General features: G+C 50.1%; 9 protein-coding genes and 2 pseudogenes across 19 annotated transcripts; 4 read left to right on the plus strand and 7 right to left on the minus strand.

The window, feature by feature from the left end:
• The first annotated feature begins 720 nt into the window (after nt 1–720).
• On the plus strand, nt 721–18,484 carry NPR2 (natriuretic peptide receptor 2). Of its 2 annotated transcripts, XM_028507867.2 has the most exons (22): nt 721–2,225; nt 3,075–3,280; nt 9,047–9,160; nt 9,464–9,599; nt 9,842–9,936; nt 10,163–10,295; nt 10,522–10,606; nt 11,106–11,226; nt 11,389–11,463; nt 11,675–11,752; nt 11,969–12,073; nt 12,194–12,265; nt 13,971–14,130; nt 14,317–14,472; nt 14,551–14,719; nt 14,900–15,046; nt 15,490–15,613; nt 16,013–16,081; nt 17,330–17,504; nt 17,576–17,674; nt 17,935–18,026; nt 18,161–18,484. In XM_028507867.2, exons 1-22 carry the CDS (start codon nt 1,547–1,549, stop codon nt 18,224–18,226), a joined length of 3,156 nt encoding a protein of 1,051 aa, XP_028363668.1. In that variant the 5' UTR covers nt 721–1,546; the 3' UTR covers nt 18,227–18,484. The 2 variants fall into 2 exon arrangements, with proteins under 2 accessions (XP_028363668.1, XP_035877801.1); XM_036021908.1 differs by lacking the exon at nt 10,522–10,606 and having other exon boundaries at nt 10,163–10,299; nt 18,161–18,448.
• Nucleotides 18,485–18,579: 95 nt separating this feature from the next.
• SPAG8 (sperm associated antigen 8) lies at nt 18,580–21,177 on the minus strand. 2 transcript variants are annotated; one of them, XM_028507878.2, is made up of 7 exons: nt 20,748–21,173; nt 19,912–20,644; nt 19,612–19,786; nt 19,364–19,409; nt 19,167–19,281; nt 18,981–19,043; nt 18,580–18,878 (listed from the first exon to the last, which is right to left on the minus strand). In XM_028507878.2, the coding sequence occupies exons 1-7, from the start codon at nt 20,972–20,974 to the stop codon at nt 18,690–18,692; spliced, it is 1,548 nt and encodes a 515-aa protein (XP_028363679.2). In that variant the 5' UTR covers nt 20,975–21,173; the 3' UTR covers nt 18,580–18,689. The 2 variants fall into 2 exon arrangements, 1 of the variants encoding a protein (XP_028363679.2); XR_004902246.1 differs by lacking the exon at nt 18,580–18,878 and having other exon boundaries at nt 19,011–19,043; nt 19,167–19,444; nt 20,748–21,177.
• Nucleotides 21,178–21,841: 664 nt separating this feature from the next.
• Nucleotides 21,842–24,023, minus strand: HINT2 (histidine triad nucleotide binding protein 2). 3 transcript variants are annotated; one of them, XM_028513587.2, is made up of 5 exons: nt 23,877–24,023; nt 22,525–22,665; nt 22,322–22,426; nt 22,145–22,217; nt 21,842–22,025 (listed from the first exon to the last, which is right to left on the minus strand). In XM_028513587.2, exons 1-5 carry the CDS (start codon nt 23,955–23,957, stop codon nt 21,934–21,936), a joined length of 492 nt encoding a protein of 163 aa, XP_028369388.1. In that variant the 5' UTR covers nt 23,958–24,023; the 3' UTR covers nt 21,842–21,933. The 3 variants fall into 3 exon arrangements, with proteins under 3 accessions (XP_028369388.1, XP_035877805.1, XP_035877807.1); XM_036021912.1 differs by having other exon boundaries at nt 22,525–22,686; nt 23,877–24,008; XM_036021914.1 differs by lacking the exon at nt 22,322–22,426 and having other exon boundaries at nt 22,525–22,686; nt 23,877–24,017.
• Nucleotides 24,024–28,168: 4,145 nt separating this feature from the next.
• FAM221B (family with sequence similarity 221 member B) lies at nt 28,169–38,040 on the minus strand. Its single transcript, XM_036021915.1, has 7 exons — nt 37,396–38,040; nt 34,851–35,811; nt 34,531–34,674; nt 30,052–30,162; nt 29,671–29,868; nt 29,360–29,479; nt 28,169–29,196 (listed from the first exon to the last, which is right to left on the minus strand). The coding sequence occupies exons 2-7, from the start codon at nt 35,809–35,811 to the stop codon at nt 29,015–29,017; spliced, it is 1,716 nt and encodes a 571-aa protein (XP_035877808.1). The 5' UTR covers nt 37,396–38,040; the 3' UTR covers nt 28,169–29,014.
• Nucleotides 38,041–38,088: 48 nt separating this feature from the next.
• Nucleotides 38,089–62,591, plus strand: TMEM8B (transmembrane protein 8B). 6 transcript variants are annotated; one of them, XM_028519102.2, is made up of 14 exons: nt 38,129–38,187; nt 38,799–38,877; nt 43,251–43,440; nt 43,804–44,011; nt 50,593–50,726; nt 51,167–51,332; nt 51,941–52,266; nt 55,493–55,586; nt 55,781–55,904; nt 55,994–56,136; nt 56,357–56,535; nt 59,468–59,614; nt 59,748–59,864; nt 60,128–62,591. In XM_028519102.2, the coding sequence occupies exons 6-14, from the start codon at nt 51,275–51,277 to the stop codon at nt 60,461–60,463; spliced, it is 1,524 nt and encodes a 507-aa protein (XP_028374903.1). In that variant the 5' UTR covers nt 38,129–38,187; nt 38,799–38,877; nt 43,251–43,440; nt 43,804–44,011; nt 50,593–50,726; nt 51,167–51,274; the 3' UTR covers nt 60,464–62,591. The 6 variants fall into 6 exon arrangements, 5 of the variants coding, with proteins under 5 accessions (XP_035877804.1, XP_035877803.1, XP_028374903.1 ...); XM_028519093.2 differs by having other exon boundaries at nt 38,145–38,877; nt 51,064–51,332; XM_028519084.2 differs by having other exon boundaries at nt 38,145–38,877; nt 51,064–51,332; nt 60,132–62,591.
• An 889-nt stretch (nt 62,592–63,480) lies between these two features.
• Nucleotides 63,481–64,211, minus strand: LOC114512832 (annotated as a pseudogene).
• Nucleotides 64,212–66,966: 2,755 nt separating this feature from the next.
• Nucleotides 66,967–68,200, minus strand: LOC114509864 (olfactory receptor 13C7-like). Its single transcript, XM_028528427.2, has one exon. The coding sequence runs from the start codon at nt 68,056–68,058 to the stop codon at nt 67,078–67,080; it is 981 nt and encodes a 326-aa protein (XP_028384228.1). The 5' UTR covers nt 68,059–68,200; the 3' UTR covers nt 66,967–67,077.
• A 5,752-nt stretch (nt 68,201–73,952) lies between these two features.
• LOC114510804 (olfactory receptor 13J1-like) lies at nt 73,953–76,552 on the minus strand. Its single transcript, XM_028529288.2, has one exon. It carries the CDS (start codon nt 75,775–75,777, stop codon nt 74,839–74,841), a length of 939 nt encoding a protein of 312 aa, XP_028385089.2. The 5' UTR covers nt 75,778–76,552; the 3' UTR covers nt 73,953–74,838.
• Nucleotides 76,553–97,056: 20,504 nt separating this feature from the next.
• On the plus strand, nt 97,057–98,166 carry HRCT1 (histidine rich carboxyl terminus 1). The gene has a single exon (XM_028529046.2). The coding sequence runs from the start codon at nt 97,346–97,348 to the stop codon at nt 97,667–97,669; it is 324 nt and encodes a 107-aa protein (XP_028384847.1). The 5' UTR covers nt 97,057–97,345; the 3' UTR covers nt 97,670–98,166.
• Nucleotides 98,167–101,397: 3,231 nt separating this feature from the next.
• On the plus strand, nt 101,398–103,686 carry SPAAR (small regulatory polypeptide of amino acid response). Of its 2 annotated transcripts, none has more exons than XR_004902249.1 (2): nt 101,398–101,634; nt 102,136–102,462. XR_004902249.1 is itself a non-coding variant. In XM_036021916.1 (2 exons), exon 2 carries the CDS (start codon nt 102,458–102,460, stop codon nt 102,683–102,685), a length of 228 nt encoding a protein of 75 aa, XP_035877809.1. In that variant the 5' UTR covers nt 101,398–101,634; nt 102,195–102,457; the 3' UTR covers nt 102,686–103,686. The 2 variants fall into 2 exon arrangements, 1 of the variants encoding a protein (XP_035877809.1); XM_036021916.1 differs by having other exon boundaries at nt 102,195–103,686.
• A 26,598-nt stretch (nt 103,687–130,284) lies between these two features.
• Nucleotides 130,285–131,293, minus strand: LOC114506906 (annotated as a pseudogene).
• Nucleotides 131,294–134,830: the final 3,537 nt, after the last annotated feature.

A 134,830-nucleotide genomic window follows, 5' to 3' on the forward strand; every position in this document is an offset into this window, starting at 1 on the left:
GCTCCCAGCTCCTGCCCGGGAGCAGATGGTGGGGCGGAAGCCGGTGGGCTGTGGTGGGTGGGCCTCCAGGGACCTGGGAGGGCACGCGGGGGCCTGGGGTCGGCGGGGGGAGGGAGGGAGGTGGCAGCGTGGAGTCCTAAGGAAGGGGGAGAGTCCTGGGCTTTGTAAGCGCTCGGGAACAATCCACCGTGAGCGCCCCTCGGCCCGGAGGGGCCCGTCCTCCCGCGAGCGGCACGTCTGCCGGTGACGGAGGGAGAGGCTCCTGGCAGTGAGAAGGTGTTATGGTTTACTAGGTGGAGGACTAGCGAAGATTCCAAATATTTGGGGGTTTCCGACTGCTTCCTGGAGACTGGAGTGGTTGAAGCCCTCCACGGAGTTGAGAGGGGGAGCCCCACGGAGAGAGGGAGACGCGAGGGGCGGGAAGAGGGGCTCGGGGCGATAGCAGGGGGCGAGATGGGGGGCGAGCCCCGGGGCGCGGGGCGGACCGGGCAGGCCCTTAAAGGGAAGGGACGCCCGGGGACCTCGCCGGCCTGAGCGGCCCCGTGCGGATCCCCCGGGTGGTCAGCGGGTGGGCTGGAGACCCGGGAGGTCCCCGGGCGCCGGGTCGGGGGTGGAGGCGGGGAGCCGGCCGGCGCCGGAGGGTGGGGCCGCAGGGGGAGCGGGGCCGGGCGCGGGGAGGGGGCGGGGAGGGCGGGGGCGGGGCGGGCGGCCTGCCCGCGGAGTCACACTCGGCCGCCGCCGCCGCCGGCGCAGCGAGCGGAGACGGGCCGGGCCACGGCGACCTGACCTGGACGAGCGAGCGGCGCGCCGGGGGCCCAGGCGGGGGGCGGGAGGAAGCGCCCGGCAGCGCCAGCCGCCCGGGCCCAGGAGGAGCGGAGCGGAGCGGAGCTGGGACACGGGTGGGGCCGCCGCAGCTCCGGATGGGACCAGCGCCCTGGGCCCGTTAGTCCAAGCTGGAGCTTCAGGAGAAGCCTTCACAGCGAGACTTGCCCCTGCCTTCCCCTCCCCTCCGGCCCAGGCCTCGCTTCGCTCGCGCCCGCCCATGGTCCCAGTCCTTCCGCGGTGTGGGCCCCTTCCCACCTCACCCCCCTGGTTCTCCTTGTCGCCGTCCTCTGCCCTCCTAGCCCCTTCAGCCGTGAGGTCCCCCCAGGCCTTTTCTTTGTACCAGCCTGCCCCCCAACCCCCACCCCATGCCAGCCTCGGATCCCCCTTTCCTTCTTAACTTTAGATTCGTCAACCTACTTCACCTCTCACTGCCCCCATCCCAGTCGCAGCCCCCTCCGTCCCTCCTTCCTCCGGCCACCCTGCTCTCAGTGCTCAGCCTCTGCCCTAGGCAGGCAGACCCACTCCTTACCCACCCCCGGGCCTTCCTCCACCTCCTCCTCTCCCACCCCACCACTCTTGATCCCTGCCTGCCTGTGGAGCTTGTCCTCACTCCTCTCCCTGGCCGTCTGCCCCTGGCTGCAGGCTGGGTGGCGCGTGTGCCTCCAGGGTAGGCCGGAGTGGCCCCAGGTCCTGGGGGTGGTGGGGCTGCTGCTTTCTCCCCATGGCACTGCCATCACTCCTGCTGTTGGTGGCAGCCCTGGCAGGTGGGGTGCGTCCTCCCCTGGCGCGGAACCTGACGCGGAACCTGACGCTGGCGGTGGTGCTGCCGGAACACAACCTGAGCTATGCCTGGGCCTGGCCGCGGGTGGGTCCTGCTGTGGCACTGGCTGTGGAGGCGCTGGGCAGGGCACTGCCCGTGGACTTGCAGTTTGTCAGCTCTGAACTAGATGGCGCCTGCTCTGAGTACCTGGCGCCACTCGGGGCTGTGGACCTCAAGCTGTACCATGACCCTGACCTTCTGTTGGGCCCCGGTTGCGTGTACCCGGCTGCCTCTGTGGCCCGCTTTGCCTCACATTGGCGCCTTCCCTTGCTGACCGCGGGTGCTGTAGCCTGTGGTTTTGCGGCTAAGAATGAGCATTATCGCACCCTGGTACGCACTGGGCCCTCTGCTCCCAAGCTGGGTGAGTTTGTAGTGACATTACATGGGCACTTCAATTGGACTACCCGTGCTGTCTTGCTGTATCTGGACGCTCGCACAGATGACCGGCCTCACTACTTCACCATCGAGGGCGTCTTTGAGGCCCTGCAGGGCAGCAACCTCAGTGTGCAGCACCACGTGTATGCCCGTGAGCCAGGGGGCCCCGAGCAGGCCGCCCACTTCATCCGGTCCAACGGGCGCAGTGAGTGTGGCCCGGGCTGTTGTAGGGTCAGGGGGGAGGGTCGCTGGATTCCCGGAGCTCAGGGTGCAGGTGGAAACCGTGGATGAGGGGCTGTGTGTGGTGGTGGGGCCCGGATGCACGTGTGGACCGAGCTCCTGTGCAGGGCGAAGGCGTTATATTCTGGGAGCTCGCCGATGTCACAGGCGGAAGCAAACAAGGAATAAGTGTGAGGGGTGAAGCTGGTGTCAAGAGAGAATGCTGGATTGGGAGGTGGAATAGAATTTGGAGAGCAATGTGAGTGCCCTAGAGTAATGAATGAGGTTGGCGACCATTTGAAAATGCATGAGCAGAGACTTCTCGATCTAGGGTACCAAGACCCCTTGTAGTGTGGGTCAATGATAAATCACTAAAATAGTGATGACTTTATGAACAGGCTTGGGGGTTCAGCAGATGGGGTTGGGAAAGACAGGTAAAGCTCACACTAAGAAATCCTGGGCAGCCATTGCCTATGAGCCCAGGGAAAAGTGGGGGTGGGGGTGGAGGGCAGTAGAGTTGGGGAGTGAGGAGGGCTGGCTAGGAACAGCAGGCAGGGGTCTGGGGAGAGGAGGGGCTTCAGCCTGATAGCTCCCTTCCTCTGGGGGCTGCAGTCAGTCTGAGCTCTGCCAGATGGTCCATACAGCCCGAGGGCACTTAGGACAGGACTCCAGGCTGGTGGGGGGCGGGGGGTGTGGTGGGGAGCATCTGTGGTGTGGTTAATAGGTTAGGGCACTCTCTTGCTGAAGATGGAAATGCAGATGGTTTCAGAGAGGGGGCTGTCTGGGGACCTGGATATGTTCTCAGGGTGCCCCTCTGTTGTGTGCCTGCTCCCAGTCGTGTATATCTGCGGCCCCCTGGAGATGCTGCATGAGATCCTGCTTCAGGCCCAGAGGGAGAACCTGACCAATGGGGATTATGTCTTCTTTTACCTGGATGTGTTTGGAGAGAGTCTCCGTGCAGGCCCCACGCGTTCTACAGGTCGGCCCTGGCAGGACAATCGCACCTGGGACCAGGCCCAGGCCCTCAGAGAGGCCTTTCAGGTATCATTTAAGTCAGACTTGAAGGAGGTGGGGGAAATGGAGCTTCTTTGGAGGGTCTCTGTCTCTCCCAAGACCCCACAGAAACCCCAGGAGCATCGCAGGAATTGTGACCTGCAGGAGTGAAGTGAGCAGAGGCTTTCTAGTTTAGTGTCGTTCTTTCTTACTTCCCCACCTTTGTGACTCTTCTGCAGTGTGTCTGCCAGGGCGGCCTCCCCAGGCCCCAGAACACTGACTTTTCTAAGCACTAGTAGCCGACTGCAGCGTGGGGAAGAAAGGTTCAGGAAAATATCTGGTCCCAGCCAGTTGGAGGGCTTTCGCCCTTTCTGGAGAAGTGAGGAATGATGTGATACAATTAGATACAAGAGCGAGCGAGGATATGATTATGTGTCCTGGAACAGACACTAAGAACTTTAAAGGGGACTCCATGGTAATGGGAAAAAGACACAATAAAGATTTTGAAAAAAGAACTTGAGTGGTTCAGAGGAGGGAGACTCCATGTGGCTGCAGTGAGGGGTGACTTTTTTAAAGGGGTGAGGCTCTACTGTGACTTTAAAGATAGATGTCGTATTCCTAGTCAGGGTGCGAGCGCGGATCCAGGTGGCCTGAGCAAAGAGGAAGATTGGAACAGGCATGCGTGGGGGACCAAGAAGGTCCTGGCCTGACGGGAAAGAAGGGTTCACCTGAAGTAGATACAGGAAGCAATGTTGCTGAGATATAATCACATTAAGGCACACTCAGATCGAAACGTGACTCTAAGATCAAGGCACTTGGACTTAAATGTGGGATCCTTGAGATTTTTTTGTGAAGAGAAATGCAGTGACAGATTTCAGGTTGGATTGGAGGAAGAGGAGGCTAGAAGCAGTGAAACCACTTGTAATAGGTTAGAATGGAGTGAGCTGACATGACCTTGAACTAGGATGATAATAGCAGGAATGGAAAGAAGGGGATTTGAGGAACAATTTGTAGGGAGCATTGACGTGACTGTTCATTTCACTCCTCTTATCAAAACTCTCAATGACTTATTTCCTATAGAATTCAGCTCAAAATTATTAGTTCATTTAAGACCTCCTGCAGTCTGTCCTCAACCTACATTTTTAGTCTTACCTCCCAATGCCCGTGATGCCAAGTACTCCAGCCCTTGACCCCTGGGCATCCCTGCCCTTCCTCTTCCCCACCCCACATCCCCATCTTTATGCTCTTTGATTCTTTTTTTAAAAACAGATTTTATTTATTTATTCTTAGAGAGAAGGGAAGGGAGGGAGAAAGAGAGGGAGAGAAACATCAGTGTGTGAGAGATACATTGACCTGGCCCACAGAACCCAGGCATGTGCCCTGACTAGGAATCGAACCAGTGACCTTTCGGTTCACAGGCTAGTACTCAATCCACTGAGCCACACCTGCCAGGGTGCTCTTTTATTCTTTGGTCTGGAATACTCTTCCTTCCCTTCCCCCAAATCTCTGCCTCTCCAGATCATACCCACAAATTGTTCCCTGATTCTTCCACAGATTTTCACTGACTTGTGTACACAAGCATTTCTTATTTATTTATCGATATTCCTCCTTTTCCCAAAAAGGATGTAAGCCAGTGTGTGGGGTAGCCTTAAGGTCCTTTCAACCTGGAGATACTTTGACTCTAAGTAATGCGTGTAAGGGCTTGGACATAGGTGAGTAAGATTTGTACGTGTGACTGTGACTGACTAGCGTGTGTCTGACTGCGAATGACATCGTCTGTCTGCATGCCTGAGTGTGATCTGTGGCTGCCACACTTGAACGTAGGCGGTGGCAGGACAGGTTTCGTTTACTCCCTAACTTTTGACTAAAATATTCTTCTCACCTTTGTTCATCTGAATGATGCTTGTGTATTCTTCAAGACTCAGACTGATTATCTTCCCTTCTAAGAAACTATTCCTGAATCCCTGTGTTCCTCTTTTGTGCTTACCCCTGTCTACTGTAGAACTTGTTCATTATTCGGTCAGTGTTGATTCATTTGAAGACTGACTTATTCTATTATTGTTTATGGAGCACCTTTTATGTCCCACTCACTGTACTAGGTACCGGTATACAGTGGAGAACATAACAGATGTAGTCCCTGCCTTTTTGGAGCTTCCATTTAGTAGGATAGACAGACATTGAGCAAATAAATACAAATATAGAATAAATTGTGGTGAGTTACTTACAGAGGTGGGGGGAGGGAGAATAAACTGGTCTGAGACTAAGATAACAAGGGGATTGTATTTTAGCTAGTGTGGTCAAGGAGGGCCCCTATGACCCTCCTGGATGAGACGATTCCATAGCTTTTGGGATGTATTTTTTTTTTCTGTGAAAGAAACACCTGTTTCTTGTGTGAGAATTTCTAGTAGCCAAGGGGCCCCGGCACTTACAGTAAGGGAGGAGGGAACTAGTCAGCTAACAATCAGTTATATAAATTAATTCTCAGTTCTCCCGCTCGTTGTAGGCAGTATTCAGACAGAAAAACAAAGAGTTTGCTACAACACAGCAGAAGAGGAAACAGGCAGTCAAGAATACGCCAAAGGGAGAACCAAGGCTTTGCGGAGGGGTGGGGGGTGATGAGGTGTCTTTTTCCAGACCCGAAGCAGGGTGGGGTGAGGGAAATTGGATGGTCGGCTCCAGCCAAGGATCGAAGAGCAGAATGCCCTCCCCCAGAGACACCTGGCCCACTGGGGTTCAAAAGCAGGCCAGTCTGAAAAACGTGGCAGCAGAGTCCTTGATACAGATGCCCAACGCTTTTCCAGGAGGGTCACGTGCTCCAGGAAAGGTCCCAGCCCCTGCTGGGTAGTTTGCTGGAGGGCAGGGACCGTGCTCATCTCTGTGTTCCTTGTGCCGAGCACACATTTCTTGAATTGGGTTGAGGTGCATGTTGGGGAGAGCAGGGAGAGGACTAGGGATTCATCCAGACAGGAGTAGAGCTAGCAGGGACTCTAATATCAAGATGATCAACCAGGGTAGGGAAGAACAAGCAGATACAGTGTAACTGAATATGCAAATGACAGGGCTCTAAGGACCCAGAGGCCTAGGCTGAGCATTTGAGGACTACAGGGTCAGAAGCCCAGGCAGAGGTCTCAACCAAGGTGACCAGCATGACATTGGGTTACAGAGAGGGGACGCCAGCAGCTGGAATGGAATAGGCACTAGACCGAGGGCTGCATGTAAGGATGAGCCTCCTTGGGAGACCGTTCTTCGGCTTTTTAGGCCACAGATAACAGGGCTTCCTGTGGCTGCCGGAGCAGGTCCCGGGCTGGGGCAGGGGCGGGGGTCCCCTCTCCTGCCCTTGCTCATTTCCTAGGTGCACTCTTGGCTTTCACCCACTGATAAAGCCATTTTCAGCAGCCTTTGCTTGTTTTTTTTTTTCACCTGGGGTCCACTATGAAATGGGACACAGTTATTTACCTTCACCTTCTCTTTAACCCCCACACAAGCACGGAAACTCTTGTGAGGTCATTCCCCCCCTCCTCCTCCTTCCCCTTCTTCTTCTCCCCCTCTTCCTCCTCCTTCTTCCCCCTCCCATCCTCTTCTCCTTCTCCTTCTTCTTCCTCTCTCTCTCTCTCTCCCTCCCTTTCTGTCTCTCTTCCCCCCACCCCTCTCTCCTAGCTAGTAACCACAGCAAAACAGAGTCTAGCATAGCAGTTTTCAAAGTGTGGTCTTGAGATCCCGGGGGCCCCGGAATCCTTTTAGGGAACCATGAAGTCAAAACTATTTTAAAAATCATGTAAGATGTTATTTGCCTCTGTCACCCTCATTCTTCCATGATTGTACAGTGGAGTTTTCCAGAAGCTACGTGACCTGTGATGATGTCATTACTCTGGCAGCTATGGGAAGTGTACGTGTGTTTTAAAAATTTGTCAGTTTTAATTTCTAGTATTTTAAATATGATAGATGTAATACAAATACACAAAAGCTCTTTGGGGTCCTCAATAATTTTTAGTAGTGTAAAGGGGTCATGAGACCAAAAAGTTTGAGAACTGCTAATCTAGCAAACAAATCTAAGTTTACTAGGTGTTTAGAAAGCATTAAAAACCTATCATCAGCCTTTATATTGAAACATAAATTGTGTTCGACCTGATCTTTTCCAGCTCTTTTACTGACTTTTTACACTGACAATATCCTACCCTTCTATTTTTCTTTTCTTGGACCAGGTGTTAATGAAAGAACTCTTTCAACACCATCCTCAATCCCCCTCTCCTTTTTAATTTTGCCTGAGAGTGAGAAAGTATTAGAAGTGTGCAATCAAGCATCCAAATGCTCCAGTAAGAATAATTACATCATAAAACAAACTGCAGTCTAATATAATGAATGCGCATAAGAAATTGACTCCAGCCCTGGCTGGTGTGGCTCAGTGAATTGTGCACCGACCTGCAAACCGTAAGGTTGCTGGTTCCATTCCCAGTCAGGGCACACGCCTGGGTTGTGGGTCAGGCATGTTGGGGGCGTGTGAGAGGCCACCAATCAATGTTTCTTCTGTGTGTACATTGATGTTTCTGTCCCTCTCTTTCTCCCTTCCCCTCACTCTAAAGAAGAAATAAAAAGTTTCTATAGTAATCCAGGGGAAGACAATGTAGTCCTGATGCACAACAGAAGCTGTAAACAGAAAGGGGAAAAAAAAAGAGAAATTGACTTCAGTATTTCCTACCTGGAATGAATTGATATGCAATAGATCATATGTGATGTATCTAGTATCTTTATGGTCTGTGTGTGCTTTCTGTGACAGGAATTAATGAAACTGATAGAAATGTCTAGATTTAAATCTGTCATCTCTCAAAGTCACATTTTACAATAGGTATTGATCTGAAGTCTTTCCCTGAGGTTGTGGAGCCAGTTTCCTGTCCAAGGCAGAGGCTGGTCTCAGTGATTGTGCAAGGCTGGGGGGAGATGGAGGCCAGCATGCCATCAGCTAAGAAAGGGGAAAGGTGTGAGGCTGGTGGGGGCCAGGCAGACACCCCAGTGAGAGACAGAGACCCACTGACTTGTGGCCAGCAAGGTGTGTGCATGGCTGAGGCCAAATGTGTTATTAGCTTATCTATGAAATGTGTGTAGGTGTGTGACTGTGTGTTTTCTCTGTGATGCATGTCTACTACCCAGTGACGTGTAGGGCCGTGTCAGTGTGCAGGCCCGCGCTGCTTCTGGCAGGTGTTTCACACACGTGAAATGAATGGGCTTGCGGCTTTTCACAGATGGAATCTCTGTCTCAAAATACTTCCTGCCATTTGTCCTAGGACCTGGAATCTCTTTGATTCACTGGGTGGAGACACTGTTTTCAAACGTCCTGAATGGAAATGTAAACATTGTACTGATAATGTTAACAGTAATTAGCACCTCAGAGAGGACCTGTTGATCAGGGGTGCCCTTGACAGTGAGCAGGTACCCAGAAAGGACGGGGCAGATATGCTGGGAGTGCTGTGGCAGCCCTGCCGGGAGGCCTAGACAAGGGCAGGGGCTTCAGGCAGTGGCCAGGTTTTGGGGATGGAGTTGGCTTCACCTGTTTCCCAGGCTCCAGTGTCCCAGAACAAGCCTCTGTACCTCTTTATGGAGGCATGCCGCTCCCTCTTCCCAGATGTATTAAACACACAGCACGTACCCTCCCCCGCGACAGGCACACAACACAGAGTTTGGCGTCCTCTCCCCCTTCAGACTCATTCATGTATATTTCATATCACGTGTATTTCACCAAGGTTCCCTCTTCTGCTTCCTCCCTCCCCCGATGCCTGTCTTGAACATCGTGTTCATTTTCCCCACGTGCTGTTGGTACAGACGGTACTGATCATCACGTACCGAGAACCCCCAAATCCCGAGTATCAGGAATTCCAGAATCGTCTGCTGATCAGAGCCCGGGAAGATTTTGGTGTGGAGCTGGCCCCCTCCCTGGTAAGTAGATCTCTCTTTCCTGAGAATCAAGCCAGGCTTTGAGGGAAGGCTCTTCTCCCTAACTCAGCAGTAAGCCCCGGCTGTGTAGCCAGCCCTGCTTTGGGGGCTGTCCCCTTCCATCCAGGATTTTCCTTCTGCCCTAGTGTCCACTGAGGTAGGGATGGCACCTTAGGAATGAGAGGAGGGAAGAGGTCAAACCACGAGAGAGAAGAGGTAGAAGGAGATTCCAGCCGAGGGCAGGGGAGCCAGGGAAGGGAGCCTGGTGGGACGCTCGTGGAGCACTGCTGAAATTGCTACCCGCAGATGAACCTCATTGCCGGCTGCTTCTATGACGGGATCCTGCTGTACGCGGAAGTCCTGAACGAGACGATACAGGAAGGGGGCACCCGGGCGGATGGACTTCGAATTGTGGAAAAAATGCAGGGACGGAGATACCATGGTAATGAAGAGGGCCAGATGGAGCCCAGAGGACTGCTGTTGGGCTCAGGAGTGGAGTGGGCAGAAGGGAATACAGGCGCTGGGGCAGGGAGGAGGGTTAGTAGGGATCAGAGGGCCTGGCAGAGGTGGACGCATGTTAAAAGCGGGGTCAGGGATGGACCCCGAGGCAGCTGGAGGAACTGTGGAGATCCGAGAGGGGCCTAGGGTAGATCTCGAAGTAAGGGCTACACTTTTCTATCTTAGGTGTAACTGGACTGGTTGTTATGGACAAGAACAATGACCGGGAGACTGATTTTGTCCTGTGGGCCATGGGAGACCTGGATTCTGGGGACTTTCAGGTGATGGGGGAGGAGACGAGGAGGAGAGTGTGGGCCCTGCAAATTTAGCTTTCCAGGGTTCGGTGGGGGCCAGATCAAAGGTACTAGAGGCAGGGACTTACCTTCTCTGCTGGAGTTGCATCCTGGGTGGGTAGGAGGTTGGGGAGAAAAGCAGTCAAATAACTGGGGTCCCAGGGAGGAGGCCGGGGGAGCAGGCCCGTGGGCCCAGTTCTCTCCTTCCTCACAGCCTGCAGCCCACTACTCAGGAGCCGAGAAGCAGATTTGGTGGACAGGACGGCCTATCCCCTGGGTGAAAGGGGCGCCCCCCTTGGACAATCCCCCCTGTGCCTTTGACTTGGACGACCCATCCTGTGATAAAAGTGGGTGTGTGCAGGGACTGGGAGCAATCCTTCCTCCCTTTATTTCCATTCTTCTCCTGCCTCACTGATGTCCCCCCACCTTAGCCCTGCTCTTCCCTCTACTTCTACTCCCCCTCGTCACTTCTTTCCCTTGAAAGGTCTGTGTGCTCCCTGCGCCTGTGCATCACCCTTCCCGCTCCTCCAGCTCCACACACAGTCTTTCTCAGGGTCCCACTCTCCCCTTTAGCTCCACTTTCAACTCTGGCAATTGTGGCTCTGGGCACGGGAATCACCTTCATCATGTTTGGTGTTTCCAGCTTTCTCATTTTCCGGTGAGTCCTGGGCTATCTACTGACCTACTCCCCCCCGCCCCCACACACACTGCCACACAGCCTTCTGGCTGAGGCCAGGGGTCCCTGGACTGAGGGTGGGGGCAGGCCTCTTAACTCGGTGGCTGTCTCTTAGATGTCACGTCCTCCTCTCTGGCCGTTTCCTTTAGTTGTCTTTTTAGCCTCGGTGTCGTCTTTCCACTTTTTGTTCAAGACTGCATGTGCTAACTGGTGATTTTGAGTGGGGTCTTACAAGGGCAAAGGTGAATTTCCCATGGATGCTACCATCTTAAGAAAAACTTCTACCTTTGGCCTCTGTGCTTCTAAATGAGCCCGGGACAGCATTAGGTGCGCCAACAGTGCAACCTTCTGTCTCAGTCCTGTGTCTCCGGTGCAACAACTGCAGCTTCAGGAGCTGCTGGGAGGCCCCTGCACCCCACTGTTGGTTTGTGGGGTGGTAGGATTGGGCTGGCCAGTCAACTGAGGTGTGCAGTCCTTACAGAAAGCTGATGCTGGAGAAGGAGCTGGCCAGCATGCTGTGGCGCATTCGCTGGGAAGAGCTGCAGTTCGGCAATTCAGAGCGGTATCACAAAGGTGCAGGCAGTCGCCTCACACTGTCACTGGTGAGCCCCTGTCTCAGCTGTCCCTCTGCTTTCCTCTGAGTTCCTGTCCTTTCCGACCCTGGACCTTTCCCAGCACATCGGCCTGTAATGATAGCCCCTGCGCCACCACCGCCATCTAATGTTCCTTTCATCCTTCCGCCTCCATGTTGCCCTTGGCCCCAGCGGGGATCCAGTTACGGCTCGCTTATGACAGCCCATGGGAAATACCAGATCTTTGCCAACACCGGTCACTTCAAGGTGAACAGTCATCCGCTTGTTCTGGTCCCCACCATTTCATCCTGTCTCATCCCCATCTGTCGCCTCTTCCCATGAACCTCTGCCCCACATAGCCCTCCTCTTTAAGTCCAGCTGAGCTCCTCGATGCTCCCACAGTTCTGCAGTGTTCCTAGCACCCACAAACGCCTGCTGATACTAATTTTTCCTTTCCCCCTTTTACTCCCACTATCAGGGGAATGTCGTGGCCATCAAACATGTGAATAAGAAGCGTATCGAGCTGACCCGGCAGGTTCTGTTTGAACTCAAACATGTACGTAAAGGTGTACGGGTTGAGGGCAAGGGGTAGACAGGGCGGGGGAAGAGGAAGGGGAGGACTGTGGAACAGTGAAATTGGCTAGGAGGGCAGCGGCTTCATTTAAAAATGACTTAAAGTTGTAGGTACAGTTAAGAGAAAGGTCCTCCCATATAGTGGGAGATTTCTCTAATTTATAGCTTTCAATTCTCCTCTTCCCTTCTTTTCCCCTAGATGAGAGATGTTCAATTCAACCACCTCACTCGCTTCATTGGTGCTTGCATAGACCCTCCCAACATTTGCATCGTCACTGAATATTGTACTCGTGGGAGTTTGCAGGTGAGGGATAGGTGGGGGTCCCAGGGGTGGGGAGATAGGCCCAGAGCTACACTGGCTCCATGCAGGTGACAGCTAGTGGGACTGGGATAGCCACATAATCTATTTCATGTCACTTGCCAGGATATTCTGGAAAATGACAGCATCAACTTGGACTGGATGTTTCGTTATTCACTCATTAATGACCTTGTTAAGGTGAGTCTTCTCTGTGCCTCTTTAAGAGCTCATCCACTTTACAATGCCTCGATCTTTCTATCTTTGCTTATGACTTTTCCTTCTAGTCCTCTGAAAGCCCCACACTCTCCATCTCCCCTCTTCTTGTTGTTGGGTAATAATGGATAAGCAAAGGGTCTGGGGCTTTTCATGGGGGAAATGCATTTTATCTGCCACAGAGAGTCCTGTACTTGTTAGAGATATTTCAGATCTCTCTGTTTGTTTGTTTTTCACCCTCCAAGAACTTATATTAAACTCCCAGAGCAGGGAAAAGATGAATGTAGTCTCCAAAAATGTTTCTCTCTCTTTCTCATCATTTACTCTCTGACCAGTATTTCGAGTATCTGCTCTTTTGGTCTGAAAATTTGAAATGTAAAAAATATTTACTAGTAAAACTAAGCAGCTAAGGAACATTATATTAAACCTTTGGTATATACTAGGTGTCAGCTAGTTTCAGGAGGCCCAGAGGTCCGTGGATTTGCGAGGGTATACATTTGGGTCTTACAGGGGTTGGACAGGCTTTGAGAAGCAAGTGCCAGAGCCAATTAGCTAGATTAGTGTATCCTTCGCCCCCGACTTGAAGCTGGTTTGATTTTTTCTGCTTAATTCTCATGAGGTTATTTAAATTTTTTTGTGTGTGTGTATGAAAGCTTGCTATTACCTGATAAAAATATAAAGATAAAAAGTTGATGTGGTGCCCAGCTGGAGGTGTGCTGATAAATACAAGAAAAACGTGACTCCGGGAAAGTAGTCTGGAACAAAGTCAGGAGCCTGATCACTTTGCATTCACAAAAGCGGAGATCCCCAAAGGTTTTGTTGATATAGAAAGGAATGAAAAGGAAGAGTTCACAGAGACTAGAGCTATGAATTGTTTCAGTCTGGAGCCTAAACATCAGGCAGAGGTGTTTTGGGTAGCACACAAAACGTTGTATTCCTTCTCCGTGCCACCTGCCCGGGCTTGGGTGGGCCCCAGGGTTTCCTGCGGGGAAGCACCGCTCCGCCTCCTTAGGACCTGCCCTCTTGCCCCTCACAGGCAAAGGTTCTCTCCTCTTGGCCCCACAGGGCCGGAAGTGTCAGGCTGCTGCACTGGTTTGGCAGCTCTCCTACTTTTGTCCATTTTCCAGGTTGTTGTTTTTTTTTATCCAGGTTTTTCTAATTTTCTATTTTCTACACCTTCTTTCTGGCCCGGCACCCCCTCTGGTATATCATGTTCCTCCTTCATCCTGACCTGCCTGCCTACACATGGGTATACATTAAAGCTTACAACTAGTTAGTCTTCCTTGATGCATCTAGGTACTCTCGATACTCCGGTCTCCAGCCATGTCTTCCTAAGTAGTGGCTATGCGTTTGAGGCCGCCACGGGTGTCATGTTATTCTTGGAGTTTACCCTCATAGTTCTGTTTCCTTTCCTGCTCAGAAGATTGACAGGCTAACAGTTGATAGCTCCCCTTGTCCCCTGTCTTAAGCACGTCTCCGGTCCCTGGTGCCTGAGTACCAGGAGATTGCATTTGGTACAAGGAAGGGATGACTCTTCTATTCCGCCTGCTTTCTTGGGTGGGAACTGCACAGGGGGCCTTCCACAATTAGCGTGCTGTGTTTGTGGTCCCAAGATCTTCAGGCAGCTAGCTAATGCGCATCTCATGGACAGGCGGTCCCCTAAACCAGAAACTTGTTCTACATCCTGCAGGGCATGGCCTTTCTCCATAACAGCATCATTGCATCCCACGGGAGTCTCAAGTCCTCCAACTGTGTGGTGGATAGTCGTTTTGTGCTCAAAATCACAGACTATGGCCTGGCCAGCTTCCGATCAACTGCTGAACCTGATGACAGCCACGCCCTCTATGCCAGTGAGGCCTCCCCTCAACCCCCATGCCCACTTTTGTATTGTTCCTCTAGCCCTGGTCATTTCCACCTAGGGAGGGTAGGACAGGGAGATGGAGTGACAGTAATGTGGGCAGCATTATGGGAGAGAGCCCAGGTGGCCTTGGGAATGCCCCTTTTAAGGACTTGGCCAGCCGATTCCCTCCTTTCAGAGAAGCTGTGGACTGCCCCAGAACTGCTCAGTGGCAACTCCTTGCCAACCGCAGGCATGCAGAAAGCTGATGTCTATAGCTTTGGGATCATCTTACAGGAGATAGCGCTTCGCAGTGGCCCTTTCTATGTGGAGGGCCTGGACCTCAGCCCCAAAGGTGAGAGTCAATCTACTACGTACAGCCTCCTCCACTTGGGGGGCCCTGTTCTTCATCCAAACCCTTTATCGCCTTCAGAGATTGTTCAGAAGGTCCGAAATGGTCAGCGGCCATATTTCCGGCCTACTATTGACCGGACACAGCTGAATGAAGAACTAGTTTTGCTGATGGAGCGATGTTGGGCCCAGGACCCAGCTGAGCGGCCAGACTTCGGGCAGATTAAGACCTTCATTCGCCGCTTTAACAAGTGAGAGGGCACTGAGGGGCAGGGGCTCCCCAGGAATAGAAGCCTCATCAGGCTTCGTGGATGAGGTGGGGTTGGTCGGTGCTAAGAGGGCGGGTTGGGTGGAAAGTCCTGGGAGTCTTGAGAATCTTGAAACAGTTACCATGTGCTGGCCTCCCTCCCCCCACCCCCACCCCCACCCAGGGAGGGTGGCACCAGCATACTGGACAACCTCCTGCTACGCATGGAGCAGTACGCCAACAACCTGGAGAAGCTGGTGGAGGAACGCACGCAGGCCTATCTGGAAGAGAAGCGCAAGGCGGAGGCTCTGCTCTACCAAATTCTACCCCAGTGAGACTTCTGTGTCCCCCTTCCTGCCTTTCCCTTTGATGTTCTGCTTTGTTGGATTGTGCCTCATCATCAGTCTCCTGAGAATTCACCTTCCAACACTTAGAACCCTGCTTCGTTACCTCTGGCCCCAGTGAGCCTTTCTGGCTAGAGACTATTTCCATTCTGTCTCCACGTGCGCTGTGCTGCCTCCTTAGGACAATGGTCTACCATGCCTTTGCTCCAGCAAGTGTTTGTAGGACAGTCCCGACTTGAGACATTTAGCCCCCATCCCCAGGGAGCCCATTCCAACCCCCATGGGCTGTACCGCTTACCTTGCGCCAGGCTACAGTGCCTTCCCAGCGGCCTGCCTTCTCCTCCACCAGGCTCAGTTTTCAGGGTAGGACTAACTCATTTCTTTTCTCATTTCATTTCTTTTTGGCTCAAACTGCACCCCGGCTTTCTAGTTCAGTGGCAGAGCAGTTAAAACGGGGAGAGACTGTGCAGGCTGAGGCCTTCGACAGTGTTACCATCTACTTCAGTGACATCGTGGGCTTCACAGCTTTGTCAGCAGAGAGCACCCCAATGCAGGTGAGTGCCCTGGGTGAGATTCCGGGGTGGGATGGGGACGTGGGGGAGCTTCATGGATGCGTAGTGATCCTCGATTATAGGAAAGATCAGTTTGTTCTGGAGTTCCCGTATCTTGTTATGGCCCTCGGGCTAAGAATTTTTTTAAAAATATTTACTTATTGTTAGAGCAAGGGGAAAGGAGGGAGAAAAAGTGGGAGAGAAACATCAATGTGAGGTTGCCTCTCATGCACCCCTAGCTGGGGACCTGGCCTGCAACCCAGGCGTGTGCCCCGACGGGGAATCGAATCGGCGACCCTTTGGTTCGCAGGCTGCCACTCAATCTACTGAGCCACACCAGCCAGGGTGAATTCTTAGAAAGTTGGACACAAGTCTCAGGGCCTCAACTTTCCCATCCATTAGGTGGTGACACTTCTTAACGACCTGTACACCTGCTTTGATGCCATAATTGACAACTTTGATGTCTACAAGGTGAGAACTGGGACTGCCCTCCTACTGAGACCCCTTTAAAGCCCAGTCTCCTTGACCACCCCCCCCCCGCCCCCACCCTCCCTGTTCCATGGTGTTTCCCCTCCTGAGTCTCCAGCACCCTAGCGCTGCAGTGCCCTTTGCGGACAAGTGAGGCTCTGGCACTTTAACTCCATTCCAGTCTAATTTCCTGACTCCTCAGGGTTCCCTCCTCAGAACCATCACAAGATTTAGCCCCCATCTGCTACGTTTTCCTGGGGGTATAAAAACAGCCTATCCATCTTTTCTTTCATTCCCCTCCAAATATGAAAGAATCATACAGGATGTGGGTACAGAATGGTTTATTGGGGGTGCGGGGTGAGCTGTGCTGTAAACTGTTTTTGTTGGACTCGCTGAGCTAGCACAGGGTGGGTTTTATTGTGCTTGGGGGCAGCAATGATTTGGATCTGAATACGGGCTCTGTGACTCAGTGTGCGGCCGGGGGCAAGTCACGGGAGGCGCTCCCTGTGCCTCAGGCATTTTATTTATAATATGGGAATAGTTTTATTGTGGAAAATGCCTGACATTGTATAGATAATAAATATTCATTCTTGTCCCTTCCTTTTGGATTTACTCTACTCTCTCTGACTGGAACAAAGCCTTCCCATAAACCCTTTACTCAGATTCACTAATTTATATATTTTTCCCCACTTGCTTTATTTATTAAAAAGTTATCTACATAATTATCTTCTGAACCACTTGAGAGTGACTTTCAGACATAGTGCCCCTTTATCCTGAACAGTTCAGGGTCGAGTTCCTAGAAACAGGGACAGCCTCTTACACAGCTTCGGTACGACTAACGAAACCAAGCACCTGCCTTCTGACCTTGGATGGCCGTCTGAGGCCCGTTTCCTTGGGCCGGCGTGACCTCCTCCTGCCTCTGTGCTCTTCAGCCTGGCCTGTCTCCTTGCTTCCCGCTTCCTGACAGCACAGTCTGTTGTCCATGTCCTGTTGCCAGCAGGGTGTCCATTCACTCAGCAAACGTTCACCGAGCGTTCACTGGGTGCTGGGGCGGAGCAGGAAGATTTAAAGATTCCCTTGACTCCCCTTCCCCCTCTATTCTCAGGACCATGACACCTATTTTTCCAGTCAATGTTCTGGCCTCCTAGGCTGTCAGGATGACTCACAGTGGTGTCCAGCTGGTTTCCTTCTACTCTTCCCCATTCCCACTGACACAGACAGAAGTGACATGTGAGTCCCCCTCTCAATCAGGTAGAGACGATTGGAGACGCCTACATGGTGGTATCTGGTCTCCCAGGCCGAAATGGTCAACGCCATGCCCCGGAAATTGCTCGTATGGCCCTGGCATTACTGGACGCAGTTTCTTCCTTCCGAATTCGCCACCGACCCCATGATCAGCTGAGGCTACGCATTGGGGTCCACACGGGTAAGGCTAACTCTCACTCCAGCCCCAGTATCCACCTTCCCCAGGCTCTCCCAACCTGTTTCTTCTCATAGGACCTGTCTGTGCTGGGGTCGTTGGCCTGAAGATGCCCCGCTATTGTCTTTTTGGGGACACAGTGAACACTGCTTCCCGAATGGAGTCTAACGGTCAAGGTGAGACATGGGCCCTCAGTCCCAGCTTCACCCTCAATCTGTGTTGCCCTTTTGTTCTTTTCAGAGTTTCTCCAAATCTCTCAGTCTGAGACCACAGTTCCTGGCTGCCCCATCTCGGGACATGTTTAGGTTCTGGGGCATGCGTGCTGGGAAGACAGAGAGCGTCCTGAGGGGTGGCAGTTGTGTAAAGCTCTCTCCGACACCACCAATTCTTCTGTTGCCTCTTTTCTTCTTCTTCCCCCCGCCCCATCCCACCCCAGCCCTGAAGATCCACGTCTCCTCTACCACCAAGGATGCCCTGGATGAGCTAGGATGCTTCCAGCTAGAGCTTCGGGGAGATGTGGAGATGAAGGTGATGGCAGACCAAGGGAAAGGGGCATGGAAAGGGAGGAGGAAAGCGATTATGAAGATCACTCTGGGGGAAGAGAGGGAGATAAGGGGACTAACATAGAAGAATCTGAATTTTATCCACTCGTCCGCTTGCAGGGAAAAGGAAAGATGCGAACTTACTGGCTCCTAGGAGAGCGGAAAGGACCTGCTGGACTTCTGTGAACTCCAATTCTTTTCAAGTCAGATAATCTCCTGCTGCTAGTGCCTGGGTAGGCAGTGGCTATCATCTCTCCATACTCCAGAAATGGACATCGTCATATGAGACGGGAATCACCCTTATGTGGAAGTTGTTGACCTTTGCAGCTCAGCCTTGTACATATGCCTGCCCCTCTCTGGCCTGGTCCCCTTCTTCCCTACCTTCTGTAAATATCTGTATCTAAACCAGAATATTTTGGCCAATTATAAAAACAACAACAACAAAACCCATGATGTCATAGTCAGGGCAGCTCCAAGGCAAGGTGTTGGGGGTATGAACAAAGAAACTCAGGGAATCACTGAATTAGCAGACTCGAAACCAGAAAGAACCCTTTATGGAAAGCCCCTTCACCCAGTACAAACAGAATTCATTTCGTCCCCACCTCTCCAGTACAGACAGAACTAGACACCGCACTCCCCTCCTCGAGCCTTACATACTTCTACCTGCTCTGCCACCCTGCCCTCTTCCCTGACAGCCAAGGGAAGAGAGTTCTCCCAACTGGTAGGAATAATTCTCAAGTTCATAGGGCAAAGGCTGCCCCAGGGACAAAGGCACTGGTGTGGAGAAGCTGCAGTTCTTCCGGAATGGTGTGTCCAGTGTCCTGATGTCACTGACACCCTGTGGGAATGCCAGAGTGAGGACAGATCCTACTCTGCCAAGCCAGAAAAGAACCTCTTCCCCTCCCTCTTCCCCCACGCCTCCCGACACCTAGTCACACACCGGTAGCTGTGGTGCCCTCTGTATCCAGAAAGTTTCAGGCTGCTCCTTACGGTAGTCGTGAGGCTGCGAGGGAAAAACAACAGAGTAACTTTGGGCCTGAAGCTCTCTCTCTCCACCTCTGAGTCTACTGCTCTCCCACAGCCCCCCAGAGCCCCGCTGTACACGTTGGGTGGCATCGGTTCTCACCTTTGTTGGGGCAGGAGGCCCTGCCTGTGCCGGCTCCTTTTGGTAGTCATGGTGTGTCACAGACTCGGCCTCAAAGTGCTCCCTTGGGGGTTCCTGCTCTGCCTGCACCTCTTTCCTATACAGTGACGGGGGTATCTAGGCCACTCTTCCCTGTGTCCTCCCCCTCCCCTTTCCCCTTAGCCTACCCAGCCCCTCACCAGATCTGGTGGTGCAGGAGCATCTCCAGCATGGCTTCGCGCTTCCCTGTGGGAGGGCAGGGAGTGAACAGAACGGGGCGTCTGGTTAAGGAGCAGGCCCAGAAGAAACAAAGTTGAGAAAAGGAAGGAAACTCATGGGGTTCTGCCCTTATACCCATTGGACAATCCATGGTCCCACCACACATTCCTTCCTCTCTTTTCCCCCTGACGGTTGGACTCATTCTGGCCTATTCCCTCATGCTTCCCACCTCTCATTGGCTGAAAGCGGTCTTCTGGGGGCTGGTAGGAGTCTTTCTGGGTGGTGCTGTGGGGCATGGGTGCCTGTAGCTGCAGGGTTAGCAGTCCCTGATGTCCATGTCGGAAATAGAAACTCTCGGAGCCATCCTGCATGCTTGGGACTTGATCCAGGTGGTTGGTGGCTCTCTGTGGGCCCCGAGTTGAGTGATCATGATGTCCTTTCTGGTCCCCACTCCCATCATACACTACTGCCTCCCCCAGGGAACTGGGGGCAGCCTTTAGGAAAAGGGAGTAGGTCAAAACCTTAATACCTCTTCCTCCCAGTTGTAGAGAAGGCACTGGCCCCGTGGCAATGTTTTGCTGAGAACCTCACACTTCCCTCCATCCTTGGGGGGCTTCCAGGGCCCTCTGGCAGCAGGTTCTGAAACTTGCAAAAATTTCCAATGTTGTTTCTTAGGCTCCCAGTGTTGGTAGTGATTTCCAGAGGCATAATTAGGGACCAGGTTTGACCCTGGATTTTTGGAGCTTGTAAGCATGTCAGGGCTGAGCGCAGGGCCATTGCCACAGCCTGGACTAGGCCCAGAGTCACAGGCAGGACCACAGCCAGAATCAGGACCAGTGCCTTGACCAGAGCCATGGCCAGAACCAGAACTGGAGGCAAGAACAGGGCCAGCGTTAGAGCCAGTATCAGGGCAAGGGCTAGAGCTAAGGCCATTTATAGTACAGGGATCCCGAGGAACACAGGAAACATAGACAGGCTTAAAGCCAATTTTCTCATGGCCTATCATGTCGGTTGAGTTGGGCCCGGTGCAGGGCTTCTCAAGAAGACTATCAGAAGCGGAATCCATGAGAAGGCTTTGCTCAGAAGAGGGCGCTTCGGTCTTTACAGATAATACATCTGCTCTGGCAGTGGAGGTGGCTGCAGTAGCTGCTGCGGCTGCTGCGGTTGCGGCTGCCGGGGCCAACCTAGGACCGCCATCCGAAGAAGGAAACGATTCCGAAGAGGACCCCCGTCCTTGAGAGTTGGGATGTATGTGGGAAGATCTGAAAGAGAGTAAATGCGTCAAAGTTGTCAAAAGCTCAGCAGAGGAAGTTCCGCAGACTGTCCTCGTCCCCTAACGCCTGCAGCCAGAGCTGCGGCTCTCACCGCGACGGCGATGATCCCTCGGTAGAATCAAAGGTCTCCATCTTCAGACACCAGCTACCGGGTTGCCATAGAGACGGCAAATTATTCCAGGAGACTGCGCAGAACCTGAGCTGAGAGGACGTTGGGTGGGGGGTGGGGGTGGAGTCAGGTGGCCTGCGGGGCGGAAGTCCTAAACCTGGTGTGGTGTGGGAAGGCTGCTTTTCCGTTCGGACTCCATTCAGTCTCATCCCCGCTTTTTAAGGTTCCGCTGATCTAAGGCCTCGCCCTTCATACCTAAGCACAATTCTTTGAGGCTTTCTGAGGTGGTTGTGTTGGAGATAAGCACAGGGCTGTGGTATCAGACAAAAGCCTAGTGTATTTATGTAGGGTATAATAGTAGCTTCCCCTTAGCTCATTCTCAAAGGGGTGGGGGCATTTTCAAACATTTAAACGTCATATTTTTTTAAGGTTTTATTTACTTATTTTTAGAGAGAGGGGAAGGGAGGGAGGAGAGGGAGAGAAACATCAATGTGTGGTCACCTCTCAGGTGGCCCCCACTGGCCCACAACCCAGGCGTGTGCCCTGACTGGGAATCAAACCAGTGACCCTCAGGTTCGAAGGCTGGTGCTCAATCCATTGAGACACACTAGCTAGGGCTGTTTTCAAACATTTTGATGATGAAACCCCTCAGACAACATCTTAAAGGCATAATGGTGAGAGTCGGGGATTAGTCAGAGGGTAGCAGCTTTTGGAGGGGGGGGTGGTGATTAATTCGTCCCCAATAAAAGGTCCTCACATTGGCACCCTCTTTTCAGATCCTTATAACTTGGAATGGCAGCTGGATAAGGGCCAGGATTGTGCACATCTCACTCCTAGGATTCAGTCTCTTCATACTCATTGAGGCATATTCCTACTGCTATTTAGCTAGAAACTTGACAGGTGGATCACTAGTTGTGATGATTTACGGGTCTATAGGCAAGTGCAACTTTACTACAGTATGGGCTTCATTAGTGACTCTCGCTCAAACCATATTCAAACGGGATCACCCCTTGAATCAGTTTTCTTTACTATTTGTGGTATAAATCTATCTATAGATTTACGACAGGGCCCCAAAATTGAGGAAGAGCAAATTTATTAGCATCACATGGTCCTTTCCCCCTACCCCATCCAAGCATCCAGGTCCGGGGTCCTTAGTCAGTTGGTAGGTTCAACCTGGAGGCCACTTGAGCTGTCGGCCCCCAAGTACGTGAATGTGCAGATGATACACAGATTGTGCTCCCAGCTTTCCATCATTGATCACTGAAATGGAGCTTGGGGTTAGTGAGTTAAGATCATGGGAAAGGCCGAAGAATGAAGATCATATTGAGAAGTAGATATGAGAATTCATTGGTGAGGGGCTCAAGGACCAAGCCACTCACCAAGTCGGTATCCATCTCCCAGCCCCTCAGCCTTTGCTGTCTTCTTGGCCACAAGGAGAAGGTGTCCTAGAAGCTATGGGAAAAGGGGAGGGAGACAAGTGGCTTTATTCACAAGGAGCAAACCTCTAGCTGAATCTAGGACTTCCCCCAGTCAAACTCTGGCCTTATTCTTCCCACCTGCTGGTCTTCTTCTTCAGCCTGGCTAATCCGAGGAATGGGCTTCTTGGGAATGACCAGGAAGTGCACAGGTGCCTGAGGGGCCACATCACGGAATACTAGACACTGGGAACAGTGACAGGCCAGAGACCACTATGTTATTTTCACGGGCTAAATGGTATCTGTGAAAATTCCTATGGGGATGGGTCCTAAGGGCACCCCACCTGCTGGTCCTCGTATAGAATATCAGCTGGGAGGCTTCGATCCAGGATCCTGGAGAAGATGGTTGGGGCTGTCCCCCCAGGAGCTGCCTGCTGGGCCTTGGCCACTTCATTCCCACCATTCACATCTGCAGCTCCACGGACCTGAAGGTGGGTCAGACACACCCGAAGGAGAGAGTTGGTAATACCTCTCCCATGTACTCAGTTGGGGCTGGCAGGGGCTGGGCTCTTGATAGTCATTAACTTCACCCTTCTAGAAATCTATTAGTAGTTCCTACCCAAAGGAAAAGTTCCTCAATTTCAGAGCATCAGCAGTGGAGAGTAGGGCCAGAGAGTGCTGGGCCTCGTTAGATAACAGGCAGTATCACAATATAGGATTTAGGATTTCAGTTGATTTCTTCTTCTAAAGTATCTAGGAAATCTAGCACTGTTCAGGGAAAGGATCCAAGGGAACCTGGAGACTTAGTTCCCAGTTCCTATTTATCAGTAAATTTACCTTTGATAAATCCTTTCTCTTGGCTGCAAATGTAAAATAAAGGAAGTGGTTTGCATCATCTCTTAATACCCTTTGGACTCTTTCCACATATTTTCACCTCGTTAATGTTGTTACTTATTTCTACTACTCATTTTCTGATGTTTAAGCCATGTTACCTGTTTCATTCAGGTTTTAATAAAATTGCCTTTTGACACCAGGGTGTCTGGGTGTCACATTTGACCTCCTACTGCGAATTTAACTCCAGTCTGTGAATTTCAATCAGTGGAAGAGTCCAGTTAAGTGGACTCAGCCCCAGGGAATTGAGGGTAGGAAAATCTCCATTTCCCAGGGACTCAGAAAGGCTGAAGTTAGTGCTGTCACGTTGTGGGAGAAAAGGACAGGATGAATCTGACCCCTCTAGTCTCTCTGGCAAAGTGGGGAAGATGAGAGGTTAACACTAGTACTCAGTAGAAGGCCAGGGGCCTGAAGGAGAGCATAAGACTGGCTATGGTATGCAAAAGATCAGGTCCTGCAGGGGGTCCTGAAGGGGCCGCCAGGAGACCACCTTCGGTTAGAAGGATTTCTGGCAGGTGTAAGACAAGACAGCAGCCGCTCCACGGACCCTGTCCCGACCTCAGCGCCCAGGCCTATGCAGGACGTCGGTCGTCGCCAGTTCGCTTCTCCTGCGTCCAGGCTTCCGGAAAGAAGCGACCACCAGTCCAACCTCACCGCGCAGCTCCGGAGCTTGCACTTTTGCTCCGTCCCAGCGAGGCCGCAGGATTGCGCGCATCTGGGGGAGCCGGGGAGGAACGCGGCCTCCGGCCCTGGAGGGTGTCAGAGCCCGCAGGATCCCGTCCTTGCCCCCACAGCCACTTCTCACCTGCGCCCCCCGCGGCCCCGCGACCGCCACAACCCTGCGCGCCACGCGCAGCCCGGCGGCCAGCGCCATGGCCGCCGCCATCTTCCCCTCGGCCGCGGGAACCTGACACCCGGGCCGGCCCTCGGGCTCTGGGGCTGGCCCGAGGTGGGGGTGGTGGAGCCCGGGAGCCACTGGGCGGCGGCCATTGGTTCCGCCAGCCACGCGGGGAGGGAGTCCTGCCATTCCATTGGGTTGCGTTCCTAGCCCTGCCTGCTGCCCCTTAGCTCAGAGGCGTGGCTGAATCTTTTCATCCCATTGGTAGCTTTTGCCAACTGGGCGATTTTTTTCACTCCATTGGCTTGTCTTTTCAGCGCGCAAGACCTCTTTCCATTGGATCGCCTAACTAATTTTGCTATGGGATAGTTTCTCAGAACACTGGAAGGAAAAAGAGACCAAGAGGTGGGATTTCCCCCTAATTGGCTCTGATTCACGCAGTGGGAAGCTTGTGGTTGCAGCGTTCCTATTCAGGTCTGGCCCCTACTGCTGGCCTGGGAGGGACAGGGTGATGCTCCTGTCACCTGCCTCACAAAGCCCATAAGATTGTAGGCCAGCGGTTTTCCACCTTTTAATCTCATGGCCACACATAAACTAATTATTAAAATTCTGCGGCACACCAAAAATGTTTTTATTTAGCGACTTGACAAAAATGATATAATTTTGATTCATTCACACCATTGTTGTATCTGCTGTCATTTTTTAAAATTTACGATCTAAGGGAAGAGGTTAGGATCCCTAACTATATAGTCAGGTATAGAATGTTTTGAAAATTCTTGCGGCACACCAGTTGAAAATCGCTTGTTGTAGACCTGTCATGGCGTTGGCGTGGAGAAGGGCAGGGTTCTGAAGGCACTCAGGCCTTATTGGCTCCTGAAACCAGCTAACCCCAGGAGCCCAAGGCCTTAGGGCCCTCAGAAAAAAAGAGGCAGGTTGAGCACACCAGGTGGGTGGAGCTGAAGGTGAACTGGGACAGGGTCCATTTTTTAACTGGTGCAATAGATATGTTCCTCACGAGGGCAGTTTCAGACCCTTGAACATTTCAAAGATTTTAACATACTCATCTAAGGCAGCAAAGCTTGTCAACATTTTTCATCTCATGGAGCACATAGACTAATTTCTAAAACTGTGGCACACCAAATAATGTTTTATTTTTTTGCCAATCTGACAAAAAAAAACACCAGGTATAATTTTGATTCATTCACACCAGACAGCTATTGCTGTGTTGGCTGTCCTTATTTTATTTGTCAATCAAAGGGAAAAGAAGTCAGTGTCCCTGACTAAATAGTCATGTATTGAATGCTTTAAAAGTTCTTGTGGCACACTGGTGGAAAATCACTGATCTACGGGCAATTCCTCCTTAGTTTATGTTCTTGTTAACATATTCACTCCAAGATGAAAAATTCTGTAGTTTTAACTTTTCTTTTTTTGCATTTTTCTATTCAGGGCTGGAGGTGTGTGAGTCCTATCTTGGCCACAGGACTGATAAGCAAATGTTTCCTAAGTAGAAAAGGTGGGCGATATGGTCAGCTCTGTGCCTGGTATTTCCAGTGAGTGGAGTTGGAAGGACAAGGGAAATGTGTCATGGCTAGGTCTGAACTATATTTCGTTCTGCTGCAATACATATTTTTGACATAAGAAACAAGGAGGTCACAAAAGCTGGTCGGGTTGTCATTCGATATGCCAAGATGGAGCGTTCCATCAGCAGTCAGAGCACACACAAGAAGCAACCATGTCCTGGCTAGTGTGGCTCAGTGGGTTGAGTGCCAGCCTGCGAACCAAAGGGTCGAGGGTTCGATTCCCAGTTAGGGCTCATGCCTGGGTTGAAGGCCATGTCCCCAGTAGGGAACATGTGAGAGGGAAAACTCTTGTATTGTGTGGGGGAAACCATGCATTGATGTGTTTCTCCCTCTCTTTCTCCCTCCCTTACCCACTCTCTAAAAATAAATAAATAAAATTTTTTTAAAAAAGGAAAGGAGAAAAGCAACCAGTGAAAACATAAATAAGTGGAACAACAAGTTGATGTTTTTCTCTCTCAAATCAATCAATGAAAAGAATTTTAAAAAAAGAAACACAGGGAGCACGAAATGCTTACATACTCATACCAGGTTTTAGTCTGATGTTTACCACAGTATTTTTAGTTTAGGTTTTTTTTTTTTGCATATGGCCTGACATAATTATTTGTAGAATGAATAATACTTGGCATTTCCTTTAATTTCCTTTTATAATGTAATACATATATATTGCAGATTTTCTTCCACTTACAATTTTTCATATTATTACACAGTCTGCATAAAAATATTGTATAAGGGCTCCATATACTTCTTTGAATGTGTTTTTCGTAGTAACCACTCCTTTATCGTTGATTACTAACTGAATTAGTTTCATGAATTTTCATCATAGTGCTAATTGCTTATAACCAGTAATGAGGAGCTCTTTACTTCTGGAGATAGTAACAATCTCTTTCATACAGCCATACTACTATTGTTAGAAAGTCCTTTCTCCTCTGAAGGGCAGACATTTGACCATGTGATTTCCCCCAAAAGGTCTAGCAGTCTGGGTTTCAAATCTTCCCTTGGAAAGTTAGACAGCCTCCCCAGTTGTGAGGGAATGTAGATGGGCCTTTTCTCAATGCCCTACAGGCTGTGGGTTTCAGTTGGTGACTATTGACTCCCATAAGACTTATAGCTGTATTTTGCCATGCATAATGCACACCCACGTTTTTGCCCCAAACTTTCAGAAGAAAAAAAATCTTTCATTTTAATGTTTTAATTCAATTATTTATTTTTATTTAGAAACAAAACTGATTATCATATTCTAGGGTATTATTTTGCATCTGGATATCATTATTGCTTTCTAGAGTTACATTTCTAATGCATAAGCATAAACAAAATAAAAACATTTATATAGATATGGAATTAGTACTACCCATGTATAATGCTTATCTTTATTTTTCCCTCAAAAATTTGGACAAAAATGAGACCATTTTTACACAGCAAAATACAGTACCCCCAGAAGGACTCCTTATGGTTAATTGGGCTCAATTTATGAGAGTTCAGCAACCATTGCTGATATCGGCCTCTAATGCACTCTGCATTTCAGGTGAAAGCCACAGACAGAACTGCCAGCTGAGTTCGTGGAATCATCTTTTAACCAATGGACTACCCTGTCCGATTGGAACTGCACAGCTATATCCTTATTTGTGTCTTCAAAGGCCAATCAGAGCAACTCTATAATGACCAATCAGAATGAGTAATTCTGACCAATCAGGACAATGCTATTTGGACCAATCAGACTATGCAAATTTGGATTCCTCATTTGAGTAAAAATGGGCCAATCAATAACGGGGCAGGAACTTTATACAGGCCGCCCTTTTCTTTGTCCTGGTACAGCATACTTTCCCTTTTCATGGAGGCTGTGTCTCTCTGGTTTGCAAACTCTTTACCTGAATAAAGTTTCCTTTTATTGCTCCCAGATTGAGAACTTGTGTTGGCATTGGATTGGTGGCAGCGACCTTTTGTTGACATGCATCTGGGATGCCAGAAGCCCCTAAAGCTGCTCTGGAGAAGGGCAAGAGATAAGAGCAGCTAGGACCTGAGAAGACGAAGGAAACCAGCTAGGAGGGGTAGGCAAGGACAAAGCACTTTGAAACTGGTTATTTCTCTGGGTTCTCATAGGGAGCAGGTAGCACAGAGATTATTCCTCAAAGATCCAGAACCTGAGGCCCAGAAAGGGAAAGTGACTTGCCTAGGATCACAGAGTCCATTCATGTCAGAATCCACCACTCCCCGTAGGAATCATCTATGGGCTTTCTAGTCACATTCCTCGACATTCACTGATTTTGGCTGCTGGCCCACAGGCTTCTTTAATCCACGCCTTCGTGATCACTTACAGCTGCTCTTATCTGAAGGCTGCGGCGGCTGCAGGTTCTGACTGCTGTTTCCTGTACTTCAGTCCCCACCACTACATCTGCTGCTGGACCTCATGAGAGGCTGCTGCTCCTCTGACTGTTCCTTTTTCCCAATCTGCCAATTGCTTCCGGGCTTCAGTTACTTTCCCAACTTGTATGGTCAGCTCCCTCTACATCTTCAATCTTTCTTTTGCTTTATTTTCCTGATTATTGCTATCCTCCCCAACGCCCTACCATCACAACCCATTCATCTAAATATTTTGTTTCTCTGCTTTTCTAACTAGGTTCCTGCTTCCAACTGTATCTTAATCCTCAACCAGCCACCGATCAGGTTTTGCTCCAGTTCCCTGCATTAGCCTTCCAAAACCTTCACCTCTCTTTTCCTGTCTCCTACTCTCTGCTTTTATCCTCCCCCCTCCCCACCAGCAACTGATCTTGTCTCCTACTTCACAGGGGAACTTTCACAAGACCCTGCTCCCTATCCTTGCTTTCCTTTCTTCCTCTTGGTTTTAGGATGTGGTGTTTCTCCTGTCCAAAGTGAATCCCTTCACCTCCGCCTTGACCTCATCCCCTCCCTCCATCTCTGGGATATTGCCTCACCAGGCATCTCTCTTTCTCTTCCGCATCCTTCAAGGTCTTGTTACCTACTGGCCTCTTTCCTTTTTCCTTCCTAAAAACTGCTTTCTCAACTCCACATCTGCCTCTGGATATTGTCTGACTTCTCTCCTCCTCTTTCCATTCAAATTTCTTAAAGAAACTCCTTCTGCCTCCACTGCACCACTGAAACTACACTCTCCCCAAAGACCTTCTAACTGCAAAATCCAGTGAACACTTTCCAGTCTTGATCTTACTGGAGACCACAGCTGCATCTAACATCACTGCTCACTCTATCCTCCTTGAAACCCCACCCTCCCTCCTTGGCTGCCTTGGCTAGCAGATTAAATGTGGGTGTGGTGAAGACAGATGGCCGGATCTAGCCTCTCTGCTGTGTGTTGCTTCCTTTTACCCCCAATAGGTGCTGACCCGAAGGTCTTAGAATGTCTGTCCTTGGGCCGGGCTCTAGCTATCGCATACAGAGCCAGGTCAGATTCCAGTGGCTTCCCCTTTATTGCTGATCTGGGCCAGGCTCACAGAGGCCTGTGCCAGGTGTTGACTGCGTCTGTCCCTGGAGGAGGGAAGAGCAGAGGTGAAAGGGTCAGGTACGGCGGTTAGAGGTAGGGCCAGGTCGGAGGCTGAGTGGATCAGGGAAACCAGGGGGACTAGGGCGGGAGCTGGGATGGCCAGAGGGCCCCTGTTTCTGTAGGACCTTGAAGTCAGAGTTGATGGTGATGGTTTCTTGGAGGGTAGGAATCTCTGCAAAAGGCACATAGTCTGCTCCTAGGGGTGGAAACCAATGCAGGTATGGGATACAGGAGGTGAGGGGTGAGGGGTTAGGGGGCGAGTGGTCCTGGGCGGGATAGTTGAGGATGGGAGTGCCTTTCTGCCTGACTTTCTGACTACAGACTCTGAATGACTCCTTGTCCCAGGTTGCCCCCCTCACCGTGAGGCCTCCCTCCTCGTCGCCGGGTCTCTTCAGTCTCAAAGAAAGTCTGGTGTTCCTCCCAGCGCCGGTCACAGGCTGCACACAGGAAATTAGACTCAAAGCAGTTGCAGCAACAGCCTAGGGCAAGAAGACAACCAAGATAAGTATAGGAATTGGGGCTTCCCCCACAGACTGACTACATGCTCATCTCTTCCTCACCCACCACAAAACCAAGTCTCTTCTACCAGCTCCCGTATCCTTATCCCCAATTATATGCATCCTATCCCCACTCATGCCCACCTCTGTACTCCCCTTGTTTTTGAAGGTACCTTTGACCCTGCAGGGATGGGACCCAGTAGCTGCATGGTCTTCATGGTTATGTTTGCAGCGACATTGGGCTCTCCACGCCTTGGGGTCAAAGCTGGCTCGTCTCCTGAGCCAGAACTGACCCACCTCCTCTGGGCGTGATGGGATAAAGCAGAACATGAGGCAGCGGCACTGGTTCACATTGCAGGGCACAGAAATGTCTGTGGGAATGGGGATGGGTGGTAAGGCTAGACCAGCACCTGGTAGGGCCTGGCCTTCCCGTGCCAACCCCCTCCCCCATGCTAACACACCCACACTGTCTCTCATACATCCCAACGCATGACAGAGTGCGGTTATCCCTCCTCACAGCCAGGGCCTGCGGGGGATAACTCAGTTTTCCCTACCTGATACGATCTGGTGCTCTCTCAACAAGTGTCCACAAAAGCACTTGGACTCATCCCCAATCCGGAAACAGTCCCATAGATAATGCGGGCAGCGCCAGCCAATGTAGAGACCTGGGTGTGGTGGGATTGGGTATTAGGACCAATGAGAAGGAAGAAGAGCCTAAGCTCTCCAAGGTGTTCTCACCTATCCCCTGGTGGGGGTGCCTCACCCCCCCCCCCAAGGTGTATTTATCTCCACCCATGAGTCCTCACCCCTACCCCTTTCGATTTTTTTCCCTCAAGGTTTTCTCATCACTCCACAAGTGTTTCAGTTTCCTTCCCACTCTAGGATCCACTCCAACTCTATCAGCCTGTCAGAGATGACTGAAGACAGTCTTCCGTTTCTGAGCAGGAAGATTATAAATACAACTGTGTTTGAAGATGAACGCGAATCTCAGTGAGTTCTCTGTAACTGTGGGGTTCTCACCTCCTCCCCTCCCTACCTTAGAGCCCAACTTTGCTTGGTTTCTTTGAAGTGTCTAAGGAGTGAGGGAAGGAAGCTGATTGGCGGGTGTGGGGGAGATGTTGGAGACTGGCCATGAAGAGCATGGTTGTTGAAGGGACCCGAAGAGGAAGAGGAGGTTGGGCAGACCTGGAGCCAAAAGGAGGGTTTCCCTCGCTTTTTCAGGCCAGCACCTTCATCCTTTCCTGGTACTATTGGACTAATGCCCTCTATGACCTTGGGAAGGGCTGCCGAGGGAAAGGAGAAAAGGTAGGCCAGAAGTCATGAGTGGTAAAGACCCAAAAATACCAGCTTGTGAGGCATGGGAAGGAAGATGAGGCTAAGACATACCCCTGAGCTCAGGCACCAGCAAGAGGCCCCTTCAGACCCTGGCTCTAGCAGTGGGATCTGAAAATGCCTGGCTGACACTCAGTCTCACCAGGAGACAAGGTGCTGCTGTGTAAATGTGGGAGGAGAACCGGAGAGTACCTCCCGCTCAGATTTTCTCATCTTCCATGAGACCTAAGAGTACCCCAACTTCTAGCCGAGAATCCCGTATGAGTCCCATGTGGCAGGGCTCTTATTCCATTGAAGTGTCACCTCCACCAAGAAGTGTCCCTGACTTGCTCGTCTATGGATTCCTCCTCTTGCCTTCCATGGCTCCTTGTGCTACTCTTATCACAGTTAATGAACTGTTCACTGGTATTGCTCCAAGGACGCAATCTGTCTTTTCGTCTATATCTCTAGTCCTAGCACAAGGCCTAGGACAAAAGAGGTGCTCAGAGAACACAGACTGCCTGACTGGATAAGTGAATGAGCAAATTCCTTCAGTAGTCCGGGCAGCACCCTGAAGTTCCCCTGGGGAGGATATGAAAGAGTTACATCCTCTGGTCTTTGGTTCTGTCCAGGGCCATAATCAACAATTCTGTGTCTAATTGTCAGGTTAGGTTTCCTTGTATTACCCATGGTCTCTCGGGCCTAAAGTCTGTCCAGGTGTGGCTTTTGGCTTTGCTGCTTCTGTCTTGATGCTGATGGCCCGTAGTGCCAGTGCCCTGTTACACAGGGGAGTCTTGGTTTAAAGGGTGGGGTATAGGTAGAGTCACAATGGGAATGGGTGGGGGCCAGCATTCTGAACTCCATCCAGAGTAGCAGGATACACTGGATGGGCAGGTGGGATGTGGGGGCGAACAGGGGTTAGTGCCCAGAGATCAGAGCCTAGCCTGAGATCCCGGGAGACTCGAGTCCAGGCGCTGATGGAGGAGCCAGTGTCTAGCTTTCAGATGAAGAAGACTGAAGCTTGGGCAGGGAGGCTGGCAAACTACATCTCAGACTCGATTACAGGTGTCCGTACCCTTTAAGTGGGACAGTTGACATCTGGCTGTGTAGTCTAGAGTGGTGCCCTCTACTCTCTGCCCGGATTCCAGATCCTCTTCCTGTTATGAGTGCACAAGGACTGGCAGGGAGGAGACATTATCTGGGATGCCATTTTGATTCCTGATCAAAATGTGCTGGAATGTCTCCATACGAGATACAACTGTTCTTACGTGAAGGCTGTCTCCAGCCCAGACCTCTCTCCTGAGCTTCAGACCCGTGTAGCCAGCTGTCCACTAGACTCTTCCACTAGCATGTCCCACAAACACTTCAAATGTGTTATACCCAGTTATTCCTCCCAGACCTGGCCCTCATCCTTTGTCCTCTGTTCATCCAACACATTCTTAGCAAGCATCTACTCTGTCTTAGGCATTCAGTTAATGGCACCATTATCCAATCAGTTACTTAAGCCAATGCCTAGACAATATTCCAGGTATGTCCCTCCTTCTTATTCTATGCATCCAATGATCCAAAGGTCGGTTTTACCTTCTTAGCATTTCTTGAGCTCGTCGACTTCTTTCTACCTCCACCCATTCATTCCTTACCTGGATTGTTACCAGTGCCCCACAATGTGGTCTTCCTGTCTCCAGTTTTTGTCTCTCTCAAGTCTATCCTACTGCCAGAGTGATCTTACAAAAACACAAATCTGTTCATGTTATTGTCACATTTAAAAATCTTTCAGTGAGGCCCTGGCTGGCGTAGCTCAGTGGATGGAGCGCGGGCTGAGAACCAAAGTGTCACAGGTTCAATTCCCAGTCAGGGCACATGGCTGGGTTGCAGGCCATGGCCCCCAGCAACCGCACATTGATGTTTCTCTCTCTCCCTCCCTCCCTTCCCTCTCTAAAAATAAATAAATACATCTTTAAAAAAAATCTTTCAGTGACTCTCAGTTGCCCTCAGGATATAACCCCAGCTCCTGAGCATGGCACAGAAATGCCTGCACAATTCTGCCCTTGCAGAGATGAGCTGCACTGATCTGTCAAACACCCCGTGCGGCAGGCATGCTGCGTCGCTTAGTTTCCTGCCGGCGCCTTGCCCTGCCGTCACTCACCATACCCCACTTTTACTTGGCTGCCTCTTCTTACTCATCTCACAGATTTCAGCTGAGAAGTCATCCCTTCCAAGGTCTATTCCCCCAGCTCCCACAATGGGGCGCCTGCCCTTTTTCTCTGTTCATGCAGCACTTGGGGCTGAGCTCAGTTATAGCAGTTATTAGAATGAATTATTATTTTCCTTTTCCTTATTGGTGTCTCTCATTAAAGTGTAAGTTATTTAAGGGATTTTTTTTTTCTCTTGGAAACCCCGTCAGTATCATGACCTCCATGGCTAGCATGGAGCCCGGCACATTGCTGGTGTTCAATGAATGTTGAATGAACAAGAGAGAAGCTTGCATGTGATATTTCTCTACAGAGCACATCTATGGATTCTCCAGGGGCAGAAGATCCCCAGTGTTGGATGATAAATCCAAATATCTTTGTTCAAAATTAAAGAACACTTAAATTTTGGCATAAAAATGCCTGTTTAAACAGGAAAATGAAGAAGTCCAATTTCAAGAAGTACAGTGGCCTTAAAGAGTGGGGAGTGGACAAGAGGTTCTAAGAAGGAGAATGTTGGGTCTGTACTGAACAGACCCAACAGTTACAAGAAGAGTAAAAGTGGCATAAGATGTCACTGAAATAAGCAAACAAAGCAATTTCAATGACTGAGGTAAGACCGAGAAACAAATGAGATAGATCACGGTGACTTTCTTGTCCAGAGGTGGAGGAGGGAGGTCCCTGCGTGGGACTGAGGAAAGTGAGTCCCATGGAGGATATGAGGACATAGAATTACCTGGTTGACTCTACATCTTCGGCTCATCTAGTTTTGACATACCTCTACTCCCATCATAAGGAGGAAGTATGAAAAACCAAAATAAATGCAGTGACATATATTGAGTTGGGTCCAGAAACCCCAGAATCTTCCTAGCAGGTCAAGGTGACCCTCTTACTGAAGTAACCCCGATAGATACAAAGTTCAGTTACGTAGGTACACATGTTCACACAGGACAGCACGTGTTTACACAGTACCTCTGCACGCCCTTTCTATACAGACATGGATATAAGCCACTAACAGGACTGTCAAGAATACTCATTCTGGGCTGAGAGTTGGAACCAAGAGGGCTAGAAGATATGACTTTGTTCTTTGGTGGAGACTCACAGCTTTTGGGTACCCAAGTGATTATGTGTCTCATATTTAGGGGTGCCTTTTAATGGAGTCCCACCAAGGGGACCAAGGCCTTTTGCCATGTAAGAGCAATAAGTCACTTGGAGACTGTCCACGTTCTCTTCCTTAGGGTCTGTTTGGTGCTGGCGGTCTGAGCCCTAGATCTGGGACTGGCCCGTATTTTTAACAACTTCAGTTCAGCTACATGACCCTAGCTGGGCTTTATATGAATATCCCCACTTTCATCTGCAACTACATCATCTACCTTGGCCCGCCTGCCTGCCTCCCTCCCAGATTTCAGGCTGGTGGCATTGCCATTTCCACAAGGGGCAGCTATCCATTGAATGGACAAGCACACAGAAACCAATGGATTAGAGGATGGCCCTGAACTTGTCAGAAGCCTTTGAAAGGCTTCCTGGGCCCACCTGTCTGGATGGCACTCAGGGCTGCGTTCTTCTCCCATTGGAACAGATTTTTCACCTGAGCACCAAACATCCCTCTGTGCACTGTGTTAGCCACTTTCACCATCTCTGACTGCTTCGTAGAGACCGCTGGGCTGACTCTGTAACCTGGGAAGACAGGGGCAGAGTAATCAAGGAGAAGTGGGGGTCCTAAAACTAAGAGAGGGAGTCAGGTCGAAGATTAACCCAATCCCCTTCTCCTGGGGCAGGTGAAAGACAGTGATGAGAATGGGGAGAAGGGCGGAAGCAATTACAGCTAACACCTTTCTTCTCCTTCTTCTTGCCCAGTTGATGACCAGACTGAGCTGTGAGAGTGGCTCTGTCAGTGGCATCCACCCCATCCTTGTTCTCTCCTTCTTCCCTTTCCTTTGCAGATGTGTCCGGGTGGACCTGGGCAGATGGGCCTGAAAGGGAATGCTTTTGAAGGGATCCAGATTGAGGGATCTGTATGGATCTTCTCATCCGGGAGACATCACTGGAGGGAAACTCAGAGATGGGGCCTTCCTTCAGAGTGTCAGAGGGAGCCCTAGAGACGTGGTCTGGTGATGCATTGTGAGAAGTAAGCTGTTTCTCTGGGACCTTAGAGATGTGAATCTCCGATGGGCTCTCGAGGACAGAGTGGTCTAAAGAGGCCTTGGAGATGGAAGGCTCCAAGGGGGTTTCTGAGGCACGGGTCTCTAACGGGCTGTGGGAAGAGGAAGTCCTCACAGGAGATTCAGGGGTGTGGAGCTCTAAAGGAGTCTCAAAAATGGAAGGCTCCAAGAGGGTTTCTGAGGTATGGGTCTCTAACGGGGTGTGGGAAGTGGAAGGTGTCACATGAGATTCAGGGGTGTGGGGCTCTAACGGGTTCTGGGAAGCAGAAGGCTCCAAAGGAGAGGTAAGTGGTTCTAAAGTGGCCTCAGGGATGGAAGGCTCCAAGAGGGTTCCCGAGGTATGGGTCTCTAGTGGGTTCTGGGAAGTGGAAGGCTCCAAAGGAGAGGTAAGTGGTTCTAAAGTGGCCTCAGGGATGGAAGGCTCCAAGAGGGTTCCCGAGGTATGGGTCTCTAATGGGTTCTGGGAAGCGGAAGGCTCCAGAGGAGTTGCAGAACTAAGTGGTTCTAAAGGGGTCTCAGAGATGGAAGCCTTCAAGGGGGTTTCAGAGAGAGGGGGCTCCTGTGAGTCGCTGGCAGAGGGGTCCTTTGAAGAAGGGTGCTCCTCTGCATCCATGGTGGTATGAGGCTCTTCTCCGACCTCGTCTGCTTCCATCTAGTGGTAGAATAGGATACAGGCTTTAGGTTGGGATTGGAAGGTGTTGCAAGTCAGGGTTCATAGGCTGGAGGGGAATTAGGATAAGTGCACCTGAGATATGAGGGGGGCGCAAGATGAGCTCTGTATTAGGCTATAAGGCTGGAAGGTTCATGGATGTGTCCAGACCTCATGCGGCACCCTGCTATGGGTTGTGAGGGAGCTGGAACTTAAAGAATGAAAGGCTGAAGCGGACAGAATCCCATCAGTAGATGGTAGCAGAGGACCATGCCCCAGGAGGGAGCCTAAACACAGCAACTTGGCCAGTCCAAGAGCAGGGCGTGGTCCTAGGCATACCTTGGGACCATGGGGGTCAACCTGTGGAATTCTAGAGACTGGGAATACTAAACCAAAGTGGGGGGGGGGGTTGCTCCCCAGAGTGCAGAAGGATGGCATGATGGCAGGGCCCTGGTCACAGTCTAGTTTCGTCTAGGGACGACACACACCTTCCTTCGATGATGTCATTCATGTTCAAAGCTTCAACTACTTCCAACTATGTGCTGATGACCCTCGAATCCATGATTCCATCTCAGACCTCTTTAATCCCTGTACTTCACACTCATACCAACTGCCTGCTGAACGTGGCTCAGTGGGTGTCCTACAGGGCATCAGAACTGCCTCCGGGAGTTATCCTAGTTTTCTCCTTTCCCCTCAGCCCTTCTCTTCAAACAGGCACCAAGGACTGTATTTCCTGTCTTCTAAATATCCCCCCAAATCCATTCGCTTCTCTCCTTTCCCTCCAGTTTTGTTCGAGTTCTCATCATTTTCTACCTGGATTATGTATGATAACTTTGGCCCTCTGCTGCTTTCCCCAGTGGATTAATCCACTTGTCTGTTCTTTCATTGGTTTATGTAATTTATTCTTTTGTAAAGGGCCTAACCCTACACTTTTACTGAGACACTGTGCTAAAGCACTAGGCTCAGTTAAAGGACGTTGGGAAGGAGACAGGTTAACCAACTTGACAACACAAAGGAGCTGGGGTGAGTCCAGGATGCCGTGGAGAGCGGGGCGTGCCGAATGTGTCTTGGAAGCATGTCCAAAAGAAGTGAGTGCTCCTTAACAACCCAACTGTAATCTTTCTAAAACGCAAACCTGACAATGGCATTTCCTTGCTTAAAAATACTCATTGACTCAGTCTAAGGATTAAGGCCGAATTTCTTGGCCCTGATATTCACCGCCTGTCATCATTTGCAACAGTGTCTAAGGCTCCCAGCCTTGACTTTCCCTCCACGCGTCCTGCCCCCACCATGCTCCAGAGATACTAAATACATCACTTACACTCATCAGAGCCTTTCCAAAGGGCAGGTTTGGGACAGGAAGTAGGTGGAGAGGTAGGATAATGGGGAGGAAGATCTTCGGAAGAGGAACAAGGGACGGGGTGGGGTGTGGAGGACTAGAGGATGGGGGGTTGGGGTGAAGAATGGGATAGAGGGTGAGGGTGAAAGTAGAGAATGGGGTGGGGGTTGGACTGAGGGAAGGGACAGAAGGTGTTAGGAGGGAAATGGGATGTGGGCTTGGAGGAGGGGCCATAGGAGGCTACATACCTCTGGGCTTTGGCTTGGTTTTTACAAGTCCTTAGGTCAGGATCCTGTCTGAAGCTGGGACTGGGAAGTGTTAGCCCTGAGAGAGGGAAGGCTCTAGGCTGTGGATGAAACCCAGCTGCCGGGCTCTGTGTGGTGACAGGCCTTGCTGGCAAGCCTGCAACATAGGGAGGAGACTGGGACACCTGCAGAAATTAGCAAAGGAGCTCTAGCCAGATTCGGGGGAGGTTGGGAGGGGAAGGGACCAGGGGCGGATGGAGGGACTTGGTTGAAGCCTCTGGAACCCTGGCCGGAAGAGAAGGGATCCGTTACTAGGGCAACTGGAACGCCTAGTAGTCTCAGTGTCAGCAGCAATCTGGTCACCTCTCGGGTGGGGGAGGTTTCCTGAGAGTCTGCATTGGACCTGGAGCGGACGAACCTAAAGGGTTCACGTCTTTTAAAGGGGTTTGTGGAATCTTTTTGAAAGTCTCTGGGTAGGGTTTGCGGAGATCTGTGGGGACGTCCGTGGGGGTCTGGGTTTGTGAGGGTCACTGTAGTGTTCCCATGAGGTGTTTGCGGAGCTGTCTTTGGGGCCCGTGAGGACTTGAGGGGGACTCGGTGGTTGGGATGGGAAAGGCTGGGGCTCAGGTAGCAGGGGCTGGGCGGAGCCTGTCCTCGGAGCCCAGTAGGGACCAATCCGACTGACCGAGGGGCGGGGCGCCATATGACGTCAGGCTCCGGCCGCCGCCGCCGCGGGGCCTGGTTATCGCCGGTTCAGCGCAGCCCGGAGTCGCCCAGGCCTGAACTCCTATCCAGGTCCCTGGCTCGGCCTCAGCCAGCCCGACCCCGGCCCCGGGCCCGCCAGGACACCGGAGGCCACCCCCCCAGGGGTGGGGAGCGGAGCCGCGGGTCAGCTCTGCGAGCGCCCCGCGCTGGCCTGTCCGGCCCCGCCCCCGCCCCGGGCCATGGCCCAGCCCTTGTCCCGGCCCCAAGTCCTATTATCCCTATCCGGGCTCTGGCCTCCGCCCCCTCCCTCGCCCTGCTTCCCAAATCAGTCCCAGTCCCGGCCTGAGTACCAGCGAATGCCCAGGTCCAGGTTCCAACCCATGCCCCCCGTCCAGCCCCAGTCCCAGACCCTGACCTGGCCTCCACCCCCGCCTCTGCCCTGGTTACACCCCCTGTCACAAATCCCAGCCCAGCTCCTGTCCCAATCCCCACCCCAGTGTTTGCTTAAACCCAGGGCCCAAACCCTGCCCTTGCTCCAGTCCCCATCACAGCCTCTCCTTGCACCCCATCCCCTGTCCTTGTTGAAGCCCTTGTGCCCAGCTCAGCCCGACCCATTATCTCAGCCTTTGCCCTCATCTCTGTGTTTACCCAAGTCTCTCCCACTACCCACCCCTCTCTCTCACACCCTGCCCCTCTCCCAGCCTCGACTCAGGTCTGGGCTCCGGCTGCCGCCAGCCCTGTTGCTGCTGTTGCTGTTTTCTGTCCTTGGCCCAGGGGCTGGTGAGTGCAGAAGCAGCAAAGGCTGAGGCAGGGTTGGGGTTCTGGCAGGGAGGGGTGGACTGGAGCGAGTGGGGAGAGGTGGGACCTTGGTAACCAAATCATTGGGGAAGAAGTGGGGAGAACCAGGGTGGAAAGGGTTGTTACACATCCGAGAGGAGTTGGCAGGGTCAGAACAGAGGTAACAGGTGGCTTAATAGCACCGAGGGCAGAGACTCCAAGGTTTTCTGTCCTGGTGTTCATCTGCCCCCACTTTGACTCTTGCTTTTTTGCAAGGAGGTCTTGCTCCTGCTCATAAAGTTTGGTGGGAGGACATGGCCCCACACCAGACAGCCTCTAGTCCAGTGTGGGAAGAGCTAGCCTAAACTTTTGAAATATTGGACATGCCTTAAAATAGGTTTATGAAAGCAGTTTTGAAAATAACATGTAGCAAACAGATGGACACGGGTTAGTCACCATTATAACGAGTTTTCTTCCTGTAATGAGTTTTGTTCCAAATAAGCTTGATTTGTCTAGAAATAGCCACTGACACTTTCAGAGCAGGGTTGAAACTCAGAGGCTGTTTTACAGATGGGGAAACTGAGGCTCAGCTGGGGAGCAATTTGCTCAAGGTCATACAGCTTGTAAATGGCAGCGCTGGAGTTAAAAAAAAAGTTCCTAATTTCTATCCCACACTAGTGTATTTTTCCCCCACTGCAACATGTGCCTAATAAATAGGAAAACAAACCCAAGTGGGCAAAGGCTCAAAGCACAACCTGCCCTCTCCTCTGTCTGCCCACAAGCGGGGGGCTTCATCCACAAACTGGTCCTAATTTGCCAGCTGTCATCCTAGGGCCACCGTCCAGCAAGGCAGTGATTCGGATAGTAGAGGGAGAGGTCTGACTTCTTAATGGGTAGAATGTTGGGGGTGGTGGTCCTTGTCATAGGAGATATACCATAAAAATGGCCCCATTCTAAGGAGATGACTATGGTCTGCATGGCCCCAGGCCTCAGCCACCTCTGGTGGGTGGCACTCTAGACAGGGTGGACATGTGCCTGAAGGAGACTTTGGCAATAACAGCAGAGTAGCCGGGGGTGTGGATGGGTTTCAGTGAGCTCTGGGGTCTTGGTTCAGTGCACAAGCTTGGGGAGATCAATGCGTGTCAAAGATCACCCCTCCTGAAGAGATGTCCAAGTTCACTGGTACCTGGACACTTACGCACCTGAGTGTGTATACCTGAGGGATCTGTGGGAATGCTGGGCGCATGTACTGTGTGTACATGCTTGTGCGTTGGTGAGTGTAGGCACATGCATGTTGTGTGGGGTGCATGTGAGCCTGTGTGTCCTCCGAGCACCCCATATTATTGTGTAAGGCGCAGGGTACATGTCATGGCCCACACACGTTCCCTTCAGCTCTTCCTGCCCCTGTAGACAAATCACCGAAGTGTTACCTTCCCAGTGCATAGCTCGGTGTCTGGAGGCAGTGTTGGATGCCTCTCACAACAGATACAAGTAATCTATTTGCCTCCCCAGCCTGTCTCCTTCAAGGAAGGAGCCATAGTAGGACTCAGTGCTGGCTCCTGCTTCTGGGAAACGGGGCACTTAGCAGATGTAGTGGCAGGTCAGATTTTCAGTTGGGTGAGGGGAATGCCTGCCCTTGGGCGCAGTTCATGGCTTCTTTGTTCATTGTTCACGAGCCCGCTGAGCAAGCAGGAGCTGGCTCAGGGAGGAGGGTGCTGACAGCCACAGAGCTGTGGGCAGCTGAAAGATGTGGATTAAAATACGACTGTCCAGAAGCAGGTTTAGGTGGTTTGGGGAGAATTGTAACGAGGCCAGAACAGAGTGCTGAATAAGCCCTCTGCAGGCAGGGCGTCCCGGAGCACTGCTGAGAGTCACTGCCTGGGAAGCTTTGGCCCTGCCTGCAGGAGTGCTCTGTGACCCTCGGGGGTGGGGGGTGAGAGATTGTTGACTGAGGGGAGGACCGTAGGAGTGCCATTGGTCTCAGTAAATGCTTATTGTTAGCTTCAATCTTATTTCAGGAATGGAAGGTATCTCCTGGGTCTCTTGGTCCTACTTCAATCCTTGGGTATTTTCCTTGGGCTCAGCTGACTCCGTTTTTATAACCTGGGCATGCCTTGCCATTCCAGAAATGACCTCTTATTCTACCCAGTGCTGTCATTAGCAGGGTCAGCCTCAGCCTCTGTGTGTGTGTGTGTGTGTGTGTGTGTGTGTATGCATGTGTGTTTCAGGTGGTGGTAGAGAACCCCCTGAGCTTCACCCGGAAGGAACTACCAGGGCATCCAGGACGGGCTCATCTGAGCTTGCTTAGGGCCTTATGCATGCTTCCTCTGGGACACAGCTCTGTTGGCCCTGGTGAAACCCCCCCGACCAAAGCTCAGTGTGAATGGGGCTGCAGACGCTTTCTCCAGCATTTGCCCTCAGAACTTCTAGGTTCCCCCCACCACCAGTTGCTGCTCACTCCCTTTTCCTGCCAGCCTCTCTTGGGACCTCTGCAGTCCCTGGCCCCTTCTGGAGTGGCTGAACTAGTTTCCCAGCATCCAGGCCATGCCATGTTACAGCTTTGAGTCACAGGACTCTGTGTGCCTGTCTGTCCATTGCTTCCCAGAGATTGTTAGCTGCTTTTCAGGAGCAGCTCTCTGAGAGTCTGCACTGCACGGGGGGCCTGGTGAAGATTTCTTCCCCACAGTAGCAGTGGCTCATTCTATGATCCATCCTGGTACCAGCACCCCAACCCCAGCTGAGGGTGCTCCAGAGCTCTGCTTTCATGTGACAATTGTTGTCCAGGCTATTCAGCTCTTGGCTCTCTGCCTGCCAGTTGTCATAGCCAGGGCTCCTAGGAAACCCTTCCCCCCATCCATTGGTTCATTCCCCTTCGTTCCTCTCGGATACACCGCCACGGCTCTGTGAAGGCTGCTCTGTGAGCCTCTGGTTCCTGGGCAGTGCTCAGCTTGCAAGGTGGCAGGTCTCCTTGCTGACAGATGAGACTGACCCTGTGGTCTGCACTGGACAGACTAGCCCTTGGGTGTAACCTTGGCCTTTGAAAATAAACTCAGGCCAGTCTGGGGCCAGCAGCCCCCAGCTCTCTGCAGGGTGACTCCTGAGGTGGCTGCAATGGAGTGGGGCTGACCTTACCCCGAGTTGCCTCCCTCAGCAGCCTCCCTCTTCCAGATGCCTCGTTCTCTGTTATTTCAAATACCTCATTTTTGGAGTTATGGCCCCCATTTCCAGAGAGGGGGATTGTAAGACCAGTTAGGCCCTGTGGGTATTTCCTCCTTGGCCGAAAACTCGGCCTCAGAGTCTCCCCTACCCACTCCTTCCACCCCCCGCCCCACTCGCCCCCGCAAAAGCTGCTGATTTCCTAACCCTCTCTCCTGTCCTGAGGTCATCTTCTGGGTTCTCTGGGGCTGCTCTTAAGTCTTCGGAGCAGTCAGATTCCCCAGAACTTTGCCTGCCAGTTGGGACTCTCTTCCATGCAGCAGAGCTACTGGGTTATTTTTGCTTTAACAGCAGTGCTAGCCCCCTTGGGTCTGCCTGGCTAGCTGCTGACACCAGACTTCCCCGTCCACTTTGGCTCTGCTCCCAACAGCCATGCTCAGGTATCTGGGCATTTCACTTAGAGCTGAGCCCCCTCCCCCTGCTCTGAATATGAATATTCCCAAGTGGTTTGAGATTCCACCAAGTCCCCAACTGACTGCCTCCCTGGGCCTCCCTCCGGGAAGCGCCCTCAGGCTGCTCATTCTGAGTCCCAGAGGGCCTGGTGCCTCTCCTCCTTTCCCAGGGGCTTGTGTGGTGGCCTGCCAGCTCCTGTCCTTGCCTCTGCCACCCAAGAAGGCCCCTGGCAGACTCACCACACTTTCCCCTCCCCCTCCTGCTCTGAGCTAGTATACAGGCAACTTTTGTGAAGCTTCTGAGGTTTTTTCCTTCTCCTGACCACAGGGGAATAGAAAGGGGAAGAAAATAAACAAGGAAGTTACACAGTTTCACGCTGACTCCCCAGCCCCACAGGTGGAGTCGCAGCCGCTCAGAGGCCTAAGAGCCCATGCCAACACTCACACGCGCATGCTCGCCGTCCACACCTCTGTTTTGTTAGGCTCAGTGGGAGGAGAACAATGACTCCTAAGTGAGGGGTAGCTGTGGGGTCATGCAAAGGGGCCTAGTCTTGGATTTATGCAGATGTAGGTTTAAGCCTCAGTTTCCTTATCTATAAAAACAGGTCATTTTTGTCAAGGTCATTGTAAGAACTAAAGCAGATGATGGCTAGGGCCACCAGAGAAGAGCATTTATTGAGTTGGTGCTGTTGCTGAGACCCGTGTGCCTGCCGCTTAACGGACGTGCCCTCTGTCCTTCCTGCCCCTTTCTTCCTGACCCGCTCCCAGGAGGCCTCTTCCTGACCGATTACTCCACCTGCTCACCCCGCAAGCTGAGTCCTTTCCGCTCCTTTGCCAGCACCGAACTCTTCCACTTCCACGTTCCTGAGGACACGTTCCTGGCTGTTTGGAACCTCATCATCTTCAAGGAGCAGGGCGGGTCCTTTGGGGACCACTGCCCAGACCAGAGTGTGACTGTGTGAGTGTACAAGTTCGCCTCCGGGCCCCGCTGCTCACCCTTGGACCGCTTTCCAAGCTAAAGTGTGACTTCATGAGTATCTAAACTGACCTCCTAACCCTGACCCCTGACTCGTGTTGAGATTGAAGTATGACTGAGGGCCAAGCCCCGTGATTCCTGATGACTTCGTTAGTACTGTTTGTGTGAGTTCCTGAGCGGACCTTTTGCCCCCTGTCTGTGCTGACCCTGGACCTGGCACCACCTTGCTGCCTGTGTCAGTGTTGGGAGTCTACTTGTTTGCTGGTGGCAATGACGGTTCTCCTCCCCTTTCCTCATCCCCCACCTCACTGCCTGCTTTCCTCCTCTCCTCATTCTGGTCCCCAGGTATTTCCGGTCCGGGGCACCCCCTGTCATCAATCCCCTGCACACACACTTCCCAGGGGACACGGCTGTGCCTGGGGTGTTCTCACTGACCCTCAGCTGGACACTGCCCAACCGCACCTCAGGCATCTTTAACGTCAGCAGCCCCTTACCTGGGGACTGGTTCTTGGCCGCCCACCTTCCCCAGGCCCATGGCCACATCTCCGTCAAGGTGGGTTGATACTGTCCAGGGCATGAGGGGCCAGAGCTGCTTCTCCATCTCTGCTGAACTCCCCCCATGGGTTACCTGGAGCACCAGCTTGTACCAGGATGGGCGACAGCATCATGGTGGCTGGGGTGGAGCCTAGCTAGAGGCCAGCAGGTCACTTGGTGGGCTAGAACCCAAGATCTGTACCAGGCAATTTGGGAGCCTTGGGAGGACACGGTGGGTCCACATGAGCTGAAGAGAAAATCCAGAGTCTGCAGTCAGCCAGAGGCCCCGGCATCTGTGAGCAGTGTCACATTGCAGAGCAGTGTCCCTTCCTGTGGGAAAGTGCAAGCATTCATTGAGGTGTCCGGAAGCCAGCTAGGGACGAGCCAAATGCTGCTGCACAAACCCAGGATAGCCCTGTGGACTCTCGGGGGCAACAGCCCAGTTGTTAGTCCATCCGGGAGCATGCGTTCCTCCTGCATCATAGTTTCGGCACCCTGCACCCCTGGAAGGCCATGTGAGAGCACTTTGGGGCAGGGTAGCCCTTTCCTGTTAAGAGGAGGCTGGTGTCCATCCTGACTGTTGCCTCCCTTTCCTCCAAATATCTGCACTGGTTTCACAGAGCAGAGGTGGTTAGAATCTGAAGTGTCAGTTCAAAGGTCAGAGTGCTTTTTCATTCTGGTCGGGAGGGGAAGGAAATGCCACAAAGTTTTGCTGCCACTCTCAGGTATTGGGCAGACTTCTTACATGTAGTGAGAGGATCTGTAGTTTTCTTACTCCTGTCTGTTGGTGGGAAGGGAGGGTGTGATAAGCTGGTCATTGTCAAGAGTGAGAGGGCCAAGTGTGTGCGGGCCAGCGGTAAGGACTGAGAGTAAGCAGAGCGAGGATTTAAAGAACAGGATGCTGCAGAACATGAACGCTGTCAGGGTTTGGCCACTGAGAGTTGAGAGGGACAGAGATTCTCAATCAGATGAAGGTTTGATTCGTCGATAGTGCTCCAGGCTGAGTTCCTTGAGGGCAGGGGCTCTGTGACTGCGGTGGACTCACCTCTCTTCCTCCTGCTGCACCTGAATGAGCTGAGAACCACACAGGGCCCTGTGTGCTGGCACTGTTGGTTTCAGAATGGGAACTAGGGCTAAGGCAGTGTCTGGAGACCTCAGTAATAGGCCTGCTTTTCCTGAGAGCGATGCATGAGAGAACTTCCTGTCAAGGTCTGGGAGCCAGCCCTCTGGATGAGAGCAGGTTGGGAGCTCCCCTGGAAATGGCTCTGAGGTCTAGGTAGGTCTTGATTCCCATCAGAACCGAGTAAGGATTATTCCGTTTGGAGGAATGTCTTATGTCTTTGGCCAAATTCCAAAGAGCCTGTTGCTGATCCTGACTCTGATCCCGGATTCTCTTTGTGAGGACTGACAGGGAAGATCCTTCTCAAGCCCTGCTGTAATGATCTGGAAACCCTTCTGAGTGATCAGGAGGAGCCAGGGGTGAGGGCCGGGGGGTGTTGGTGGTGCCCAGACCTGGCTGGTACTGTGGGGCCTGAGGCCTGGTTAGGAGAGGTCAGAACCAGGTTCGGCTGACATATCCATTTGCAACTAGAGGCAGCAGGTGGGGCCTGGGGGGCTTGGTGCCGCAAGCTGGAACCCTAGTCAGCAGAGCTCCCTGGGGTGTGGCGAGATTTGAGAGAAGAGGGCACAGTTCCACCCTGCCCATGAGTGGCAGCAGACTGGACACCGTGAGAGATGCAGCTTTTCAGTCAGGCCTGTTCCAGAGGCTCAGAGGGTGGGAATGGGGTGAGGTGGGGGTAGGGAAGGAAAGATCACCTTTGTGGTCCCTTTGAGAGTTTGATTACCTTTCGGAATCTTAAATGGGCCTCTATGGATTCTTAAGTTGTCTGGTTAATTCCTTAGATTCAAGCCTGTGGGTGATTGTCTAGAACATTCCTCCAGGGCTCCATCTTCTTGAGTTGCTTCCTCCTTATTCCAAGTCTTGACTTCCTATGCATCTTGGCCAAGACTGGAAGTCATGTGCATTCAAGGATATCCTTGGGTGGGGACTGAAGAGTCCTAGCAACAAGAAGGCAGTGCTGTTTCTAGGGCCCTCCTTAGCTTCGGAGGTAAGCGCAGACTTTCCTTCAGACCTTAGTCCTCGAGCACCTGCTGTGTCCCAAGCCGTGGGTTGGGTGCTTCAGGCACAGATACATAGGATGTATGTTAGGAGATGTTTTAAGAGGACAAAAGAGAGGTGGCCAGTTCAGCTTGGTAGTATGGTGGAAGTGCTCTTAGGTCCCTGTTAGAAAGTGAGGCCTAAAGTGGGGAAGGCAGGGAAAGGCAGTCTAGGTGGTGGAGTAGCATGGGCTAAAGCCTGAGAGCTGGAGCCGTTCAGTGTGGAGCAGTTGCTGGGATGGGTAAGGGACTGGAGGGGTGAGAAGAGGCCAGATCATGAAGGACCTAGAAGTTTGAACTTCATCCTGACAGTGACAGGGAGCCTCAAGAGGTTCTAAGAGGAAAGAGACTTACCTGGTCCAGGCCACTGTCCTGAGCCCTGGTCCCACACTGCTGCTGGCCCCTGTGTCTATGTTACTCACTCCTGTATCCCAGCGCCCGCACAGAGGCTGGCGTGTAGTGGGGGCCAGGCAGGTGTGTGCTGCTCCTCTGCTGTCTTCTCAAACTCATAGTGTCCGAGACGATCTCACTTCTCCTCCTTTCTTTCCCCTTCTTCCTGCCAACCTCTTCCATCGTGACCCATGCCCTCCATCTCCTTGCTTTTCCTGTCTTGGACCGTGTGTTCATCCTGTGGTGCCCGGCTACCAGTCTGCTCCGAGGGGCAGGCCTTTGGACTGTGGGTAACGCCTGGCACCCAAATGGCTCATCAGGGGGAAGTCCTGCAAATGTCTGGGGCACAGTTCTCCTTGAATGCCTCCTTTCTCCGGCCCAAGATCTGAAAGTAAATGAAAGCAGGTAAAATAATGACAACAACCTTAAGGAAACTGAAGGAGCAGGTTGCATAGAAGAAAGGATTTGGTCGAATCCACCAACTAGGACGAAGTGTGGCTCAGTATGTCACCTGAAGAGGTTCAATCTGCTAACGGTGCTCATTCTGCTTTTCTTCCACCTCCTAAATTATTTTGTGTTTCGATTAGGTCATATATGCATCTGGTACAACATTCGATCAAAAGGAACAAAAGGCAGTGAAAAGTAAGTTTTCACCTTCCCTTCGTCTCCTCCCAGCCCCCACTTCCCCTCTCCAGAGTTAACTAGTAACTAGCTGCTAATAAGTTCCTTGTATTACTCTTCTCTTCTTGAAAGACTCTCCTCTTGGCCTTTGTGACTTTACAGAACCATCCTGGTTTTCCTCCTGCCCACCGCCCACCCTTCCTCTGCCTCCTTTCCTGGCATCTCCTTGGCTTGATCAGACGTGTTGTGGGGGCCCCAGTGCTTGGTCTGGGGACAGCTCCTTTCTTCTTTGTCCATCCTCTTACTAGGGGTCTCCAGCACAGTGGTTTTAAGTACCACCTACACATGAATGCCTTACAAGTGTATTCAGTGAGTTCTAATTTCTTTGAATCTCAGACTTTATGATCAACTGCTTACTTGACATCACCAATTAGATGTTTCAGAAATGTCTCAGACTTGGCATGTGCAAATCAAAACAGGGCCAAGAGTAAAAATCTCTTCAATTCCCATCTCGCTTCTTTCAATCCCAAGTCTTTTCTTCCTCCAGTCATCTCAGCGAGTGGTGCTCCCACTCACCAGTTGCTCCAGCTCCACCTGTAGGTGTCATACTTGATTCTTCTTCCCGCCTTATTTCTCTACAGCCAATTCACAAAGAAAAGTCTCATTGACTCTGCTTCTAAAGCATGCCCCAAATGCATCTACTTCTCTCTGTTTCCACTCTTAGCACACCTACCCTCATCATTCTGCTGGGCCATTAGAGCAACCTTTTAAGTGGTCTCCCTGCTTCCACGCTTGCCCCCAGTCGTCTGTCCAGCATTCATTTACTTCCGTGTTGACTGCCTCTGATGGATGGCGGGCCAGGGGCTGTACTGGGTACAGGGATCGTGCGATGGAGAAGGCCGAGTGTTTTGGGGCATCTTCAGTCTGCAAGCCCTGTCCAGAGCCTGGGACTGGGTACTCTGCTCAGGCCTTTCTTTCTTTCTTTTAATAAAGATTTTATTTATTTATTTTTAGAGAGAGAGGAAGAGAGAGAGAGAGAGAAATATCAATGTGTGGTTGCCTCTCATGAGTCCCCTACTGAGGACCTGGCCTGCAACCCAGGCATGTGCCCTGACTGGGAATTGAACCAGCGACCCTTGGGTTAGCAGGCCAACGCTCAGTCCACTCGGCCACACCAGCCAGGGCTGCTCAGGCCTTTCTAAAGAAGCCCAGGCCACCCATACCAGGATAGTTGAGGACTTAATTTAAGGCCTTCTGCTCCAGCTTCTTGCAGACTGTTTTGTTTCACACCCATTTCTCACTTTTGGCCCTTGTGGTTTCTCAAGTTTCCTGGCTTTGACCCCGTTCCTCCCAAGACTGCTGATGCGGACTCTGTTGCACTCTCACTTGGCTTTCGTCTCGGCAGCTCTGGAGGCCTTGAGCCCCGGTGTCCTCTCTCTAGCCCCATCACGGGGCGACGGCTGCTGCATCTCTGCACCCTCCCCGGTCTCCACTGACTGAGTGAACACCCCCCCTTACAGTGAGGGAGGGGTAGTAGATGGGCATCTTCCATGGTTTAAGGAAGGAGCACATCTTAACCACTGAGGTCATGTCCACTGATCCTTCAGTTAAGCCAGTAGCAAGCAGAATGTGGAGCAAAGTTTTTCTGCCCCCGGACTGTTCAATAGGAAATGGGCCGCCTCCTGAGTGTGGGCCCCCACCATGGGGGATCACTCACCACAAGATTACTGCGGGCGATCCCAGTGGAAGGAAGCGAGGTTGATGCAATTACTTGTGACAGGAGTTCTGGTCCTTAGAGTCTGACAGCAAAGACGAGGGACGCCTGCTTTGGATATCGGAGACTGAGGTCTCCGAGCTGGGAGGTGGGTCAGGAGCTCTCTGAGTGCACCGTTCTTTTTGATATCCAGTCTTTAACTCAACAGATATTTTTTTAGCCCCCAGTGTTTGCCAGATGGTGTGCTAGGCATTAGGGATGCAGTGATGCAAAAAATCACAGAAAAATTCCAGGCAGAGGGAAATGGGATTTTCTGCCCTGGCATCCACCGAGGCCTCCTGCCAGCCTCCGGGAGCTTTGCTGGAAGTCTGTGCCTTGGCCGGCTTGTTCCACGGCATGGAGCTCCGTGGGGTGTCGGAGCCCAGGACAAGGTTTAGAGACATGTCTCAGTCAGAATAAACACTTGAGTGAAAAGTGGCCTCTAGTGTATTAGGCCGGCACGAGGGCGTCTGTCCAGAAGAGAGGGAAACCTAATCGGGAGGCCCCTCCTCCCTGAGCTGCCACAGTTGCAGGGCTCAGGCAGCAGCTGGTGCTGCAGAAGTGGAACCGGAGTGTGTGAGGCTGTGCCCACCGAAGAGTGCTGAGGCTGCGTGGGCCACGGGTGCTGTCAGCTGAAGGGGGTGAGGGATCTGACCCAGAAGGCTCAGGGGGATGTGGCTGTTCTCTAGCCTGTTCTGTAGTCAGAAGGGGCAGACGTATCTGTGGGTCCCTTGAGACAGGGCAGTGGGAGGGGAGACAGAAGACAGGCTTTGGCTTCACAAAGACAAGAGCTTCCTCCAGCTGGGTTGATTCGTTTTTTGTTTTTTTTTTTTTAAGATTTTATTTATTTATTTTTAGAGAGAGACAAAGGGATGGAGAAAGAGAGAGGGAGAGAAACATTGATTGGATGCTTCTTGTAGGCCCCCACATGGGGACCTGGCCCGCAACCCAGGCATGTGCCCTGACCAGGAATCGAACTGGCAGCCTTTCAGTTTGCAGCACGATGCCCAGCCCACGCAGCCATACCAGTCAGGGCGATTCATTTCTTCATTCATTGATACAGCAAACTCAATTGTGAGGTGTACACTTTACACTAGGCTCTGAGTCTGAGGCAACTTAAGACCAGGTTCCTGCTCTCAAGTTGCTTACAGCCTGGAGGTAAAAAAAATGGCCCTTCCCTGGGGGTGTTAAAGCAGAAGCTGGACAAGCACTCAGGGTGGGCAGGTGGGGAACAAAGGAAGCCAAAGGTTCACACTGCAGGGGAGGGAGGTGGTTTGGACGGAGGCCTTTGTGGAACTTTCCAACGCCCAAAGGGAGCCAGGGTTTAAGTTCCTGTGGGCTTGGTGAGGGGCGGGGTGGTTCGAAATTACCTGGAGGGGCTGTTAGGAATGCTGGGTGGGGGGAGGTTAGGTCGGAGGAGGGGTAGACAAAGCCTGATTGTCAGAAGGGCCTGACTTTGAATCCTGAACCTCAGCCAATGCTGAGGATCACAGCAGATCCTGCAGACCTAGGAGGGACAGAGGTAAGCAGGCAGGAAGGACCCAGAGCTTAGACCTCAGCCACTGCCCTGGGAGCAGGAGACCGGAGGAGGGTGGCTCCCCCACCCTCTGGTTCTGTTCGTTTAGCCACAGTAGCGCCCATGCTGTCCCTGCCCCCCTACCATGCCTGCTTTCTCTCAGGGTCTCCAGGATGAGTGTCAGTACCTCCTTCAGCCGCAGCTGATCGTCCGGCGTTTGCTGGACGTTGCTGTGCTGGTGCCTGGCCGTCCCTCGGAGCAAACCCTGTCCCCCCACAATCGCTCAGCCCTGTACAAGTAAGTCAAACCCGCCCCAACCCCAAACCTGGCCCTTTCCCTCTTCCTTCCCTGGCCTCAAACAGGGAACAGGGTTCTCTTGGCCATTTAGCCTACCTGCCTGTTCCTGCTTTCCCTCTGGCCACGCTGGACAGCTGGGCCACCCAGAGCCCCAGGGTGGGGTGCACCCCTGCCTCCCTCTCTCCCAGCACAGAGGGGAGGACTCGAAAAGGCCTCCTGTTCTCCTGTGCCCCTTACTCCTCCCCACCCCCTTCTTCCCAGCGTGTCCCTCACTCTGGTGTCCCTCTCACCTTTCCATACCCTGTGTTTTCTTACCCCCGACCTCCCCTCTGCCCAGGGTCTTTGTGCCCAGCTTCACTTACAGGGTTTCAGCACAGCTGGTGTGTGTGGGGGGCCGCGGGGCATCCGCCTGCCCCCTGACACTGCGCCTACGTCCCAAGGCCCCACCCCTGCACAACTCAAGCTCTGTGGCCTGTGGAGGTGCCTCTGTGTGCCAGCTGGAGCTAGCACTGCCCCCTTGGGGGCGATGGGTCTACGTGCGTGTGGAGATGCCATCCCGGGGCTCTGGAAGGACCGTCCGCTTCCAGCTGTGTGTGCGGTTGCAAGGTCAGAAGCCCCACATCTGCCCCAGTCCCCCAGCCTGTGTTGACATCCGTGACTGGGACGAGGCAGGCATGCTGGCTATGTCCAATGCCCTTGTGCCGTGTCCCTACAACCTCCCCGACCCCACCCAGGCTTCTCCGTGCTCCCTGAAGCCCTCCCACTTGGACCTTCATGTCACTGGCAGGCCTTTGGGTCATTTCCCACCGTTTGGAGCTTTCTGAGGGGCCCGATCACTCTTCTTAACTTAGTCTCTTTCAGCTTCCTGGGGTAGGCAGGGCCAGCTAGGACCTCTGGGACACTGGCCTTGTGAGAGCCCCTGCAAGTCAGTGAGAGGGTCAGTCATCTGTTTCAACAGTGTCCTTGGGGAGGGAGAGATGACCTTGACCTTGATTCCCTTCAACACGATAATCTATTCACTATGACCACTAGGAAACCCCTGGGCCCTATCTGGTGACCCTGGATGGATGCCCCACACTCCCAGGGACACTCAATTCTCGTTCTCACCCCTCCCCACCCTTTGCTAAATCCTGTCTGGCTCAGATCTGGTTCGAGGTGGAGCTGCAGGGCTGTGAAGGCGGCAGGCCTCAGCTCTGACTTCCTCTGCCTCACAGAGTGTCCGAAGCCCAGCCTGTCCCGTGCCCTGGTCCCGGGAGCCGCCATGAACATGCCCCAATCACTGGGCAACCAACCCCTGCCCCTAGAGCCACCATCGCTCGGGGCCCCCGTGGAGGCGCCTGGGGCTCCATCTCCACCTGAGCACTGCTGGCCGGTACGCCCCACTCTGCGCAACGAGCTGGACACCTTCTCCGTCCACTTCTACATCTTCTTCGGCCCCAGCGTGGCCCTCCCACCCGAGCGCCCCGCCGTGTTTGGCCTGAGGCTGCTGCCAGTGCTGGACAGCGGAGGGGTCCTTAGCCTGGAGCTTCACCTCAATGCGGTACTTTGTGGGGAGCAAGGAGGTCACTCCTATGGGGGAACTCGGAAAAGAAGGTGCCAGGGTTATTACCTCCTCCTGGAAGCCCATGCAGGTTGCTTTCGCCCAACTTTATGATTAGAGACCATGTCTCAGCCCAGTTCTAGTCCAAAACAGGCCCGGAGTATGGCCTGCTCTACAAATAGGCTGGCTCAGCCAGGGCAGTTCAGAGTGGCCAGCAGTTCCCCAGTTTTGTAGCCTACTCACCCATCACTCAGGGCCACTCTCTGTGGCGGGTGTTCGCCTTCCACGCACACATCCCGGGGTGGGGAGTTCATGGCCTGAGGCTATGCAGTCCGTGTTCAGACAGCTCCGATTACTAAAGGCAGGCCTGATGTTCCACGGAAACCTGCCTCCGTGGATCTTTACCCACTCACTGATCTTTGTTTTGCCCCAGAAACTATCTTTTGTTAAATCTATCCTAGTCCTTCAAAAAAAAAAGTTAATAGACTTAATTGATCAGAGCAGTTTGAAGCTTATAGAAAAACCGAGTAGAAAGAACAGAGAGTTTCCATAGCCCCCTCTTTCCCTGCACCGTTTCCCCTGTTCCTCACATCTGTGTGTTGCCGCGGCGCATCTGTGACATCCCTGTCCTGTACGGGCTGCCGGTCAGACGCCCCTCAGCTTTCTCAAAGCTGCTCACTGTCGGCATCTGTGACTTCTCCCCATCCTCCGCTCCTTCCCTGGTCAGGTCAGATGTCTGGTCCTCGGGTCTCTGGATGAGTGATCTAGGGTGGTGACTGAGGTTCCGCTGCATGTGTGCGGCCTGAGATCAGCCATCCTCTTTCCACTGCTGCCCCACGCTGACCACCTGCGGCTTGGGGTGAATTAAGAGCTCTGGGTCTCCTTCTTTTCCTTCCTTTTTATTTTCTTCAAAACAATTATATTCATTTACTTTTTAATTATAAGAATAATAGGATCACATGTAAAAGCTTTAGGAAATAGAGGAAGACGTTCTCATAACACAACCGCTTAGCCTTTCAGTGCACATCTTCCAGGTCCTCTCCCGCCTTAACTGTTAGCATGTGTCTGATTGTAACCAATGGGTGTACATGTTTCTGTGCGTCGAGCCTGGTTCATGAGCCCTGCTGCCAGTTCCCATCTCATAGTTTTGCAGTGAACTTTTTAACCCAGATGGAAGAATTCATGTTCATCTTTGGGGCATGGCCTAACATCTTTGCTTTGTGTGATCACGCACTTGACGAGCCAGCCCTCTGTGCCTCTAAGTCGCTGTGTCCAGCTGTGAGTACAACTGGGCTGAGGGCAGCGCCCTGCGTCAGGCCACTTGCAACTGTCTTAGGTTGGCACCGATCCAACAAGGATCCCCCAGCCGTGGGCCCTTTTCATTCTCCTGTCCCCCAGCCCCGGGGGCAGGGACCATTTTCCTATGAGCTGGCCTGTGACCTAGCCTGTGGCCTGATGTGGTCTTTTATGGGGCATGGCTGAGAACTTTCAAGTGGTCCTGCTGGTCAGGAGAGAGCTGAGTCTTCAGCCTGAAGATGTTCCTTATTTTCATACTCAATTCCGTCTGACTCTGTTCTAATGCTGTATGTGTTTTGTGTTTGCTTATTGCCATACCTCCGGGCAGTGACAGTGAAGTCTTGATTTGACCTTGAAACCTGGGAGCCCATATCAGAGACCAGCTGTACGCATGCTTGTTCCTCCTTGGCATCCTGAGCGTGGGGGCCCAGCCCTCCGCAGCTCCCACCCTGCTCCTCCCTGCGCTCTTGCCCGCTCACTCTCATGGGCACCTGTTTACATCCCCCCATCTCCATGCGAGGGCCCTTGCTACACACCTCGGGCAGCTGTCACATTTGTTCTGAAAGGTATATGAGCACATCTGCTCTTTTTATCCTCACACAAGGACATGCTTATTGATTCTGGAGGAAAAGGGAGGGCGAGATGGAGAGAAACATCGATGTGAGAGAGAAACACAGATCCAATTCCTCTTACAGGCGCCGACCAGACAGAACCCACAACCTAGCCACGTGCCCTGACCAGGAGTCAAACCCGCAGCTTTCTGATTTATGAGATGATGCTCCAGCCGACTGAGCCACACTGGCCACGGCGGCACATCTACTCCTATCTTTCCAAGTATTTCGATGTTTTTCCCTTGGATCAAGAATTGGTCATTTGAATCAGAGAACTGCGATACCTAGGGAGCATTTTTTATCTTTGGCTCTCCCCCAGAATGACTTTCACTGAGTAATACTTTGGCATATTGCCCTGGGCCTGCATTGAGGAAACTTATAAGCAAGTTGTATGACATTCACTCCTGTCGTTGAGGACAAGACGCACAACAGTACACAGTGCTTCTTCGATGAGGCCTTAGCTGAGAGCCACACCTTCGGCTGCTGTACTTCCGTGACTCTGATGAACCTTTATCTTACGGGCTCACAAATCCGGTCACTCATCATGTTTCCTTCTCTGCTTTGGTTGCTTGGAAGTCAGCATCACATATACGGCCCACATTTAGGGGCAATCTTTATTTTTCCTATCCTGCTTTTTCAGTTTTCCTCTTACGTTTACTTTATCCTGTTATTTGCATTTGATAAGCTGCCTCAAATCCTTCTTGAATGAGGTGAGCTTATGGCAACCTTTATTCCTGTAGACTGTGCATTCACTCCTGTGGGTATCGGTTTCCCTTCGCCCCAGCCAGGTCGCTATATTTAATCCCTTGGGCACTCTGTCACCCCCCTTCAATACCTCGTCACTTCACCTGAGGAGGAGTGCGTTTCTTTGCATGCCTCCTGCCTTCAGACTCAGGGGAAGAGGTGATGGTGACTGAAGGCCTCACAGTCACGTTCCTGCACAGCTGCTTTCTACACCCAGCAACAGCACCCTCCCCTCCCCCGCCACAAGCTAGCTAGGATTGAAAAAGAGGGTGTTCTCTTTAGCCTGAACAGTTTAAAGGCTCTGCCCAAAGAAAGGATTCTGAATTGGGCCTTGCCTTTTTCTCAGACTTTGCAAGCTCTCTGAGGCGGCAGATTTTGTGTGTTCTGAAAATGGAGGAGAGCTCGGTGTTGAGAGCACCTGCAGGAATGTGAAGTCCAGTGAGGGCTGGAGGGGTTTATGGGCAGGGGTTAATAACAGGTGTAGGAGTCTGGGAGCGGGGTGGGGGTGGTAGGACCTCCAGGGCGGGACAGCTTCATCTTCATACCTGCCCCCCCCACCGCGCCCCACCTCCCAGAGCTCCCTGCACCAGGAAAATGTGACCGTGTTCGGATGTTTGACTCACGAGGTGCCCCTGAGTCTGGGGGATGCAGCAGTGACCTGCTCCAAAGGTGAGGGTGAGGAGTGGGGGAGGAGAGAGGGTTGGTAGTCGGAGAAGGGGTGGGGATGGGTGGGAAATGTTATGGCCAGAAGATGGGCTAGGGTTGGGGGTGGGGAATTGGGGGCAGATGGGTGAGGGTTCTTTAGGCCCTGGTCCCACGCTAACCTCTTCTTCCTTTCACTGACCCCTCCTTTACCCCCTCAGAGTCCCTGGCTGGCTTCCTCCTCTCAGTCAGTGCCACCTCCAGGGTGGCCAGGCTACGAATCCCGTTCCCACAGACTGGGACCTGGTTCCTGACCCTACGCTCCCTGTGCGGGGCGGGGCCTCGGTGAGTGGCTTGCGGCTGTGACGGGGGCGGGGGGGGGGGGGCGCGGGGGGAGCAGCAGAGCCCAAGGGTGACCACCAGTGTGTATACAGGTTTGTGCGGTGCCGGAACGCCACTGCAGAGGTGCGGCTGCGCACCTTCCTGTCCCCGTGTGTGGACGACTGTGGGCCCTATGGCCAGTGCAAGCTGCTGCGCACGCACAACTACCTGTACGCAGCCTGCGAGTGCAAGGCCGGTGAGCACGCTGGGCTGGGCGGGCAAGGGAGCTCCTGGGGCTCTGGAGGGGGCGTCAAGGAATGGGAGGGTGGAACTAGGGTGAGACCAGCCTCCCCTGGCAGTGGCACTGGCTCTGGCTTAGCTCGAGGCCAAGGCCGCCAGAGGCTTCCAGAAGAAGCGTCTGTGGAACCCCTGGCTGTCTTCTGTACCCTTCCTTCCTGTTCCTCCCCCACCCGCAGGGTGGCGGGGCTGGGGCTGCACTGACAGCGCGGATGCGCTCACCTACGGATTCCAGCTGCTGTCCACTCTGCTGCTCTGCCTGAGCAACCTCATGTTTTTGCCACCCGTGGTCCTGGCCATTCGGAGCCGATACGTCCTGGAAGCTGCTGTCTACACATTCACCATGTTCTTTTCCACGGTATGCGGTGGCGTCAGGGTCTTCTCCGAGTCCTTATCCGTGTGGTGGGTGAGGTTCTACATTTTCCCGTGTTCTCCGCCGGCTTGGGGATATCCGTATCTTCACAATAGGAGGATGTCTCCAGTTCACTGTCTTCTATAGCGGTGCGTCCCCGCCTTTTCCTGTGATGGCGTGCATACCGTGTGGTCAGTTCTGCAAGGCACATTGGGATCAGTCAACTTGCCTGTTTGTAACTTGAAATAGCCAACAGTCACTGCAGACAGTGTGGGGTTTCTAGTCGTCTCACACCCTGCCTGTCCACCCTGAGGGCGGAGGGGACCTTTACCTCAATTCGCTGGATGAGTAACTCTGTTCTACAGTGTGGGGTTGTGCCCTCACCACCAGGGATCTGCAGGGGGCAGGACATCTGCACTGTCCCCTATGTGGCTACATGGCACATGGTTGGTTTCATCGCATTCTTCCGTGATGTGAGGGCTGGCTGTGCTGTGCTCATGTTCTCCGTTGCACTGGGGGTTTCTCCAATGTGAGCATGTTCTTACGGCATAGAAAGGTGTCTCCCCATTTAGTAGCCATGGTCTCCTTGAATTGTCATGGGAACTTTTGGAAGGAAGAGGAGATCTCTGTAATTGGGTAATTTATAGAACAGTCTGGCTCTTAAAATCCTAAGAAACTTTACAGATCAAGTGTGTTCTATGGCATCATGGGAAGTGGCAACGTGATATAAAATCCCAGCCCAAAGGAACATATTTTGATGAAGATTAATATAGTTTTAAACGCCTTCCCTTGCATTACAGAATTTGCACAATCTGTGTCTCCCTACTCTTCTATAATCATAAAAATTCATATTACAAGAGTGTATCACAGATATTCTAAGGAAAGGTAGAGGTTGGGTCTGCTAATGTGACTTAACCTCCATGTAGACGGACCCCTCGTCCCCCACCCAAGGATTCTGCATCTAGGGGTCTTTTCATCTCAGCCCTGGGCTCTGGGCGTCTTGTGACATACAGTGTCTGCCTGTGAGCACTGCCAAAATCTTAGATGCACTCAGACTCTCCTCATGTCTTAGCAACAGAGATGTCACAGAAAACCAATAGGGCCCCTCTTGTTCAACATTAATAGATCAGATCCATGTCCAAATTGCAAAATCCTACTTATCACTTAGGAGAAAGTGGGGGCAGATGTCCCGAAACTGAGGGTCGTGTCATACATCGGTTCCTCCTGGACGTTCACCTGCAGATGAGGGGGAGCAGCCCTGTCTGTCTCCTTGCCATGTGGACAGACCTTGGCCCCTTAAGCTGGACGAGAGGAGCATGTTCCAGGTTTGCTTTACTGGCCCCTTTTTAGACCCGCTCTGATGGTGCTCATTCTATTTTTATATTAGACGCTGTTTCTCCCCTTTATTGCCAGATGCCCTTATACTGTTGCTGACCAAAGCCTCTAGCAACAGCTGTTCCTTGAGCCCACTCCTGGCTGTGTGCAGATCTAATGTGATTCACAATTAGGAAGAGTACCCGGGCCCCCGGGGAGAGCGTATCTGTTCTGCACTCCACACGAGCATCCTGGGCGTTGGCTCCGGAGTGTTCAGTCCTGGATGGCTCCTCATTTTCTGGACACAATAGCAGATCAACCTGAGAATAAAACACCTGCCACCCAGTGGGAACCCTGGGGGAGCCTGTAGTGCCTGGCGCCCCATACAGAGCTGTTACTTTCTTAAGGAAGGTGATAAACAAAAGATGAAGGGAAAGATGAGGTCAAGAAGAAGAATTCAGCGGGGAAAGTGTTATACCTCAAACTCATATTGCAAACCCCAGCCTTCATGACGGGAGCTGGCTGGAGCCGGGAGGAGTGAGTGTGCTGCTGTGGTGTGTGTTTGTCCTCGGAGGCCCGTCCGGCGTGCTTCCTTTGGGAGGGCTCGTAAGGCAGATGACGTCAGTCCGCAGAGCGCTGTGTGTCCCCATCGTCTGTGCACCGAAGATATTCTTCCAGCCATACCTGTTCCTAGTGTTCGGCATCAAACGATACTCACATCATATAAATGCTACAAGAACTTCAGGGAAAAGGGACAGCAGATGTCCTGAGGCAGAGAGAACTCCGGTAGCTCCTGGGTGACCTTACAAATAAGGGAACACAGGATGTCAGAGGCCGTGCGCTGTCCAGAGAGGTGCAGGGACCGGGACCACAGACCAAGGGGGTGCTGATGGTGGACCTCGTTTCTCTAACTGAGGTGCCGGGACACCTTGACACAATTCCACTTGTGTGCCCTGCACCCCCCTTGGAATCTCTTCAATACCCTGCCCTTTCCTGTGCTCCCCACAGTGCAGGAGAGGTGGACGCCGCCTCATTCTCGTAGTTCCCCGTGGTGTGAGGGGCCGCACTCTTCTCCATAGCCGGAGGGACTGTCTATTTTCTTACCGTGTCTACACTGGGTGGGCAGTGATGAAGAGGACCAGTTCGTGCAGGGCCTGAGGGTGAAGCCCGACTCAGAGTCTGAGCTAACAGCGGAGACTGGGACAGGCTGGGGAGGCCTGTGGTCTGGGTGGGCCGAGAGCCTGGGTCAAGGAGAAGGATTATGGATGGGACCTGCAGCAAGCATGAGGGGATGGGGAAGGATTGGCCTCGCCGGAGAGACCCGGACCTCCCTGGCCCTGTGTTCTCTGCAGCACATTTCAGAAGCAGGAACGTTAGGAAGGTGCGGATGAGTGTCGAGGCTGCAGATAGATCCCTGTATTATAGCTGATAAGGCAGACCGGGCCTCCATGCCGTGTTTTTCTCAGGAGTTGGGTGTGGGGTATTTCCCAAATCTGTGCAACCTCTGACCTCTGACCCCTGCTTCTCTGGCAGCAGCACCCCTGCCCCGTGGCCTCTGTCTTCAGTTGTGTAGACCTGTACGTCTGCCCCCAGTTCTCTCAACATCTGTCATTTCCTTCTCCAGTTCTATCACGCCTGTGACCAGCCAGGCATTGTGGTTTTCTGCATCATGGACTACGATGTGCTACAGTTCTGTGACTTCCTGGGCTCCTTAATGTCCGTGTGGGTCACTGTCATTGCCATGGCTCGTTTACAGCCTGTGGTCAAGCAGGTCAGTGCAAAATGGGCCCTGGGGGACAACTATAGCCCAAGTCTACCTGAAGTCCATTCCCAACCTCGCCCTGAGGGCATCACCAAGGGCTCCTCTCCCTCCTGGCCCGGCCCCTGGAGTCCTCTTTCCCTAGGTGCTGTATTTGCTGGGGGCTATGCTGCTGTCCATGGCTCTGCAGCTCGACCGGCATGGACTCTGGAACCTGCTTGGACCCAGTCTCTTTGCCCTGGGAATCTTGGCCACAGCCTGGGTAAGGGTGGGGAAAACTGTGGGTGGTGCGTCCCAGTGGGACTTGGGTGCAGGGCCTCGGGTATCTGGTCCCCGCATATCTGGTCCCCGCTTTAAGGCAGGCCCAGACCCTGTCATCATTACGGTTCTGCTCATGATGCCCCTTCTAAGCTTAGCAGGCTCCTTCAGCTCACAGCCACTGCTCAGGGGGGCCTGAGAGTGACGGGCTCTGGTGTGGGTTCCAGGTCCTCGCATTCCTGAGCCCCGCTTCTCTGCCTCCCCCAGACAGTACGCAGTGTCCGCCGCCGGCACTGCTACCCACCCACGTGGCGCCGCTGGCTCTTCTACCTGTGCCCGGGCAGCCTTATTGCAGGCAGCGCCATCCTTCTCTATGCTTTCGTGGAGACCCGGGACAACTACTTCTACATTCACAGCATTTGGCACATGCTCATCGCCGGCAGTGTGGGGTTCCTGCTGCCACCTCGTGCCAAGACTGACCACCGGGTCCCCTCCGGAGCCCGGGCCCGGGGCTGCGGTTACCAGCTGTGCATCAATGAGCAGGAGGAGCTGGGCCTCGTGGGCCCAGGAGGGACGCCTGTCAGCAGTATCTGTACCAGCTGAGAGTGGCTTTGGGCCTGGCCCTTGGGGAACGTGAACCCGTCCTAGGGGCAGAGAGCCCTTCCAGGGGTTTTTCCAGGCGGTGTGGAGCCTTCCCAGGGACTTGGAGTCTTTCTTGACATGGAACACTTCCAGGGACCTGGCATCCTTCCTGAAGGCCTGGCGTCACCTTGCTCCCGTGGGTTCCTTCAGGACTGCAGCCTGTGCAGGGCCGCAGAGCCTCCTCAGCACCGGGCAGTCCCTCCTAGGGGCGGGGAGCCCCTCCGGGGGACATGGAGCCCTCCTGAGCACACGGATTCCTTCCTGGGGAGACAAAGCCCTCCCAGGACGTGGGTGGCGTCATTCCTGGGGAAGTGGAGTCCATCTTGGGAAGATTTGAGTTTCCAAATCTTCCCAGCAGCTCAGCAACTCTGGCCTCAGGCCTCTTTCCCAGAGGCAGTGTCTGGGCTGAGCTGTGCTGGGAGGGGAATTGCAGAACACGGGGCTGGAATCTTGAGTGCGCGCAGGTGGAGTCTGGTGTGTCTCCAGTGAAGTATTTGCTGGTTCCGTGCTGCTTTTTTTTTTGCTGCCAAGGGTGTGGAGGAGGGGAGGGAGAGAGGGACCTTGAGGAGGTCAGCAGGGTGAGGGGAGCCCAGCAGGAACGAGCTGTTGGAGCTGCTGTCTGCGGCTGTGGCCCCATAGTGTCAGGCAATAGCAGCTGGGAATAGGGAGCCGAGAGAGAGAGTGTGGGAGAGAAAGAGAGACGTGCTGAGATCATTTAAATCAGCGAGACAGACTTCCCTTATGGTACCCACACCCAACAGGGAAGCAAGCTGAGGCTCCAGGAAATTGGACCACCAGGTACAGATCTCAGAAGCGCAAGAAATATCACAAGAATGTAACTTCTATTTTCAGCCCCATGTTGCCTGACTGCCAAAAATATAATCCTTTGTCAATTTGGAATTTCTTCTCTTTCCACACTAGTCAGAGCTAAGTTCTGAGGGTCTTAAATAATGCAAAGATGTTGGGAGAGTGTTCTTCCTGGTCACTGCGGTCCATGTGGCACCCACCTCCTGAGACTTCCATCCTTCCGCCTGGCCCTCAGTCGGCAGCGCAGGCAGGCCGTGCCAGAGCGCCTGCCCGGTCCTGACTGTGTAACCCCTTTGAGTCCCGGGCCCTCTACCACTTCTGTGCCACGTGCAAGGACCTGTGACACCTTGGCTACCCAGACGTACCTTAGAGCCATTTCTACTCTGGGGTCCTGCTCTGGATTTTATTGGACCAACAAGACATGAGTTGCTCCCACTTTGAGATCCTGCAAACCTGCTCAGGGGCTTGGCTGAGGGAGTGGGGCTCAGGGCCCCTCTCGTTTTGGACCCTCTGTGCCAATGCTCTCACCGTGGCCCCTCTCCATTTCTTTTCCTCCTCCCTGGTTTAGAGAATATTTTGTTAATCTGGAGGTGGGGAAGCCTTACTTTTACTTAAGTTTCCTCCCAAATCTTTTGTCTATGCCTTAATGTTCCCTTTCAGGCCTAGGCTTTTGAAGGTCAAAAGCCAAGAACACATCCCTTTGTCCTGTGGTTTCTGCCATCACAGCTCCTCCTTGGGGTACAGAGCAGAGACTGGTGTGGCCAACTGAATGGTGAGAAGGAGTGAGAGGTGTGAGCTAAGTATCTGTTCCTGTATCAGGAATGTTGTTCTATCACATTAAGATGTGTAGAGTCAGGTCACCAGGACCCGTGAACCCAAATAGCTGGGATTCAGGACAGAGTCAACAGAATACAGATGGCACTGAAGAGGGAGGGAGAGCTGGGACAGACATGCCCCGCTCCCCCCCAGCTAGGAGGGGTCAGGAAGGGCTTTCTGGAAGCGGAGTGTGTGGATGAGGATTGAATGAGTTTTCATACGCCAAGATGTTGGGAAAGTGTTCACTCTGGTCCCCGGTGTCTATATTGTATCCTTCCCCTGAGATTTTCATATTTCCACCTGGTCCCCAGCCGGGAAGGCACTAGGACACAGTACAGTGCCCAGCCTGGTACGTGATGTGTCCAGTATGTTAGCTAAAGGTCAAGCAGTGTTTGGGGCTGGTGTGTCTCTCCACACCGTGCCCCTCTCCTCTCTTGGAGAGTGAATAAAAACTTTACTATCTACACTTTCTTCTCCTTGTGAATTCTTCCACAGCCTGCATCACCAACCACCCTAACATGTTGGTGGCCCATACGGGGACCTTCTCTACTTCTCCCTCTCCTCTGGCCTCCTGAGGCTTGTGACTAGGGAAGCAGGGGGCAGTGGAAGCTTAACCCAGGCTAACCTCCTAACCCTGTCTCAGTGGGGTTCAGAGAGAGCATTCTAATCCTCCATCTCTCCAGACTGTGGACAGGCTCCTCCTCACCCACCTTCATGGCCAGCGATCGATATAAGAAAACTTGCTTATTTCCCTAGAACAACTTGACTGGAAATTACTAGAAAGCAAGAACAGAACAGTTCCCTACAGACACAGGCAGAAGATAACACTGAAGCAAACAGCAGCCTCCTGTCACAGCCCCAGCAGTCCACAGGCCACACAACAGCAACCCCCCAACCCTTTCCTAATCCAGTTATAATCCAATAATAACTCAAAGCCCCCACCCCTCAGTGCTGGTGTATCCCTCCACACTAAGCCCCTCTCCTTTCTTGGAGAGTGAGTAAAATCTTTACTCTGTCTCTAAAAAAAAAAGTTTGGGCATGAGAGGGAACTGCACTGGGGAGACAGAGAGGTAGGAAAGACTGATAGTTATTGGGGAACTGGGAGTAATTCAGTGTCCCTGGGCTGGCCCAGAGAGTGTGGGTGGAACGGGTGTGGGCAAGCAACCAGTAATGAGGTTGGATGGATAGGTGGGGTCTGGTTTTTACCCTGTGGGAAACGTGCCACTGGAGGGACTTAAGTAGGAGAGTAGCATGAACAGATTGGTGTTTTGTCTTTATAGAATTTTTTTTCAAAAAGCTGTACTGTTTCCATTTGGTTCAATGCATGGGAAAGGGTTCCAGGGTGGGGTTTCAGGGAGAGGCTCAGGCAAAAGCCAGACACCAGGGAAATACAGAGAGAGGGGCCCCTCAAAGGCCTCTGGGCTCCAAAGGTTTCCTAGTCGTGCTTGAGGGTGAGCCTTTTGAAGAGATACCCGTCCATCCCAGCCTGGGGAGCTCTAGTCAGGTGTTCGCCCATCTTCTTGATGAGTTTCACCTCCCCACCCAGGAGATGGCTCTCCAGGGAGTCACAGAGGTGAGGGTCTGTGAGGGCGGAAGACAGGGCATGCAGATCCCTAAGGGCCTGGTTCAGCTTCTTCTCCAAGGCCAAGGGTGCTTCCACAGTGTCCTGAGTTTTACCCCACTGATCTTGGGAAGGCTTCGCCACATCCTGGAGAAGGATGCGGCCACTATGCTGGTTCTGCATCTTTAAAAGACAGATGCTCAGAGCCTTCATGCTTCTCTTCAGCCAACTCCCAGAAGAAGTGTCCTGCGCCCTGCAGAGCCACATCGCCCTGGTTGAAACAGGAGCCCAGGAGCCCAGGTGGGTGTAGGAGGCCCGCAGATGCAGGTTAGCCAGGCGGTTGACGGCTGCCTCCACCTCGGTGGAATAATTCTGATGAATTTGGGAGCTCATGGTTGTTCGGCGATGAAGAATTAAGGTCCAAAGAACGGTGCCAGCTGGTCTCAGAGGCTGAGGAAGCTGAGGTGGTTTAGAAGGTGGCGACTGGAAAAGAGGTTGGAGGGTAGCTGGAAAGAAGGGCCGTCCCCAGGTCTGTTCCATCCGAACCCTGTGGAAGCAGGAGATGGAACCCAGGATCACCGAGGATGCTCTAGAGATTTGGATCTTGATGGCTAGTGCAGAGATGGGTTTGGGGGAGTTTGGAGGACAAATGTGCAGTGACACCAGAGTTGCAATGTCTGAGAGATGGATGGGGAAGCCTGAAGGCCATAACCGTGAGAAGGAGCAGACTGATTTGAGAGCTGTTATGAGGTGGATTCTATAGGACTTTGTGCCTGACTGGATGTGTGGAGGGTGAAGGATGAGGGAGAGTCTGTGACTGCCGTGTTTCCGGCTGGGTGGCTGGTGGGTGATGGTGTCATTCCCCGAGCTGGGGACACAACTTTGGGGGGCAGAATGATGAGTTCAGTTTTGGATAATTCGAGTTTGAGGTGCGTGTGGTGTTCCTGTGGGCAAAGGGCCAGCATGCTGGGCAGAGCAGCTGGACCAGGTCTGGAGCCTGGTCTCCTGGTCCCCAGATGCAGTCCTGGGTTGTCTCCTGACTTGTCTCAGTGGGCGGGGAGCCCAAGATGCCAGCAACCCCAGCCTTCTGGGAATTCAGGGCTTTGGCCAAAGACACTGTGTCTCTTCACTTGTGTCTGTCTACACAATGCTCAGCAGCACAGAGCTCAATCCCCAGACAGCGACATCTGAGTGACATCTGAGGGCTTCTGAGTGACAGTTCGGTTCAGTAAACCCTCTACAGGGAAAGCCCTGTGGGAGCTGCAGAGACGAGCCAGACCTGGCGACACCCTGCCCTCAGAGAGCCCACAGTGTGGTGAAATATCACGGATATGAAGCAGAATAGGGCAGATACTGAGCGAAAGTTTCAACCAAGTGCTGTAGGATGAAAAGGAAAGAGAACACTTGCAAACCACATCAGGGGAGCATGCATAAAGAGATAGTCCTGTTCTTACCAGAGAACAGCATCGACGGGGGATGGCGGTGCGGGCGGTGCAGGTAATGTCGTGAGGGGCGGTCCTGTGAAGGGGTTAGTGGAACATCAGGTTGAGGGTGTGGTGGTGGTGGGAGGGGGTGTCTGGATTCCAGAGGGCGGAAAACTCGGCTGGTGGATTTGGACTCACTGCCATGGTAATGGGGAGACATCAGGGGTTCTGGATGAGGAGAAGGATGAATCAGGGTTTGATCTAAGTAGCAGACCACACTGAGCGATACAGGGATTTGTTATGGAGAAGGTGAAACTGGAAAAAGCCGGCATTCATGCTGCCTGTCACCCGCCAGACCCAATAAGCAGAGACGGACTGAATCTTTATGGGCGCTTTATTCAAATGGTTGGCGATCTGAGAAGATGGCAGGTTTGTACCCTAACAGACTGTCTTAAATTCCATTTTAAACCGACCCTTTTTATAAGGAGAAGAAAAGCGGAGGTACGGGGTTTGGAATTCAGGGAAAAAGTTAATCAGATGAAAGCTGCAGCATTCTTTCATCTGTGCCCTGAGTGGTGGGCGTCTGCCCCTGGAGCACAAGGGCTCAGAGACCATCTTGATCTCTGGCAGTCCTCCAGGGGCACAAAAGTGGAACTGCTTAGATGTGGGCTTCTGGAGTCAGGGTGGGTCATACCTTCAGTTCCTGGAACAGTAGCTTTTTACATTCATTGATTACTAAGCTTATTAGCTATTACTTAAACTAAAATTTTTCCAACATTTGAGTCCCTCATCAAAGGAACTTATGCAATTGTGTGAGCAACTGGAGGAGTTTATGCAAAGCTGCTACCTCTGCATAGTGTTGGAGCTGAAGTCGCTGTGGGCACCTAGGTTGGCAGGAATGAACTGGGGGTAGGGACAGACTAGCACCCAGGAGGACAGACTGGAACCTGTGTCTGGCTCTCACTGCCTTCAATCTCAGTGACACGGGTGACCTGCCTGAGAAGCTGGCACTCTTTGCCATGGAGCTGCACTCGGCACAAGACTCAGAACAGTCGAAGGAGGTGATCTGGTGGGACCTGGAGGGGCTGTATTAACAATAAGTTGAGTCCCGGGGGGTGACAGCACGTGAGTGCTCCTGCAGCATCTGCGGCTGCTTCAGTTTTGCCTTCTGAATCTCATGCAAATTTTCCTTGTGGCCCATTCTAACCCAGAGCCTTATAGGGAAGGACTTTCTGAAAGGCACAGTTCCACCTAGTCTGAGCCAAGGCAAAGCCACCACGAGTGAGCTAATGATTTCCCGGGATGATTGACCTGGCATCAGCCAGTGAAGGATGGGTGGCCAGAGAAAAGGAAGGCCACTCTCTGTAGGATGGTGTGACCATCATCAGGTTATATTCACAACTTTCTCAGCTTTCCCTTTCCCTCCAGACATGGGGTAGGTGGGCTCCGCCCTGGATGTTTGCTGTGGCCATATTCTTGTATGGGGCAATAAAATGTAAGTGGAAGTGATGTGCCACTCCTGAGTGGAAGCTTGGAGGGTCAGTGCAGGCCTTGTCATTTTCTCTCTTCCTTTTGTCTTGGTGACCAGCAGTGCTCCAACAGCTGCTCTATTATCCTGAATCTTGGAGGGGAGCAGAGCCCCTGGCCAATCTCTAATGGAGCTGTAACAGGAGTGAGAAGTAAACCTTTGTGGGTTTTTAAATAAAGGTTTTATTTATTTATACTTTCGAGAGAGGAAGGGAGGGAGAGCGAGAGGGAGAGAAACATCAGTGGTGGTTGCCTCTCACGCCCTGCCCACCCCCCCCCCCCCCAGGGACCTGGCCCACAACCCAGGCATGGGTCCTAGGCTGGGAATCGAACTGCAACCCTTTGATTCGCAGGCCAGCACTCAACCACTGAGCCTGACCAGCCAGAGCCCTTTGTGGTTTTAAGACACTGATAATTTGAAGTTATTACCACAGTGTAACCTAGCCTATCCTGCCGGATGCAATCGTAGAGCAACAGGAAAAGCAGGACATTTTCCTGGAGAGCAGATCTCCCCCGAGCAGAGCTACGGTAGCAGCTTTTACCTCTGCGTTTCTCAGGCTGTAGATGATGGGGTTGAGCGAGGGGGTCACGACCCCGTAGAACAATGCAATAATCTTATCCAGGTCAGGGTCCTTGGCCTTGGGCTTGAAGTACATGAAGGAGATCGTCCCATAGAAAACCACCACAACTGTGACGTGGGCAGAGCAGGTGGAGAAGGCTTTGCGCCGGCCTGCAGCAGAGGGCACCCTGAGGATGGCAGCAAGGATGAAGATGTAGGACAGACAGATGAGCAGGAACGGGGTCATTGACAGGACAATTGTGGCCACCATTAAAAGCAGCGCATTGAAAGAGATGTCTCCACAAGCCAGTTGCAGCACAGCCAAGATCTCACAGAAGAAGTGGTTAATGACATTGCGGCCACAGAAGGGGAGTCTCCAGGTGACGATGGAGTGCAGCAGTGAGTTGGCAAAGCCTATCCCCCAGCTCAGCACCGCCATCAGCATACACGTCTGCCCACTCATGAGCTCTGCGTACCTAAGTGGCTGGCAGATAGCCACGTAACGGTCATACGCCATCACCACCAAGAGCAGGCACTCGGTGGAGCCTAGCGCCAGGGTCAGGTACATCTGCAGAGCACAGCCAGGGAAGGAGATGATCCTTTGGGCTTTCAGGAAGTTGACCAACATGAAAGGCACGAAGGAGGATGTGCCACAGATGTCCACAAGTGAGAGGTTGCTCAGAAAGAAGTACATGGGGCTGTGCAGGCGGGGGTCCAGCACGTTCAGCCCTATGAGGAGGCCGTTGCCCAGCATATTCATGGAGTAGATGCCCAGGCAAAGCACCAACAGGGCCACCTCTAGGTTATGGTGGCCAAGTAGTCCCAGCAGGACATATTCTGTTGTCCCATTGGCCCCACCCATCTCATTCTCCCTCCGAGGGCCTCTGGACTGTACAGGTGTTGGGAAAAGTTCTGGCTAGCCCGGGAGCCAGGCGACCTGAATGTGCGCCCTGGGGCAGGTCATCCCTGCTTCTGGAGTTTAGTTTCACCCTCCGTACAACGAGAGACTGAGACTTAAGGTCTGCAGGCTGGCCCTCCCAGCTCTGCAGTTCTGACACAACTTAGGGCAAATCAGATGCATTCTAGTTCTTCATGTTCTTTGCTGTTCCCTCCAGAGGGCGCCCAGGAGACAATAAAGTAGGATTCGTGGTTGACACAATCCTTTGGAATTTAGAGTTTTGGTTGTTGAAAGGAAGCATCTTCTCTAGGTTATGACTCCAGTGGCTGAATTATGTCCATATCAGATTCATTCATTGCTGCATATTTTTTTGAATGTCTATTCTGTGCTAGGTGTTGTTTAGGTGCTGGGGCTACAGCAGTGAGACAAATAAGTGGACAGAAAGATGCCACGCCTATCACAAAGGCTTCCCCTCTTTCCTGAATGAGGTGAGCTGAGCTCTGGAAGGCAGGTGGGTGATGGGTGGTGCTCACCTAGTGTTCCTCTGGGCCATGGAAGGCGAACATTTCCACTCCACAGGCTGTGCAAGGTTGATTTCCGGTCACCACTCCTTATGGAATCATAGACCATCTGTTGATTTTTAAAAGAACGTACACATCCCAGCAGAGCCGCTGGTTACAGGATTTAATCCTAGTCATGAAAGACAAGTGACTCCTTCTCAATCTCCACATTGATTTTAGGATAAATGGTATTGGTACTGATGTCCCACAAGGAGGGAAGACGAGGCTGTAATCTGGCAGAGCCCTTGCCAGTTGTCGACTAGCTGTGTACAGGGAGGGTGGGAAGAGGCTGCTGTTTTCTCCCGGGTGGCTTTTACTGCTGTTGGGAGGTGCTCTCACTGCCTCCTTGGGAAATGTCGGTGTCAGGTATTTACAGTCCTCCTGTGAGGCAGGAAAGCTGTCTTACGGCCCAGGTGACCTCTGGTCTAAAGAAGAAATAGGAGCTCTTATCATTTCAGAAGATAGAACCTCTCCTCCCGCAAACCCTTCACCCTTGGGTTGCCTGGAAGGCCAGTGTCCTGCGACAGCATTGGAGCCCTGTCCAGGGATGGGTTTTCCCCTCGTTTTTCCTCCTTAACTGCATCTACCATTTGTAGGAATGGAAGGGCTCACCCTCTCCTCAATAAACCTCATCTCCTAGGCACGTCCTCCCTTCCTTCTTCCCTGCGTGGGGGAGGGGCATTCCCTGCCCCTCATTCCTCAGAGCCCAGCTCAGTGGCTCCTTTCTTCTCCCTTCCGACCCCTGCAGTTACCTGCTCCCTCCTGACGTTTCCTTGGCCCTTGGCCCTCCCTCCGTCTTCTTGTACGGTGTGCTCCTTACCTGTCTCCTCTACTACACTTGAGAGCAGGGCCCTGTCTCCTTCCTTTCAGACCCTCCCACAGATAATCAACGCATGATTCAAAACACCTCGCTTTGCATCCAGCTTCAGCACTAACTAGCTGTGTGATATTGATCAAGTCACTCAACCTCTCTGAGACTCAATTTCCTTTGGAAAAAATGGGGCTGCTGTGGAGCTCAGACAAAACATACGTGTGTGCCACTTGCACTAACACGTTATCACTGAGGCTTCAGATCAAAAGGCTTTGTCTCAGCCACAAGGCAACTGCTGGGCTGTGCGGGACACCTCTGGGACAGGGGAGCTCCAGCGTGTCATGACCCTCTGTCTCCCCAGAGCCTGTGCTGGTTTCCCCTCTCCCACCCTGAATCGGGGTGATTGTAGAGGAGGTTTCTGGAACATAGGGGTAGGTGATTAATCTTATCCACATAAACATTTAAAGGTAGTGTTTCTCTTGCTAGGATTTGGTGAAAGAATAGAGAATAGCCTGCGTATGGTGGCTCATTCGTTCACTCATTCAACAGATAGTTGCTGAGCAGCTCCTACGTTCCTGGCCCCATGCGAGGTGCTGGGGACAGAAGAAGTCAGACTTCTGCACTGACAGAGCTCACACTCGTTCTGTGTCTTGGTGACCTTGGGCACATCCCTTCTTCTCTCTGGGCTTTAGAAATCTCTCAGGTTCTTTTTGAGTCCGGGTTATAAAGACAACTAATACTTGAAATCGGGAAAGAAGTTCAAAGAAAGCATCTTTTTTCCCCTAGGTTATGATTTCATGTGTCTGGATTGTACCCGCAGTATTTCAGATTCAAAGGAAGGACTTGGTTTTTGTTGGGTGTGTTGGTACAAAAAGACTTATGTTAACCTGGAATTAGGACAACAGACACAGATGAGGGGTGTTTCCCAGCAGGTGAAATGTGACCCTGCCTCTCCCTTCCTCACCTTTGTCTCTAACAGGAAGACCAAGTAGGAGTGGCAGAGGCCTTTGAGAGCTTTTGTGATCAGGCTCCGACCTGCCCTCCTGGCTCACCTCCCTCTACTATGTCCCTTCTTGCATTCATTACCTGCTCCAGCCTCTGCAGATGCCCTCATTTTTGGACAAACCCCGCACAATCCTGTCTCATCCTTCTTCTTATACTCTTCAGCCTGGGGTGCCCTTCCTCTTCCACTCATCCTTCAAGGCTCAGCTCACACACACCTCCTCCATGCAGCCTTCTCAGATGCCACCATAGAATTTACTATCCCGGCAACATGACGTCTACAATAGGATGCCACGAACACAAGGACTCATCACTGCCACTCAGGAGGTGTTGGCGATTGCCTTTCGATATTTGCTATTCTGCCAAAAATCCTGATCCCAGATGCTTTACCTTGAGACCACCTCCCGCCTCCGAATACATATCCACCGACAGAATGGTGAGCCTTTGTGACTGCTGGCAGGAGGACTTTGGGGGTGCCAGTGTCCTCTCTGTGGTCACAGCTGCTGTTTCTGAAGAGTGAAATCAGGAGAACAGTGGGTTTCCTCACACTTTGTCTCATCGTAACCCATTCGTGGAAATTAGAACCAGCCCATGAGGCCACAGGCTAATGGTCCTGAAGAAATAAGCCGGTGTCCAGAAAACAGCATGCTGCCAGGCTCCCGACTGCTTTGACTCTGAATGACACACCAGGATGCAGCTGCCCTTTCCTCTGTGATTCAGTTAAGATGAGCTGGGTTTTGCTGCGGTAACACACAACCTCCTAATTTTAGTCACTTACCCTGACAAAGGTTTCTCTCTTTCTCATGCTACACCTCCATTGTAGGTTTTCAGGGGGCTCCGTTCCATGTGGTCCTCCCCAGAGACCCTGGCTCCACCAGCTGGGGCGTCGCCAGTTGCTATGGCTTGGGAAGAGCACACTAGAGCATCTCACACCAGCAGTTACATGCTCTGAGCCAGGAGTGCCACGTGCCACACACAACCCTGCCCGCGCAACCCCACCTGTGTGATCCTACCACGTCCCCAGCAGGGGGAGAACCGGGGATGTTGCTGAGTATGTGGATGGGACGGCTTTCACACTACGCCCAGCAAACCACTGCATCTGTCTGCCCGTGTCTCACATCCTGTCCCATCCTGGAAAATCAGGTTCCTGGAGAGAGATAGGAGTGTCTCTGAGAATAACTGTCTAGTTCCACTCCCCAGTTTTACACCTTCCAAGAGGTGGGGTGATGCCATGAACTGGGCCTGGGAGCCAGGGAACTGAGTTTGATGCTTGCCTTTCTTCTGATTCTGCTGTGTGACCTTGGCCGCATTTCTCCTTTTGTGAAATGGAACCGTTCGATTTGGTGGCCTCTGCTACTCTATAACCTCCAAAACATTTTCTCACATCCTTCTAGCAACTTCCAACCCTGAAGTCTAATAGATCCAGGATTACTTTTCAAGGTACCCATCATATCAATTTCATTGGCTGATAAATCTACTATGAACCATTCGATATTTATTCTAGGCTTCACAAATTATTTTAAAAGAAGGGCAAGTGATCCAATGAGATGAAAGCACCTGTTCCAATTTCCCTGGCATGCCTGGGTCTGGGGCTCCTGCTTCACCCGCTCCGCTGTCTAGCAGAACAGGGGAAGTGGGCTTTGCAGTCAGACTGACGAGAGCCTGAAGCCCAGACCTGTGGCTCACTAACAGTTTCCTCAGCCTTCCTTACCTGTGATGTGGAGATAAGAATAGCATTTCCTTGTGGGGTTATTTTGAGGATCCAGTGAGATGAGGCATGCAAAACTCTTACCACAGAGCCCGGCCCGTGGTAAGGAATCAGTAAGTGGTAGCTGATATTATTAGTATGATGTCCTCTTCCCCAAGCAGAGATTCTGGTTTCTATACGTTTAAAAAGATTTAAGGGGAACGGTCAACATGCTATGGGTTCTCCTTCCCTCCTACCTGGAGGCCTAGTGGCGTTCGCGCATGCAGGCCGCTGGCGAGGGCTGCCAGGTGAGCTGACCTGAGAGCAGAGCTGGGAAGAGCTGAGTTTATTACCAGCAGACACACTGTGCTGGGATGGGCCAGGGCTGTGCCCAGGGGGACCAGCCTCCTGGTGCCCTGCTACATAGACAACTCGCCTGCTCCTGCCTTCAGGGACTTCACAGTCCCTGCCCAATTTAAAGTTCAAACTCTGCAACGACACAAGTTTGCAGGTTTGGTAGCTGTGGGGCTTCAGAGACCCCAGGTTCCTTGTGCTGTCCCAAGAGGGCCTGGCTGGGGTGGGGCAGGCACAGGAGAGACACTGGACAGACAGACAACCTGAAGCCTGGGTCTCACTGCAATCCTACCCCTTGCATCTGAGGCTTGGGGACCATGACCCCCCCAGACCTGGGTGTGCGGGTCTGTGAGATGGGCTGTCTCCTTCCAGGGTTGTTGTAAGGACCTGGATTTGTGGAAGTTTAAGAAAAGTAAATTGCTGTGAAGGGTATGAGACCCCAAGTACTTGTGAGGGACCACGAAGTCTGGAATTTAGTCAGATGCATGAGTTTCTACAGGCTTCTTTCTCCTTCCCCTGCTCTTTCCTTTCCTGCTTCCTTCCCACAATAAAAAAATAGCTTGACACAGTTTAGGGACTAAACAACAGCCATAATTAAAGCAGCAGCTGCACCAAATTTCCCATTGTACTATGATTTGGTTTTTGGAATTTTTTATCAAGAACGCAGGTCAGGATTATGTCCACCCTTTTACTTTGTTTTGTTTTTTTTTTCCAATTAATTTTTTAAAAATTTGATCAGAGTTATTGGGGTGACATTGGTTAATAAAATCATATAGGTTTCAGGTGTACAGCTCTGTAATATATCATCTTTATACTGTATTGTGTGTTCACCACTCAAAGTCAAGTCTCCTTCCATCACCATTTATCCCCCACTTACCCTCTGCTACCTCCCCGTCCCACTTTCCCTCTGGTGATCGCCATACTGTTGCCTGTGTCTAGGAGGGTTTTTTTTTTTTTCTTAATCCCTTCACCTTTTTCACTAAGCCTTATAACCCCTTCCCCTCAGACAGCTGTCAGTCTGTTTTCTGTATCTGTGAGTGTGTTTCTGTTTTGTTTGTTTGCTGTGTTTATTAGATTCTACAGTATTGGTAGCATTGCAGCCACTGGCGCAGCCACTGTGGGAACACAGGATGGAGTTTCCTCAAAAAATTAAACATGGAACTGCCTCATGACTGAGTGAGTCCACCTCTGGGACTATATCCCCCCAAAACCTGAAACACTAATTCAGAAGAATACATGCATCAGTATATTTATAACTGCATTATTTACAATAGCTGGGGTCTGGGAATAACCTGAGTGCCCATCAGTAGAAGAGTGGGTAAAAAAGCTGAGGTACATTTACACCATGGAATACTACTCAGCTATAAAAAAAAGAAGAAAATCTTACCTTTTGTGGCAGCATGGATGGATCTGGAGGGTATTATGCTGGTTGAAATAAGCCAGTCAGAGAAAGACAAATACCACATGTGCACTTATTTACACACTGCTCATAGAATAGCACCCTCTTGGCATTAACATTGTGAACATTTCCTATCATCAAATATCCTTCAAAAATAAGATTTTTAATGGCTTCATGACATTTTATTATTGGACTCCACCAGGATTTATTTAAATATTCTTCTGTGGTTGGACATTGAGATTCTTACAATTTTGTTGCTATAAATAATTCCATGATTAATATCCTTGCACATAAATCTTTGTGCCTCTAATTATCTTCTTAGACTTATTCCTAGAAGTAAAGGCGATGATGGGTCAAAGGTTCTGGAAGTTTTTAAGTCTCTTGATTCATATTCCAACTTACTTTGCAGAAGGTTCATATTAATTTATTCCTCTTCCCACCAGCAGAAAGTATATGGCATTGCCCACTTCAAAGCACCATCGTTAACAATAGACATTTAAAGAATTCTTTGCCCATTTTATGGTTGAAGAATGGCATACAGTCAGTGGCCTTTCTAATAGTAAATGTGATTCAAATCCCCACAGGATGAGTCCAAACTCCTGCGGTGGCATCAGAGTTCCAGCAGAAGGTCATGACCAGCAGCCTTCTCTCTGGCTTGGCTGAGAGGGTTGAGTGCGGGCCACGGGGTGCCTCTCCTCCCTGTGCCTCTTTTCTGACCAACAGAAGCAGAAAGAGGGACGGAGGAGAACTGAGGACTCAAGTGAGGGCTGTGCTCCCCTGCTTGGAGGCCAAGACCAGCTCTCCCGTTATCCAGATGGTGCCACTGAGCCCTGAGGGGCGCAGGGAGTGGAAAGGCTGTGGGACTCTGTGCTCTTCTTGGTTCTTCCCAAAGAGCAGCCCCCACCCAGCATGCAACCTGCCGAGCCCTCCCTCACTTGGAGGTCCTTCTCCTGCCCCACACCTTCCTGGCGGCCTCCTTCACCTCCTTGTTCCTCAGGCTGTAGATGACAGGGTTCAGCATGGGTGTGACCACGGCGTAGAGGACCGTGAAGACCTCATCAGAGACTCGAGCCTCCTTGCTCTTGGGTTTCATGTACGTGAAGATGACAGTGCCATAGAAAAGCAGCACCACAGCCAGGTGTGCTGAGCAGGTGGAGAAGGCCTTGCGGCGCCCGGCAGCCGAGGGCACCCTCAGGATGGTGGCCAGGATGAGTGTGTACGACAGGCAGATGAATGTCAGGGGCACAGGCAGCAGCAGGATGGAGCCCACCAGCAGGAAGTCCTCGCTGATGGATGTGTCGCCGCACGCCAGCTTCAGCACTGCCAGGATCTCGCAGGTGAAGTGACTGACCATGTGCTGGCCACAGAAGGGCAGCCTCATGGCGATGACGGTCTCAGACACTGACTTGAAGAGACAGAGGGCCCAGGCGGCTCCTGCCAGCAACAAGCAGAGCCGGCGGCTCATGAGCACCGGGTACCTGAGTGGCCGGCAAATAGCCAGGTAGCGGTCGTAGGCCATGATGGCGAGCAACAGACACTCTGTGGAGCCTGTGGCCAGGCTCAGACACATCTGGATGGCACAGCCAATAAAGGAGATGGTTTTCCAGGCTGACAGGAGGTGGACCAGCATCAAGGGCACAAAGGTGGACGTGTAGCAGATGTCCAGGAGGGAGAGGTTGCCCAGGAAGAAGTACATCGGCGTGTGCAGGCGGACGTCCAGCACGCTCACTGCTATGATGGCTGCGTTGCCCAGCAGAGTCACCAGGTACATGGCCAAACACAGAGGGAAGAGCAGGCGCTCTATGGCTGGGTAGCCAGAAAATCCTTTCAGAACGAACTCAGAGGCCTCTGTCCTGTTGACCAGCTCCATATTTCGGGGTTCTGGAGACACACAGCTGGGACAGGGGAAAAGAGGATGCGGCTGGTGAGGAGCCTGCAGAGCCTCTTTTGGGAGGAGGCATGCTGCTGGGGTCTTTTCCAGCCCTGACACACTGTCTCCCTATGACTTTGGGCAATCCCTATACCACCTCGAGGTTGCAATTTATCAATGTGAGAAATTATTTAAATTGGCGTTTCCCTAAGAGAGTGTTAATGGACATGTTAGTAAGCACTGATAAATCAAATTGAGGCAGCAGTGGATTAATCAAAAGCAAACAAAGCGCTTTCCTGCAGGCCTTCTCAGAGCCTTTAACATGCCAGTGTGGTCTGTGACTCCCTCAAAGCAGTGGAGGACATGTAATCCCCAAACTTATTCGACCCTGAATCTTCTTTTTACAGAGCACCCATTAACCGACTTTAGATAAATATCCGGTGGAGTGGATCAGAGACCCTCACATGCGCCAGAATGATCTGGACAGTTTGTTAAACCGCACTGCTGGGCTCTGTCCCCAGAGTTTCTGACTTAGTCGGTGTGGGTGATGCTGCTGCAGCTGCACGAGGTACCACACTTTGAGAACCAATGGGCTGGCTGTTCTCTGAGGGTCCTCCCGATTTAAGGATGCCTCTGGGCCATTGCTTTGCACTCTTCCCACTGTGGGAATGCCCCTCGTCTTTATCCCTCAGCCTGCAGAAGTCTGACTCGTCTCTTCAGGTTAGCTCTGGTCTCCATGCATCAAGCACACCTCGTGCCTCACATTGGAGGGGCTGCTGGCCTCTGAGCCTATCAGTGGGCTTGTCCAGCTGTCCCCCATGGGGCCAGCTTCATCAGCTACTGTGTGTGAATTGACCTTCATCGTGCCCTTTTGAGCTGAAATTTGATGGATGGACCTCTTAACCCAGCCCCAAACCTACTTTCTCTGGGTCTGTCCCTGAGCTGCTTTGACCTCATAAATTCCTAGGGCATCGGCATGAAAGGCACCCTGAGAGGTCAACTCATTGGATCTCCCGTTGTGCAGGGGGGAAACTGAAGTCACAAAGTGGGTCCCTGGAAAAGTGAATGTGGCATCCAGCCCTCCCAAATGCTGTGCCACCTACCCCACGCATGGGGCACATGTTTGTTTCTGTCAAGCCCCAAATGCTGGTGGTTCCTTTACTGCATTAGATGGACGTCTTTCTCTGATGCCCTCCCTAGAATCTTCTCACCGGCTAAGGAGCACAATGCAATCTTTCCTTAGTGTTTCAGGTACTTGGCATGGTATCAATAAACCCATGAGACAAGCCTGGGTCTGGGTTGAGCACCAATTCCTGTCAATGATTCCTTTGTACGAGATGATTTATTTCTATTAGTCCTCCCGTGTTGATTGTTACTAGAATCAAGAAGTGATTTCATTTGAGCTTCTACCACATGCCAGATGTGGCTGAATATAAAACATTCCAAATAGAAACCCTTTCCAATTCCCTTGCCTTGCCCTGTCCTGCTTCTGTTTGCATGCGTCTAGTGACAGGAAGCCCATTACTCCCATAGACATGCTTTTACACAGGGTCCAGAGCTCTGGGCTCTACTTCAGGGTAAACAGCAGCTTCTACAGTAAGGAGTTCTGACCTAGCTCTGGGACTTCAGATAGAAGGTCTCGCCTCAGCTTGCTCATGCAGAGAAACATTGTGGCGTCAGGGGATTAGGAGTTTTGAGCTCCCTCCAAGACTCACCCGGGGAAACACTGAGGGTTCCTGGAGAGGCACCCCCATTTAGCAGAGTGTCAAGAGCAGCAGGCACTGTGGCTGGCTCAAGGGGAGGTACAGAGGTGATGCTGCACTGTCCTGCAGCCCTGTGACTAGGTCAGGCCCCAGCCTCCTCTTTATATTGTTTCACAAGCTATAATTTACCCCCTAAAGTTACTAGCAATCATCTGCAGTCATTGGCTATCTGTTAGAAAACACACACACTCACATAGGGTCATCACATATGCACCCACCTACAAGCATATACGCAAACACCCGTTTGTCACACATATGCTCATGTGTGTACATGAACAGTCATCCACAGGAGTACATGTGCATATGTAGCAGGCACTCTCATTCTTGCTCGCTCCTAAATGTACCACATATGCACACACACTCAACACACACACAAACCAGGGCAGACCCTTAGACCTGTGGCCAGAGTGTCAGAGGACTGGCAGGACTACTTCTGCCCAGGAGGAGGTTTGTGGAGACCAGGCAGGGACTGTGGAAGTGTCATTAGAGCAGCCCTGAGGGTGGGGAGCAAACTCTGCTTGGGATGAACCATGAGGACAGAGGACAAAGGAACCTCAGAACAGGGACCAGGTCACCAAACCAGCTGAAAGTCTGGTCTGCTTCCCAGTGTGTGTGCCGAGGACCTGAGCCTCCCTGCCCTTCATCCCCTCCTTCAGCTGGGGAGCGGGGCCTGCAGGAAAAGGGGAGCAGAAAGGACCTGGCTGTGGAGCTCTGGGCTCAAAGCATGACAGGGAGCTTTGTCCTCAGGGTCCACAGTATCCATTTTGTCTTCACTCCTTTCTTGGCCACAGAAAAATCAGTTTGAGTGCCACCAACCGCCCTGCAGCCTGTCTTTATCCTCTCCTGGGCCACCTCTCGGGCCACTGGGTCACTGTGAGCACTCTCTCCTTGGAGCCCCATGGGCCTGTGTCCGCACCTCTAGCATTGGTGCTCACCTTCCCCCCGTACTTCCTGCCTGTTGCCCACCCCTGCCGGCCCACTGTGATGCCACTGCCCTCTTCTCCTCACCCAGGTTCTGAAGGCCAAGTTGAAGCTCCTGGCCCGGCCAAGGCCAACTTCTTCCTGTCTTGTGACTTCCTGGAGCTAAGACAAACTGAGAGTGAGCAGACTGCCAAATATGAGCTGTTCCTAGTCTAGATGACACCACGGAGCTGGGAGGGGTCTTACAGATCAGCAAGGCCACCCCCTTGTTATCCAGGACACAGACGCTCAGAGAGGGGAGGGGGCTTGCCCAGCGTGACACAGTGAGTTAGAGGGGGAAGCCAAGGCTCCAGTAATTCCCTGGGCTCCCGCCTCCCAGCCTAAGTCCCCACGTTTTCACTTACCTTCAGGCTCTTCCAGACGCATATCCTGGGCTCCTGGAGAGGTGTTTCAGAGGGTGTGAGACCAGGGAGCTTCTGTGGCTGGAGCTGGGGGAACACAGGTCAAACGCAGGCCCAAACCCGTGAGGGAGGACATGGAGTTTCATGCTGACCCAGCTCTCCAAACTGAGAAAACGTGCCTAGACTTTCGTAGAATTCAGTGAAGAGTTTGCAACTTGATAGAATTAAGTGGAACTTTCAGACTTTGGTGGGATTAGACAAAGTGCTTAGACTTCAGTGGGGTTCTCTGAAGTGCATCAGTTGGCAGAATCAGGAAATTCTGTGGGGCTTGAAGCCGAATGGGGCCCCCGACAGTTTACTGTGGGTAGCTGGGGACTCCCCGGCCTGGGCAGCTCCCAGCTCCATCTTGGATGAGAGCCTCCCAGGGAGCAGGCAAAATGACAGAGGCAACTTTCAAAGCTTCTTGTACGCCTAGGGACTGCTCAATCCCCACAGCGATTCAGAGGGAGAGGGGAAATACGCCCAACTTAGAAACTTTGGGGTGCTTCAGGGATGATGTCCCAAAGACCCAATTACACAGAGTCTACTTAGAAACCTTAATTGGTGTGAAGAAGTTGGAGGAAGTGGCTCAGGGCCAGGGATCCACCCTCACAGGTCAGTCCCCAGATAGTGCTGTCCCCGGAACGTTTATGAATGAATACATGAATGGATAGATGAACAATTAATGAATGCATGAGCAATTCTCAGCGAGTAAATGTAAAAATAAGTGAGAGAGTGAAGAGATGATGGGCAGAGTTGCTTTCCAGGAGAGTTAGAGGTCTTGGTTTAAATGTCATAGGATCTTCAGAAAATGAAAAATCCAGAATAAGTGTGATCGAGGAGTGAACCAGAAGGAGAGAGACAACATGTTAGGAAGTCCTATAGACCATGGTGACCAGTCCTCATTGTCCCCACAGGAAAACTGCCCTCGAGAGGCGAAGGAGCTGGCTCAGCATCACTCGGTGAGGCAGAGCACGGCCCTGGGTCCACTCTGGGACACGTTTGTCCACCCTTGAATCATACATCCCTCAGTCAGCACTCAGGTCAGTTGATGACTGAGTGCCTCTCACCCCCAGATGGCTCCTCCTCGCTGCTCTCAAAACACTCATCCCTACAGTTCCTCCTGAGGTTCCTTCTGATTCTCAGAGTCCATGTGTCTGCGGGCTTAAGGGTCTTTTAATCAAATAGGGTCATTTGGATTTTGTTACTGTTGTTGGATTTTTATTTAACTATTTATTCAACTGGCCCCTCCCAGTGCCCTAAAGCAGGGTGAATGAGATTGGTGCCTAAGTATCCTCTAGCTGCTACACCTGGGGTAGAGCCTCCACCCTTGGAGAGCGGACTGGAAGGAGGAAGGGAGCCCCCAATCTCTCAGTGCACTGACCATACATTCAGCCTCTGCAGCTCAGAGTTGGAGGGGATGAGAAGTACTGGTGGGCTTCCTTGCTGCATGCTTAATGTTCTCTGTGCATCTGAGAAAAATTGTGTATCCCGCTATTATTGTGTGGACTGTTGTATAAATGTCCATTGTGTCCAGCTGGTTGGGAGTAGAATACAAAGCTTCTGTAGTCTTACTCATTTTCTGTCTACATGTTTTTCAGTTATTGAGGGAGGGGTGATGAAATGTTTGGTTATGATGATAGATTTGTGAATTTCTCCTTGCTGGTCTGTCAGTTTTTGCTTCAAGTGTTTTGATGTTCTGTTATTAGATGCTTAAGCTTTGGAGATTGTTAAGTTCTCTCTCTCTTTTTTTAAAGATTTTATTTATTTTATTTTTAGAGAGAGGGGAAGGGAGGGAGAAAGAGAGAGAGAAACATCAATGTGTGGTTGCCTCTCATGTGGCCCCCACTGGGGACCTGGCCCAAAACCCAGGCATGTGCCCTGACTGGGAATCGAACTGGCTACACTATGGTTCTCAGCCCATGCTCAATCCACTGAGCTACACCAGCCAGGGAGATTGTTAAGTTCTCTTGATGAATTGATGCTTTTGTCATTTTCAAATGACCCTCTTTAAACCTATTTATATCTTTCTCTCTAATATCTATTTCATATGCTATTAATAGAGAGTTGGGTCTTTAAAGCCAAATCTGACAATCTCTGCCTTTTAATTGAGATGTTTAGATCACTTACATTTAAAATGATCATGGTTATGGTTGGGCTTAAAACTTCTGTCTTATTTGTTGTTTATTATCCTTTTAAATTTTTTCTATAATTTTTTGGATTAACTGAGCACTTTTTATGATTTTATTTTATCTTCTTTATTGACACACTAGTTACCTTTTACTTTCAGTGGTTGCTTTAACTATAACTTGTTTTGCCTTTATTAATATTATACCACTTCGCCTACAGTGTATAAACCTGGTGACAGTGCAGCACCATTTCCCCTCTTCTGGGCTTGGAACTATCATCATGCATTTTCATTTCACATATGTTACACAGGGTGGGGCCAAAGGAGGTTGTGAATATGCAAAACACAGAGTTTATTCTTGTAAAATATTATTTATTAATTACTGCATTATTTTCTGTATAAACATCTGTAAACCTGCTTTGGCCTCACCCTGTATATTCTTTAATACATTATTACTTTTACTTCAAATAGTCAACTATTTTATTTTATTTTTTAAATATATTTTACTGATTATGCTATTACAGCTGTCCCATTTTTTATGCCCTTTACTCACCTCTGCTCTGCACCCCCCCCCTCCCACCATCATTCCCCCCCTTAGTTCATGTCCATGGATCATACGTATAAGTTCTTTGGCTCCTCCATTATTTCCCATAATATTCTTAACCTCACCCTCCCTATTTTGTACCTACCATTTAGGCTTCTTGTTCCCTGTACCTTTCCCCCCATTCTGCCCCCTTCCCCTCCCCACTGATAACCCTCCATGTAATCTCCATTTCTGTGATTCTGTTCCTGTTCTAGTTGTTTGCTTACTTTGTTTTTGTTTTTGTTTTTAGGTTCAGTTGTTGATAGTGGTGAGTTTGTTGTCATTTTACTGTTCATATTGTTGATCTTCTTTTTCTTAGATAAATCCCTTTAACATTTCATATAATAAGGACTTGGTGCTGATGAACTCCTTTAACTTGACCTTATCTGGGAAGCACTTTATCTGCCCTTCCATTCTAAATGAAAGCTTTGCTGGGTAGAGCAATTTTGGATGTAGGTCCTTGCCTTTCATGACTTGGAATACTTCTTTCCAGCCCCTTCTTGCCTGTAAGTTTTCTTTTGAGAAATCAGCTGATAGTCTTATGGGAACTCCTTTGTAGGTAACTCTTTCCTTTCCTCTTGCTGCTTTTAAGATGCTTACCTTATCTTCAGCCTTGGGTAATGTAGTAATGATGTGCCTTGGTGTGTGCTTCCTTGGATCCAACTTCTTTGGGACTCTCTGAGTTTTCTGGACTTCCTGGAAGTCTATTTCCTTTGCATTGGGGAAGTTCTCCTTCATTATTTGGTCAAATAAGTTTTTGATTTCTTGCTCTTCCTCTTCTCCTTCTGGCACCCCTATGATTCAGATGTTTTAATGTTTAAAGTTATCCTGAAGGTTCCTAAGCCTGTCATCATATTTTTTTAATTCTTTCTTTATTCTGTTCTGGTTGAATGTTTGTTTCTTCCTTCTGGTCCAAACTGTTTATTTGAGTCCAGGCTTCCTTCCCTTCACTGTTGGTTCCCTGTACATTTTCCTTTATTTCACTTAGCATAGCCTTCATTTTTTCATCTAATTTGCGGCTATACTCAACCAATCCTGTGAGCATCCTGATTACCAGTGTTTTGAACTGTGCATCTGATAAGTTGGCTATCTTTTCATTGCTTAGTTGTATTTTTTCTGGAACTTGGATCTGTTATTTCGTTTGAGCAATATTTTTTCTCTAGGTGCATGTGTTATATAGTAAGGGGCGGAGCCTTAGGTATTTGCCAGAGCAGGACAACCATGTCACTGTGTTGTGACACTGTCTGTGGGGGAGGGGTCTGATGGGGAAAGGTGCCACTTACTCAGACCTCTGTTGGCTTTCAGTCACTTCCCCAGCTACCCACAAGCAAATTGGGCCCTTTTGGTGCTGATTCCCAGGTGGGTGGGTGTGGGTACATTCTAGGACCCCATGGGTCTCTCCAACGAACGCTCCTGTGAGGCTGGGAGTTTCTCCTGCTGCCTCAACCACCACAAGAATTTTTCAGTCAGAATTTTTGAGGCTTTAGTTCCCCATGCTGGAGCCCTGGGTTGTTTGGTTGTCTGGCTCCTCAGTTGTTCCTCCTGGTTTATCTGCACGTGAATGTGAAACCGTCTGCTTCACCAGGTGCCGCCTTGCCCAACTCAGTCCTCAGCCGCCACCTTGCCTCAAGCTCTTTCTACCCGGCTGCCCATCTCTGCCCTCCTACCCTTCTGGATGAGTGTTTCTTCTTTAACTCCTTGGTTGTTGGACTCCCATACAGTTCAATTTTCTGGTAGTTCTGGTTGTGTTTGTTTTTAAATTTGTTGTTGTCCTTCTTTTGGTTGTGTGAGAAGGCAAAGTGTATCCATCTATGCCTCCATCTTGGCCAGAAGTCCCCCTTCTCATTGTCTTTCCTTAATATGTGGCTTTGCTTTTAACACACAGACATTTTGCTTATAGACATTTCCATATAATGATTTGTTATTTATTAATTTTTGTGTTATTTTCCAGATAACTCTAAACCTACTTTGGCCCCACCTTAAGGTGGTACATACTATTCTACTGTATGAATGTACTCTAAGTTATTTGACCATTTCCTGCTGTTGGACATTAGGGTATAGCCAGTGTTTTTCCTTGCCACACAAACAATGCTGCAAAGAATATCACTTTATACCACTCTTTGGCATGCACACAGATGTTTCTCTAGGATATATATCTTGGTAGGGAATAGTTGGATGAAAAGTATGACTATGTACATTTTTAAAATGCAACTAAATTGCCCCCATAAAAAGCTATCTTAATTAAAATCTCCACCAAATATACAACAGTACCCATTTTTTCATACCCCGACTGATGCTGGATGTTATCAGTCCTTTACATTTCATATTATGATTGATTTTTTAAAAAGGCCATCTTGTTTTATTTTGCATTTCTCTGGTGACTAAGAATGTTAAGCAAAATTTCATATGCCAATTTTTGCTATTTAAAATTTCCTTTAAAAATTGTCTCTCCATGTTTTGGGCCCATTTTTCTACGTTTGAAAAATATTGATTTCTAAGGGTCTTGTATATACTGTCTATTATACAGTGGGCACACAGTATATAGAGGCAAACATTTTACCACTTGGCTTTTTTGTTTGTTTATGATTTTTTTTTGTTACATAGAAGTTTAATGATTCTGGACAGTCAAATTTCTTTCTTTGTTTTCCTCTTTCTTTCTTTCTTTTCCAATATTTTAAATACATTTTCATTTCTGTATTTTCTTCTAATACTTTGAAAATTTTACTCATTGTATTTGAATTTATTTATTTATTCAGTGAGTGAGTGAGGCAGAGTAAGCTTATTTACTTGCCCTAACAGAATTTATTATAAAGGAATCCTTTTCTCACTAATTTGAAAATGCTATCTTTATCATATACTAATTTCTCATATATTTATGGTCTCTTTCGAGACCCACTGTTATGTTCTAAAGAAATTTTATTATCTCTTACTGTTTGCATACTCTACTTTTTTAATTACTGTAGACGTGTAGTGCTTTGGTATTGGCTAGGGCAAATTCCCTCTCACTAGCATTTTCCAATAATTTTTTAGCTATCCTTGTACATTTTCTTTTCTGGATAAATTTTGCAATCCGCTCGTCAAATTTCATAAAATTTCTTCTGGAATTTTGCCTTTAATTTATTGACAAATTGGGGGACATAACTAACATCTTTATAAAATCAAATTTCCTCATCCAGAAACATGATTCGTCTCTCCATTAACCCAAGTCTCCTACTCTGTCCTGATCACATAGCTCTTTCCTTTCCAATACATTAATGAAATGATTTTCATCAATATATACTTTTTCCTAATGTTGAACTTTCCTCACATATCTGGAATAAACACTTCTTCCTCATTATCTTTTATCCTTGTCAACAATGTGCAGGGTTGATTTGGGGGCACCAGCTGATGGGCTCCAGCTCCTGGGCTCCACCTGGTGGGCATCCGGCCATTCTTTCACGACCCTGGGGGTGTGGGGCGGCGGGGGGGCAAAGGTTGGATCAAATGTGAAGCCCTGAATTCTAGGGGCCATCACCATGGCAGCAGGGTGTGATCTAAGAATCTGGTAGACACGAATTTGTGTGCCCCAGTCATGTGGCTGTCTGTCCTGCCCCCTTGGACTCTCCTAGTTCCTCAGTGCTGGGGGACTTTGAGAAAAGAGACCACATCTGTGTTAAAAGAACCCTATTCTCTTGGAATCTAGCAGTATATTCACTGGTATGTCCTTTTTTCTAAGCTTTATAATTATCTTTATGTCATTCTCAGTGAGGGTAAGCCCTCAAATATACTTTCATTTTAATGAATGGGGATGGATTTCCATGTCAATACTCTTAAAATCAGAAAACTATGTCCCCACTTTGGTCCAGAAAATAAGGTCTGGAGTTCTTGGTGCCAGCCCAGTTTGGGGGCAACACCAGTGTTTTGGAGATCTTCCTGAAAAGTTGTAGAAGATAGAACTTGTACAAGTTCAAATGAAAATACATTCTTAACAGCACTGAAAACCAGAGAAATCGACACCCTGAAAGAGGTATTCCTGAAAAATAGGGAAGCAAATGAGATTGGGTTGTTGGAGGAAATCACGACCAAACAAAGAAAGGAATTACTGCAGCAAGGGGAAGGATTTGGGGGTGTCCTCAGTGCAGAGGCAACGGTTACGCAGACCACGATGGAGGTTAAGAAGGCAACCTGACTGGGTAGGGGGCTCTAATTCGCAGCAAGTGAACAGGTTCGGGGAGTGAGCATCAGAGATAAGTGCCCTCACACTGAGTTAGTCATTGTCAGTGCGTGAACCAGAGACTCAGAGAAGTGCCTGGAGGAATGGGGCGCTGCCAAGCCCAGATGATATCATCCCAGCAACACCCCTAGTCCCTCTGTTACAATTCCCAGAGCTAGGAAATGGAAGCTGAATCCACAGACAGGCCGATAGGGAATCTTAAAGCAGAAGAGGCACCTACCTACCAGGACAAGCAACACCAGAGAGAAGAGAAACGAAACCCAGCAAAGAGGATAACATTGAAGGAAGCAGTAAAGTAAGCAGAAGACGTGGAGAAAAGTGTGATATTTAATACCATCAGAGGGACAAGAGTAGGTTTTTCATCCATGGGGAAAAAAAACCCAAACTAATGTGAAAATAAAAACCAACTAGAGATTTTGTTGACTGTTGAAATAAAAACAAACAAAATCCATAAAAACCTCTATGGATTAGCTGAGCGTGAATGGACACATTTGAAGAGCGGATTATCAAGCCCAAGGGACAAGTTAAGGAATACTTCCAGTGGCACTGAAAGGAAATAAGTATGTGGAAAGAGCCCTGACCTGTGTGGCTTAATTGGTTGGGTGTTGTCCTGCAAAGCAAAAGGTTGCCAGTTCGATTCCCAGTCAGGGGTGTGCCTGGATTGTGGGTTTAGTTCCTGGTCAAGAGCACATGGGAGAGGCAACCAATCAATGTTTCTCTCTTACATTAATGTTTCTTTCCCTCTCCCCCACCTCTTTCCCTCTCTCTAAAAATAAATAAATAAAATAGAGAGGATTGGAAAGGAGGGAGAAAGAGAGGGAGAAAAACATCAATGTGTGGTTGCCTCTTGCATGCCCCCAACTGCATGGCCTGCAACCCAGGCCTGTGCCCTGACTGGGAATTGAACCGGTTACTCTTTGGTTCACAGGCTGACACTCAATCCACTGAGCCACACCAGCCAGGGCAGTTCCTCTAAATTCTTGTTAACATGTTATTTTCTGGGCTCTTTTTTTTTAGTAGTTATTCTAATGGGTTTGAAATGGCATCTCATTGTAGTTTTGATTTGCATTTCCCTAGTGATTCGTGATATTGGGCATATTTTCATGTGCTTATTGGCATTTTTGTAGAAATGTTTATTCAAGTCCTTTGCTTCCCTCTGGATCTTCACACCTTTACCTGTTCCTCAGCCAAGGCCTGGGATCTGCAGAGTGCTGGGACCTCCAGCCCTTCAACCACAGTTATATGGGACACCCACCCTCATTCCCCATCTCCCGTAGCTCCCTCCCCTGAGATTAGACTAGAGGGATGACTCATTTTTACTGGGCATGACCCCCAGATTTCCATTCCTGTGGCATTTTAGGGCCTGATATTGAAGGCTGGCGCCCTGAGCTCTAGAGACAGGCTCCCAGGAGGCTAATTAGGCTGGGCTCATTGGACACTGCCACTGGCAGTCTTCACATGCCATCCGGCAGGTTTCCTGCTGGGAGCCAAGCCCTTGGGTGTCCCCTAATGTCCCAGGGTGTTTTCCTCTCCTTTATGGAGATACAGAATTGGATTATGTGACTCAGTGCACCAGGAAGCTCCTCATTTTTGCCTCCAGAGACATAATGGTGCACCCCTGTGTGAGCTGGAGAACATGCCTGAGCGTCCTTCCTTGTCCAGAGGGAGGGACGGGGTGTCCTCCTTCTTCTACCTCCGGGTTTCTCAGCATGCACACTTCTGGTGCTTTGAACGTGTTTCTTCATGCGGGATCGTCCTGCGAATTATGAGATGTTTGTCATGCTGGTTTCTATATGTGCAATGCTGACCCCACCTCCCCACTCACCCAGACAACCTCAGATACCCCCACATATTTTCAGAGGTTCCCTAGGAAGTCTAATCCTAAAGTCTAATGCAAAGGCACCAAGTGGACACTCACAGCAAGAAAGTCACTGAGATTCCCAAGATGCTGAAATCATCTGATTTTTTCAGCTCTGTCTTGGCTTGTCCCCAGGACCTTGACCTTCAGTTCTCTGAACAGGACCAGTGGCAGCCCGATGCTCTAGAGGGCGCTATCCAGTAGAAACACCACACAAGTCAAAAATGCAATTGGAAATTTTCTGGTGGCCACATTAAAAAAGTTAAAGAAAACTTGTGAAATTAATCTCAACAATATATTTTATTTAAAAAATATAGCAAAAATTATCATTTTAACATATAAATAAGACAACACTTGTTAATGAGGCACTTTACATTCTTTTGTGTACTGAGGTTTTGAAACCTGGAGTCCCTATCACACACAAAGAACCTCTCCACTCACACGGGCCACCCTCCTTGTGCTCGGCAGCCGCCAGGCTAGTGGCCGCCACATGGACAGCACTTAAATGCTCTGTTCTTTCTCCTGCACCCCCACCAAGCACTGCCTACTTCCCACCCCCAACATTTTTGTCTGTGTGAAAATTTCTTGTTTTTGTTTTGTTTTTAAAAATATTTATTTATTTTTAGAGGAAAAGGAATAGAGAAAGAGAGGGAGAGAAACAACCATGTGTGAGAGATATATCAATGGGTTGCCTCTCTCACAGCCTCAACTAGGGACCTGGTCCCACAGCCCAGGCATGTGCCCTGACTGGGAAACGAACCAGTGACCCTTTAGTCTGTAGGCCGGCACTCAGCCCACTGAGCTACATCAGCCAGGGCTGAATATTTTGAAGCACATAGAAACAGTGAAAAAAATTGTAGCACGAATAGCCATGTATGTAAAACCTAGTTTCTACAATTGTTAAAGATTTGCATTATCACATATCAATTTATCTATCCAACCATCTTTTTAAAAAAATTATTGCCCAAACCATAAATATACTGACTTTCCTTACAACAAAATTATTATTGCCTACTTTTAAGAAGACTTTTTTTTTTTGATAGAGGATAGTTTAGAGAGCCACTCAGGAAACTATTATCTCTTTGAACATTGTTCTACAAAAAATAACCTAATCAGAGGGCTTTCAGATCTCTAGGACAAACGTCCTTGAAAGACTCTTCCCTTTTGTTCCCCATTATCGTCTCACGTCCCCCTTTCCGCACATGCGGATTCTCTCTCCCACTTTCCGTGGGAGGCGCGAGGCCGGTTCAGTGTGTCCTTCAGCCCAGCACAGCGTCACTGTGGGCCCAGTTAGGCTTCGGGGTCAGGCAGCCCAGGATTGGTTCTGGCTCTGCCACTTCCCGCCTCTGTGACCCACAGCAAGGACTTCAAGTCTCTAGGCTTCGTATGTGATGCACAGAGAATGGAGTTGTGGTGAGGTCTGAGGGAGGTAAGTTTGTGCAGTGTACTGTAGCAAGCACTAAAGGAGTAGGTTGGGGAAGAAAGGGAGAGGAACTTATTGCTTATGAATGACCCCTTCCCTTGAAACTCCCTGGGGCTGTGTGAACACAGGTCCCAAATTTACCTGATACACTATAGCTATTCATATTTCTGGCTGTTCTAGTAAAAAGTCCCCAGAGGGCAAGGACTGTGTCTTTCCCCACCACCTTCAGCACTAAACACAGGGCCTGGTTAAATAGGTGTTATTTAAATAAATGAATATAGTTCTAAGTGTTGCAATTATCTCTAGATGGTGGTTCCAGAAAGTTACAGTGACTCGGAAAGTCAGAGGAGAAGGAACCGTAGTCGGCACAGATTCTGCCTTTTTCCAGTATTTCCTTCATTGTGCACAAGGGGAAACTGAGGCTCAGGAAAGTTTACTATGTTACCTGCATGTGCATGTCCAAGAGCCCATGGGCCTGCCATCCAGGGGAGGTGTGGAAAAGCTGTCTCCTGGGGTTGATCAGCTCCCACACATCCCCGAGGACAGCCAGCCCGGTACCCTTCTGCCACTTCCTGGTGTCTGTAAGCTGACACCAGTCCAGTTTCTAGTTCTGGAGTCTGGCCGCTCTCATCCCTGGTGGATGAGGTAGAGTGCGTGGCTAGGATTCGGACTATTCTATTTGGATGGAAATGGTTTCTGAATATTTTTCTAAAGCTGCTATAACTTCTGTTGCTTCTATTATTATTATACAAGTAACATGAAATATTAAAAAATATGGATTGTCAAAATTAAACTCGGTCACCTATAACCCCTCAGAGAGAAGCACAATTAACATTATATCGTGTGGCTCTCCAGACTTCAGTCTGTGCATAAGCTCACAGCCAAACGCAGACGTTCCCAGCACTAACCACCCCGCGTGCACTGACAAGGTCACGTGTTCACTAATATCCAGATTTTGGAGACCTTACTCCGCATCCAAACGTCGGCATCTCAGTTTACTGGTCTCCACCCCCATCCTCCTCCAGCCTCTCCGTTTAGTTTTGGAGTTCCCCAGGGGCTGCTGCGCATGCGTCACACTTCATTCTTCTTTCTTCTCCTTTCCATCATCCCTGGGCTTCCCCCGGCCCCAGGTAGCATGGCCTCCGTCAACCTTAGAGCTTCAGACCTCTGCTGCCTGGCACTCACAGGAGGGATGGAGGAGCTTTCTACGTTATGGCAGAGCACCATGGATGTGTCCTCAGCTTGGTTCTTGATTTAGTCTGTTGAAAGAGGGAGAAGCCCTGGCGGAGTAGCTCAGTTGGTTAGAGCATTGTCCCAATGCGGGTTCGACCTTCCGTCAGGGCACGGAACAAGAATCAACCAATGAATGCATAAAGAAGTGGAACAACAAATTAATGTTTTTTTCTTTCTAAAATAAATTCTTAAAAATTTAGAAAAGCTCAGAAAAATGACTTGACTCGCAAGCAAAAGTGTATTTTGAATGTCAAAGCTTGCATGTTAACTTTTGCTCTTTGTGTGTTTTTTTTTCTGTAATATTCAAATTTTTATTCTGAGGATGCCCTGGACCAGCTAGGAAGAAGCTCATGTACTTGGAAAGGCAAAATAAAGAAGCATGTTAATATTTTCAAAATATCACCCTATCACGTATTCAACTCATTCAACAGGTGCCTGGACTGGGGATCACATCGTCTGCACTCACTGAGGTCTGGGGTGGACTTCTCCTCCAGGCCCCTCTCATTCAGGCACCATGTCCCATTTCCACTATTCGGGTCTTCCTTCGTGGCCCTTGGTGAAATGCTGTCTTTTTTTTCCCTATTAGGAATCTTGTTAAATTTATTTCTAGAAATTTTAGTTTTGTTACCTAGTGTTTTTGTGCTATGGCTGTCAGGTTTGGTATCAGGGTTTTGCTAGCTTTAAAAAGTACATTGTATAAATTTTCAAATAAAGGTTTCTCTAGTCTTTGAAACAGTTTAAACAGCTCCTGTTATTAGTAAGGTTTTTTTAATCTTTTTTTCTCCTTTTTTAATAGACTATTTTTAGAGTAGTTTCAGATTCAGATTGATTTCTTGTAACAGGGTGCAGCCAAGAGGGGGGCACCAAATAGGGATTTGTAATGGGGTCCAGAACTCAAGGTGTCCAGAAAATATTAGAAAAATATACATATAGGATGTCCTCACCCCCACAAATCTGAGCTGGGGGATGGGACACATGGAACAGGGCCATTCAGAGCTGTTTTGTATAGCAGCAGCTTTGCAGCTAACCTTTCACATGGTCATTTAACATATCTATAACCTTTAACTGGTTTCATGGATATGTTAAATAGCTGTGGCCATGCTTTGAGCCAGGGGGATGGGAGTGACCTTCACCCAAGATGTAACTGGGAGGCAATGCCCCCTGGTTACAGCACCTGCATGAGAGCTTGGAGATGATTGGCTCCATGCCATGGGGCCACACCTGCCCAGACTTACTGTGGCAGCCCAGTAAAGCTAGAAGAATATGGGAATGCTGGCAGGTGTAACTGATTGTAGGAGGAGTCGGAAATGGGGCTGCAGAGGAAGACTGGTGCTGGGATTTAAAGCCAGGCGTGGCAGCCATGCAAGGGGGGACCACATGGCTTAGGAAGCAGGAGAGACTTTGCCTGGAAGAAAAAGGGTGATAGGACTCTTGCTGGTGGGCCATGAGAAGGTGCCACATGGTACTGGATTAACTGGAGGTCATGGCAGTGACACAGCTGATGGTGCTGGGAGCCTGAATCACGGACTTCTACTTCTTTTCCTGAGATAAGGTACCCCAGACTAGGGCAGAGGGAGAAGGAAGGACTGTGTGCATCTGTGGGTATTCTAAAGGACTTTAATTAATGAAGATATTAAGTCATTACTCTAAGTCTGTATAGCTTTTAAATAAATGTTTCTTTCCTTTTCACCAATCTCTGGCATTGAGAGATGTCTTTCCTCTGGCAGCAGGCAAAGGGAACCTAGTGGTGGGGGACCCCCAGAGAAAAAGGGGGGTCCTTTCAGTAATAGTATATCATATACCCCCCTGGGTCTGTTCTATAACATTCTTTCACTTAGTAATATGAATTTAAGATTCTTCTGTGTCTTTTTATGGCTTGGTAATTCATTTCTTTTCAGTGCTGAATAATATTCCAGTGTCTGCATATACCTTATTTTTTAGTTCATTCATGCAGCTACCAAAGGACATTTTGTTTGCTTCCAAGTTTTGGCAACTATGAGTGAAAATGTATAAAGGACAACACTTAGCTTTACATATTTTATATAACATTTTTAGTGTTAAAATTTCACCTCTGTATACCTAGAGAGTCTGGCCTGGCCTCCTCAAATAGTTTGCCTACTACTCAGTGCGCCTTTGATCTAAAGACTTAATTCTTCAGGTCAGGAAGTTTTCTGTGTTTCTTTAGTGATTATTTCTCCCTGGGCTCTGTTCTCTACTTCTGGAATGCCTGTCATACAAGTATATTTGTTTTCCTAGGTATTTCCCCTCTCTTTCTCAATCTCTTTATTATTTGTTCAGAGCTGTGGGGAGGATTCTAAAAGCAGTCTTTCCTGACTCAGTTTTTAATCTAAAGTAAATTTCCTGTTTTTCATATTTCCCCCAATTCATGTATAAATACAAATTCACCTATGAATATTATTTAGATTATAAAATTGGGGATTTACTAGTTTTTTAGATTCTAGTAACCCTGGTAATAAGAATATAATATCTTATATCTTTTTCATATGTCTAGAAAATGTTCTCTATTTGCTTACTTTACAGAGGTACCTAGATTTATGTTTGTTTGGGCTTGGAATTTGAAATGGATCTATAAAAGATTATGCAGGTAATTCTCAGGCATGTTGGCACCAGGCAATGGGGAAAGAGAAGACACCAGCCCCGTTGTTAATGGTTCAGTGTTCCAGATGGGGAGAGCCAGTTGGCCATGTGCAGGGCAGGGAGAGCTATACGTCCATCAGTCTGGTTTCATCTGCACTAGATCTTGTATAAATTCCTTAAGATATGGGCCAGAATTTGGAACAGAGAGGAATTAACAGTGTGGGTTCAAATTATGATCTATAAACAAAAATCAGGGTACTGTATCTTTTGACAGGTCAGAATATAACACTGATTTATTTACAATGTGACCACTAGGTGGTGCCACCAATTAGTAAAAACAATGGTTGTTAACACTGGACAATCACAAACTGATTGCAGCCAGTACAAGTTTGTGAGATTGTATGAAGCTTGTGTGCACCTGTGCTATGTGCATGACTGTGTGTGCACATATCTCAGGGTGCATGAGTTTGCCCACAGAGCAATGTCAGTTTACAAGTGTGTGCACACATGTAAGAACATGCACGGGTCTGTGCCCCCTGAGAAGTATGGGTGTGAAGCTACGTGATGTAAACTCCAAAAGGCTGGCCCATCGGCCACATGGTCTGGAACTCTGGCCCTTACAGCTAGGAAGGTTGCTTGCGGAGTGTGCATTAGACCCCATCCTATGGGAGAAACAACGACAGCACCCGGGGCAGCTTTTCTGAGAAAGGGGATCCCTGGACGCAGCCACGGGTTCCTCTAAAGTCATCAGTCCTACAAGCCCTGCATCCAGTGAGGCCTCCAGGCAGGTCTCAGTCACTTCCGAAGTCTCAGCACCCCTCCAGAGTGCCCAAAGCATCTCATAAAATGTTCGCCTTGGGATCCTGCCTTCTGTCCAGGTGGGAAGTGACCCTGCACCTAAGAAAATAAATTGTTTGTGTGTGTGTGAGCTGTGGGGGCTCCCCCAAGCCCTGCTCCCCAGAGTCATCCACATCCACACGTCCCCCCTGCTCTCATCTCTGTGGAAGGCCCCCCGCTGAAGATCTCAGACTCCCCTCCTGATACCCTCTCCCTCCAGGAAGATGCTGTCCTTACTGCCTGCTGGATAGTGTGGCCCACAAAGCTGAGGGGTCCTTAGAGAAGTCCCTTCCCTTCTCTGGCCTCAGTTTCCCCAGCTGTCAGTGAGGGCGGGGTCTGGGTGGTTCTGTGAGGCCCTTTGTGCTCACTGAAGTCCTGCAAGGGATTATTGTGGTGTGGGACCTGTCTTGGAGAAACTCAGAAAAAGAAGAAACTTCCTCCCCCTCCTTCTAGCAGTCTTCCCTCCTTAACAGGCCCCTAGGGAAGGCGGTTGGGCTCCCAAGGCCCCAAGAGGGGCTAGGAGGAAGTTTTCACTCCAGCATCATTAAAAGTTCAAGTGGCTTCCCCTGGGCAGCCAAAAGTCCCAGGGTTCATTAGACCCGTCGTCCCCTGGGCCCAATTTGGTTGAAGGAATGTTTGGCATTTTCATCCAGAGAAAGTTTTCACTAAGGGTTTGAGGCCTCCCTGTGAGAGCTCATCTCCCGTGGAGGTCAGAGAGGAAAGGTTCCTGGAGGTCACCTCTCGCTTTGACACTTTTCCAGAGGAGGAAGCAGGCTGGGCGAGGGAAAGGGCTTGTCCAACGCCACATGGAGCCAGCCTTGCCAGCTGGGGAACAGTCTGCGGGCGGCAGGGAGGTGAGCACACAGGAAGGAGCAGAGAGGAAAGGGCTGCTGGGGACCGGTGGTGGTCTCGGGGATGCAGGCACAGAAGGGCAGTTGTGGGAAGGCCCTGTGTGAGGAAGAGCTTAGAGAACAGCCCGGCAAGCCCACCGCAGGAAGGACTGCCCAGGGAGACAGAGGGTGCCCACCCTGAAGCGTGTGAGTCCAATGAATGAACAGAGGGGAGTTGGGACTAGTGGGGGGAGAGGAGCCTGCAACGGCTCAGGTCCTGCCCGCTCTGTAAATTCTCCACCAGCAGGAATAGCATGTCCAGGTTTCTGGGCAGGGAGGGTGAAAGGGCAAGCAAGGAACCTGCTATTTATGGCAAGTCGAGACTGTCGAACTGGAAACTAGGAGGCTGGGACTGGGGCCTGGCCTCTCTGGGCTCAGCAGCCCCTTTCCCGGCCCCTGCAGTCATGGGCTAATGACTCTCTCGGTTCCCAGGCCCAGCAGCACCAAGGACCTAGAAACAGCCCCTCTGTGTTCAGCCTCTCTGGATGAGGATAGTCTGCCTGTGATGCCTCACAGAGCTCCTGAAGTGTGGGACAGTTTGCTCGACAGCACCCGGTGTAGAGAGTAGGACCAATAAAGTGGCACTGATCCGGTCGAGACAGGACAAAATGCATCAAACAAAGTGGGGCTGCTCATGTCAACCAAGACAGCTGCCAGTCAGCTGGGACACTGTGGTTCAAGAGGGAAGCCACCTACGTCACGCTGGACCCAGCTGGCAAGGAGACACACCTAAGATGTCTGTGCATGCGGCCCGAGCAGCCGTGTGTCTGCAGAGTGGGACTGCCCATAGGTAGGCTCCTAGGGAAACTCCCCACTTGCCTTCAGGGGGGCCCAGACACTTGTCAAAAGACCCAGAGGGGTGGAGTGCTCCACTCTCAAGGTAAAAGCGAGGCCGGCTCCAGACCACTCCTGGGACAGCCGAGCTCCACTCACCAGAGCTCTGCTCCAGGCCACGCAAATCTCCTTCTGCATCGGCTGCCAGAGGCCCTGCTCTGCTGCACCTGCCTGGCTGCCCACCTGGCTCTGGAGGTTCTCCCTTGCAAGATGCTGACGGCCCCCTTGCCCACCATGCTGTCTCCCGGACCCGCAGACTGGGACTCTGAGACTCGGGCTCGTTGTCCCCCAACTCTCAGGTGGTGTCATCACTGATTGCGTCTGAGTGATCAGGATTGTCATCAGGTTGGGACAGATTTGGATTAAATTTGCATTAGGAAAGCCGAGTGGCCCTGCACGAATAAAGTCCGAGAAAATGGTACAGTCACCTGTGGGACTGGCGGTCGTACAGGCGGCTCAGCGCCTGTGGTTCTCAAGGCCCGGCCAGACAATCCGAGCGGGGACCTAGGGCTGGCTTGTAGGAAAGCCTGTACCGTGAACTCGCGACCCCTGACTCAGTTCCCAGCACTCTGTGGCCTGCGGGACAGGGAGCCGCAGACTCCCAGATGACAACTTTTCCCAAGGCGTCTAGTTCACACTCCGCTGCAATGATATCAATGGAAAACATGTGTCAGGAACTGGTTTCATTGCTTTCTAAATCTGAACTCCTTGAATCCTCAGACAACCCCGTGAGGGAAGGCACTCTCACTGGCCGTTGTACAGACGAGGAAACAGGCACAGGGAGGTCAGGTGACCTGGTGCACAGTCACAGAGCTTGTGAGTCATGTGGTTCCGAACCATGTTCTTTTTTTTTTTTAAGATTTTATTTATTTTTAGAGAGAGGGAAAGGGAGGGAGAAAGAGAGAGAGAGAAACATCAATGTGTGGTTGCTTCTTGTACACCCTACTGGGAACCTGGCCTGCAACCCAGACATGTGCCCTGACTGGGAATTGAACCGGCGACCCTTTGGTTCGCAGGCCAGTGCTCAATCCATTGAGTCACACCAGCCAGGGACAAAATCCACGTTCTTTTCCTTTCTTTTTCTTTTTTTTATTAAAAATGTGATTTTTAATAATATAAATACAAAACTTTATTTCTTTATATAATTGTAATGGAATTTAGATCCAACTGCTAGGGTTTATTAAAAAAAATAAAACAATGATATAAAAACTGCAAGAAGGTCTGAATCCAAAGTTTTTCCTCTAATAGTACCAAATACCACAAGGTACAGATTATTTACACAAATGTGTACAAATTTTAAATACAAATCCGATAGGATTGGACTTGGAAGGAAAGCAAAGAAAGAGCAGGCAGGGCCTCGGCAGGACTGACTTCTGCCGGCGCTGGTCCTGCCTGCCAGGCCCCTCCCGAGACCCTGTGTCAGACAGGGAACTCCCATGGGTGCAGATGAGACGCGGCACAGGAGAACCCAAGTTCTTAACCCCTGTGTTTTACTGTCTCTAAAAGAGGGGGAGCTGAGGCCCAGAGAGGGGGCTTGGCCGGGTAGCAGGCATGGAGGCCTAGGCCTCTCGTCTCCAGCCTCAGGGCTGTCCCCTGCACAGCTCCCTGCCTGACAGTCTTCTGTCCCCACCCAGCCTCCCCCGGGCCTCCCTGGAGTTAACAGTTGCCTGGCCTCACCCTTGGCCTGCAGCTCCAGCCCAGAGAGGCTGTGTCCACATTTCCTGGCGGCTCTCCAGCCCGCAGGAGCTGAGACAACAAAGTGCAGTTACTGTGAGGGCTGAGCAGAGGCTGCTGAAGGGGAGGAAGCAGCAGGAGCCGCGGAGCAGAGGGGCCGATCCAGCTCTCAGATGCTAGGCCTCCTGGGGAGCACGACTCTCGTGGGCTTGATTGCAGGTGCCGCGGTGGCCGTGCTGCTGCTGCTGCTGCTGCTGGCCACCTGCCTGCACGGCGGGCAGCAGGACCGTGACGTGGAGGGGAACCGTCCGGCTGTAAGGAGAAAACGAATTCGGCGGGCCCGGCCTTGGTTCTTCCCGGGCCGGGGCCACCTGGGACACTTTCACCATCAGCATCATCTTGGCCATGGGCCTCACATGCACCACGCAGGCCACCATCACCACCACCTGCACCACCACCACAAGGCCCGCTTCCATGCCCACCGAGGCCACCGCTGATGCCCGTGGATGGCAGCCACCGCCTGCCCTACCATCTCCAGGATGAGCAGACCCCCGTGTTCCCGTGCAGAAAGGCACCTCTCTGTGGTGAACCCAGGGGACTGTGCCTGGGTCTTGCTTGGGCTTCATTTGCATATGGTGCCCCAATGAACCACAGAGGCAGAGGACAGAGGAACACCTGAGGTGGCCCTGTGCATGCTGCAGGGTGAGGAGGGTGAGGGCAGGGGTGATCTTTTGGGAAGGACATCACCTTGTGACTGTAACTCCCAGCGGGCACCCTAAGTGCACTGCTGCACTCTCACGCGTGAAAGATGCACCTCGCTCCCTCTGAAGGGCTCCTCCTCTGACACTCTCGGGCTTGGGGTGGGGGGCTGGCTGGGGGGGGGGCCTGGGAATGCCCTTTTGTGTGGAGAAGGCAGTATGAGGCTGCACAATTAATTCACTGGTGGCTTAATACCAAAAACATAAAAATAAAATAAAAACCACCAAGAAGCTTTGTGAAGAGGCTCTTGATTGCAACTCAAGTGGGAGGGCGGGAGTGGCCAGGCTCCTGTCTGCATTGCCTGGGACCTCCTTCTCGGATGGGAAGTGGGTGCCTGGAGTGGCTTCTGCCTGGGGCTGAAGTCTGGCTGCGCAGAGCAGGAGACTGACTGGTGGGGCGCCGCAGTGCCCTGTGGAGAGCAGGTGAGGGGGTCGCAGGGCCTGAGTTCTGAGGGCCTGTGTGCAGCCCTGTGCAGAGGGGGCCCTCGGTGTACCAGTGGGGCTCTGTGGGATAGCCCGGGGCTCAGAGAGAGGCGGGGTGAGGCCACCCACCCTGGTCCCCAGGTCTCTCCCTCCCCTCTCTTTCCAGCCCATGTCCAGGGCAGGCTGAGCTCTGGGACCTGCAGAAGCCCCACACTCTGCAGAGTGGGCTGTGTTGAATGCAACGTTTCTTTAGTAACTGGGTCAGGGTTTCTTATCCAAACCTTGAGTCTCTAGCCGGCCTGCCCTCCTGGTGCTTGTGTGTGGCAATAGGGTTGGGAGGGAAGGATGGTTTTTAAAACTGGGGAACATGGTGCTGGGTGGCCTTGGAGAGCGCTTGCCTCCTCCGGGTCTCGGTTTCCTCTTCCCTGAAATGGGACAGGTAACAGAGACTCCTCCTTTGCCAAAGCCAGAGGCATATTCCCAAATACCCCGGGAGTAGCTGGTGGAATTCCGCAAGGAGGATGGGACTCTTGTTCCGAGGCCTGCAGCCTGTGCCTGTGAGCTGGGGTGGGACGTGGAGGGAGGAGAGGCTCGGGGCCTGGTGAGGTGGTGGGGAGGGGCCTGAGAAACAGCCAGAAAGTCAAAGGTCTGCTGACTCACTGGAACAGAACGTCCTGTTTCTTGTCTACTTCCTCATGGATTCTCTGTGAGTGCTTGGGGTGGGGGGTAAGGGGGAGAGAGAGGCAGATGCACAGTGACAGCCACACTAGATAGATTTCTGGGTTAGGAAAGTGGACCAAGTGTTGCTGATTTTATCTCGGAGCGCCCTTCACATCCGCCTCCCCTCCCCCACCCTGCTGTCCACCCTAAGCTCCTCCCCCAGCCTGGATCCCTGTCACAGCCCCTCTGAGTCTGCCTAGCTCCAGGCCTGCCCTTTTGTGAGGCAATTCCCTGCTGCAGCCCGAGGGATCCACGGAAACTCCTCGCTGCCCTTGGGATAAAGCCCCTGCCTCCTGGTTGGCCATATAAGGCCCGGGGCCTGGTTCTGGCCTACCCCCTTGCTCTTCGTTCCATCCACACTGCTCCAGAAAACAGCTCACACCTTCCCCTCTCTGTGCCTCTGTCCAAGAAGAAACCCTCCCACGAGTTTCCAGTGCATCATTGTCGTTGTTTCCTTTGGAGCCCTGACCACACTTCATCTCTTTCCCCAGAGATTTATGGCAGGGCTCACAGGCCCTGTCCTCACAGAGCTGAGAACTCTCGGAGGGCCCCCTGCCCCCCAGCACAGAAGCAGCCCACACAACAGGTCCCCAGGAAGGGTTCTCTGAGTCTCATGCTCTCTGGAAAAGTAAACATGATTGGAATAACCGCTGCTAGAAGTTTGGGGCCTGAGGGTGCCAGGGAGAGCTCAGGGCTCTGTGGGATTCGGTCTTCGGGCTCCCGGGCCGCTGAGGGAGCTGGCGCTCCATCTCCCCAGAGCTGGCAGTTCAGGGGAGGTCTGCAAGGCAGGAGGCATTTAACAGGCGGAGGCCGTGGCCCTCTGAATTGTGGGCCATGGTGGATGGCCGTCTTGCTCTTCTCAACTCTCCTGACAATGCGGATAAATTTAAAGAGACCGTTGAGGATGGCTGGGGGTGAGAGTATGGAGCTGGGGGGAGGGGGAGGCCCCCCAGGCTGGCCCCCCAGGGCTCTACCTCATTTCAACACAACTCCAGGGCAGACTAAGCTCTGGGACCTGCGGCAGGTATCTGACCTTTGCCCACCTTTGTCTGTGGTTATTTTATTTTATTTTATTTTTTGCCCTGGTCTTGAGATGCCACAGTGGGCATTCCACGTTGCAGTCTGCCCACGTGAGGTCCATGAGGACCCATAAGAGCCTTCAAAGCAGACAGCACCTGTGTCCACTATTATAACCCAGGTCCCTCTCATTTCCCCTCACCGCCCTGTTCTAATGCTGAGTGCCTATTATGAAGATGGACCAGAAGGCCTATTTTACAGGTGAATCAAAGCAGGGTCCTCAAATCTCAGAAACAGGAAAAGAAACCGTTACAAAGCAGGAGGTAAGGGGGCTGAGCCCTTGCCCTTTGTTCTCCTTTAAAACTGTTGAAAGATGCACACCCACTGCAGCTGGCCCCCAGCTCCACCCGCCCACAAAGCGCAGGCGGATGAGACGGCGAGGAGCCAATCACCCAGGAGCTTGAAACCAGGGCTGCCTGCTACCCTCTGTCTCCTGAATTGACTAGTTCATCTTGGTACTTGGATCTGAAACCACAGACTGGCTCCTCACATTTCCTTCTCTCTGCCCTGGCTGCCCCAGTTAACACAAATGACTCCGGGTGTCCAGCTTCCTGCCTTGGCCCCAGCTTGCTCCATGCTCCTCCTTGGCCCCCTTGGAGGAGGAGCCCTGTGCCCAGGTCTGCTCAGTCCTCTCAGAAAAGGGAAGAGCGAGCGAGGATTTGACGGGGCATCATGCTCCCAACAGTCACTCTCCCATTCTGGGTGTAGGCAGTTTCCTAAAGCTGGTACTAAAGAAAGTTCACTGGGGCCTTGGAGTAAGTAAAAAGGACCCAGGCTGTGGGACTTGGGGGTAGCCCTTTGCCCTCTCTGAGCACTGAACTGGGAGGGAAGGCCAGGAAAATGTTATCCCTGCAGAAAAGCAATAGGCCCTGTAACCTCAGATTACCAGCATCTGAATCTGTGACACGGAGACAATGTCACTCCACAGGGCCGCTGGGTTGGTTATACGAGGTAATGCCTGGCTGCATCCTAGCCCTGGAGTTACTTACTGTTCCTCACTACTCCACCTCTCAGAGTTCGGGTGAAGTGGGCCGAGGACCCAGCCCCGGTGTTAGAAGCGGTGGCAGTCCCAGCAGGTGGCGGTCCCAGCAGGCGCCGGCAGACTTACTCGGTGGCCTGGGCAGACTTACTTGGTGGCCTGGGCCTGGCTCGCCCTGTACCTCCCCAGGTCAAGTGGAGAACCTGGGGCTGGGGGGCAGGGCTGGAACGGCATGGGTGTGCTTGTGGAGGGGGGGAGGGCAGTGGGCTAAGCACAGTCCTTGAGGGTGACAGGCAGCTGGGAAGGGCCTGCACCCTCACAATGGGAGGAAGGAGGTCAGGAAGTGCTTCCGGCCACTCAGACATCTTGGAGCCTCGTCCCAGGCGGGCCCCAGGCTGTAGCACCCAGGGTTGGGCATGCTGCGAGCTGGCTTCTGGGGTGGCCACCAAGTCAGGAGGCCATGGTGCCACACACAGCCAGAGCTGTTGTTCCGGGAGAGCCCAGGGTAAGTGTCCTCAACGTCTGAGGGGGGGACAGTGGATGTGAGCAGGCAGCGTGGAGGGCCGGGGGCGGTGGGGGCGGGGCAGGCCAGCATCCCAGGGAACACTGCGGCACAAAGGGACTCGGATGTCCTGGCCTTATCGAAACACCACTCTCCCCACCCCAGGCAGAAAAGGAGGCCAGATGAGACAGGCCCTCCCCCACAGCCCCTGCGGAAGGCCCCTAGGGCCCCCTGGCCTTACCCAGGGCTGGCACCGTCGGTCTCCCTTCCCACCTGTCCCTGCCCCCAGCACAGAGCCAGGGTCTCAGGAGGCAGCAGAGAGGCTGATTCAGGGACTGGCCCAAGGTCTTCCAGGGGAGGAGTCCAAGGTCATCCTAGATCCGCAGGAGGGCGCATGTTTTGTCTTTTGTCCGAGTGTACAAGCTCTCCTGAAATGTAGGCGTCACCCGCGGGCCGGGTTGGCAAGGCTCCCTGTGAGCGAAGTCTTCTGCCCCCTCCTTCCAGCTCCTCCGAGTTCAGGGAGTCTTGCACGCACATCTTTCAGGACGGCGCTTCTCCCACAGGCTGCCAGTGGAAGTGACCACAGCTCCTGGAAGTCTGGCCAGACTTAGGAAACCGTGACAGAGGTCGGAGTAGTGCCATGTGGGGCAACTAACAGTCTTGAGGGGGCACGGCCCAGAACCCCAAATCAGTATCTTAGAAGACAGCAGGGAGAGTGGCCGGAGGAGCCGAGTACTGTCACCACCCAGAGCCCCGTTTCGGATGGGGAGCTGAGACTCCGAGAAGCACCCCAGGTTGCTCAGCGCATCAGCTGCCACTCGGGGCCATGGAAACAGCAGTGATTGGTATGGTGGCGGTGCTGTTTGTGGTCACTGTGGCCATCACCTGCGTCCTCTGCTGCTTCAGCTGTGACTCGAGGGCCCAGGATCCTCAGGGGGGCCCTGGCCACAGCTTCACAGTGGCCACGTTTCACCAGGAGGCTTCTCTCTTCACGGGGCCGGGTCGCCACGCTCAGCCAGTGTCAGGGGCCCGGGACTTCTGGACCTTCATGTGAGGCCTAACAGCCCCCAGGGTTTGCTCTGCTGGTGGGTCAGACTCACCCGGCCCCCAGCGAGCCTGCCCCGATGTCCTCCTCTTCCAAGTCTGGCATTGCTGCTCTTCCTTGCCTGTATCCAGCCAACTCCCTGTTGCATTCCGTCCTGGGGTGCTGTGCCTTCCCACCTGGGAGATCCACAGTGGTGGGACCAGGTGGGAGTCAGCCCTGGTCCCTGAGAGCTCAGCTGGATCCGCCCACGGGATGGGGCTTGGGAAAGGTCTGAAGAGTGAGTGACTGCACAGTGTTGGACTGCACAGTGGGCGAGCTCTTCTGATCTACAGGGGAAGTGGGACTTACTGTAAACAGGGTTTGGTTAACTCGGGTGAACCCCAGGATGCCCACGGAGCTGGCTCTATGGCTACCAGAGGAAGTAGCTCTCTCAAGTGGACACTTTCACAAACCACCTCTCATCTGCCCCCCGACTGAGCCTTTTCGCTCTTTGAATGTGCATGTGCCACAGAGCCCAACCGTGAGGCCTGCCCCTGCCCCGAAACTCCGAAACTAAAGGGCCGCTTCCTGGGAACAAACGGTTTATTTTATAATTGAAAATGTATATCCTTTTATGGCTCTCCCAAGAGGCAGGGTTGGAAAACCACCAAAGGACACAGAAGAGAAAATCAGAGTCGCAGAAAGTAGGGGATATTTTGTTAACAGAAAAGCCAGCAAGAAGACTGTGAAACATGCTTTGAAGGAGACTTTATCACTCCGTTCTTATTGGTCACTTTCATCCTCAGAGGATGTGAGCGACTTGAGTCACTTGGGATTGACAGGAAACCAGGCGCTCAAAGACAAGTCCAAGTGCGTTCAAACGTCACGTCGCAGTGAGAGCGTGCCACGGCGCTCTCGTTTCCGTCACAGATAAAGAAAGGCTCAGATTTTTTCATGGAAGATCTGTTTTCTCTGTACCCACGAAATAAATGTTGTGCCATATTTAAGAGTATAGTTTGAAGGGTACAACATTTTGAGTCTCCTGGCTAGTATGTCTGTTCAGCCCTGAACAAATGGTTCTCCCCGGACCCGCCTGTTGAGGAGGGCAGGACTGACCCTGAGGAGGGCTCTGGCCCCTGAGTGTGCCCAGGCAAGCCACCTTGGCCATGTGGTAAGGGGCCAGAAACAGTCAGGTTGATGGAGAGGAACAGAGTGGGTGAGCATGGGGAGGGGAGAGGCACAGCCCGGGCTCCTGGGGACCACGCCTTGATCACGTGGGACCCATGCACGTGGAAGGGAGCTGGCTGCAGGGAGGACCTGGGGACCGAGTACAGGGAACTGTTGCAGGTCGTGTTCTCTGAAAGTGAAACTGAGACAAAGTTTGGGGTGCAAGATGTTTATAGGGATCAATGTCTGTGAGGGAAAGGAGGAGGGAGCAGGATTAGATAGAAGTCAAATTGTGATGCAGACCCTTCATATACCCCCACCTTTGCCGGTCTTTGAATGCTGCCCCCCCCACCCCCCGCCCACGCCAAGTTTACCTACAGGCAAAGTAGCTCTGGGCTGAGGTGGGCCCTGAGGCCCTTCCTTGCAGGGGCCGTGGGTGGTGCATCTCCACGGGAACTCAACAGGGGCCTGTTCCTGGAGGCACTCGGACCTGTTAGGAGTGGGTGAACGCGTCCAGGCACAGAGAAATACCTGGGAATGAGAGCTGCAGGTGGGCAGGGATGGAGGTGCAAGTTCTGGGAGGGATGAAAAGAGTGGGCCTTGGGTGCTCTCTGCCCTTTGACAGAGTCAGCTCTGCTCCAGGGCAGGCATGCTTCAGCGGGACCCAATGCTGGGACTCCAGGCCCAGGCCCTGCCCCTGTACTGCATGGTCACAGCTGCAGGCTGGAACCATGTGTGTTGTTCTGAAAACAAAACATTGGTCAAGAGGGGCCCAGCCTCACTCTGCAGGTGATGGGCAGTCTGTCCAGCCCTGTCCCAGGAGAGCAGGGAGTTTGAGAAGGGAAGGCGGTCAAGGCCAGCACCCTGGAGCAGGCAGACAAAAAGAGGAGCAACTGGAGAAGGGAGAGGAAGGCGGGGGGCTGGTGGGGCAGAGAAGCAGGGACTAGGGTTGCCAGATTTAGCAAATAAAAATATAGGACATCCAGTCAATGTTGACCTCAGATAGGCAGCAAATAATTTTCAGTATAAGTATGTCCCATGCAATATTTGGGGCATACTTATACTAAAACATTTGTTGTCTAGCTGAGATTCTAATTTAACTGGGTGTCCTATATTTCACCTGGCAAGCCCGCAAAGGAGAGAGTAGTTCTCAGAGAGGGCGGGTCAACTAGCTGAAAGCATCAATGGGGCCAGCAAAGCGCAGAGAAGAGAAATTGGATATTGCAACCCGACAGTTGACCGTGAGCTTGGTGAGAAGAGTTTGAGTGCAGGAAGGGAGCAATGCTACAGCGGTGTGCTGGTGTATAGGGTGTGTGCGTGAGTGTGGGTGTGGGTGTGTGCGCAAGGGCAGTGGGAGCTGAGGAAGGAAAGGTCGCAGTTGGGAACCTAATGAACAAAACAAACAAATGAGCAAAATAGAACCAGAGACATGGAAATAAGGAACAAACTGACGGTGACCGGAGGGGAGGGGGGAGGGGGATAACGGGGGAAAGAAGAGGAAGAAACTAGTCAAGGGACATGTATGAGTGACCCATGGACATGACAACAGGGTGGGGACTGACTGTGGGAGCAAGTGTGGGGGTGGGCGGGGCAGAGGAGAGCCATGGGGGGAAAATGGGGAGGACTGCAATAGAACAACAATAAAAAAAGAAAGGAAAATCGCAGTTGAAGGTAATTTGAAGGCAAGGAGAGTGATATATTGTGGCCAGAGAGGCATGGCACAGAGGGAGAGTTTTTTATTATTTTTAATAAGGGAGGGAAGTTGAGCCCATGCAAGGCCAAAGGAGCACTGGAGAGAGAGCCAGCAGGGGAGAGACGGTGGAAGATGTCCCTGGGGCGGCCTGGGAGCCACGGGAATGGGCACAGGGGCCCGGCCTGGGTGTGGTGGGGGTGGGAGGGTGCTGCCGGAGGGGCGTTGGGGGTTACAGGTCAGTGCTGCAGGTGTGTGTGTCCACTGGACAAGGGGGTGAGTGTGTCATGCCAGATGGCCTGTTTCCTCCTCGAAGCGGGAGCATGCTCAGAGGTGGGTAAGGGCGGGGGGGGGGGGCAGGGGTTAAGCAGAGGCTGGGTTAAGGATAATGGCCCAGAGAGGGGGCGAGCAGCGCACAATCCTGCTTTTCTCAGGTGTGTGGAGTGTGCGGGTGTGAGGCTGAGTGTGGGGGATGGTGTGTGTATGTGTGTGGTGTATGTATGCTGTGTGAACATGTGTGGGTGTATGTATTGTGTGGTATGCGCACACACGTGGCATGAACGTGTGTGCTGTGTGATGTGTGGGCACACACGTTGTGTGGTGTGTGTGTGTTGTGTGTGTCAGCCCAAAGTGCTCCTGCCACTCCACCCAGTGCAGCCCTTTGTGTAAGGGGGAGGGGCTCCAGCAGAGTCCAGCCAGAGCCCCTTATCCCCAGGAAAGGGAGGTGGCAGTGCAAGGACAGACTTAGGTTGGCACCAGAGTGCCAGCAAAGCCAGGAGTGTTTATCTGGTGGCAGCAAGGAAAGGGGTTGCTCCAGGTCACCCTGGAGATCTGGGGTGGAGTCACAGTAACCCCAGGCCTCCCAGTTCCTAAATCCAGCCTTCTCTCTGTTCACTCTTCTACTCTCACTAGTTCCTGTTTCTTGGCCTCCTGCTGTGCACCAGGCCCTGTGTCTCTGGGTCTCCCCTCGTAGGTGCTCACAGCAGCCCACCACCCCGCAGCCACCCACTGTGAGGTGCTGTGGGCACGCCTCCCAGTGCTGCGGCCCCAAGGACCTCACGGAGCAAAGCTACACTCCTTTTCCTCCGTGAAGGAGGCCCACCTCAAGCAAACCCTCCGTGGGCACATGTAATATCTTCAGGATGAAGGGAAGGTCAGAACACCGGGGATTTGACTTGCTCTGGGCTTCCCTGCACAAAAGCCTTGCTCACACCTGTCCCCACCCGGATCTCTGACTTGGAGGAGGAAGGCAGTCTCCACCATACACGAGCCTCGCCCCAGATAACGTCTGCTGAGGGCTGGGCTTCCGACTGAACGGACCTCAGCCCTGAGTCAGCCTGCAAGGCCTCCCAAGGCTTCTCACTGCAGAGACAGACTGTGCCTCCCCACAGGCCGTCTTGCTTCCCCCTCAGCCTCCTAGGACTTCCCTCCCAGCTCCACCCCTGCTCTGTCCCACCCAGCCCAGTCCTAGCCCCGCCCCACCACTAGCTCAAGGCCCGCCCCCCCAGCTTGGTTTCCCTGGATGAACAGGGGGTGAGAATCCTGTCCTGCCTTACCTAGAGGATGTCTGAGAGGGGGCAGATCTCCCAAACCCAGCTGTCGGGAGGGGCTCAACCCCACCCTGCTCTTTCTCTCCACTCCTGCCTGTAATTAAAGTGGTGTTTCTCTCTGGGACAGGCTGGATTCTGGAGTCAGGAGGCCCTGAAATAACATGTTTTCTGGAAAAATACCTTCCTTAAAGGAAACCACTTTTTCCAAGGTGTAGAAAAGGGTCATTGTGTCTTGCCAGGTCCCCACTCCCCTCAGGAAATGACACTTGAAAAGACAGTTATAGTCACACACACACATTTATCCAGTACATTTGTAATAGTGAAGACTTGGAAGCAGCCGAAACACCAGTGACAGTCAGGAAGGGCTGGTCCAGCAAATCCTTGCACAGCCATAACATCGAACATGGGCTTAAAGCAACGAGGTACATTTAAACTCATTAACACGAAAGGGCATTCAGCACATATCAGTAAGTAAAAGTAGAGTGAACTAGAGAACTACAGATGCCATGCAGTAAGACTGCACTTCTGTTAAGATGCACTTAGATGCGTGGAAGAGGCTCAGGAGACAGCTGCTTGTCCAGGTCTTAACGAGCAATCGTCTCTGGGCTTGTGTTTCTGAAGTTTTCCCTTTTGTTTACCTGTACTTTCTGTAGTGAATGGTTTGCTTTTGAATAAAAAAAGCAAGAAACTAACAAAGGAAATGAAACAAAATTATTATTTTTTTCCTTATAAAATAAACCGACTCCTATCTGAGATAGCAATCCAAAAACACAGTCAAACACAGACCTAGAAATAGTGACAGATAAACTCTCGGGACAGAGGAGCACGGACAGGGAGAGACACGTGTGTGCATGCACACACCCCCTCTTCTGCCTCATTGTCCACGTTGGGGTGGGCCATGGAATGGGGCGATGGCTGCCAAGTTTCCAGAACATGCTGGCATCTAGGAGTGGGGGTGACTGCCGCGCCTGAGTGATGTGTTTGGCTGGGTGGGCAGAGTAGAGGGGGTGCTCTGGGACTCCGCCCGGCCTGAGGTCAGCCCAGCTGTGCCACGGTTACCGGGTGCCCCTAAGGCAGCATGTGGATCCTGTGCCCAGGTCCAGAGTTCGGGCCAGGCTCTAGAACCTGCCAAGTCAACTACCCCCCTCTCTCAGCTGTAGAGAAGACAGCAGGGCCCACAGGTGGAAGAGGATGGAAGGGGCTTCCTTGCCACCACTTAAGACTTCTAGACCAAGGCCTTCCCGGCCTTCCCAGCCTCCCACGGGCCCCATTTAGGAAGCCAGGGCTGTGGTGCTCCATACAGAGAGGCCCTCTGTCCTCGTCCTCAGGAACTTCTGAGATGCAGGCTCAGCGGCTGCCCCTCAGCCTGACTCTCCCTGTGCCCTCGCCCCACCCCCGAGATCCCTGCACAGACCTCACCATTGCTATGTCCTCGGACTGGTCTCCCTGGCCTTACCGCACCACTGCCCACTGGCTCCTCAGACAGATCTAAATTCCCTAGAAGGCTACTGTGTGGGCTCTGTTCCCCTCTTCAAACTTGGCATCGGTGGTTGGCATAATAATGGTCTCCCAAAGGTGTCCGCACCCTAATCCCCAGAACCTGTGACTGTGGCATATTATATGGTGAAGGGGAACTACAGCCGCTAACCAGTTGACCTGAAAAGAGGATTAGTCTGGACAATCCAGGTGGGCCCAATGGAATCAAAAGGGTAATCAAAGGGGCCCTTAAATGTGGGAGAGGGAGGCCGGAGAGTCAGGGGAGAGGGGTGCGATGTGCAAAAGACTCGGAGATAGAAGGAGCCATCTCTAGAACGTGCGCAGAGGCTGCAAAGGAAAAAGCGAGGAAACAGATTGTGCCCCAGAGCCCCAGACCAGCCCTGCAGATGCTTTGACTCAAGCCCATCGAGTCCCATCTTGGGCTCCGACCTCCAGAGCTGTAAGAGAATGCATTTACCAATCTAACAAATTTGTTAGAATATGTGTGTTGTTTCAGACCTCTGAGTGTGTGGTAATTTGTTACACAGCAAAGTATCTTTGACTAAACCTTAAGCATTCACCAAGATGTAGGCTTGAATCTGTTCTGCTTGGTAATCCCATGTTTGGGAGTGTCCAAGGGGTGGCAGGTACTGGGACTGAAGAAGGCTGCTGGGCGTAGGGATGGGGGGTCTGGCCTACCTGACAGATGACAGATTTCGTGAGTCCCAGATGCTGGCGCTAAAGGACCAGAGTTACAGTGTAGAGACCGTCAGGCCCTGTGCTGGGCGCTGTGTGGCGTGTGTCTCCAGTGACCCCAGCCTGACCACACAAGTGTGGCAACATACATGTCCAAGCGTGTTCTTGATTCTTCCTAGCACAACATAAAGATTCAAGTATCCACCCACAGGGAAATAAATCACGGTGCATTTAAAAGATGAATTCATAGCCATTACAAAAAAATGAAGTGACTTGGGAACTGCCTGTTATAAATAGAGAAATAAGAACAGCCAGTTACAGAATGGTCTCCTAAAAAAAAAAGAAAAAAGAAAGAAAGAGCAAATAAAGAAATAGCCCTTTTCCCTAAGAAAACAAAAATAAGAACACTTGGACGTTACACATGCACATGTGTTTATCTAAATGTTGAGAAAAGTCTGGGAGGATATGACTACCGCTGGGGACCAGCTTGGAGGGAGGAGGAAACTGATTTTGGATACTTCTGTACTTGAATTTATTTCAACAAGCATGTGTTGTTGGTTTTTATTACATGTGATAATATTTTTTAAACGATGGCACAAAGGTTAAGAAAAGCAAACTTTACTTTTTTATTTGCAAAAGCTCTCTGGGCTGAGCCATACCAGAACTCCACTCAGCGAGACCACTCGGGACCACAGATGCACGGGGTCGGTGCCTTTCTCCGCATGCGCTCAGCATGGGAGTGAGGCAGCGCGAGTTCTCCGGGTGCAACCGCGGGGTCAGTCAAGCCCTCCTGGCCTTTCCCAGCGGTGCGATCTGAGGGTTTGGAGAGGGGAACTGACAGATTCCTCCGCATTTCATGGCAGTTCTAGACTGAAATACAACCTTCTGGCCCCCGTTCCAGTGAACTTTGAACTTCCTCATAATTCACACTCCCCTTTTTATAATTCATAACTTTCACATAAGAGAGAAAATGTTCTGATTTTACTGCCTGATCCTGCCTAATTATTGAATGTCCCTCATTTAAACCCAAGGTATTGTTGACAGGGAAGGCCCAGCCCTGACCAGGGACCGGCTGACGCAGAGAGAGTGTCCCAGGAGAGTGGCCAGGCTGGGGGCGGAGTCTGGGGTCCAGTCCTCTCTCTCTCCACCAGGCTCGTGCTACCAGGGTGGTAGCAGGCGTGTGGAAGTCCTCCATCTGTCCAGCACCTCCCTCCCTCCCAGGTGTCCCAGGTTTGCGAAGCTTCTCGGCAGCAGCATCTCCCACAGTGAGCCTGGGGCCTCAGGAGAGCAGTTTACAGGGGAGGACACCGGGACGCAGAGACACCAAAGTGACAGGCCCCAAGTCACTCAGCACCTTGGTTGCGAAGTTCGGGATAGAATCATCTCCTTTTTCTTTGTGTCCTTCAGCCAGAGAGAGCTCCATTTTGATTGGACCTCTTTTTTTTTTTTTTTTTAAAGATTTTATTTATTTATTTTTAGAGAGGGAAGGGAGGGAGGGAGAGAGAGAGAGAGAAACACCAATGTGCGGTTGCTGGGGGTTATGGCCTGCAACCCAGGAATGTACCCTGGCTGGGAATCGAACCTGGGACACTTTGGTTCCCAGCCCGCGCTCAATCCACTGAGGTACGCCAGCCAAGGCTTGGACCTCTTTTTTATCTTCCGTTTCCAAGGTAGATTTTGTTTGATAAAAAGAGGCCTGCTGCTTTACACAGCTTGAAAGTCAAATGATCCAGATTAATGTTTCCAAATTCCCAGCTGATGCTGATAGTCAGCATTCGGTAATGACAAACTGGGATGCAGGACTTTTCCGGAATCCCTGAAATCACAAATCATTTTGCATTTTTCATGACACTTATGTATATGACTTTTAAATAATGAGTGGCCATAATAAGAAAGAGTGAATAATTTTCTGTGATAGTATGATGCTAAATTTCAGACATTTTCAGTAAAAAAAATGTTTTATAGTTTACTATTATGAACCAATGCATTGTGACAAGACTATTTTAACAGTACGTAAAAATGAGCTGTACCGGATATAGACCCTGGATATAGAAAATATTAAAAAGACGAGAACAAATAAAACTTACTTAAAAATATAAAACAATACTACAAATATTTAAAATTAAAAGTTATTATTTTAAGAACTTTAAAAATACAAAGCCTTAGTTGCTCCATTGGGTTGTTTTAATCTTGTTTTGTGATAAATATTTCAGACCTGGAAAACTTTCTTTTACTTTGCACTAATGTTGGTGGAATTAGGAATGTGGCCCAAACATCCTCAAATCGGGTGGGTGTTAGGGCACATGTTGCTTCATAAAAGCTCATTTCCTTTTTTAAAAAAAATCCCTACATGAGGATATATTCATTAATTTTTAGAGAGAAAGGAAGGGAGAGGGAGAAAGAGAGAGAAACATTGATCCGTTGCCTCCCCTACATGCCCGAACAGGGATCAAGCCTGCAACGCGGGAATGCACCCTGACTGGAGATCAAACCTGCAACCTTTTGGTGTATGGGACAGTTCTCCAGCCAAGTGAGTCCCTCGGCCAAGGTTCTCATTTCCTTTTGTAATGATAAAAATGTTTTGTCTGTTTGCCATATTCTTGACATTGCTGCCGAATTGAACATTGCTCTTGCTGGTCCAGATTGTAGGGCAGTTTCCGACTTCACGTTGGAGTGCCCAGCAACAATCACATCTTTTCGCAGCTCTTCTGTTAAATATTTACAAATACCTGTGGCCTGTAGTGAAGATTCACACACTGGGAAATACCAGTGGTTGTTATTGGGAAATTTTCAAATAACATTAACATTCAGATCTACTAGCAATATTAATAGCACTACATAGAATCACTTGCTGAAATTGCCAATATAAGGGTTTATTCTGTGTCCAAAATTTGTTATTTTCTTAACACAACTCATAGGATTTGTGTAAGTATCCTATGTGTATAAACTCACTAATATTTATTTTATTTGTAAAAATGACTTATTGTTAGAAGCAGACCAGGCCACAAACCCACACTTATAACCAGTGTGCTGATAAATTGATTTTTGGGGGAACCCTCCACCAAAAAAAAGCCTAGTAGGTAACATTTGACAATTTCTGAGGGGAGGTACAAACACTATCACCACAGTCAATTTCAAGTTACTGTGTGACATCACTGAGAATCGGAGAGACGGCACAACTGGTTCTCCTGAGCCCATGTGAGCCAGGTCTGGCATGCCATTGCTTGTAGTGTGGCATCAGCTACAGGAACGATTAATTAGATGAGGACCATCTAGTCTTAGCAACTCCATATAAATCTCCATTTAAAGCACGTTTATACTTCTGTGAAATCTGGAAATCTGGGAACCACTGGGAAGATGGATGAGATGGTAACCATCTCTCTGACTTGATTTTTCAAGTAGCTGTAGTTCATGAAAATGGCCAATAGATGCCACTCTTGTGTGTTTTCAGCTAGATAATTTCTTGGTACAAATTACAGAAACGGAAAGTGGGATCCACTTACTTTACAGTAAATTAAACTTTATTGACAAAGTATTCTTTTTCCACATACAGCTAATTTTTGATAAACACTAGTTTCATTAGCTTTTGAAAAAAATAATTTTCAAAGTTCTCTTCTTCAAAGGAACATGATTACTTTCCTAAATATTCTCTTTACATGGGCTCCGGTGTTGTCAGAAATTCGGTGTACTTACAATAAACTGTTTCTCTTGGTCAGGAGCCTTCCGTGAGCATCTGAACTGGCTATTATCTATATCTGTGTGAGCAGGGACTATGCCCTGTCCATTTGTACAGAGCACAGAGCATCTAGCATGGTGCCACATTAATGTAATGATAACATTTTTCATCTATCTAGTGGTTTGCAATTTTAAACACACTGATAGTTTACTCTCTCTCAATGGTAGTTCAAGTTTGTCCTTCTTTGTAATAAGCCAAAGTCTAATGCAGTCTTTATAGCGAAAGCTTTCTACCTCATTCATTCATGCATTCAGTAATGAAGGGTTGTTGAGCACGACTGTGTGTTAAGCACTGTAGTGTGCCCTGTGCGGTGCACTGTGTGTAAGCAATGAACACAACAGACGAAGGCGCTCCCCTATGGAGTGAACATTCTAATGGGGAGATTATTGGCCAGGTAGTAGTGAGTATTGTGGGAAAGAGCGAAGCAGGAGGGGGATGGAAAGCCCTGGGAGGGTGTCCATCTTAAGTAGGTGAGCAGGTGCCCTTCACGCTGAGACCTGAGTGATGTGAAGGGGAGAGCAGTGTGACAACCTGGACAAAGCCCATTCTAGGTCTTGCAGCAGAGAGGAGCGTGGAAGAACCTCATTGTGGCTGGAGGGGAGGGGAGGAGGGACTAGTGGTGGGAAAGGAGGTTGAAGAGTTGCACAGGACACAGATTGGGTGAGAACTGGGATTTTATTCCCAAGTGTGACAAGATATCACTGGAAGATTTTGAGCTGGGGAGAAACATGCTCTGAAATGTGAAGAACGGCCTGCTGGGAAGCACGTGAAGCAAAGGGATGGGTTCAATGTGGATATATATTGAAGGGGGCAGACAGGACTCCCTGATGCATTGGAAGTAGACGGTGAGGGAAAGTAACCCAACAAGACCCACAGACTTCTAACCTGAGCACCCAGGTGGGTGGCGGTCCCCATTTACTCATATGGTAAAAATTGGGGAAGAAACAAGCTGTAAGAGGGGTATCAAGACACAGAGTTCTATTATATACCCAAATGCAGATGTCAGACAGACAAGTGGTTATTCAAGTCTGACCTTCAGAGGATGGGCTGGGGCTGGCAAAGTTGCTGTAAGACCCATGCTTGTGAACCCCTGCTACCTGGGCAGCTTGGATACAGCAGGAGCAGTTTAACTTGCTCCAGGGGCGTCTAGAGATTTAGTATGATCCCTTAATAGCTTCACTGTGTTTCAGCTGAAACAGGTAGCAAGTTTTCCATCTACTAAAGCTGTCTGACATAAGACCAGTATGTTTCAAAACATATGAAGCATATTTTGGAAAGTTAAAGAATGCAGATTTCTATTAATTTTAATTAATTTAGAAATTACTTTGCTTCTAATGATGGTTGTATGGACTCAAGAGAGATTTCCTTGAGCACCTGCTGGTGAGAGTGCTGGGCCCACAGACCTGCTGAGCCAACAACCCCCTTCCAGAAGTCGGTCCTAAGAAAGTAATTGAAGAAGCGGATTGAGTTTTCTTAACGAAGATGATCATATGCCCGGCCAGAGTGTTTGGTTGGAGGGGTGTCTTACGGACTGAAAGTTTGCAGATTTGATTCCTGGTCGGGGTGTGTATGAGAAGGCAACCAAGTCAGTGTTTCTCTCACATGGATGTTTCTCTCCCTCTTCCTTTCTCTGTAAAAGCAATGAAAGAGTGTCCTCAGGTGAGGATTAAAAAAAAAAGAAACAAACAAAGTAACTGTCCACCAATACATGGCAGCTCAATAATTATGGCATATTCCTGAAATGGAGAAGTATTCACACATTAAAGTGATGCCAACAAAGGATTTGTATTAACACAGCAGGGATGGATATGATATAAAAATAAGTGAATCATAGGTATAAGTGTGAACATATAGTACAATGGCAATCATATAAAAATATATATGTATAAAAATGACCAAACAGAGGGAAATTACTTCAAACCATTTAGAGCAGTTAAACCACAGGGGATGAAATTCCTTCTAATACTGCTTTGGTTTTGTCCAAACTTCCTGCAATGGACACGTGTTATTTTGTACTCTAGAAACAATCATCATTTGGATTGAAAACCACAACAAAAACAACAAAAAAGGGGGAAGTGGAAAGAACTAGCTGTGGCCTGGGCATCAGGGATGAAGGGTCGGGCCCAGAGTCCTGCCTTGCCCTTGAGTACAAGGAACTCCATTCTTTCCCCGAGTCTAAAGTTTCTCACCTAGAAAATGTGGAAAGGAATCCAGCCCGTCTCCCTCTTGGAGCTGATATGAAGATCTAGCAATTATGCCAGCACAGGGACTGACCCCAGAAGCGCTTCAAAGTTTGGAATACGACGGTTCCACCCCAGGGCTCCAGGGACAATGCCCTCTCTTCCCCGTGAGCGTGGTGAGTGGTGGAAGGTAACTGGAGGGAGAACAGAGTTCTCAGGCGCACACTAGGAGACAAGTGGAAAGTTCAGATTTGGAATTGACTAGATAGTTGATGATATGAAGAAATTACTTACAAAATGTTATACATGGTAGTGGTATTGCGTGTTATTTTAAAAGAAGTTATTGTCATATATATATATATATATATATATATATATATATATATAATTGGTATAATGATACATGTTTGGGATTGGCCTCAAAATAAAGACAGAGTCAGAAAGTCTGGTGAGGATGTAAAGAAGATTGGCCATGAGTTGGTCACTGTTGAAGGTAAGCGATGAATAGGTCATGATTTTACTTTTGTATATGTTTAAAATTATTTATAATTTCAAGGGCAAGCAACTTGCCTCCATTTTTGTGGTTAGTAAATGCGAAGCTAGAATGGAACCCAGGGCTGTTTCTTTGCAAAGCCTGTGTTCTTTATGACTAGGTTGCTGGGCCTGTTCCCACCCACCCAGGGTGGGGGCTGTTCTCCCACGTGTCCTCTGTTCACGTCCGCCCTCTGTTTGGGTGCCTCCAGAGTCGGGGCGTCCCACTGTACGGTTCTTTTCCAGGATGAGCTGTAACTTCCATCCCCTCATCCCATTTCTTCCCTGACCACAGCCACCCAGGCTATATCCTGGTTTCCAAAGTGTTCTGTGTGCCTCTTTCACGGCACTCACCAGATTTCTAATTGCTCCTTCAATGTCTACCTCTGCTCTTGGCTGTAACTCCATGGAGGCAGGGCCTTGTTTACTACGCTCACTGCTGCGTTGCTTGGTGCAAAGGCTGTTTATCTGAGGCATGTGGATGCAGAGGGACCCTCAGCATAGCCAGGTTACTCTGTAAAGATGCTGCGTTCCCTGGATGACTGGCCTGCCAGAAGGCCACAGGCCAGAGGGCCCATGGAGACCTCAGCCCTAAGCCCAGGGTGCTTGTTCTGGGTTAGAAGCACCCATGGTGGGATGGGTATATAGGTTACACTTGCAATCGTTAAATTATTTCTATGGGACTTGATATTTTAGAGGTAGCTGAGTATTCTCCGTTATCTTTCAAGGCAAGAGAAAATGAACAACAGTGAACGCAAGCGTAAGATGTTTAATCTCGCCAACAAACCTGCCACTTTGACCCTGGATTGTGATGGAATTTTGTTAGAACTGCTTTATCATTTTACCTGCTTTCTGCTTTTGTATTATGTGGGGAAGCTCCAGAGATTTAGGCCAAAGGGGCTGAATGTTACAGGTAATGAATGCCCCGTAGGACGCAAGAGAGACGTGGAAGAGCAGCTGGGGTGTGGGCGGAGGGGGCCGTCTGGAGGGTTTCAGCAGTGTGTACTGGCTGTCAGCTGACTGTGCACGCTGGTTCCCGGGGACCGTGAGGACTCACAGGCTCACAGAAACTGTCATGCTTCACCGTCTGGGAAAAAGTCATCTGAGGGCGATGCTTGCTGTATTTTTTAATGATAATTTAAATTTATTATTATTTTTAATTTTAGTTTTATAAATTCAAAAATAAAATATTAATACATTTAAAAAACTTGAATTTTCTATCGGGGAGAGTAAGAGGATAGATTTTTTATTTTTCACCTTAAAAAGAACATGTGTTTATTTTTCAAGAGTGGAAATTAATTTCTAATCCCCTGTATTCAGACTTTATTGCTGTATTCCATTTTTACTTATGATGATGACCATGGTGAAAGTAGCATTTTTATTCATAAGACTATTGATATAATTTTTATTGTGATAAAATATACATACTATTTACCATTTTTAAGTGTACAGTTAAGTGGCACTAAGCGCATTCACATCGTTGGGCCACCGTCCACCACCCTCCACCGTCAGAACCTTCTCCGTCTCCCCAAACTGAAGCCTGCACCAGTTAATCGCCAGCTCCCCGCCTTCCCACTGCCTGCCTCTGGCCACCGCTGTTCCACTTTCTGTCTCTGTGCTTTTACTTTTAATCTTCACCCAAAGATATATATATATATATATATATATATATATATATATATATCAATACATCAATATATCTATATATATATCAACACATCAATATATATAAAATTGATTTGAGAGAAAGAGAGACAGACATAAAAACAGACATTGATGTGAGAGAGAAACAGCAATCGGTTGCCTTCTGTACACGCCTCCAACTGAGGATCGAACCCACAACCTATGTACGTGCCCTGACTGGGGATCAAACCCGCAACCCATTTTCTTATCTTTATTTAGTGTCCTTATCCAGCATGTCTACCTAATATTACAGTGTTATATTGAAAAAGATGGACCCAGTTTACATTAGCACCAACAAAGTATAAGAGTATTAATTTCCCTTATTGACATTAGATACTATGTCTTTTAATTTTTGCTAATCATCAGGACAGAAAATTTGAGATTTGCTGGTTTAGAGCACTTTTAGAATGAGACAAACCTTTCCTTTATGATGCCTAGCATCAAAGCTTTATTTTAAAAGAATTTAAAATTTTATTCTATGGTGTAGAAACTTGTACAGTGAAATGTAACAACTCAAAACACATTAGTTGTTTTTAAATTCCCACATTGGATTTCCCAGCCACTCCCAACAAAAGTGGTCTTTACGGTGCCTACTCAAGCCAAAACTCAATTTCAAATTAGCTTTAGCAAAAGCCAATATTTATATTTAAAGAGAAAACATTTGAACTCAGGACCCCTTAAGATAAAAACATTAAACTGAAGGTGCCTTGTTAGTTGATGCAATATCGAAGCCAGATAACCGGTATCGACTTCAAACTGCATTCCCACCAGATTTGTGTAATCGTATTTTTAATCATTGCCATGAGGATTAAAAAGAAAAAAAAATCCTAGTCTCTTTAATCTTCATTTCCAAGAAAAGCTGTTGAAAGAACAAATTTCTGTTCAGTTGTTTTTTTCCTTTGCTTAAAAAAAGGTGGCAGGAATCCCACCCCACCCTGCTGCTGGGCAGCAGTCAAGCGTTTATTATTGCTGGGTCAGACGCGAGCATTCCTGCCTGGGAAAACATTGTGCAATGAATGGGGTCTTGGTCTCCACTAAAAACAAAAAATGGCTAAAAAGAGACTTCAATTTATTTTCAAATTCTGTGACTAAATTCCTGTAATTCCTAACTGGTGAAAATACTGGCAAGCTACTAGATTTTACTTAGAATAGGATTTACTTCTCTGGTGTCTTCCGAGAGGTGCTATTGAGAGCTATTTGTGGCTAGCTTTTTTTTTTTGCTAACTTTTTAAGAGACCAGATGGACCTCAAATGGAATGAATACTGATGCTGACATACAATGCATAAGGGAAGGCAGGAGAGAGGATGAAACACTTTTATTTTTTTAAATAAATATAATTGATTTTTACTTCCAACTTTTAATATTTGGCAAATCAAATACATCACTTCTCAAAATGACCAAACTTTTAGAACTGAACCCTTTATTTGTATTTTGATATTAAAGCAGGAATTATATATCTCACCAAAATTCTTATCAACTAATTCAATCAGCCTCACCAAATACCATCACATCAATTCAGACATACTCCTCAGGCCTAATCAGCCCTGAATTTGATTGATCCTCTGGAAACCAATATGCCTCCAGCAGGGGTGTCTGCCAATTGGCATCTCTGCACACACTGGAAGAAGAGTTGTCTTTGGCCACATATTAAATACATTGGGACACGTAATCACACACAAAAATATCTCATAATGTTTTAAGGAAATTCTGATTTTGTGTTGGGCTGCATTCACAGCCATCTTGGGCTGCACGTGGCCCGTGGGCTGCAGGGTGGACACCCCTGCCAGTCATCACCTTCCAAACATTCCCAACCACCCCGTCAACCACCAGCCAGGACCCAGCAATTATTCATGACACAAATGTCATCGGGGCAGCGACAAATAATCTTTCAATATCCATTTCCCACTTCCCCCTTTTACTAGTAGAAATCCCTAAATTGTTTTTAGCCATTTATTTTTATTGTTGTTCTACTACAGTTGTTCCGATTTCCCCTGTTACTCTCCCCACAGCCTCTCCCACCTGAAATCCTTAAATTTTAACTGAGCACATGGCTCCCCATCTAAACACTGTATTTCCCACCATCCTTTGTTTCTGGGTGTGGTCATGTGACTAAATTCTGGCCAATGGAATTGAGTGGAATGATGTGTTCAACCTCCAGGTCATGTCCTTCAGAAAACACTGTCTATTCCTTCTCTGACCTGCTTTCTTTGGGATGAAATTTTTAAAATAAATTGGTAAACTAGCTCTGATCATTTGAATGAGAACAACAGAATAGGGGAGAGTGGAGCGAAAAGAAAGGCGTGGGTCCCTGACTCACCTTGTGGAGCAGCACAGTGCCCCACACCCCGCCTGTACCAGCCTCAGGTTCCAGGTAGCAAGACCACCCAATTAACATCTTTTTTCTCACTTTAAAAATTTGAGCGAGATGCAAAATCATTTTAAAATATCAAGCTCCTTCTGTAGGTTGGAAATCTCAATGTAAAAACTAACAAACCAAAACAATTTGGAGACCTAACAACCTCCTCAGCCTCAGTTTCCAATTTAATTAACCCACAATATTAAAAGTTTTCCTTTAAATTGTCCAAAAAATTTCGCCAGAATATCAAGTGGCTTTCTCACTATGTAGCTGAAATTCTGGTGGTCAATATTTTGTTTATAAACAGTCTGAAGCATGAGCTCTTCTCAGTTAGACTAAAAAGATCCCTCCAAACTATGAAACCACTGCTTTAAACAATTTAAACAAGGATAACTGTGGCTATTGAAAACATAAATCCCATTTGCTTGAGATTGGTTAAAAACCCACAAGCAAAGTGTGACAACAGCTTTGACTTAAAAAACAAAACAAAACAAAACAACAAGGATGTAAATGCTGATAAAGCGTCCTGGCCATCCAGTCCAGGTGCGCATGGACGAAGGCTGTTCCCTTGCACCTGCAGCTGTCATGCCCTGTCTGTATCACCCACGGGTTCGATCCCAAGGTGCAGACAACCAGAGATGGGTTTTGGAGGCTCATCACCACCCAAGTCCTGGTTAATCAGATGTCGAAGCCTATGATTAATCTGCAGAAACAGAAGTTGGCTCTCAAGCATCCCTGTTACAGTCCAGAAGGTAAAGGCACAATGTTTTTGTGGGAACGTTGTGTTCCCTTAGAAGTGAGCATTGGAAAGAGACCGCTGAGGTACTTCAGAGTTATTGAACACTACAACTAAGTCTGGATTGTAAATCTAGGTAGATTAAACCCTAGGGCCCAAACGTTAAAAACTAATGTTTTTAAAAAACATTAAATATTTTTTTAAAAATTTCAATTACAGTTGACATACAATATTATATTACTTCCAGGTGTACAACATAGTGATTAGATGTTTATATAAATTATAAAGTGATCACTCCAATAAGTCTGGTATCCATTTAACACCCTCCATTATAACTATGACATGTAACACCTGTCGGGTGAATCAAACTGTCATCAATGCTCAATATTTCCAAATGCACGGTGACCCAGCTTTGCACGCCTCCTGGTGGTTTCCGCAGCCCCCTGGCATCTTCTCAAGCTTGGTCAAGTGGGATTCATGAAAGCATCAGGCCCAGCCGCCTCTTGACACTTGGGATTTTCTGCCAGAAGATTCAGTTGTGCACTTTGAGGACTATTTGCAAGAGTTGGTAAAGTGGAGGAATGTAAGTGTTTCATTATTGGGTGAAACAGTTTTGCTCCAAAGTGGTTTTTAGGCTATTATACTAGTGCCACAGCTTCTAGAAACCTCTCTGCCAGGACAGCAGGCATATGCCCTTTGCTTTCTGTGTTAGGCTTATCCAGAGAAAGAGGACTGACAGTGTGTGTAGGGCTGTGTGTGTGTGTGTGTGTGTGTGTGTGTGAGAGAGAGAATTAATATGAGAAATTGGCTCACAGGATTGTAAAGCCCAGGCAATTCCACCATCCAGGAGACTCAGTCTGAGTCCAAAGGCCTGAGAACCAGGGGAAGAGATAGTACAAATCCCTTTCTGAGGCAGAAGATGAAATCAGATATCCCAGAGAATTCCCCCTTCCCCTTCCTCTGCCTTTTGTTCAATTCAAGCCCTCAACTGATTGGATGATGCTAGTTCACACTGGGGAGGGCAATCTGCTTTATTCAATGCACAGGTTCAAATGCTAATCTCATTTGGAACCCTCAACGACATGCCTACATATAATGTTTAACCTGGGCATGCTGTGGCAGTCAAGTTGACATGTGAAATTCACCATCACACTCCCCTTCTTCTTTGTCACTCTTTCCATCCTACTGCTGATAACACGGTGTGAGAGCTGGAGCTCTAGCTACTTTCTTGGACTGTGAGGATAAGGACCACACCATTTGGATGGTAGAGCAATAAACTAGAACAAGTTTGAGTTCCTGGAGACACAGAGGAATTGGGAGGTCCCTACAACATCCCTGGATTACCTGCTCTGCAGACCTACAGAAGGCAGAGAAATAAACTGCTGTCTTGTAGAAGCAGTGTTACTGTGGGGCTCTGCTTTATCAGTTAAACTTAGTCCTCACTCTTACCTACCCGTTCTTTATGTTTATTTGAATCATCACGGGCCTTAGTCAATGAGTTTTAAGTTATTTCCTCTTAGTGGTAAGAGGCCAAACTTTGGTCCTTAGGATCACAAACTCCGCATGTTGAGAATGTTGTCTTCTGTCTACAGCAAGGAATAGGGAGGGACAGGTGCAGTGAATCCCAAGGACTTAAATTTTCCAGCTGCTTCAGTTGGTTTCCAAGATAGTAGCTATGAGCTCAATGAGGCAATAGAACTTCATTTTTACTCTGCAAAGAGCATTGCTAATCCAATCCCCCGCAGCTGACCCCAAACCCACCTAGCCTTTGCTTAGAGATGATGTCAACTGTTGACCTGAATGGTGTGGCTCAGTTGGGCAGTATCCTGAAAAGCAGAAGATCATCAGTTCAATTCCCGATTCCAGCACATGCCTGGGTTGCAGGTTCAGTTCCTGGCTGGGGTGTGTACAAGAAGCAACCAATTGATGTTTCTCTCTTGCATCCATATTTCTCCCCCTCTCTTTCTCCCTCCCTTCCACTCTCTCTAAAAATAAATAAATAAAATATTTTTTAAAAAGGTGTCAATTCTTTCCTGAAAACCTTATTGCTAAGAGGAAAAAGTCATTAGATGAATTTTTTTCTATTGATTTCAATGGAAAAAAATTTTGATGCATTTCATCCTGACCCAATAAACCCTAACAGTACTCACAGATACAAAAAAATGTATTAATTAAACAATTAAAATAAGTGCATGTAACAAAGAGCCATTAGAAAATAGATCTGTATGTAAAATGGGATATAATGAAGTTTATAGTGCTTACCAGAGTGGGTGAGCTGGTGGAAAAGAGATTCTTTGGAAGGTGCAGTCTTCTTTCTGCACTATTTTCTTCCGTGATATTTCAACATTTGGGGGGTTCATGGTAATAAAGTTATGTCATAGAAAATACCTTTAGAGTAAATAAAAATAAATACATGAATGCTTCAAAACATGTAAAAAAGAGTGTGTGCGCACAGCCCACTGAAGAGCCCCAGAAGAACTTGCCTGCCTCTTCCATCCCTCTCACTCGGCAATACGTTTTGGGTTCATCTCTACGTGATGAGTAATTCCTACTTGTTCCCTATATTTCCCGACTAGAAACCGCTGTGCTGAGTAATAAGCCGGTGGGTGTATCTTTGCCTAAAACCATTAAGTTAAAATACTGCTTCCTGTGGCCTACATCCTTGGGTGAAAATGTGGTTATATAGGGGAAAAAAGTCACCATCTGAAAAATGGTGTAACCCTTCCAAGCCAGAAGGGCAGCAGATCAATACTGAACTGTCCTTATGTGGGGTTAAGTGTGTAGCTGAGCGGGGAGGGGTCAGGAAGAGGCACCAAACCAAAAATCTGTAGAGGGGTCCACCCTTGGGAACAGTAAGCTAAATCCTTATGAAGCCTGGTGAGAGCCAGAGGCTGCAGACAAGTCTTTGCCACACCCTCGCCTTTTTGCCAGCGCCCTGGGCCTCAATTCTCCCCGTGTTTTCTCTCAGCCAGACTTGAGGGCCCCAGGGTGTGTGTGGGCTGGAAGTTTTAGGGCTTCCATGAAGTTGCTGCAGGGTTTTCTTTGGTGGCATTTACTTGGTGACTTCCAGAGAAACGGGACTGAGGTCGGCCTCTGCCTGCCCGAGTCAGCCTAAGTGTCTGTTTTGTTGAAGGAGAAATTGAGTACTTGTTGGGCAGTGAAAGCCCCTCCAGGAGAAAGAACAGAATCTTGCTTGTCTTCTCCAGGCCCCCTCCCCCAGAATCTCTGGAACGCCGGCTGGGTCTGTTCACGTTCTTACCCATCCCTGGGCCCCACTAGAAGCCCAAGTACTGCTAGAGCCCCAAGGGCATGGGCTTCAGAATTGGGCAGATTGGATTCAAATGCTGGCATTTCCTTCTCTGAACACTTTCAAGTCTTTCCTATTCACCCCCCTCCCCGCTTTCCTCTGATGTTGCATTCTCCTCCAATTGCGTCATATCGTGTTTTTTCTCCCAAACTTCATTATGTATGTGTCCAATCTGTCTTCTTATCAGAAAGACTTTTTTTGTGCTTGACTTGAATGGCCTGGAGTGCTCTTGTTCCTCTCGCGCTTGGGTTACTTTAGGAGACTTGTTTCCCTGGGTTTTGTTTGCTCTGCTGTCTGGCTGCTGGTGCTCCGCTGCGGGCACTCTTCAGGGACTGTAATCTGCAGGAGAGGCTCGGGGTGTGAGACAGCGGCCAGCCGAGAGCCCTTCAATAGGCCCTGGGCTGCACAGGCAGGTAAAACCGGCGACTTCCTTGCTCAGGGCGGAGACACCTTACCTCCCCACCCCCTGCTCTTCCAGCGACCTTGACCTTAGATACCACAGTGTTCCTTTCCTTTCCTGCCCCAGGACTCCGGTGCTTATCTCCAGGATCTCCCCACACAGAGGGGGAAATTCCTGTTCCAGTTCCATCTCTTAGGGTCGCAACCGAGCCACGCATGGCCCACGCCCTCTGAGCCTGGGCAGCTGCTTACTTTAGAGTAGATGGATGGGGATTGGGTCGTGAAGCATCACAGATTCTACAGAAAAAAAAAAAAAACCCTGCCATTTTTCACAATCCTCTTCACCCTTCCCTCTCATCCAAAACCTTTTTTTTTTAATTGTTCATAGTTTAATATTTGATTCCTTCGGAATTTATCTTGGTGTTTGGTAAGGGGACTTACGGAACTGAGACCCAAAACGTTGGGCCCAGTTCTGAGAATATGGGAAGATGCAGGGCATTGGGCCAGCTGGTGTGGGAGACACTGCTACAGCTCCAGGGTCTCACTCAAGAGCCCCAAGAGCCCTCACTCAGGGTCTCACTCCTCTCCAACACAGCAGGAACAGCAGGAACGGGAAGTCGCAGGGTGCAAGTCTTCCTCGGACCCCAGCCTTCCACTCTCCCTCTAGCACCCCCTACTGGCAGCGTCCTTGCAGAGCCCGCTGGCAAAGCACAAATAGGGTTTGGAGTTCCATCGTCGAAAAACAGAGTCCAGTAGTCCCTGCCCCCTATCTTTAGAAAGCTTCACTTTCCCTGGTTCCAGTTACCTGAGGTCAACTACAGTCCAAAAATATTAAATGAAAATTTTCAGAAATAATTCATGTTTTAAATTGTGTGCCCTTCTGAGCAGAGTGATGAAATCTTGTGCCTCTCACCTCATCTGCCCCTGGGACTGAGTCACCGTGTTGCGCAGCGTGCCCGCACCTGATGGGCACTCGGTAGGTGTCTCAGGTGTCACGTGGGCTGTCGCAGTTCGCAGCGCCTGTGTTCAAACAACCCTTATTCTGCTTGATAGTGGCCCCAAAGCACGAGAGTGGTGATGCTGGCAGTTTGGATATGCCGAAGAGAAACCACAAAGGGCTTCTTTGAAGTGAAAAGGTGAAAGTTTTCAGCTTAAGAAAAGAAAAATAGTATGCCACAGTGGCTAAGATCTACAGTGAGAACAGATCTTCAGTGGGTGACTTGTGAAAAAGGACCAAACAGTCATGGCCGGTTTTGCTGTGGAACCTCACACTGCAATCGTTACAGCCAGAGTGAGTGATGTGTTTAGTTAAGATGGAAAAGGCTTTCCATTTACGGTGAAAGAAAACACAACACGTGTTCCGATGGACAATGATGTGTTGTCCCAGAGAGCACGGGGCCCCGGGCGCAGACTTCAGCGAGGAACCGGGCCCCCCCCCCCCCCCCCCAAAAGCGCGACGCCAGCATTGCTTCTTCGCTGCAAGGACGAAGGGACAGCTGCGCAGATTCAGGAACAGGTTTGGACTGAAAAATACAAAAATTACAGGAGAGGCTGCGTCCACTGATGAAGTTGCTGCCACATTTCCCGCAGAGTTGGAGTTGTTGACCAAGGAGACAGGATAGCATCCAAAGCAAGCCTGTAATTGTGACAAAACCAGGCTCTTCTGGAAGATGCTCAGGAGAAGCTGCACTCACTGGAGGACAGCGGCGGCCGCAGGGCAGACACCGCGGAGGGACAGGTCGGCTCCGGAACTGTGCGGGGGTGCTGCGGGGCACATGCCATAGCGGGTGGGGGGGGGGGGGGTAGTGGACGAGGCAAAACTCCCACACACTCTCAGAACAAAAACAGATGATTGATGGGTCCTCCTTCTGAACTTCCATCAGAAAGTCACTAGTAGCAACCGAGCACTGCAGAGCAGTGCCTGCGTTGCGCCCCCTTGCTTGCAAAATCACAAGAAGAAAGTGAGCACAGTACAATACGCTGCGGGGGGGGCGGGGGGGGGGCGGCTACACTGACATCACTATTTACTTATTTATTTATTTAATCCTCATCTGAGGATACGTTTATTGGTTTAGAGAGAGGGGGGAGAGGGAGAGAGAGAGACATCAATGTGAGAGAGAAACATCGATCCTTGCCCGGGGTGACGCTCCAGCCACCCGAGCCACCTAGCTGGGGCTGACAGCAAATTTCTTTTTTCAAAAAACCCCCCAGTAGTTCCTATTTTATTAGAAGTTTTATGAAATTCAAAAATTGATTTTTAACTTTTTCAAATAGCTTTGGGGAAGCTATTGAAATCATGACCACTTTTTTCCTCCCTTGGCCTGTGGATTGATGAATTATTCCAGTAGATGCCCTTAAATGGTTCCCCCTTTCCATATTTGAAGTGCATATACTTGGATACAGTATACAGAGTGGCGCGAAACCAGGTTTACAGTTGTTTATATTGAAAACAATACAATAATTAATAAATAATAATACAAGAATAAACCTTGTGTTCTGCATACTCCCAGGGGTAAGCCTACTTTTGCTCAGCCTGTATTGTTCTTTTAACGTGTTGCTGAATTCTATCACACATGTACAGATGCACGCCCACATTCAATACAGAAGCGATGTGGGTCTCTGGTTTTCCCCCTTGTACCTTCTTTGTCACGTTTCCCACAATTCGGCATCAGTGCTATGCTGGCTTGGTTAAAGGAATTTGGAAACCATCATTCTCGTTGTGCGCTTTGTGATTATTTGAACAGTATTAAAACCTTCTGTTCCCTGAATATTTAATAACATTCATCTGTGAAGCTCTCTGGCCCTGGCACAACCATTTCTCAATTTCTTCTTAGGTGGTTGGTGGTTTTAGGTTGTCTAGCTCTTTAATGATTAACTGCATAATTTATTTTTTCTTAGAATATATTTTTCCCAAATTCTCAAACTCTTTTCTGAGTATGGAATGAAAATATTCTTACTAAAAATGTCTAGCCTTGGCTGGTGTGGCTCAGTGGATTGAGCGTGGGCCTGCAAACTAAAGGGTCACCAGTTCGATTCCCAGTCAGGGCACATGCCTGGGTGGTGGGCCAGGTCCCCAGGAGGGGGTATGTGAGAGGCAACCACACATTGATGTTTCTCTCCCTCTTTTTCTCCCTCCCTTCCCCTCTCTAAAAATAAATAAATAAAATCTTTTAAAAAAATGTCTAGTTTTCTTGGCAAAAATGGTGTGGATCCCATTTGAGTTGGGTGGTGACTCTGGACTGGGGAACCCTTGCAGGGTGAAATGAAGGGCAGTCTGAGCTGGTACAACCCTACTCCCTCCCCGTCTCCCCCTCCATCTGCCCCACCCCTGCCCTGCTTCCACCAAAAAAGATCCACTTAATATTTGGAGTTTTATTGGGGCTTTATAAAGATTTCATTAGGGTTTTAGTCACTAGGGAAAAAAAGCCTGAAAAATAACTGACCCAGAACAGTGAAGTTGAAATAATGCATTTGAATAAGAGTAATAATATGATAGTGTTCCTCTCCCCACCCAAAAGTTTACTCATTCTGATCATTTTCATTTGGAGGATTTTAGGAATGGGTTCCTGTATTTTATGGTACCATAGCAATAATTTTTAAGAAAGACTGATGACCTCGGTCAATGAAATATGTCCTCGACCTTGTTGTCTCTTCTTGTTCCTGTTATTGCTGTTTGTTCTTTTTGAAAATGCAGGCCAGGAGAAAGGGGCCTGGCTTTGAAAGACCAGAAATGTGAAGTCGGAGGGTAGGAGTGGAGGTAGCCATTATTCCTAGAGAAAATAATTTATGTAACTTCTAATTTAACAATGACATTAGGATCATGTGATTTGTAATATAAAAAGACATGGCTGCCATTACTGAGAGGGGAAAAAGGGGGTGGGCTTGTTCAAAAGTGTTTCTCTGTACCAGTCTGGTCCCAGTGACCTTGGGGGAAACAGAGTTAGGTAGCAGTGTCCTTATATTCCCAGGGTAGATGTCATATTATTTCCATTGCTGGAATAAACAAGACGATGCTCTAGACACATTCAGTGCCTGCCGGTTGGGTAATGCTGGGTGATTTTAGCACAGGAGGAAGGACTGGGGCTCTTTAGACTGGAAGGGAATGGACTCAGGGGACCAGAAGAACTACTTCATATTCCATAGAGAAAGAGATTAGGTACATTTCATGTAGAGGCACAAAGCTCAATTGTAACCGAAAGGTAGAAGCTAATGGAGTACATATGTTAACATCATTCAAGGAAGAATGTGCTAGTGTGGCTAAATAAACCAGCTAGAATCTGGAAGTACTGAATTCTTTGTCACTGTAGGTGTCCAAGCAGATGCTGGATAACTGGGATCAGGGATATTGGAGAGGAACTCCATGCATCTTACAGAGAGTGTTGAGCAAGAAATCTGAAGCCTTTTCTAACACTGGCATTGCATGGCTCTATAAGTGTCTGAAGTTTGCTTGAATGGCCGCTAGGTGTCACTCCTGTATATTTGCACTAGTAACATTGTTTTTTACTGGTGCAAAGTATGACTAACATAAAGTGAAATTTTATTAACAAAATGTGCACCCTTATTCTATGCAGCTCATTTTTAATAAATATAAGAAAACTTAGATAACACTTGAAGCAAACATTTCCAAGATCTATTCTCAAAATTGGACTTTCTAAATTCTCTTTTTAAATGTTTTCCCATAGTCTCAGAACTTAGTATAACTTGCCATAAAACCACTTTTATCCACTGCCATCTCTGAACCATTCATCTGTATTTCATGCCCATTGTTCTAGACAGTAACTATGTCTTGTTCTTTTTTACACGGCATAAAAACACTGATAACATTTCGTATACTAGTACTAATACCTTACATTTCTGTTGTGCTTATCACTTACACAGTATTTGTTTATGTTTTACCTCATTCATGTGAAATAAAGTGGTTAGGTTTCAAGATATGAATAAATAGGCTGAGAAAGGCGAAGCAACCTTCCCAGTCATAGGTGGCAAATAGGTAAGAGAATGCTCCCCAATTTTTATTGTGCTGAAATATGGAGATTAAGGAGGTACTACAGACTTTATGTGTCTTGGACATTCACTCTGTACTTTAGCGTGTTAAAGGCTCTGAGAATTCCTGGAGCAAAGGAACCTGTCAAACTTTAGCTCTCCAAAAAGGTGAAAAAAGAGGAGAAAAAGGGAAAGGGGAGGGAAGGAAAGGAAAGGGAAAGGAAAGGAAAGGAAGGAAAGGAAAGGAAAGGAAGGAAAGGAAAGGGAAGGGAAGGGAAGGGAAGGGGGGGTAAAGGAGAAAAGAAAACAAAGAAAAAGGGAAGGAGGAGGAAGGAAGGAAGGAGAGGCCTTCCCTCCTTCCTCTTCCTCCTTCCTCTTTCTTCTCTTTCCTCTCTTCCCTCTGTCCCTCCCTCCCTTTCATCTATTATCTTTATCATCTTCTTTTTTTTTTTTTTCAGAATGTAAGTTAGTAGCTAACAGAATACTAGCTTTTCTACTGGGAATTCCTATAAGTGGTAATATCAATTTCAAACTATACTCCTTAAATTTAATTTAACTTACCAGCAGCGTTTCATAATGTACAATACATCAAGAAAAAAAATAACTTCAAATTTTTTATAGCTAAAAAGAAATTCAGCTTATCAAAATAGATTATTCCCACCACCAAAGGTTCTCTGTGTAGAGATTGTATTTGTCTCTTCTTAACACTTTGGGCAAACTAAATTAAATAAAAGCCCAAAGTAAAAGTTTTCACTTCCTTTGTATTCCTCTGACTCTCCAGGCGAATGCAACTGGAGTGGCGGTGTTGCCTGGGGCCAGCTCAATCTCCTGCACCGACTCTGCAAGCTCAGATGCCGGGAGGGCCCTTCTTGCTGGCATGGTTCCTGTCTCCCTGGCTTAGCATGTACTTGGAATGACTTCATACATTCGATTAGGGTGTTATTGCCTGGCATCTGTTGAAGCAGTCAGACAAATGGCCAAAATTCAGGATATACACTCTGAAAAGTTAAGCATTCCCTGAAAATGAACTTAGCAGCAAGAAACTATTCCAGTTAACCTGACTTGGCTTTACATGGCAGCTAGAATGGCAGGAGTCCTTACTTCACACGGGTGAGAGCAACAGAGGACCCGTCCTACATCACTGGCTGACTGCTTTCCGAGCTACGAGGTTCCTCACAGCAGCCTTCACGTCCTTGTTCCTCAGGCTGTAGATGATGGGGTTGAGCATGGGGGTCACCACCCCATAGAAGAGGGAGATAAACTTGTCTGAAAGGTCCTGTTTGTCTGCTCCCAGTGGGTCCTTGGATTTCGGTTTCCCATACATGAAAAATAAGGTTCCGTAGAAGATGACCACGACCGTGAGGTGGGCAGAGCAGGTGGAGAAGGCCTTTTTCCTCCCCTCGGCCTGAGGGGATCCTCAGGATGGTAGTAATGATGAACACATAGGAGAAAGAGATGAACAGAACTGGGGCCCCAGGAAGATCACATTGGTCACCTCTATGCTGATCACATTGATGGAGATGTCAGCACAGGCCAACTTCAGGACAGCCAGGATCTCACAGTGAAGTGGTTGATGATGTTGTCTCACAGAAGGGCAGCTGAGTTAACAAGGTTTGTGCATCACAGAATTAGCACCACCAACAGCCCAGGAGCCGGCAGCCATGGGCACGTAGGCAGCCTTGCCTCATGAACATGGGATACCTCAGGGGGTTGCAGATGGCCAGTAGCGATCAAATGCCATCATGCTCAGGAGCACACACTCTGTCCCTGCCATGGCATAGGAGAGGAACACCTGCACAACACAGCCTGAGAAGGAGATGGTTTCCTGGGTTGTCAAGAAGCCATCCAGGGCCAGAGGGACTGAGGAGGTGGTGTAGCAGATGTCCAGGAAGGAGAGTTCCCCAGGAAGAAGTACATGGGTGTGTGCAGGCGGGAGTCAAGGACGGTCACCAGGATGAGGACCCCATTGCCCAGCAGGACCACCAGGTACATCAACAGGATGAGCACAAAGAATATTTTCTCCAGCGTTGGGTGGGCGGAGAGGCCCAGGAGAATGAATCCTACCATGGGGGATGTCTGATTGGATTTTTCCATGTGATATCCCCTCTGTCATCAGCAAAGTACAAAGCAGTGCATCAGGCTTCCCAGAGAGGAGTCCCAGGCATCTGGTGTGTGGTGACGTCCCAGCTGCATGACAGGAGACCATATGTGTGTGTAAGAGGAAAAATAAGTGAAAGAGGAGGTCGGGGTATCATTGGCTCAGAGCCGAGAGGGTCAGAGCTGGAACAGAGCTTACAGAGGTAGGACTTGAACCCAGCAGAGCTAATCCCCATTCAAGGAGGGCTTTTCTTCTGCATTATGTTTAACAGCTGGGAAATGCTATGAATTATTTCTTTTTAATGTAAATGTACTGAAATGTCATTTAATCTGAGCTTTCTGAGCTCCTCAGGGGTAAATCCCCAAGCTGAGCCAATTGTTAGAACTAGCAAACTTTCAAGCCTCTTTAAACTTTAATTGCATTTGGAAGAAACTTGTGTAAAAGTGTTAATCCACATCCGGGCAGAAACAAGCCTAACTAAAGGCTCAGCCATAAGGAGGATTACTTCTTAAGTGGGCCTGCCAGCAGCGACACAGACGTGACTGTTCTCAGCAGGGGTCTGCTCCGTTTAGACGTGGCCAATAGGAGAGCTTTATGAAGTCAGCACGAGGATTAATTGGAGGGATTGAACCCACACAAGATGACAACTGTGGACCTTACCGACCATTTACCTCAATTATATATTAATCACTACACTGATCACATCCATCGGATATTAGGGGATATGGCATTAAATAATCCATCTCACAGAGGAATTTTTCTTTGTCTTTTTATGTTTATATTGGATTCTTGTGTGGTATTCTGGCTCTCTGACCCCATTCTTTGCTCCACACAGATGGCATTTAGGAAGACCTGGATGCCTTTGTGTAGAGGATTGCTTGTCTCTTATCTGAATTGCCCAGTTCCTGAATTCAGAATCCTCATTAATAATATTTCTATAGCTCCTTCTGAATTTCAGTGGTGTGTGTGTGTGTGTGTGTGGTGTGAGAGAGAGAGAGAGAGAGAGAGAGAGAGAAAGAGGGTGAGTGGGTGGGTGATGGAAGATGAGTGGTTAATATTAATGAACATCTACTTCATGCCATATTCTTTGCAACAACCCACGGCAAAGATACTGTCATTCAAGTTTTATAAATGAAGTAACCAAAGCTCAGAAGAGCTAAAGATTTTGCTCTGTGGGATTGAATGACAGAGCTGGCATTGGATTGCAAGCCCCAATTCTGAGTTATTTCTCTCAAACAGCTGCCTCGCTCTCTTGGCATTCAGATTTTTGAAAGGCTTTCTCCCTCCAATACCAGCTCTACATGTCTCCGATCTGTCTCATGGTTTGTCCAGCACACTGTCGCTTTACTCATGGTGGAGAGTGGATGTCACACGTGCTGTCAGGCAGTGCAGCTCCCGCCTTGAACGAACCCAAGGTTTCTCAGCCTCAACACTATTGACACTTTTGGCTGCAGAATTCCTGGTCGTGGGGAACTGTCCTGTGCATTGCAGGGTGTTTAGCAGCACCCTTGGCCTCTGACCACCAGTTGCCAGTAGTACCTGCTCCCCGAGTTATAACAACCAAAACTGTCTCCGGACATTGCCAAAGGTTTCCAGGAGGAGAGGGGAGTGCAAAAGTGTGCCCAGGAGAGAACCACTGATCTAACCCAGGAGACGTTTCCCCATTATGACATCATGGGTTTCCTTGCATTTCCTGAGCAAGCCTATTACCCTCCCCGCCCCATCCCTCAATGCAGCACATCAGGGTGGACCTGTTTGCTCAGTGCAGGCCCACTCTGGGCACTCCACCGTGAAACTGCCCCAGCTCATCTCACATTCCTCCCGGCGGCTCTCCCAGCTCCTCCGGACAATGAAAAGGAAACATTACAGTCAGTGTCACAAGCAAGCTGCAACAGTGACAAGGACACGCTGTGTCAGAGAGGCCAAGAAAAGAGGGTTCTGTTAGCGAAGCCGCCTAGTCCGCTCCCATCAGACAGCTTCATCACACAGAAGCTACTGCCCATGAGAGTGCGGGGTGGGCACGAGTGATGCACAGGACTGGACCCGCATGAGAGCAGCATCCACAGACGTCTTAGTGTCTGTGATGTGGAAGTTGCTGGATAAAAGCTGGTTCAAATGGAGTGAACTGAACAGCTGGGAAGACCTTGCACCGTGAGATCAGGGCTATGGGACCTGCCCCTGTGTGCCATGGCTATCCTGTGTAGCTGGGGCAAGTCCTTTCTCCTCCCTGGGCCTCATTTACCCCAAGTGCATCACAAGGAGGCTGAATCAGGTGCTTTGCAGGCTTTCAATCTCTGCCATGGAGTGGCTGGTGCTGTGCCCAGCAGGCAGGGGGCAGTCCTTGGTGAAGGTGGCTGCACACTCCTGTGTGTGTGTGTGTGCGCACACGCGCGTGGTGTGTGTTGGGGAGATCTGAATTTTTTGTTTCATATGAAGGAATGGTCGACAGGAAACCTAGGGCATGTCAGCCTTTGGAGGGGATTCAAGATGGAAGAAAACAGAGAGCTCTTACACCTACAACATGAGAAGAGGGAGAGGAGGGAAAGGAAGGGAGGGAGTGGGTCAGGAGGCAGGCAGGGAGAAGCAAGGAGAGGAAGTGAAGCTTTTACACCTTTGTACTGCATCCTGTGGACTTGGCACCATGGGCTCCTCCCCAGGACAGGGCGTTACTCATGGTCTCCATCCCACCTCCTGCAGCCTGCAGGCAGCTGGAAGGCAGAAGGGAACACGGTGTGGCGAAGAGCCCCATGCACTCTAATAACACCCTTTCTGGAGAGCAGTTTGCCAGGAAAAGGAACAATGCAAAAAAAACCCATCACCACATCAGTTCCACCTCTGGGAAGAATTCTAAGGAAATCAACGAGAGTGGACGGCCAACATCTCTCAACACAGAGTAAAGTCACAGCAATATTTTTGAGTGAAAATAGGAAACAGAATACCAGTCTACCAATAAGTGCCTAAGTAAACAATGCTGTTTCACATAACGGAATATTAGGCAGCCATTCAAGTGACTTATAATCTTTACACTATGGTATTATTATACTATAGTGAAAAATTTTAAAGGAGAATACAAAATTGTATACAGTTTTGATCTCAGTGAGGTAATGGTATATGTGGATGAAAGTGACTGGAAAGAAATTGTAGCAAAATCAAGATGGGAGGGATCCTTCTCTGTACTATCTTCAGTATTGCCAATATTATTTGGTACAATAGGCACAAGTGTCCTTGTATTCAGGAGGAAAAAAAAAATAGTGTTTACAGAATGAAAGTGAGAAAAACGGAAAGAACCGGCCACAGACTGGGAATCAGACAGGCAGCGTGTGGGTCCTGGCTGGCCCGTCTGCTCACCCTCTGACCCTGGGGCAGGCTCATTCTTCGGAGAAACCTCTGCAGAATGGGGTGGGGATCCTGCCTGCCCGTCTCCCTCCCGGACTCCGGACTCCATGTGACCAGCAAGGTCAGGGCAGGGGCTGGTCAATGGTGAGCCCTGGAGGAGCGTGAAGGACCAACCGCCTAACACTTCCTCTCAGCCACACCTCCTTTCTCCAGCATCTGCTGCAGGAAAGTTTCTTAGAGCAGAGGCAGG

Source organism: Phyllostomus discolor, chromosome 3, assembly GCF_004126475.2.
Source record: "Phyllostomus discolor isolate MPI-MPIP mPhyDis1 chromosome 3, mPhyDis1.pri.v3, whole genome shotgun sequence".
In the NCBI taxonomy this organism is placed as follows: Eukaryota; Metazoa; Chordata; class Mammalia; order Chiroptera; family Phyllostomidae; genus Phyllostomus; species Phyllostomus discolor.

Coding starts and splice junctions, on each gene's coding strand:
- NPR2 (XM_028507867.2), top strand. CDS start 1,547: ATGGCACTGCCATCACTCCTGCTGTTGGTGGCAGCCCTGGCAGGTGGG. Junction 9,937..10,162: donor TGGATTCTGGGGACTTTCAG/GTGATGGGGGAG, acceptor CCTTCCTCACAG/CCTGCAGCCCACTACTCAGG. Junction 12,074..12,193: donor GTACTCGTGGGAGTTTGCAG/GTGAGGGATAGG, acceptor GTCACTTGCCAG/GATATTCTGGAAAATGACAG.
- SPAG8 (XM_028507878.2), bottom strand. CDS start 20,974: ATGAGACTGAATGGAGTCCGAACGGAAAAGCAGCCTTCCCACACCACA. Junction 20,645..20,747: donor GAGGGATCATCGCCGTCGCG/GTGAGAGCCGCA, acceptor ACTCTCTTTCAG/ATCTTCCCACATACATCCCA. Junction 18,879..18,980: donor AGAGGGCACCACAGCTACCG/GTGTGTGACTAG, acceptor GCATTCCCACAG/GGTGTCAGTGACATCAGGAC.
- HINT2 (XM_036021912.1), bottom strand. CDS start 23,957: ATGGCGGCGGCCATGGCGCTGGCCGCCGGGCTGCGCGTGGCGCGCAGG. Junction 22,427..22,524: donor TTCTATACGAGGACCAGCAG/GTGGGGTGCCCT, acceptor CACTGTTCCCAG/TGTCTAGTATTCCGTGATGT. Junction 22,218..22,321: donor CTGAAGAAGAAGACCAGCAG/GTGGGAAGAATA, acceptor CTTTTCCCATAG/CTTCTAGGACACCTTCTCCT.
- FAM221B (XM_036021915.1), bottom strand. CDS start 35,811: ATGGAAGCAGACGAGGTCGGAGAAGAGCCTCATACCACCATGGATGCA. Junction 29,869..30,051: donor AGAGCACCAGATCGTATCAG/GTAGGGAAAACT, acceptor CCATTCCCACAG/ACATTTCTGTGCCCTGCAAT. Junction 29,197..29,359: donor ACGAGGAGGGAGGCCTCACG/GTGAGGGGGGCA, acceptor TTCCACCCCTAG/GAGCAGACTATGTGCCTTTT.
- TMEM8B (XM_028519084.2), top strand. CDS start 38,337: ATGGCCCAGCCCTTGTCCCGGCCCCAAGTCCTATTATCCCTATCCGGG. Junction 38,878..43,250: donor TGTCCTTGGCCCAGGGGCTG/GTGAGTGCAGAA, acceptor ACCCGCTCCCAG/GAGGCCTCTTCCTGACCGAT. Junction 55,587..55,780: donor AGCAGTGACCTGCTCCAAAG/GTGAGGGTGAGG, acceptor TTACCCCCTCAG/AGTCCCTGGCTGGCTTCCTC.
- LOC114509864 (XM_028528427.2), bottom strand. CDS start 68,058: ATGGGTGGGGCCAATGGGACAACAGAATATGTCCTGCTGGGACTACTT.
- LOC114510804 (XM_028529288.2), bottom strand. CDS start 75,777: ATGGAGCTGGTCAACAGGACAGAGGCCTCTGAGTTCGTTCTGAAAGGA.
- HRCT1 (XM_028529046.2), top strand. CDS start 97,346: ATGCTAGGCCTCCTGGGGAGCACGACTCTCGTGGGCTTGATTGCAGGT.
- SPAAR (XM_036021916.1), top strand. CDS start 102,458: ATGGAAACAGCAGTGATTGGTATGGTGGCGGTGCTGTTTGTGGTCACT.